Source organism: Vidua chalybeata, chromosome 3 (assembly GCF_026979565.1).
Source record: "Vidua chalybeata isolate OUT-0048 chromosome 3, bVidCha1 merged haplotype, whole genome shotgun sequence".
NCBI lineage: Eukaryota > Metazoa > Chordata > Aves > Passeriformes > Viduidae > Vidua > Vidua chalybeata.
Window position 1 is genome coordinate 90,008,174 of NC_071532.1, and position 143,305 is coordinate 90,151,478.

Genomic DNA, 143,305 nt, shown 5'->3' on the forward strand with positions numbered 1-143,305 from the left:
GATGCAGAGTTACAGCACTGAGGTTACCTTGGCATTACACAGACAGTAAGTGACAGCAGAGAGCCATCCAGCAGGAGGGTTTTGCAATTGGAATGGGTAAACAGATTACCTTTCATTTTTCTTGTCTGCTTATCCACTCACCAGTGATGTTGTATTACCTACATCTGCACTGAGGTTTTGTTTAAATGTATGAAGGCAATACCCTTAGAGTCCTTTGCAAAAACATTGAACATATTTTGGGAAAAATTTTATTTAACTTTTTTGAAAGAGGAAGACAGATCAAGAGTACAGCATGCCTGCTGTCCTGTCCTGTCCACTACAGCAGTTATTAGTAACCAATGGGTAGAGAGAGAAAGCTGTTTCTGAGGAGCATTTACCCCTTTTGAATGTTGCATTTGAATTGTGTAATTACAAGAACAAGGAAAGCAATACAAAAATCACAAAAAAGGTGAATTTGATAAAAGCTTCATCCTTTACAAAATGTAGAAGAGACAGTAGGTGACTTTGCTGCATTTAGTCCTTGTCCTTAATAGTCCGTGTTGCAGGAGGTGTAAGGAACGGCATAAAATTTCAAGTTACTGCAAGACAAGAAAGTGGTTATTGCTCTGCTGACACATGTACTTACACACATCTTTCTGGCCAGATATAACAGCCTGCAATGTATCCACATTTTAAAGCCTCTTCCCAATACCAGAGGACACAAAATTGTTGCAAAATGCTTTAAGTGGTTTCTCTTAAATAATTCTCATCTTCTGGTAGATAAGATTACCACACAATTTAACATTTTATGTGAAAACTATTATTTTGTCATGTTTTCATAGCAAAACCAAAATCTCCTCTTGCCGCAAGCTAAATTTCTTGTGGATCCTGGAAAAAAGAGTAAGAAATCAAGTACAGGATTATGCAGACATTAGAGCTCATTCTTGTGCTTTCAGTAAGGCCCTCTGTGGATGACAAAAATACATTTGTACTTATCATTATATGTTTGGCTTCTTCAGTTGCTGCCTGGAAATCAATATTGCACTAGCATATTTTTGGTAGTATTGTAAAAAAATCACAAGAGCAGCTCAGGAATATTTCACTGTTAATAATACCTTGAGCCTGTCTAACAGGCTTACTCAGTGACCTCAGAGCAAGCACTGAACTCTACAGCTGGGAGGGAAAAGGGGAAAACATGGCTTTCAGGAGGAGTTCAAGTGTGCCCCAGCCATGGCTGGCTGTTTGCCACATCTGGGGAATAGTTCACTGACAAAGATGGGAAGTGCCAATGTCATTTTCCCCAGCAAAGCATTAAAACTGTTTCCCCCTGCTGCCAATGCCACTGTTTTTGACCATGCATTGAAAACAAAGGGCATCTGTTCTTATGGATTTAAAACCATAATTTGTTTTATATATAGAAAGAATAAATCTGTTAAGTTTTTCTTCATTGTCAGGCATGACTCTGTTTGGGCTTATGGCCATTCATGTTCAAAGTCCAATTGTTTTCCCTTATGTTTCCCAAGTATTATTTTTATAAAGCGGTTGTTCCTCTCTGACTGGATAGCAGCAGAAGTAAATCAGCTTCCACGTGTTGAGAAACAAAGGAACAATGAAACATTCAGCCAAGCTTGCCTCAACAGATTACTCTATTTTTTTTATACTTTCAAGGCAATTTGAAAGGAAAACTGCCCAAGAGCTCCGAGGTTTTGGGAGGAGGTACTCTGAGCAGCAACTGTGACTCTCCTGGGAGATTAGGGGCCATATCCTCCCCTCACAAAAGCTCCTGGAAATTGTGCAATTGCTCAGAGCTGGGAGAATAATTTGATCTGTTTTCTTGCGGTGGCACACTGAGGGTAAATTACTGTGATTAAAGATTTATGTTTGTCAGTTGAAGTTCATCAATTTGGTCTATGACAGCGGCTCCAAATTTCTCAGCAGAATAAGCAAAATTCAAGCGTGAAGAGACTCTGCTTATGGTTCTGGGGAGAGGTGAAAAAGCAAAGTGGGATCAGAGCCATCAGGTGCCAGGATTTTGGGAGTAAGTGCAGCCAAGGTAGGCAGCTCACAGCTCCCCTGTCTTGCTGCCACAGGCAGCTTCCCAGCCTTGCTTGTAACATTGATGAATCCTGCTCAGCCTTTCTCAGCCTGGGGCAGTTGTTATTTCCATCCCTGCAGCCAACAGGTTTTACATGATTTTCCTGTGGGCTGACAGCAAACAGACAATGGAGGCCAGCTGTCACCTGGGAAGCTGACAAGGCACTTCTGTTCAATTGCCTGGAGTAAGTAGTAGATGGCATTTATATGCAGGGTCTCTCCTGTCTGGAAGCACATAGCTGTTAATAAGGCTAGGGCCATATTTTAGACCTTGAAAGCAACTTCCAGTTGTGTGATCTGAAACCCAGCAAAATTATTAAGCACCTTGCTCTAAGACATGAAAAAGTGGCAGAGACAGAGAGAGGAGGGCATCATCTACATGCCTTCAGTCAGGAGCTGCAGTAAGGACATGGTGCGAACACATCTCCCTAGCACTCCTAGGACATGCAGAAAGATACCAAACCTAGCTCAAGCTGTTGAAGATAATTTCAACAGGCAGTCATGTGGGCTGGAAAACAGCTGGAAAACAGCCAAGATGATGATTAGCACTGTACAAAAAAGGCACCAGGGATCAGTAATGATGAGGTCTATCTGATGAGCTGCTGCTGGGCTTGGAGCACTGGGTGCTGTGTTTCCAACATGCTGAGCAGTTCTCCTGCCATTTGCCCTTTGCACAATGACCAGCTGGAGAGCTGAGCAGAAGTGCTGACAGACCCTGGCATTTTTCCCTTCTGATTTTCTGCCTTTCTTTAGCAGGAGGAAGGTTCAGGTACTTGGCAAAGCCAGGGAGATGGTTTACCTTCAGCTGGCTGGACTGCTGGTGCTAGCAAACATTTCCAAGAAAGTGAAGCTTACAGCTTCTGTTGCCGTTTTAAAATAAGATACGGATCTGGGTTTTGCCACTGATATTTCAAAAAAGAGAATGTTACAATAGATTTTATATGAATGGATGTATTCTTTATAGTTCAACAGTTTATTTAGGCTGTTCAAAATGCCATCTATTTTCCAGGTAGCATTTCCTCATTACCATCTCTTCAGATTTCACATGATTTCTTTCTGCTCCTCAGCTCTGCCCTTAGGATAACTTCCTTTTGTTTTCCTACCAGTGTTCTACTAGCTTTCAGTTTTACTTTATGACCTCTCTTGATTCTTTCTCTCAGCTAACTAAACTGAATAACCAACACCATAAATATTTGTGATTTTGGTGATACTAGATAATATAAAAAGGAGGGAGGTACAGGAAGGAAGTACATATTTTTAGAAGAAAAAGAGGATGCTCTGAAAGTACCTGAAGACAGATGCCAGCTATGCTGGTATTGAAAAAAATACCATATGCCATGGGTGAATGCTTTTCTGATCTGAATTCATCTGAGGGATGAAACATGGTCTGATGGAGGAACTTTGGTCCTAACCACAGGATTTAAGATGACGTGACCATGCAAATATAGTGTGAAGAAAGAGACTTCTGTGTTCTCTGGTGAACAAGGCCCCAACATCCCCATGCTGGACTGTGAGGGTGCACTCAATAGTCATGGTTAGAAGAGCGCAGACTGACAGACTGGAAGAGACATCAGCCAGTGGACAGTCAGTGGAGGGAGAAAATGCCAAGCAGAGGTTCATGTTACTAACACAAAACTGATCTGCAAATGGGCAAGACCAACAGATAAAGGTACTGGATGAGGTTGGAAGCAATTTGGGTCCCTAACTTCTGTTCAGCTTAGGTCCATTCAGCCCCAGACCACTACCCTTCCTGACAGTAAGCACAAGTCTCCATAGTGGTGCAGGCTGAGATGCTGTGCCAGGCATGGCATCATGACGGCCACATGCCTCACTGTTTGCTAGAATTTAAATAATTAAATTCAAATTTTAACAAAAATCGGAATAATCTAAACATAAAAACATACTTGTAGGTGTCTCACCAAGCAAAGCTTCTGGTAATGATACCAACCGTACAAATAGCATGCCCAGGGAGAGGGCTCCGAATAATGCCAACTGCTTTTCTCTCTTAAGGTACAGAAGATCTCATAAGACACAAGACACCTCCTCTACAGTCCTTATTTTCCTTTTCACAGCCATGGTCAGGACTTCACCCCTCCTGTCAGTTCTGGGAGCCCGGTGCTGCCTTCCAGTCTCATGCAGCCCAGAGAGATGCTTGCTGCGGCCAGGGCCACTTGCCCCTGGCCAGGGCAGGGCACTTTTGCACCTCAGCTAAAGCTAAAGCAATGTGAAGAGGGCATGACATAAATAATTAGTCCCTACACATCTGCTGGGATGTTATCAGCACCTCAGTCTGCCCCTCGGGCACCTCCTCAGGCACTCCCAGAAGAGGAGTGAGCATGAATCAAGCCAAGCACAACCTGTTCATGCCTTTAGCCAAAGCTCCTTGGCCTCGCCAGCAAAAAAAAAAAAAAAAAAAAAAGCAAACCATGCCTTGAAGTACCTCAGGGCGTGGCTCGCAGCAGCACATCCTGAGGCAGGACTGACTGTGGAAAACAAAACACAAGCTTCCCGGCAAGGGCTGGGCCAAAGCGGCACCTGAGTCACCGCGGCTGCCCCGCGGACGCCGCGATGGGAGCGCTGCTCCCTGCAGCACGATCCCGGCGGCCAGCGCTGAGCACAGAGCCGGGGTGACCCTGCCCCCAGCCCTCACTCCTAGAATCTGCAAGTTCACTCCTCCGCTTACAGTTTTTACGGAATGCAGAATCTTGTCTGATAGATAAAACTGAAATGAGTACAGAATTTGGTTTCTTTCCTCTTCACAAGAGACGGGGTTTTTTTTCAGATAAAATAGCATTTAAAAGGGAATATGATAACGATGGGGATTTTTAATAGCTTTTACCCAAAGTGATAGAATTAGTCATGATCCAAGAACAATTTGCCACACAAAATCCAATTATTAGTTGTTGTCTAAAATCAATGTGAGGCTCATTCCTTCTACTGTTAAAATCAATGGCACTTTGAGTTTAAGAAGAAGCTGGATCCTGGTTCCGTAAAAATGTAAACCAGATCTTTCCCTCCTTGCCCTGCTCTTTTTTAAAAAAAGAAACCCATTACACCTTAGCTATGTTAATTTACTGCACCTACCCAGGCAGGTTGCTGACACAGTTCTACATGTAGGCAATTAGGTGTGCAATGTTGTGCTGCAAGCATCAACTGGGGATGAGTATTTTATAAAGCCAACGTTGCACATCATTCATTTGGGATGTGCAAGCTTCCCCTGCTGATTCATGTCAAATCAATTCTACATACTGTAGAGTACAATGGTGCAGTAAGAAACACTGATAAATGTATTAAACAGAGGCACTAGCTTGTGGTGCCAATACACACAGAGTGGAGTTCAAAGCCCCTCAGTGCCTGTGTGGCCCATCCTGCCACCCCTGGGGATAGTCATCCTTTAAAGCCGCAGCACTGGGAACGCTAAGCCTCCTTGTCAGAGCAATGTTCCAGAAGAAATCAGATGACTGCAGCTTTTAAGTCAGTTTGGCAGAGGCTAGGGTTGAGGAAAGGGCAGGAGAACAGCAAGCACCTTGAAATAAAACAGAGGATCCACGTATAACAAAGCTGTGTGTTGGAAGCAGGAGGGGTGGTAAGTAGTCTTGCCCACAGGTCACATCCCACAGAGCTCCTTGTGGATGGGGCAGCAGGCACAATACAAACACAGTTGAGGAAGAGATGCTCTGCCTCAACCCGCCCTGGAATCCAGGCACTCATGGGGCAAACATACATTGCTGCTTCAGTGTCAGACATCTGCCAGCTTTATGAGCTGAAACGCACTTTTCTGCCTTCCTTTAAAAAAGACAACTCTCCATTATCAAAAGGCAAATCTGGACTCAGTTATTCTCCCATTCTGATATTAATGGGCTTCACGCTGTTGGCATTATTATACAAGTCTTTACAGTGTGGGTGGAAGCAGAAAGTCTGCCAAGATCTTCAAAACTATGTGAAGAATGGGGGTTTCTGATGAGAGCCTCTGATGATGAATCTCCTGCTACTGCATTCGTGAGAACAGGGCAGAAGTCTGAGCTCTGCACTACCTTTTCTCTGCTGACAGTGCTCTCACTGCAGAGCTGGAACAAAAATGCAATGATTATAAAAGGTGACACGATCAATGATCCATACAAGGGATATAACAAGGCAACTAGCTTGTCAAAATTATATGAGGAGCAGTTATAGCAAAAAAGCAAATAGACTCAGTGATGCTTCTTTTTCCTCGTAAAAGTAGGTTGAAAAAACCAGGATACATCAAAGGTGACAGTTCATTGTACTTGGCAGCAGTTCAAAGGTAGAATGTCTTGTCCATGCTGTGCAGGGCTCACGCCCACTATCTGCAAGAGGTAAGAAACAAGGAGCATGGACACCTCATACAGAATAAAGAAGTGAACTCATTATTCTTCCAAGTTTCAGAGGATGCTCTATGCAGCCCCCTACACAGAAAATGCACATAGTTAATGAGGAACAACTGTAATAAAATAACAACTCCCTGGCTGGCAGGTGACATAAAGGAATTATGTAAAAAAGTACCCCATTGAGCCTCTAATGCTTCCACTGGTATAAATAAAAAGACAAAAAGAGCTGTTTACAAAGACTATCCATGTATGTTAAGTCCATGCAAAAACCTGCATTCAAGTGAAAGGTGAGGAGGGTGTCAGGATATCACCTATCTGGAGCTAAAGCTTCAAAGCAGTTTTCTCAGTGATAACTGCATCTGGAGTTGAGTGCATTTCAGCTCAGACAATTTTTAACTTGTCTAATTTTATCATGTTGGTAGTGATACTATAATTATGAGAAGAGAGGCACTCTCATATACATGCCTAGAAGAGTTGCTGGTGCTGAGGAGAGCGGGTAGCAGCAGTAAGTGTCCTCAGCATACACTGAACTACTTTAGCTCTTGTTAAAATGTATGTAAGGGCTCAGGCGCCTGCAGCTGACCAAGTGCCTGCGCAGAAGCAAAAACTAAAAGCTCTCAGTCCCCAGCAAAAGCATAGCATGGTACCTTTGATCTGCAAAGGTTTAGACTCATGCGCTTTATTTCTCATTTCCAACAGAGAGTAAGAGCACAAACAACTTATTGGCTTGATGTGGTAATTCATTTAAGACAAGTAACTTGGCATTTCTGAGTTCCAGGTGTTTTGTCCTGACACAGAGAAGCTATCCTGGAGATGAAAGGGTCCAGGGACATCCCACAACAGCCATTCCCATGCAGAGGCTGGGGGCAGCAGTGAACAAGCCACAGCAACTTTCAATTTTAGAATAATTCAGTGAATAAAATTACTCCAACAATAAAATAAAAGCAGCCTTTAGTCCAACTATACTAAAGCACTTCCTTTTAAATGGGAAAAAACACAATTACAAGAACACAGAATGCTTCTAAATTTGATTAGATACAAATTTGGTATTTAAAGTTATCAAATCATAACTGTACAGCAATTAGACAGTGATACAGCCAAAGCAAAAAATGAGATCAAGTTCAAAACCAAAATATTTTGCCACAGAAATCATAGAAAAGATAAACCTTAAATGCAAGAGACAAAACTGTAGCAGGACTCAAAAACTGTAGCAGGACTTTTGCCTCATTTAAAATGGAGTTATATGGGACAAATAAGGACAGACAAAAAACAAGGACTGTATATCATAATTCCGGTACTTTCATAAAGGCAGCTGCTTAGAGGTGTGTATGCATTAACCTGCTACTCAGGGAAGCAGTCAACATGACCCACATCCATCTCATCATCAGCGTCATGAAGCTAAGTAGGATGGATATGGATGTGAAAGGTCACTATGTAGATTCTGACAATACTGTAATCATGCCATCCTCCTTTTCAAACAGACCAATGAACACAAGAAACCCTAATAATTGTTTGTTAGATATTGCTGCTCAAATACTGAAATGAAAATTTGTGTCAAAGGATTGGAAACAAAAATTACAGCAGACAAATAAACAGGTTTCAGCATACTGCAGCTTGAAAATGCTAAAAATGCAATAAATTATGAAGCTAGGAAGTTGTAAAGAAGACTATAGACCAAATTATGTACCAGAGGCACAGGAGAAATGTTAGGTGTCATCAGAATAGGTGTAAGGCTTAATGAATAAAGCATAAAACTAAAAGACAGGACTGTAAGCTCAAATGTATTTATTCGTAAAAGACAAGTCTGGAGAAATGTCACCTCAGCAGCATTAAAAAAAAAAAAAAAAGTTTTGGAAGCAAACCCAAGTATTTTAAATACTATTTTCATGCTGAAGTAAGTAGACACTTTGTTTGAAAAGAGTTGTGAGGAAGGCAAGATGCAAGAAATTAATGAGACTAACCAGAGCATTGTCTTACATATAATTTATTTTCCAAAGTGTAAATCAGTCTTGCTTCTTTAAAGATCAGTCCCCAGAGACTACAGCCTCTGCTCAAAGCAAGAACTCTTCTTTCCCAGGACCCCATCACGACCTTCTGTGGACTTTAACATGGCTTTGGTTGGCAGTCACAGTCTCAACCTACACACTTGGGACATGATGATCTGTGGGGCTGGGGATGTTCTTTCTGGCTGCTGACCTTGCACAGCAGGAATAGTTCAGGATCTTTGGATATGCGAAGGAAAATCTCAGTCTGCCTAAGGGTGAGGGAATGGATTCAACCATCTCTAAGACTTTTGCTTACTTACAACTTCAGGATGAGCCCATGAGGCTCCTCTGCATAGTGAACAGGAGTGTACCCAGTCTTCCCCTAGAGCTCCTTGGGTCATTATCAAAATTGTTCCAGGGGATGTGACATTTCTATACCTTCTCCCATGTAAGTATTTGAAGTGTACTATGCATGCACATAGTGGGAGAGTCCCTGCCCTGAGTTTACAGTGTGAGTGGTCAAAACAAGAGAAGAGTGAGGGAGAAAGAGAGGAATATCCACCATTTTTTTATCTCATTATCTACCTATATCTTGTATTGTTCACAGCTGGGAAAAAACTGCATTCCTATGAGAATAAAACACAAATTACCCATCCTTCCCAGGAAAAGCCAAAATACTTTTAATCTGACAAGACGTTACGTTAAAATACCTCCTACACAAAATCTGACCTGGATTGGTTACTATATCACTCACCAAAGACTACTCCCAATAGCTGGCAGGTTGCTGCTGGTAGCTTACAGCTGAGGAGCCCACCCAAGGCCCCATCACAGTTCTCCTGAGGTCAGCAGCAGGGCTAGAAACATCAACAGCAGCCATTGCTTTGAGTGGCTCACTCTTCAGCTGCACATCTCCAGAGGGCTCTCTGAAGATGATCAGTGAGAATGGGAAAAACCTCAAAACACCAGTTATTTTGTATGTTTAATTTTTATCTTGGCATTTTTTTTTTTCCAACTGTCTGTAAAATACATTATCAGCCTTCCTTTCTCCCAGGCCTTGTGAGTGGAGGTCCCAAGAAGGCTGCAAAGACCACAGGGCAAAGGCAGGTTCTGCCTTCCGGGTGAGAGCTGGAATAATCCTTAAAAGTGGGAAAGGATATCTGAACATTTTAGCTGAGCAAGCAGCAGAGACGGCACACTGGATTTGCACGTTCTGCTGGGGAGATGGGCAGGAGAGGGCTAAGAGTTGTGTACTGAGGCTTTAGTATCCTGCAGCCAGGAAGGCAGGCTGCAGGCTGGTCTGCACAGATAGTGATACTTCAATAAAACAGACTATTGAAATAGTATACAATAGTTTTAACTCAGGACAAATGTCCAGGTATAATGGTTTTCTCAAAATGCACAATAGATTTTCTATGCACACTTAAAGCTGAAAGAGGAAAGGACTTATATCAGGATCAGAGTGCTCTGTAGGGAAACAGTCTCCTCAAAAACATGATGACAGTGATGACTGAATAACTGTCCTGACATCATGAGGTCCACCAACAAAGCAGTTTGAATAGATTTAATACTTTTAAAATTCCAACACGGAATGACAACCATTCAGATTCATTACATGTTTTCAGACAAACCAGAGCATTTACAAAAATACTTTCCCTCATCTCTTTTTTAAAAACATTATTCACTGTTTGCTCTAATCAGTAAGACAGTGTTTTTTCTCAAGAACAGGATTATCTCAAACAGTTTACACTGGCTGTGATTAAAGAGAAAGGGATAGGCAGCATGGCACACAAAGAGGGATTGCAAATGCTGCCCTTAACTGATTCTCTAAATCAGAACACCTAATACTCCATGGAAATACAGTGTTGCACTCCTACCAGCTCCCTTATACTGAGTAATATGACAGGTCCAAATCCCAGTCCCACTAGTTCTGAGATTAAGAAGAACATTGATGTCAGGCTGCAATGGACAATGATGGATTTATGATTCTTTGGAAAACCACACATTGATTTTAAGGATTAGATGTTGTAATCCATACAGCAAGTCAACAAAAACACACCATAGCAGAAACAGGCAAGGAGCAAGGCATCCAATTACTAGTCACCTAGGACTTGGCTTTCCACAGTGCTCAGATTCTGCCTCTTCTCTCTCAAAAGGCAGGAGTACAATACAATGAGATACAGTTTAAAATAATGCAGCTTATACTTTGTTCACCCTACTCTGATTAGCATTAGCTCATATAAAACCACTCTCCTCCAGCAGAAGCTGCTTGTTATATGAAGTGAAAATATATTTTCCGCTTAAAGAGCTTCTACTCTTCACTGTAGATGTGCCCAAATTTTGAGGGGAATACCCAAAAGTAGGCAGGGAAGGAGAGAGCAGAGCCAGGCTCACAGGGCTGTCTGGGGCTGGAGCAGAGCAGTGGGACAGAGGCACACCAGGGTGACTCTCCATGCTGCCCCGTCCCCAGCACACTGCAGTCAACCCAGCAACCCCTGGATGGGCTAAGGTGGGTCATGCCCTGCCACAGCCTGGGTCTGCCCCAGAGAGAGCTGTGGTCTGAGTACAGGGTTATAAACAAGCCAGTACAGATTTCCACTTCTCCTGCAGACACTGTGAAAGAGGAGGCAGACTGCAGACGGCACTAGCCACACGCGTTAGCTGAGCTAGTCACTACGTAACTCTGGGTTAAGTGACCACTTTCTTCATACCCATTTTGGAACTACTTGATCATTAGAAACACCTTGTTATTCTTTCTGTGTCTCCTATTAGCAGCCCCAACAGCGCCATAGGAGCAAACTAGGTGTTACATAGTGGCAAGATTCTTGTGACTCATTAGTCTCTGAACTCAAGGCAAATAAAGCTTTAGCAGCATTGACAAAGGTGGACTTTAATCACATTTTCTCTCTGAAATTATGAGCAGCATGGTAAGAAAGAAGAACATACTAACAACAGTGACAGAGGAAATTCTGTAATTATTTGACCTATTTGACAAGAAATAAAATATTTTGGTCTTGTGGGACACTATTTGGGGTAAATCTGGCTCTTAAAACACACTGAAAGTTTGGTGAGTTGGTGTAGGTCTTCAAGCTAATTCAATTATTTGCCTACACTACCGCACACTGCAGGGAGACGTAAGAGGAAGAGGAAATGCAGAATAGTAACTACTGTTAATGTAAAATGCATGAAAATGGATTATAAACAGAGGGCCAAGAATTTTTTTCCACTCTAGCCCGTAAGAATTTTGCAAAAAGCACCCTCAAAAGCTAAGAACAGTTGGTAACATGATCATGCCTCAGAACAGAAAGTGAGTGCATTCACACCAGTTCTGTGTTGGAATCTCAAAACAGCAGCTTCATCCAGTCACTTGCTTATGAGTCCTGAAAATACAAAATTGTGAAGAAAGACTTCCTTGGAAGTTTTTTTCTACAACAGCCAAGTACTTAAAAGTTAGACAAAGCTATACACACAGCATGAGGCATTTGTCATCTGCACAACAGAAGAAAACACCATATTCAGAAGAAATAGATGTTGCAGTTTCAAGCCTGATCCTTTAGTCCAGTGTTTGATCTAGGAACAGTAATCACATCCCATTTACTGTGCTGATAAAGAACATGGAGCTGCCACAGTCAGTTTGGATGGATGCCAAGGCAAACTCAGGGCAGAACTGAAAAATCCTGTTAAGATGACTGAGTGGGAAATGATGGCTATTTATTCTAATAAATTTGTTAATTTACTTCTGGAAAATCTTGATTAATTTGTTTCTAATCAAAACAAGGACCTATTCATTACAGTGTGGATGATGAACCACTACTACATAGGCATAGCTAGGATTTCTAACAATCTTTTTTTTCAAAAAAAGAAGACAGATTTGGTAACTCACCCCCCAAAAGATGACTATTTGGGCTTGTTTCCCTGGAAGACACACTTCTAACCCTTTATCCAGGCTAATTTCAAACACCATGCTGGTGGGCCTTCCATTCCAAGCTCATTTGTCCTCTCAGTTTCTGCAGCTCTCACTGACTTTTCCCTTTATTTCAAAATGTTCCAGCTGTTCTCTTCCTACCCATACTCTCAAACACTAGTATCTATTTAACATCTTCCCTTTGTGTACCATTGATTGAGGATAGCTCTATCTGTTGAGGCCTCTTTGTCACCTCTACTGCTGCTGCCTAGGCTGGGTCACCTAGGACTTGGCTTTCCACAGTGCTCAGATTCTGCCTCTTTTCTCTCAAAAGGCAGGAGTACAATACAATGAGATACAGTTTAAAATTATATGCAAGGTATAACTTATTTTACATAAGCCCTAGCAATTCTTCTGTCTAAATCCTGAATAGTGTTTAATTTGCCCTTCTTTAAACCCTGAAGCCCTTCCTTAGCAAACATACCAGCAGCAATTTCATCAGTGCTCGGTGGAGAGGTCAATGGTAATGTCCTCAATTCTGACAAACCTGCAGATGCTCCAAGAAGATGAGGATGATGCTGGGACTCAGTACATCTGCAGCTCAGAATGACACTGGCCAGCTCCTACCTCTATTAAATGCCAAACATTAGTGCCAAGACATTTGGCATTGTTTGCTTAGTTCTCCCAAATGGGCAATTCTGAAATGACATTTCCCATGCTGGAACATTGCTCTTGTTCTCTGACTGGTAACAGCATGAGCACTTTGGAGAGACCTGGAGAGGGATGAACCAGAAGACCAGCTGGCAGTCTGGGAGTCTCACACTAGAGCTGGGCTGGCAAAACCAAAATCTCACCCCTCAGCCTCATTGTTTCCTCCATCAGCTGTTGTGTCATCCCTCTCCAGTGCCACTTACTTGGCACCCTGGGCATACAGAGTCCCATTAAAACCCCACCACCAAACAAGAAAGGCAAGCTCCACAGTGAAGGGAGGCACAGCAGGTACGTGCCAGCCTCTGGTGGGCCTGGGGCATGCTTCCCTGCCTGTGGGATGCAGTGTGGGGACCAGGAAGCAGCACATCTCTTTCCTGCACAGGGTACTGCTCACTGGCCAGCTACACTCCCTGTGCCCTGTTGCTCGATCCCTTTCTGCATCTCAAGTTCTTAATTTTTATTTTTAAACAACCAGATTGAGTCTTAATTATTTAAGCACCTTCCAGATTTAGAAAGCTGTTTTGGCTGTGAAAGTAACACTCAGTGTAATCATCTCTCATCAATAAACCATGGAAACAAATGTGTATGCCTCTTGGGAAGGAATTTTATTTAAAGCACACTGAAAAGTGTTTTAAATAAAGCGTGAAAGATGTGAAAAGACCTAATGCTGGTCATGTTTCAGTGAGCTCAGCACATTTTGGCTCCAGTGAGAAAAAAATGGGACTTGTGCCTTATACAATTAAGACAGCTTGACTTCTCACAAATACGAAGGGATGCCTCAGAAACATCCAAAACACAAACTTGGCCCAAGGGCCTTCAGAAAGGCACACTCACCTGACAGTTGTGATGGTTTTTGTAGGGTTTGGGGATTTTTTCCAAAGTGTTAAAACACATAGGCAAGGGTTTGGTCCTTCAGGGAAATAAAGATTTGAGCTTTAAAACAAAAAAGAGGAAAAAACCCTGCAGCATCAACCAAATAGCAGTCCTAACACCCCACTCTAATAAAAGAAATAAGAGGAAGGAATCTCAAAGCACCCTCTTTGGCATAGCCTCAATGCTTACTTTAGTGAGAGATTTTGTCTTATCCCAGAAAGCTTTAAGGAACATAATTTCTGATCCCACTGGGAAAAACTCTGCATTATTGTACTCATAGAATCATAGAATCATAGTATATCCTGGGTCAGAGGGCCTCCCCAGGATCACTGTGTCCAACTCCTGACCCTGCATAGGGCACCCCAAGAGTCACACCATGTTCCCAAGAGCATTGTCCAAATGCTTCATGAACTCTGTCAGGTTTGGTGCTGTGACCACTGCCCTGGGGAGCTGTTCCAGCGCCCAACCACCCTCTGGGTGAAGAACCTTTTTTCTGATATCCAACCTAAACCTCCCCTGACTCTGCTCCATGACATCTCCTCAAGTCCTGCCTCTGGTCACAAGAGTGAAGAGATCAGTGCCTGCTCCTCCACCATCCCTCATGACGATGCTGAAAAGCACAGTGAGGTCTCCTCTCAGTCTCCTCCAGGCTGAAGAGACCAAGTGACCTCAGCCGCTCCTCCTATGGCTTCCCCTCAAGGCCCTTCACATCCTCCTTTTCATGCTCTCGAAAAGCTTAATGTCCTTTTTATATTGTGGTGACCAAAGGTTGCAATTGCTAACTGCTTCCCATAGAGTGGAGATACTTGATCTTGAATAAACCCCATGCAAATTGCTGCTTGACTCCTCTCCTTTGCAAAGCAAAGCTGCTCTTTATTTATGTAGCATTTTCATTTAATTAATGAAGAGACGGAACAAACTCTTACGGAGGGGGGAAAAATTAAAAGGTCATCTTCCATCATAAGGGAATACATGAGAGAGGGCAAGAAACAACCTGGTTTATTCCTGTTGGCCATACGAACATCAAGGCACCCTCACTGTACTGTTGCCCCGTTAGGACCTCGGGGAGGTAATGAAGTGTCTGGAGAGCATGGACAGAACTTTTCTTCCTCTGCTGAGCATCCCTGCCGTTGGAAAGGAGCCAAAGAAGGTGCTTTGAGATTCCTTCCTCAGACATCTGACACTGTGGGGACCAGCTCAGCATATGCATGTTAATTACACAACAAAACCAGAGGTTTTATTATATGACTGAGTTAAAAATACTATCTACTTAATTGCAGCCAGAGCTTACATTCAAAAATGCTGTCACGTTGCAAAGCCCGTTACTTCAAAACACAGGAAACATCAACTACATCTGCCCGCGACCTTTAATGTAGGCCCGTGGCTCACCTCATTATGAGAGTCTTTAATTACATGGCCCCATATTGTTTTTCACAGGGCCCCCCGCTGCCCCGGCCCGGCTGAGAGCCCTGAGGGCCCGAGCAGCGCTCCCCGCTGCCCTTCCCGCCCGGGACCTGTTGGGCGCGCCGGCCCCGCGCGCCGGGCGGCACGAGCCGCTCCCGAGCCGCCGCCGCCGCCCGATTGGCCCTCTGCCGCCGTGACGTCATAGCGCCCCTCCGCCGCCGCCCGTGAGCCCCCCGCACCACTCTGACGTCACCGTCAGCCCACGGCCGGCGGGAGGGCGGGGCCCGCCGCCCCGCGCCCGCCCCTCGGCCCCGCCCCCGCGGCTCGCAGCGGGACAGACCGGCCGGTGCCGCCCGCCGCCCCCAGCGCCGCCGCCGCCGCCAGGTAGGGCCGCGTCCCCGGCCGGGAGGGAGCGCAGCGCCGGGGCTCCCCGCCCGGAGACGGGATGCGGCGCGGCCGCCCGGGCCCGGAGGGGGATGCGGAGGACGAGAGGGGCGGGGGCCACGGCGGGCGGGGGTCGCCGCTCCGCGGGGCGCGCAACAAGTGAGGCGGCAGCGCTGGCCGTGCGCGGAGCGGAGGGGGGTGGCTTGGTGCCCGGCGGGGCTGTGGCCGGGGACGGGGCCGGCAGTGGCGGGCAGGCCGGCCGGGGAAGGGAGGGGACGGGGCGGCGGAAGGGACGGGGCTCTCGCCGGGAGCGTCTTTTCCCCGGTGCAGTTTAGTCAAGAGCATGATGCAATCCCGCATCGCCATGGATACTGCATCCCGGGCGGCGGCGGCAGCGTTTTCCGCCGTGCGGGGCACGGGGTGGGGTGAAATAACCGGGGTAGGAAGGGAGGAGAGCCCGCACCTCAGCCCCCGTCCTCGGCCGCAGCTGCCTTCCCGGGGAGCTCGCGGAGGGCTGAGCGCTGCCACGGCTCCAGACAGAAGCCCTGATCCGCGTTTTTCCGCCGTGGCGGGTGTGTGGGGTGTGCATCCCGCCAGCCCGGCCGCGCTGAGGCGGCTGCTGCCGGCACGGTGTCAGCGGAAGGGCTCGTCGGCCTCGGAAGGGAAGGCTGTTACCACTTCTTCCCTGAGCTCTTGCCCAGCGCCCCTGACCGCCTTACTGGCTTAGAGCTGGAGCCGCTGGTACGGTAGTTCGCGGGTCTGCGTGTGGGACAGGGCAGACGCCGCGTTAAACCAGCGCCCTGGAGATGTGCAGTGCTTCTGAAAGGGGCCCGCTCGTTTTAAAACCTAGGTGTTTAAAGAGCAAGTGCCTTAGGAAATGAGCAGAAAAGGAAGGGCAGACGACAGAAATGTGTCAGTGTGTCAGATGCCTGTGCAGGGACTGTCTTAAAAACTTTATGACTTTGCTTTTATCTCTTCATCTCCTGGAAGCCTTCGGGCACCAGCAGCATTAGAAGCCGTGCCTGGGGTTATGTGAGGTATTGTCTTGGGCAGTGTGTTTTCTCCTTCTCTGCCTGCGTTTGTTGCTTTTCTGCCCTCATTCCTTTCCCCTGATTCCCAGGGATGCAGCATCTGAGGATCCCACTCCAGAGAGCTTTCCGGTATCGATCTGTGCTGTGAGTCTGCAGACGAAAGGTCAGTTTTGCAGACCTGGGCAGGAACAGTAGCACCGTGGCTTGCTCAGCAAGGAGGGCTCCTGGCAGATGACAAGAGGCGTTTCTCCCTCCGGCAGCTGGGTGCACTGCCCTCTCCGTGCCCCAGCCGCCGCTGAACGGCAGTGCCCCGTACGGCTCATTTGTATTCTCAGTGCTTCGGGTGTTCTCTGATGCTGTGGGATTCAGTGCCATGGCCGAGTTCTTGTGGCTGCGAGAGAAAACTCCAGCAAAGAGCTCAGCCGGCTCCTAGCGATGGCGAGGGAAAACAAGGCAGGGGCATGGCTGCAGTTGGGATGCTTCCCATCAGGAAGTCTCTAAAACCGCTCTGTGCAAATGGAAACACGCCCTGCAGCTGAAACTAGAGGAGGATGAGCGTGCGGGCGTCTCCCGTGGCAGCACAGCCTTTCGCCAGAGTTTTGGGCCAGGTTGCTTCCAGGGTGAGGTTATCTCTGCCAGAGCAGCTCCCTGCCAGGACCTGGCAGCCGCGGACCTGCCGTAAACCGCCGGCTGAAATTATCGCCGGTGGCCCCGGTTGGGTGGAGAGTTTGCAGCTGTGAAGTTTTTGTAGATGCGGGCTAATGGTGCTGCTGCGTCAGTATTAAGCTGCTAGCGTGGAGGGAGGGGATTTATTTGGTTTAAATAAGAACTTGTGAATAACGCTGAGGTGTTTTGCGATGTATTTCACTCTTAAGACCTTCTCGCTCTTTTGGTGCAGTCACAGCCAGAGATTTTCCTCTGCTGTTAAAATACTCCATAGCTAGAGATAAGTCCTGGTGCCGGCTCACTGCTGCCAACAGCAGCTGAAGCTGTGTCAGGGAGAGTCAACCTGTGGCATATGTTATCATCTGATGCTGTTTAGCAAAAAAAGCTGGAGTTTTTAATATAAGTATTCGTGTATTTGTGGTGCACTAGACATAGTCTGCTTTCAGAGCAGCAAGTAGCCAACACATGTACTCTGGCTGGAGGTAGCTGTTCTTGCACACACAGAGAAGATTTTACCTGAAACTTGTGGTACCTGGAGATAGCTGGGGTCAGCTGGCTGGAGATCCCTTGCCAACTTTATGTGAACCTAGGAGCAAATGAAAAGACGACTGTGCAGAGTTTGCTGAAGTTAAGCACGGATTTGCCCTCAGGAATGCTGTTGCCAGCTGATATTGGTCAAAAGCACGAAAAGCGATGCCAGAATTTTGCTTTACTTTACTGAATTTCGTACAGAAATTCAGCTGGAAGCTCTTCGTGTTTTTAATTCATAAGTGGCTAAATGAATTTGTCATGTGTTCTGACTTAAGTCTCCTGTATTTTAGCATTCAAATGCAACCAGGGAGAGCAGCAGTGAAATGAATATGCAATGTTGCTTTGTCTTGCAAGCTGGCAAAGGTCTGCCTGATGGTCTCTGTGCCTCATGCTGCTTTTTAAAAAACAGATGCTCTTTGTGAGTTAGTGCCTTTTACCTAGCAACAGCTGATCAGATGGACTATCTTTGATTAAAACTCATGCATATTTGGTACTTAAATATAGCATCATTAATAATACTTAGTTTATGTGCTGTCTGACCAGTCTCTGGGTTTACTTATTGCAGTATTTTTAGTAAGTTGATGTTGTTCTTAAATTTCTCAGCATGAATTCTTCTTGTTGCATTCTTTGTCTTTAGTACAGCCAGAATGGAAATAACATATTTTGAATTCTCTAGTCTAATCTCTTCTTTCCCTGCTGACTTTCATTTTGTGTTGTTTATAAAAGGAATTAACTTAGAGAAGATAAGTTAACAGAACAAAAAAATTTTGAAATAGTACTGTCGGTCCATCAGGCCTCTGGACAGTTCCTTTAATTGCACTTACTTTTGCAACTTGCCAGGAGCAGATTTTTGGAAATATGTTTGAAGATTCAGATTTTTGGGAGTGATGGTAGAATTGACAATATTTTAGGATTTCAAGCTGACCTGGTGCTCAAGTCCAGCAGCCACAGACAGAGAGCCCAGAGCTAAGTGATCCACAGCTGCCCCTTTGCAAGCATGTTCCTTGTAAAGGACATTCAATTGCTAATTGGTTAAATGCTCTCAAGTACTGAGCTGACCTCATTCCTTTACCTTCCTCATTTTTGGGGCAGTAAATATTGCAACATCAGAAGCTTCTGTTTCTGCTGAGCTCGAAAAAAAGACACCCAGACAAAGCACAAGGTTAAAATACTTGTCTTCTGCCTTCTTCTGGTGGTCTCAGGAACCCTCACTCGGTGGCAGACAAAGCAAATCTCCCAGTTAATGCTGTCTGTATCCCACCTGAGAAAAAATTTTGGGAGAGAAGCAGCAGTTACCTACAGTTCCCTGTTAAAAGTGTCATGCCTCTGTGTACTGTTGTCCCCTCTGACCCTCTTGGACCTAGTGCTAAAAGTATGTCACCAGTCAGCATTCGTTCTTGCTGCTGCCTGCCCCATAGGCAGGGCAGGGGCAGTGTGGTGGTGTAGAGCAGTGGCTGGACGGGAAGGTGCCGTGTCAGGCACTGAGCCCACCTTCCCATCCAGCCTTAGCTCTCCGAGTCCGGGTTCCCACCACAACAGGGAAGCCAGAGTGCCTGTCCTGTGTGGAGTTGTCCCCTGTGACAACTCATGCCAGGAAGGTTCTTCAGGACTGAGAAAGTCCTTTGGAGTGAATGGGCTCTTGGTGGTGTGTTTTTGGTTTTTTGGGTTTGTTTTGGTTTTTCTTTGTTCAGGACATGGAGGTTTTATTCTCTGACTTTGAACTAGGAGAGGCAGGGGTGCTCTTTCATTGCTAAAGAGCCACAAATACCTCTGCCTATTCTTTCTTGGCACGTTGTTTTACTCCTGCTGTCTTAAAGTGGATCACAAGCAAAATGTTGTCTCTTCACAGCTACAAAAGCTCCACTTAGATTTGGCAGCTCTTCCTTTAGGGTGAGAAGGCATGTATAGGTAATTAGGCTGTTTACTATAACCTCCCCTATAACAACTCATTCATTTTGTCTTCTTAATGTCAATCCTCTTTTGTTACCTTCTGTCATTACCATGTCCTGAATTGGTTGTGTTGTCTTCCTTTAGGGTGAGAAGGCATGTATAGGTAATTAGGCTGTTTACTATAACCTCCCCTATAACAACTCATTCATTTTGTCTTCTTAATGTCAATCCTCTTTTGTTACCTTCTGTCATTACCATGTCCTGAATTGGTTGTGTGGGGGGTGATATCTGTAAAACTGTTTAGACATAGGAATACTATGGGGGCTGTTTGCCTCAGCTCTTGCAGTAATACTTTTGTTTTTCTGTTTTTACCATGTGCAAAATTACATTCTTCCCGGCTGCAGCATAAGCTTTTCAAAGCTGTTTTGCTATATAATAAACTGAAGAAATTGATGTTTTCTGCATGATAGTCAGAGCACACTTCTCCATGTCCATCCAGACACTTCAAAAAACTGATAATAATCTTCATAATGTAGTTGCTAATTTGTTTTGTGATTCTTAAATGTGTTGAAAAAATGCAGAGATTCCTGCAGTTTGTGCATACTGGCATTGAAAATGCTTTTTCCCTTAAATGGAGGAACACACAAGGAGAAATGAAAAGGATAATCAATGAATTACATAGTAGTTGGTCTGTCTAAAAACTTTTTTCCAGGTCAGATTGCTTTGCTATGACCTTTCCTAAGGCTGTTTAAATTTGGTTTTGCAGCAATACGGTTAAGAGGGCATTGCTTAGGCTGACATCCCTGCAGTTCCTGAGTGATGATTGGTAAAAGTGATTTATATCTGGGTTTCTGAGGGCACCAAGGCCTGTCCCCATCATCCAACAGAACAGCAGTTAGATCTTTGTTTGATGAGGGTAATGCAAACAGTGACATGAATTGATTTTTTGATTGATAAATCAAATAAATGCTGCCTTCAGTCTTATTATGGAAATAACTTGTAGAGTTGCTGTCAACTGTGTATGCATTGGATCTCCTTACATCTATTTAATGAAATTAATCTCCTGAAATTTATTGCCTTGGTTTCTCTGTTTGTGTTTTGGCATTTAGAACACATTATCTTACAGGGCAAATAAAAGCACAAGAGCAAACTTGTCTGAAGTATGTGGTTGGTAAATGCTTTCCTACTGTACTGGATGCATTGGAGAATGATTTAATTTTCTTGGTGAAACAGTCGACTTGCGTGAAACAGGAATAAACCTTACCAGGTGTAGAGATTTTACAAAAAATGCATGCTGCTAAGTGCAATTGTCATTTCTCCATGAAGAAATGAATCATCCTGCTTATGCTGAGCTCAGTGTGGTGAGTTGAGCTGGCCTTGGCATCTCGTTGCAACTGGGTATTTTTCATGCCCTTATTAAAACTTTATTAACTGTAGAGTTTGTGCTTCATTAATGATAGCTTTGTTAATGCCCAGTGGCATAATACTGAGCAGGTAGAAACATACAGACATTTCATGAATTTGTATTTAAGCTAAAGTTGTCTGTATGTAATTGACCTCTATGTCAAAACTTTGTATCGAACATATGCCTGCCAACTGATATGCTTTGGCCAGTGACTAAATATGCTGAGTTGCCCTAGAATTTATAAGAGATAAAATTTGCTTGTGCAATACAGCAAACGTGTAATAAACCTTTTTTCCTGCATTTTCAAATTGTGCCCTGTACTTTGATCCCTACATAACCCTCCTCTTTGAGACTCTGGGTCAGTGATTTGAGCAAAGTGACTGTTCTTCTGTTATCACTTGGAAGGCTCCTCTCCCTCTTGACCTTGAGAAAACTGTTTCTCTTCTTGCCAGCTGTCTTTGCGGTGATTGGAGGGTAATTGCTCTCTTCCTATGCGCATGTTCAGGCTCTCTGCTTTGAAACATGTACTTGATTTCAAAAAGGTGTAGTCTTGATTTCAGGTAACACCCCAGCTTTTCTGTATGCCAGTGGGAGTTTTTGTTGGTGTCATCTTAAGGACGTTATCAGGGTTAGACTATGTAATGAATTATGAATTTGCAGAATTATGTTGTTTAGTTTATTTAAGCAAATATACCTCTTATTTTTAGCTAGTTAATTCCTAAGCAGGCAAGTTTGCCGTTTTTCTTTTTTTTTTCTCCCTCACTTTTTGCTCTTAAAAGTTTGCTGGGAAGCATTTTGGGTTAAAGCAGTGTTTCTGCTGTGCCTGTGTTGACTAAAGAGCCCTTAGCAAGGGCTAGTTGTGGGAAAATTCCTTCTTCCCTTAGACGCCATACAGTTAAGGTTTGGAGCAGACCACAACTTTGTGGAGGAGCAGCTCCTCTGCTGAGTTAAAACCAGCTCTTAGAAATGAATAAAAGTAATTTACATTTGCCACTGCTGTATCATTGTCACCATAGTGGTCTGAAAGTAGAGGTCTAGTCCTTGAGTTGATCCTGTGTTCTCAGGTTTGGATTCACTTGAGACAATGAAGATTTGGGAAACTATAGGCCTTTATACCTTAATCTATGTAGGTTTCCCCATAGATACACTATTTCTATACACATAATTGAATCAGAAAGCTTCAGTTAACCTTTTCCTGAAGGAATATTTCCTGCTCTTGCGTTACTTTTAAAAATACTAGTCTTTCGAATCATCTCCTTGCCAAACAGTAGGGAGAACCTTTGACTTAAATAACAATAATTAAACTGGTTAGGAGGATGACATTCTTCAATGTTTAACATCGTCCTGCCCTTTAGAAAAAGAAACTTGAGAAACCTTTTTGCATGTTGAAGTTCAAATGTCACGTTACTTCGGGTGCGTGGCCTGTGTGCCTGCCACAAACCATCTGTGGGGTCAGTTCATTCACATGGCTGCTCGCATGCTTGTGAGGAAGGGCCACTGTTGGGAAAGGCACACAAATCTGGATTTGGCTTTGAAGGACACAGTGAAAGTTGTGCTTGCATTTTGTGTATGTGCTTCTGTGGATTGCAGGGCATCAGATGCTTATGCTGAATATCTGATTGTGGATTGGTGGTTCATTTCTGTTTTGCAGTACTGATGTGGAGAGTTTGCTCTTGACTGATCACAGACCCTGTGAACTGGTGCAAACTCATCTGGTTGTTCTAAATTAGGGTCATGCATTTATCCCTTGCAATTTACATTTATCCCTTGATTCACTTGGTGTACAGTGGCATTTTGGCATGTTGTTAAGGTTTGTGTTAATCTTGTGATCATGACTTTGTGCATGCATAAAGCCTCATTAATGGGGAAAATACCTGTGTTTGTACAGCATGGTGCAGAAAATTCTTTTTTTTTCCAAGATATGTGATCTAGTGACAGAAAGTAAGCTGCTAGGCCAGTAGGCCTGGTTACTTATGGATTCTTTTCTCTGAGTCTGTAACACGCCTAAGCAGAAAAGCCTCTTTCAAAATAATTGAGCAGGTTTTTTCATATTTTTTTTAATTCTGACTTGTTTGTCACCTAGAAGGTGCAGCTTAGACCATGGTTGCCTCTGCAGCCTCTTGTTTGCTCTGCCTGTAGGAGAGGTGGGTGGGTTTGCCCAGCCACTAGACTCAGCCATGGGCTGGGAAGTTTTATGTGAGTGTCTCCATCACCATCTGCAAGAGCTTAAAACACAGTGTAAGGACTAGAAGAGACCACAAGTACGAGGGAGCACCAGCAATATAGGGTGGCAGATCCTTACAGAGATTGAGACAGATGGTACTGGACAAGTCAGTAAGGAGTACTGCATTTGTTTGTTCAGTTAAAAATGAGGAGTAAAATTATAGCAATACAGGTAATCACAGAAAGCCCACTGTGTTTCAGTGTAGATCATTGCCCTGCTAATGCATGAATTGTGCTGCTGCCTCTACTTTCTTATAGGTAAAAATTGTACGTGGCTGTAAGTAATTTTTAGAATTGACAGTGTCAGACCACTTGTCATGTGAGTTTAAATAGTATGAGCTCTGTGTCCTAGTTTCATCTGGAATAATTTTCTTCTTAGTAGCTGGTACAGTGCTGTGTTTTGGGTTTAGTATGAGAATAATGCTGATAACACACTGTTTCAATTGTTGCTGAGCAGGGTGTACTCTAAATCAAGGACTTATCAGTGTTCCATGCTCTGCCAGGGAGCAGGTGTATAAGAAACTGGGAGGAAGCACAATTAGGACAGCTGACCCAAACTGGCCAAAGGCATATTCCATAGTGCAGAACATCATGGTCAGTGTGTAAACTGAGGGGAGTTGGCTGGGAAGCTCCAATTGCTGTTCAGGGAAGGGCTGGGCATCGGTCAGTGAGTAGTGAGCAGCTGTAATGTGCATCACTTGTCTTTCTTGGGTTTTATTCCTCCCTCTCTATCTCCTTTTTCATTATTATTATTATTATTGTTGTTACTGTAATTGTTAATTTTAGTACATTTATTAAACTGTTCCTAACACAGAGGCTTTACCTTTTTCTGATTCTCTCCCCTATTCCACCGGGTCTGCAGAGGGGTGAGCGAGCAGCTGTGGGGTCTTATTTACCAGGTGGGGTCAAAGCATGACACTCTGGCCCTTGTTTTGCAGCCTTCATTAGATTCCCAGGTAATTTTTTCTGGAGACCATACCCAATTCTCCACTTTTACTTGACAGGTTCCCAGAACCTCTGACTACTTTATTCTTTTTTTAGTCCTTTCAAAACCATCATCATCTCCCTTTGAAGCACACAAAAGCAGGCTGCAAGTCTGGTCATGCCTTGCAGAATAAAAATAATATCCTTTGATACTTCTTTGTATTGATTTCTTGTTCTATCACCACTGCTAAGTGGTTGCATTATGGTGCAGGAAGGGACTGCTAATGTTGTTTTCAAATGCTTATCTTTTTTTTTAAAGTCTGTCTTAATTGCTTCATACTTTCTAAATTCAGTGCTGGACTTGTTTAGATCAGAGACGCAAATCTAAACTCCAGTTGAACAATTGCAGAGCTATGATGAATTTCCAGTTGTGCAGACTGAATGCTTCTGGGTTTCACAAAACACATCAGGCTCAAACGATGCATCAGCTCAGGTATTGGTTACATATAGCACAATGCAGTTTTCTAAGCATCTGTAGGACTGACTTTGTGTCTTAAAATATACATTTAAGAAGCTGTTAAAGTACAGTTTTGCATCCTGAAGTATGAGAAACAGAGATGTTTCTCTGAGAGAGCTCAGTAATGTTGCCAGATTTTAACTACACTTTACAATGTATGAAAAACAATCCTCTTGGAGTGTTTTGTTTACATCCTTTAGTGTTGTGTTGCCTTCAAAGGAGAGGTGCATGGCCTTGGGAAGGAGATGACCATCTTTGAACCTGCAGTGACTGAGTGGCCAACTGCACGTGTGAAGAAGCCTAGCAGAGAAGTGATGTGGTTTTCCACCCCTCTCCTTACTTAATTTTTTGTTGCTGCACCTTTTCGCACTTTAGTATGTCTGTCTGTATCTATTTCTCAGTCTTTGCTTTTTAAACTCTTACTCACCCAACACCCTGAAGGGTTGTTTTGCAGAACGGAGGAGCAAGGCTGGGTTTTGCACTGAACCAATGAAGAAGCTCTAATCAGCCATTGATGGTTCTGGCACATCCTCACTTTACAGCATCATTGCTATTCTAAGATTCTTACCAAATTCCCACCTAAGCTGTCAGTCATTAGCATGAGAGTAGAATATTAACAAAGTTTTTTTGGCAGGTTTTAATTTTTTATTTTTTCCCTACTTTTATTTCTCCACCACATACCAGTTCCAGTGTGGGGATATGAACTTGAGCATTTAACTCCCTGGTCGAGAATAACAGGTCTGTTTAATTGAAGGGTCCTTTTGCTGCTGTTTGGTTTAGAGATGACACATGTGTGTGGAGGGCTTATATTACATAGAGATAAAAACATGGTGGAAAAATAATCTGCAGCTATAGGTGTTTTGATACTTGAAAAATTGCTTAATGAAAGGGGTTTTTGCACAAAAACATGTTTTGCTTTTAGCATACAGTAAAAATAGAGATGTGGTCTTGGTGAGATTCCAGAGGGGAAGACTTTGAGGGAGCTGCTGACATGAGTAAGCAATTTAATTGCCTGAAGTATTATTCTGTATTGTACACAGTCTGTACAAAACTTGTATGAAATAGGTACACTCAGAATGTACAGGGTTTACTTGCTGAGCAACTTTTTATATGTTGACATTTTTATAATTAATGTGCAGAGTCTTAATATAGAAGCTGAAGAACACCTCTTTTGCCCCCAGAGTTGAAAGAGTTGCTTTACAAGTGTTGCTGATGAAACACCACTTGATTCTGTCCTTTGACTCCTGGCAGAACATGAGCACTTATAAAATACACTGTAAGTTAGGTTTTCAGTTTGCTGCAGTCAGCATTGTTTCCTATGTGTAAATCACAAATTACGCAGCAATGTGTTTTTCTCATCTAACAAATTTAATAATAAGCTTTGGGCATCAAGTAAAAAATACTTGGTGTTACGAGAACGTCAAGCTTCCCGCTGAAATTTAGTCTTGGGCTACTGTGTTCAAGATGTGTCTCAAATCACTAGTAAGGTTGTTGTTTGTTTTTTCTTGCAGCATAGCATGTTTCTTACAGTGTAACATATAAGGCTGAGAAATAAAGGAGATTCTTCCCCTCTGTCGTCCAGTCCCTCAGGCCAGGGTGTATGAAGAGGTTTTGGTCATATTGAAATAAAAAGCTAAGCAGACAGTGAATCTTTTTCTGTGTATTTATTTTCATTAGCACCATTTCTGTGGGAATATTTTAGCTGTGTTTAGATTGAATAAAGCATTAAAGTTGCCTTTTCTTGAAAGAAACGTTTTGTTGGTTCTTCATGCCTTTGGTGCCTTCATGGTTACCTTTTTCTCCCTTTCCCTACCTAACCTGCCTTGAGACCATCCTTAGTCCTGCAGTTTTCAAGACAGAAACAGGCTAACACATCCTAAAATCTGTCTCTTTCATAGTTTGAACATATCAAGGTTGGGCTTTTTGTTGTTATTTGCTTTTTACAGTGCAATAATCTGTCAGTTCATGCTGCTTCAATTATAATTCAGAAATCTTCTAAGCTGACTCTGCCTGACGTATTCCGTGTGACCTTTTGTTACTTCGTGCTTTCTTTTTTCTGCAAATTTTGTACTTTTCACTAGAACCATTCTTATATGTAAAATTATGATTGCGCAATGCGTTTTATTTTGGCCTTCTCTTAATAGCATTTTAGAGTTCTGCATTAGACATTCTGCATTTTCCATTTTTTCTGTCTGTTTCATTTGCCTTTCTTTTTGCTGTGGTTCCTTGCTGGGTACAGTGTGATGGCTTTGCTCATCTTCAGCCACGTAAGACCTCTTCGTCACCCACATGTCCACATTGTGCTGCTGCTTATCCTGCAGTAAAGCAGCAGTGGGATGGACCTGGCTGGAAGCTGATCTTCTTGCTTGGTTGGTTTCTTTGGGTTCCTTCCACCAAGGCATGGTGGAGAGTAGGGAAGGCATGAAAGCAGCCTTGCAGCAGTGTCAGATCTGTTCTTGGCTGTTCCTTGTTACTGCATACGCCCTGAGTATGGTGGTATAGATGGTCATATGGTTATGGTTATGGAGTGGACCAGGCTGAATGGAGAGGCTAGAACAAGGATCAGGTGATATGATGACTCTGAGCCTGAGGGTTGCTGATGGGCATGAGCTGGCATCACAGGTGGATGGATGGAGATGCTTATCTTTAGGAGAGTAAGTTGCTGAAGATGTTGTTTAAGAGGCTTTGCACAGACAGTGAGGCAGAGGAGGCATGTCTGGTGCCCCCTTTTCCAGGGGACTGCTGCCCTGCAGAGAATGGGATAGCTGCAGGGTTGGGAAGGAAATCTGCTGCCTGCTGTATGGGTGGATATTGCTTTGTCCCTGTATTTAAAGCAGATATATAACATCAAGTTACAGTGCTGACTCCACTGTTGCTCCAGCGCTTGTGAAAGTAGAAAGCAAATGTAGCAAAACCTTTTGCATCTTGGTGCTGGAGCTGGGGGCTCAGTTTAGCTGTGTTCTTCCTTGGATTTTAATGGCAGCAGGGTTCTCACTGCATCAAGAATTTGATACCTCTTATTGAAAGAAAAGAGTGGCTAAACTTTGGAGGAAAGGTACTTACTTTCCTGTAATTCACTGCCTGACTTTTGCAGGTAACTGAAGCCTTTATATTATGAGCTTGCAGAAAACATCTTGGAAGTTGCCAGATATGTAGAATTTTTTTCCTCCAGTAGTTTATTTAAAGTTCATAGAAAGAGCAAGTGATAAGATCACACGCAGCTGTACCATTACAGAATTTCCTTTTAATTGCTTGAATGGTCTTTCTACCCTTAAAACAAATAATAAAATATAAGAAACCACAGTACTTGCCTCCTGGAGCAGGGTCTTTTGATGAAGTAGCATTTCAGAAAGTGCTGCCAAAATCAAACAAAGGAAATGTGCAGGTACCAATGATTTATTTTCTAACTACTTCAGGAGTCAGTCCTCTTTCACAGGCCTTTGTTACAGCAATAATTTGGTACCCCAAAAATTCTCAGCAGAAGTTGGTTTGACATAGGTCTGGTGCAGGCAAGGATGTTCATCTCTTCAGGACTCACCAGGCTTTTCAGTCCTGAACTTCTGTAACAGAAATGCCATCAGATGGCTGCATGGTTTTGGCAACATTAGCAATTTACAGATGTGCCAAGTGTTGTGCAAGAAGGGAAGGGTGTGGGGGAATGATCTGACAAATGCATCTGTAAGAAATCTCCTGTCTTTTTGTTTTCTGTCCCTATGCCAGGACACATCATCTTCACTTTCAGTACTCCTTCTGCATCCTGGGCAGGAACAAGGTCAAAAACTTGCTTTCTATAGTGTTAGCACCTTTATCCTTTAGAAAGGCAGTTGGATCTTAAAGTCTTAAAGGCAGTAGATTTTCTGAATAATGAGCCTTTTTTTTTTTTTTTTTTTTTTTTACTGTTTTGAAGGCAGAGGGTTTAACAGGGCACATCATGGTTAGGATTTTGTCCTGAGCACTACAATGCCATGGCATAACACTTGTATCTCAAGTAATTTTTTTTCTTCTTTTACTTTTCAGAATGGTGGGAAAAGGAGGATTTTTTGGTACCTTCTTCTATTTAAAGCCAGCTGTCATTCATACTTGCCTGACCTCTGTTAGTACTGTTTACTTATGTGTGATGGTACAGTCTGGCATGATGTTTAGCATGTTAAAAAGAAGGCACCAAGTATTGGTACAGCTGCAGCCACACAGGTCTCACAGCTGTACAGCCAGAATATAGGAAAGTTTTAAGATTGACTTCTCATAGCATGGCTGACTGTATAAAGAAATGGGGTGCATTTATAGTGCCAGTATGAATCCTTTCTTATTTTAGGTAAAAGTACAGAAATTTACTTGTATTGAGGAATGTAACTGCTTCAGTGTATTGCATGTAGTTTTGTGTGTTAGGGCTCACCAGAGAATTTCACTTCTCCCACAGCACTCCAGATACAGCCCCACAAGCATTGGAAATAGAGTAAACGCACAAATAAGTATTTAACATACTGTAGCTTGCCTAAGGGTGACTTGTTTGTGTGCTTTTTCAGTGTGATCTGGTTTCCAAAACACAAGTGGTCCTCCGAAAGGTGTCAAATTACCCACCTGAACACAGGGGTTGTAGTTTCACATCTTAGCAGGGCATCTTAATTCAGGTTTTATGTGCACTCTTATCCCTGTACAAGTCAGATTTGCATGGTGTAACATTACCTTTGTGACTGTCATGCTCAGCTTTCATGGTCTTCTAATTCCTCCACTTTTTATTGGATTGCTGTATCTAGTCAGCATGTGAACCTGAGATAACCTTTTTATAGCTGAGCCTTGTTTACTGGATAACTGAATACAGCCATTTTTTTGCTTTGCACAGTGTTTCACATGTGCAGGAGAATTTTAAGTACTTTTATAAATTAGATGCCAAACTTTCATGTGTCAAGCTACTAAATGCAAAGGAGGTAACAAAAAATTATATATCTCCATGCTTTGAGTTTTATTCTTGAGATGTCCCCTGGGTTTGGTGCAGGATTTTGGCAGGAGGAGTGGGCAGATGGATGACAAATATTCTTGGTGTTCAGATTTGGTGGTGCAGCTGTGGGTGTTGGAGGAAATGAGAGACATGTGGAGGGAAAGTCCCACTTGTCACTATTTTTTTTTCCTACTTCTTTTTAAATTTTATTATGCAATTATGAGGCATGGGCATTTAAAGAAAAGGTAAGTTGAAGCTTACTGTCTTGAGTACACAGTGCTCTTGAATGTAACGGTCATTCAAGGCTGGGCTTCTCCATCCTTGGTCCCAATGACTCTAGTGTCATTGGTTCTGTTGTTTGAAAATGAAACCTTTTGACCAAAAAGCTCATTAAAATAGGCTTTGGGGACTGTAACTTTTTCTCCTGTGGAAGTATAAAGTTGGTTTGAGTGAAGTGCACAGAGATTACAGGAATCCCTTTATTAAAGGAGAGAAAAAATTGTCAGACTTTCTTGCAGGTGGCTTTTGAATAAAAGATAGGAGACCAGAAATGAAAGGTAAAATCCTTATGGCCCTTTGGACTTACTTTTTTTCCCTTCATCTTCCCAACTCTCTTTAGCTTCCCAGGCCGCCTGAGGCTAATTTTCATTTGTGAGCTGCAGCCAACACTGTTATCACAGAATAAGCTGAGGTGAAATAGACCCACAAGGATCATCAGGTCCAACTCCTGGGCCCTGCACAGCACCATCCCCGAGAGTCACACCATGTGCCCGAGAGCATTGTCCAAACACTTCCTGAACGCTTGTCAGGCTTGGTGCTGTGACCACTGCCCTGGGGAGCTGTTCCAGTGCACGACCACCCTCTGGGTGAAGAACCTTTTTCTAATATCCCACCTACACCTCTCTTGGCACAACTTCAGGCCATTCCCTTGGGTCCTGTCACTGATGACCACAGAGAAGAGATCAGCTTCTGATCTGCCTGCTCCTCCTCCTCCTCCCCTTACAAGAAGCTGTAACTGCAGTGAATTCTCCCCTCAGTTTCCTCCAAGCTAAACAGACCAAGTGACCTCAGCTGCTTCTCATACAGCTTCCCCTCAAGGCCCTTCACCATCTTTGTTCCCTTCCTTTGGATGCTCTCTAATAGCTAAAATATCTTTTTGATAGAGTGGCACCCATAACTGCCCCCAGCACTCAAAGTGAGGCCACCCCAGTGCAGAGCAGAGTGGGACAATCCCCTCCCTTGCCCACTGGCCATGCTGGGCCTGATGCCCCCCAGGACAGGGTTGTCCCTCCTGGCTGCCAGGGCACTGCTGACTCAGACTCAACTTGTCATTGACCAGGATCCCCAAGTTCCCTTGTTTTCCCAATTACAATACCAGCAGAGTTTTTGTAAAAAGATGGAGCTTCAGATTCAAAAAGTAGCTGTGAATAAACACTGCCTATAGTGCTTTAGGAGGGGGGCTTTGGAGCAAAGCTGTCTAGCAAACACTGTACTTTGGCTTTCCTTACAAAAAGTCAACTTGTTGCTCTTGTGCCATGTACATAGTCCCGCTCTTTCATCTAACCTAGTTTGTTACAGATACTCCTTCTGTTTCAATTAAAAAAAAAGGAAGCAGTTCTGAAAGCCTAGGCAGAAGTTCTCTGCAGTGTCATTGCTGTATATTACAATTACAGCAGTTGAAATAAACCTGTATGGTTTACCTTTTCTTCCTCCACGTTTTATTTCTGTAAATACTCCTTCAGTCTCGACTGTATTGCTCTCGCAGCACTGGGCTGTAAGCTGGCAGCGGTGAGGAGGTTTCCAGTATCATAGTGCTGGTGTACGGGCACAGTGTTCAGGCACAGGATATACCCCCTTGAGCACTTCATTCCAGGAAAATGCATGCTCTTGTGAAAACCATAGTGCTGAGTGATGCCATATCTGCTGCTGCTCAGGGGGCTCTGCAGCATGAAATGTCCTTGTTTGTAGATGGATGCTGGATATATCCTTCTGGCATGTAGAGGCAGTCATGAACCGTTTTCCTCTGATTCTTAATTCTGTGAGTATGTTTGTGTGCTTGCTTCTAACTTGCTCTTCCTGCTTGGCCATCACCCTTGGTGTTTTCCCTCTGTCTGAAGTCATCCCTTGCCATATCAAAAGCTGTTGAGTGCAAGGGGATGAATTTCGTGTGAGTGTTCTAATCCTAGGACAGTCAAATCCTAATTTGAGCTATTTGAGATCTGCTGAAGGTGTAAATAAAATTGCAGGAACCTATCTATCATTTATCTTAACTTACCTATCTGAAGATCGTTAGATTCTGATTTCATGAGGTATTGTGTACTGAGTGCAATTAGTTATTCTGTTTTGCAGTATTCTTGTATTTATTTCTGTTCTGTAAAATACTTTCTTTCCACATCTCTGTTTATGTAATAAGCTAACCATTACTGAAGGATTTTAGAGAATGGAATTACAGGAGAAGTAATGTCATGAAATTACGTATATATATATGTAATTTCATGACATTACTTCTCCTATATATTACCCCCTATATACACCCCTGCCCAAAGTCTTTCTTTGAATCATGCATTTTCAAATGGTTTGAAATCCCTGAGGATTAAACCCACATTAACCCACTGAGGTTAAACTATTTGAAACTGACTTCTCTCCTTTGTCCCGCATTTGTTACACTTCTCTGAATTTTATACAAATTAATTATTTCTAAACTTCCTTATGTTGGTGCTGCTTGTGAGTGTGAAAGCTCAGCACTGTGGGTCCTGATGTGTCAACAGCAGGCTGGAGGGTTTGCTGCTGATACCAGAGGGCCAAAAATCTGAATCACATTGCTAAAGATAGAGATTCAAAATAAAGTTTAAAAATACCGTCTTGTATTTTAATAAAACTAAAGTGCAAAATCCGCAGCACTCATGCTTCACCTGGTTTCCCATAAAATAAATATACCTACACTTTCAGATCAATGTAGTCTATAGTTTATTCTCAAGTCCCTTTTATTGCTAGCATTAAGCATGGTTGGGCCCTACGAGGGTGTTCAGAAAGGGAAGGAAAGGGTAATCTGGAGTTGGCAGGAAGTTGAAAGGCGAAGGGAACGCATTCAAGGGGCAGTTAAGGCTTGGGGAATTGAAAGGAGAAACTGGGCAGCTTTGGCAAAGGACAGAAAACGGTTGACAGCTTTGATTATCAGTGCTGTGTTCCAATTCTCAAGCAGCTGAACGTTTTCAATTCCAGTACATCTACAAAAGCAAACAGCAGTGTGATCTTTGGGTTTTTGGAGGAGGGATAGTTTGTACTTTTGGAGGAAAAAGAGGAGTCACCTCTGCAATGGCAGGGACTGGGAAACATTACTTTAAAGAGAAAACACAAATCAAGATTCCCAAAAGCAAAAGCCTAAATTTAGGCTTTGAAGTCCTAATTTAAGAACAGAGAAAGTGGCTGTTTTCCAAAAAGGCTGAGCAGCCAGGCTTGACAGCACATTTCTCTCAAAAGCCAGAACAATTATTTAGATGCCTATTTTGGGGATTTTATTAGAACTCAAGTTCAGGCACTTAGCTGTGAAAACTGGGATCTATTTCAGGGAGTTCTTGAGCAGTCGGGTGAGAGCTGGAAGATCCTTCTGAAAGGGAGCAGGCTCACAGTGCTTTGAGCTTTCAGCTTAAAATTTTTTTTTTTTTTTGCTGCTGTTTGATTTGCTTAAAAAGGGTGCCATGAGACAGAAAGCAAACCTGTATATTTTTGTGGATCATCCTTACACCTGGAAAGTTACTTCAAGAAGAAACTCAAGAAACACCATCAAAATGTGATGAAGAATTCTTAAATTATTTCATAGCATAAACCCTCTAGAATGCATTTTTGTGGAAAGCAGAGGAGATAATTTCCTTTGAAGGGCAGAAGCTGGTTGAAATCCTCCAGTATGTAGTAGCCATTTCCTCAGAGAGTAGTTTACCTGCATTAGAAGAGCAACCTGTCAATGCTGGTAGCCTGTATGAAACACTTCCTATAAATATTTTTTTAAAACATATTCTACAAGAAAAGCATGTTTCTGTGTAGACTTTAAACTGTATTTTTGATTGTTACACCAAGAAGCACCAGGGCTATCAATGCCTGGACTGAGCAGTAGGGCAGAGCTTCACATCTTCTGCCCAAATATTTGGGTGGCTGCTGGAGCAGTGGGTGGTTGTCTCAGCTCATAGTGCCAGAAATGAACCCAGGATGCCAAAAGATAAAAAAAAAAAAAAAAACCCATCTGTCAAAATCCAGAGGATTATTGAAAATGTAGTATTATAATGATGTTTCTTAATCTTGTTGGGGCAAGGTGCAAGTTTACCCTTTGTTATGTTTGTGTTGCAGAATTAAAATCCAGTAATTTTGTTTGTTTAAAGCATCAGATAGGGTTTTTTTTTCTGGATCAGATATTTGGACTTGAAGAAGTGAAATGTCTTCCAGATTGTAAGCCTGACTGCTTCCAGACTCTGATCCAATTTGCCCTGGTCAAGTGCCTTACTGCACAGGTAAAATTTAGTGGCAGAGAGGATGATTTTTTTTTTCCATTGTAGAAAGGCAGGTTAGGAAAAAATAACTGGTGTATATAGAGGTACATGTTTTACAAAGCATTGTGTGGCCTAATAGGGTCTTTTTTCTCTGACTGTAGGTACTGAATAAAGCTATGGATGTAATCAGTCTTTTTCTACAAGGCCTTTGACACAGTGCCCCACAACGTCCTTCTCTCTAAATTGGAGACATATGGATTTGATAGGTGGATTGTTCATTGTAAAAGGAGTTGGTTGGATGACCACATCCAGAGGGTACTGGTCAGCAACTCAGAGTCCTGAGGGACAAAGTGGTGTCCCTCAGGGGTCCATAGAGGGGCCAGTACTGTTTAGTGTCTCCATCAGTGGCATGGACAGTGGGATTGAGTGCACCCTCAACAAGTTTGGCAACAGCCAAGCTGAGTGATGTGGTTGACATGCCTGGGGTGCCATCCAAAGGGACCTGGACAGGCTCCAGAAGTGAGTCTTGGGAAACACATGCGGTTCAGTAAGGCCAAGTGTGAGGTCCTATACCTGGGCTGGGGAAGTCCACAACCATCAGTATGGTTTGGGGGATGAAGGGATTGAGAGCAGCCCTGCTGAGAAGCTCTTGGGGGTACTGGTGGAGGAGAGCTGGCAACATGTGCTTGCAACCCAGAAGGCCAGTTGTGTCCTGGGCTGCATCAAAAGCAGCGTGGCCAGTAGGATGAGGGAGAGGATTCTGCCCCTCTGCTTTGGTGACACCTCACCTGGAGTGCTGCATCCAGCTCTGGGGTCCTCAGCACAGGAAAGATATGGACATATTAAAGTAGATGCAGAGGAGGTTAGAGAGCTGGAGCATCTCTCCATGTGGAGACAGACTGAGCAAGTTGAAGCTGCTCAGCCTGGTAAAGAGAAGGCTTCAGGGAGATCTTATTGTGCCCTTCCAGTACCTAAAAGGGGCCTACAAGGAAAAGGGGTACAAACTTTTTAATAGGGACTGTAGTGTAAGGACAAGGGGCAATGGTTTTGAATTAAAAGAAGGCAGATTTAGACTAGATGTAAGGAAGAAGTTTTTTCAGTGAGGGCATTGAAACTGGAACAGGTTGGTCATAGACGTGGTAGATGCCCCATGCACAAAAAACTTTAAAGACTGGATGAGGCTCTGAGCGCCTTGAGTGGAAGATGGTGGGGTAGTTGGGCCAGATAAGCTTCAAAGGTCTCTTCCAAGCCAAACCATTCCATGATTCTGTGAATAGTGTGCCTTTTTGTGGGATGACTTGTAGGTAAAGGAGCATTGCTGCTGATCTGCTCATGTATGCAATCAGCTGCAGAATTTCCTTACGTTACTTTCAGTATTAGGAAATAGGCCAATCACAGTGTTTCAAATGGCCACTGGTTTAATTTTTCTGGGAGTCGATGTTTCTCTGAATTGGGAAACTATTCTAATTTAAAAAGAACCCTTGTAGTTGCTGCTGTTGAAGCAGTGTTTAATGTTGTGTGGCTGTTGGCAGGAGACTTGATGCATTTTCACATGACCCCCTCTGGAACAAAAGCAGATTGTTTCCTTCTGTTTTTCTCTTACACAAATGGGTTCCTTTTGAAACAATTTCTTTTTCTGCAAATTCTGGAAATCGACACCAGGAGTAGTTTTTCCTTTACTGTGTCTTTTACAATCTGCTGTCGGATAATGCTGGCACAAAAAGCTGCTTTGGGGTACCAGCCCAAAAAAGCTGAGACCTCTGCAGAGAGCCTCCTCCTCTTGGGGAATGAGTTTTTCTTCCAGTTTTATGGAGGACTTCAATGTGGACTTTAATTTCTTGCTGTCTTCACTATAGCTAGGCAGAGTTTGTTTCTGGTTTCTAACTTGTTTCATTTAAATATATGCATTTTTAGTGTCCAGTAAATGCAGCAATATATGTAGCAAGTCACTTCTGGCTTGAGCTTTTTTGTATATTTTAGTATAACAAACCTTTGGATTTGTACCAGCCTCTGCCATCTGAAGCCTTTGCCTGTGAGAAGCAAGGTTGAAGTCAGATGCAGATTATTGGCTGATGCAGTGCTGCATAATTAGACCAATTAGTACTGGATCAAAAGAGAACAAATTGTTTAAGTGGGGATCTCAAACAACAAAATGAATCATCCAACAGGGAGTGGGTTTTGTGGCAATATTTAATACCTGACAAATGAAAAAAAAAAAGATGGGTGACAAAAAATGGTGCTTTCTCTAAATATCTTTTTTTCTCCTTGTAATTAGATACTTATTTCTCACAGCCTTCCTGGTGTTCCTGCTTCTGGTGATACAAGTTATATTTCCTTATTCCTAGAACACCAGTGTGCCAGTGCTGTGGCCATTCACACAAGTGCTCATAGTACCATAGCTGGTGATCCCAAAAATGCACTTTATTCTGAAGTGTTTGGTTTCTTGGGCTGGGCTTCTTAAGTCAGAAAATAAAACCAGTATGTATTAGGGCTGCAAAATACGTTTAACACTTTAGGTTATTTCAATCAAGCCCTTTTGTTTGTGCCAGGTGACCAGATTCCAGTGATGTTTCTGTGGCTTTCTGTAGTCCCAAGCACTGTGTCACGGAAGGGAAAGTCTCTTCTGTGTGTCCCTGAGAGCCCCGCAGGGAACAGTGGGTGGTGGCGCAGGCAGAAGTGCTCAGGGAACCTACTGGGCTCCTGCCTGGGGCCCTGCAGTGGAAGGGAAGACCACAGAGTGGAAATGCATGACCTCTACCCTTTATGTTTGCCGGGTCCCATAGGAAGTCTAAGCCCCTGCAGGCCTTCCAGCACTGGCTCCCAGTCCCACTTGGGACTGCGGAGAAAGCATAATTTGGATCCTGCTTGGCTTTTCTTGTGGGACCTGGATGAAGTTGAGGTTTCAGTCCCAGCTGACTAAAACCAGAGGATAGATGATTAATTTAACTTGCATAAATCACAAATCCCCTAGAGACGGGATTTTCACAGGCGGAAGGGAGATATTTCTTTAGGTAGCACTAAAAAAAAAAAAAAAAAAAAAAAAAAAAAAAAAAGATGGTAACTTTTTTTTCTTAGCAAGTACATATAAGCTTGCATAATTGTTTTGGTTAGTGCTGTGAGTATACTGACAGCTTGTTTTACGTATGTTATTTTCTCATAGCTAAAAATTGTTCTTAATATTAGTACTAGGAAAGGAGAAACACCACAAAGTGAAAACCATTCTATTACAAATTGATAAAATTTTATTAGTGAAAGTACAGTACAGTTCTGGATAGAAAAGAGGAAATTGGAAGAGTTGGGGGTTTTTGTTTTGGTTTGGTTTGTTTGGTTTGGTTTGTTTTTTCTTAATCAAGAAGCAAATTACTTCCTCTTCTCTTGAAAACAGCTTTGTGCACAGTTGTCCCTGCTTGTGGACAGTTGCTGCTTTTTTAGAACCTGCTTTAACCATAGTGAGGTAACACAATGGGAGTGCCTCTGTGTACAGACCAGGTGCTGCCAATAAATAGTGGCCATGTGAGGACCTGACAGATGACATTGAATCACTCTACTGATGTTGGATAAATTTTATCTGGTAATGTCTAACCAGTATGCAGTTTCTGGAGCTGGAGATGCTGTGTTTTCTCCCTGGACTCAGCAGCCCTCTCTGTCACTCGGTGACTGTTGATCTCTTGGTTTTATGGGCTGTTAATCAGAGCTGTAATCAGTCATCTATCTGCAGGTGATAGCAGAGCCACTGTTTATTTTTTCCTCCTTCCCTCCTCTTCCCTAGCTAGCCTTGCCAGTTATTTGAGACTCTTTGTTAAAATAGCTTTATAGTCTTTATCTGAAAATTTCAATGTTGCTGGCTTTCTCAAAGTCCAGTTCTCCTTATTGAGAGATCTTTCAAGATGCCAGCTTTTATTTATGTGTACAAAATACAGAACTAGAAGGAACTTCAGGTTAATCTGAACTCATTATTTTAAGCTTCTGTGCATCTATAACTGTGTTAAGTACTTCAGCGGGAAATGTAGCTCATCCACCAATGACTCTCTGAGACTAGAATAAGCTTTATGTACTCAATATATACTGAGAAAATCTGTTATGTTTGCTGGAATTTCTGCATGCTAATATTTTCTTTGATAACCCTAACAGAATGTGTTCAGATGCTGACCAGTAAACTATTTTCCTGAGCAGAAAAACTAACTTTCTCCTTTTCTTTCCATTACAGTAGGTTGTATAATGGAACTTATGGATAAAACAATCAATAGTTACTTTGATGTTTGGCTTGGACCCAGAGGTAAGATTCCTCAAAAGTTAATAAATAAATGCATAAATAAAAATAACATAATAAATACATAAATCAAACTGATCTTATTAGAACACAAGAAACATTTTTCCTCTAACTTGACATTGACAGGTGACTGCTTTCTTTAGGATCTGCAAAGCATCAAAATGTCTGACAGTGTAATAAATAAGAGTCTATTCAGTGCTCCTGATCTTTTGACCTGAAGAGGTCATTCTTCTTACTATCAGTTAAGCTCATGTTGTTTGTTTTAGTGGGTGACTTACCTCACTCAGATCTTTGCTGCTTTTTTTTTTTTAATTTAGTAATAGCATTTATTCTAAAAAAGCCACTTTAATTTGCATTTAATGAAATAAAAAATACTCGTGCCTTCATAACTAGATCTTCTCTGGATTTTTTCACTAAAAATATCTATAGTTTTTGGGAAACACTGCTTCTTTGAAACCATTATTTTTTGAAGAAGCAATAGTTTTGGTAAATTTTGCCCAGGGAAAAACCCTGCAGGTGGAGAACTGCAGTCCTGGTCAGTGTGAGGAAGCTAGAGATTGTGGAACCAGGACAAGTGGTGGCCTCATGCTTGGGTAGGATGGTCCAGTTCCACCTGGTTCTGACCAGAGGGATTAAATGACTGCATCCTGCACAGAGCATGCAGAGCAGTGCTGCTCAGTGGCATGGGCTTTCTTCTTCTGACTGCTGCAGTAATGCCTTTTCTCTGTCCCACTCAAGATCCAGTGATGGTGTCCCTTCTCAGGAGAAAGTCCACAGGAGATGGAACAAGCCTCTGATTCTTCTAAGTGTGTTTTCTGTTTGCTTTTATTAGTATCTCAGTGCCCTTGTTGCCTCTCTCTTCATAATAAGCCTGTTTAAATTAGCCTGGACATTCTGATATAACATATTGCTTGTGTTGGCATATGGTCTCTATTGGCTGTATGAGAAAAATCGTGAACCATAAAGGTGCCAAATCCAAACAATTCCCTGGTTTGCCTACCTACTTTCCAACCTACAATTTTAAGGCCTCTTTTCATACATTCAGGATTCATGTATGACTCCTTTAAAATTAAGTTGAGACTGTGAATGACAGCACTACTTGAATTGTTCATTTATAGTTTGGTTAACTTGATTTCAGTACTTTGGACCGACTTTAGTGAGAGGAGCGAGGTGCTGTGCTGTTGCTGGGTATGGACAACACAGTTGTGGTTCAAAAGGATCACACTAATGTTCCAAGTAGTCCCCTAAAATTCTCTGAGGATGGCTTATGTGCTTTTCCTGAGAAGCTGATGCATTGCCAACCAGACTGGTTACTCAGGCAGGACTGACTGCTCTGTGTTCCATTGCTCACACAAGGACTCCAAAATTTAATTCTTTCTAGTAGCACAAACATAATTCTAATTGTGTTAGGATTGACTGGAAAATAATTATCAGGATCATCCATCTATAACTACAGAGGTATCAGCTTCACTCCTAGGTTTGCTGACTCTGGGAAATAAGATACGTACCATCAGGAAGGGTTGGTTTGAGAAAATAAAGGAGAGAGATTTGTTGAAGCTTTTCTTTATAATTATCTGTGGTATTCAAGTGGGTGACAGTTGTGAAAAATAAAAGTGGTAATAACTTAAGAATATTTTTGCCTTAGGAAAATAATTATTTATGCTTTCTTAAATATGTAAATAAAATATTGTTGTTTGTAATTAGCAATGTGGCTGTTAGTAAAAGGGCTTGCTGCACTTCCTTTGTCTTTCTTTGGTATTCCAGTACTGGAATAATTTTGGGTACAACTATTTTTAGTTGTGTCAAATTCTCTCCTTACAAAATCTAAGTGTTTGTATGTTTCTGTTTGTTTCTTTCAGACCCCAGAGTAAAAGGATGGCTTCTTCTGGAGAACTATACACCTACCTTTATCTTCTCAGCCTTGTACTTACTAATTGTATGGCTAGGACCAAAGTACATGCGGAATAAACAGCCGTTCTCATGCAGGGGTATTCTAGTCATCTACAACCTTGGACTTACACTGCTTTCTCTGTATATGTTTTATGAGGTAAGAGAAAAAGGGTTGCTCAGGTTTATTTTGCAGTGTCTGTTTTAATTACATCGCCTCGTGTTAGAAGTAGAGCAATGCCTCTGAATTTGGGGAGCATCTGCAGAAGTGGTGCAACCATTTTCAATGTCACTTGTCTGGGAAGAAAACCCTAATTGTGATGTTACCTCTAAGGATGGTGTGAAACAAACCTTGCCTTAAACATCTTTGCTGACCTTGGTTAGCAATGTTTCAAATGCACTTTGCTCAGTTGATGCAAGTGAGGTCCTGATCTTTCAGCATGAACTTGGCTACTCCTTCAGTAACATCTCCTTGCTCAATGTGATTGCACTGGTGGACTGTACAAAATACTTTGTAGCAAAACTGTGGTTTTATCTGGAGGGCAAAATGTTTTATTTACTTGTATTTAATCATGTGCACACTCCTTGCATCTATTTCAGGAAGCTTGCAATAGGTTCTTTTGCATCCTCTTAATTTTGCTGAGAAAAAAAAAAGTTGCTGAAACAATGCCATTGTGATTCATCTGTTTCTTTAAGCTTGAAATCTAAACACACAAACAGATTTCAGACTGAATTCAACTTTCTGTGAACTTACTTCCTTTCATAAAAACCCAAAGATTTAGGCAGCGTAAAGTTTTCCACTTCCCAGAGAGCTCTTTAGCTGCTTTTACTCAGAACTGTCTGTTTTTATTCAAGTGAAAATGAAGAACTATAGTAGGGTAAATAATTATGTGGTCAGAAAATTACTCTCTTGCTTTAACGTACAGAATATTCTGGCACACTTTTAACCAAAGTATTTCTCCTTTCTGTAAGGAGATATTTCATTATATATATATATATATATATTTCATAGTCTTTCCAAATACAACCTAGGACTAAAGCTACTAATCTAATTTATTTTTTTGCATGAGCTTAGAAGTGTATATAAGCTGTGATTCTCCTTTAAGTTTGTAGTTAATTCTATAGTGTTTTACAAGGTGAGTGTTTAAAGATGAAGTGATTTAAATTCAGTGTTATTTCTCTTGTGTAGTGAATTGTCTACTGAAAAATTATTGGGTTGGTTTATTAAGAAATTTGATGCTTAATTGTTCAGTTGGGAGCAGTTTTGGATTCAGTAGGTACTTGGAACTACTGGTGTTCTTGATGTCCTTACATTTCTAAACTCCTTGTCAGGGTATTATAATCCAGAAAAAATGTGTGTTGATCAGTTTAATTTGTCTAAATGTAGTGTTGATGTTGACTTCAATGTCCATCTGCATTATTTGATGCAGGTATTATTTACAGTTATATAGTGATCTGTTGTTTTAACCTCCAGTAATGTTATTGAGAGTTTAGAAGTGCAGACTTTTCTTCAGTTGTACCAAGTGTGAATACTTGGAATAATACTCACAGTTTCTAAATTACTGTAACATTCTGCTGTGTTACAAAACCTGCTGGTAAATGTAAATAAGAGAAAATACCTGAACTGTTGATCCTGTAAATGTCTTTTTCTTGCTAACAATAAACTGGTTACCAAGGGAGGACTGTTCATTATATGCTGAAGAAGTCCTCATATTTGTAACCAGATAAATAGCTTTTATATTGTGGAGAAATGACACAACTAAAATACAGTGAATATTAAGACCCCTCCTTCCTATATAATGAAATACTTCATGTGAAAATGAGTGTTGCTCTTAATCCAGTATTATCCATATGGAACTGTTCATTAGTGTTGTAAATATACCTTCTCCTTGTAAATGGGCATACACAAAGCTACAGCATTATGAAGATTATTAAACACATTATAGTGGCAATAAAATGTGGTTGGCAGCACTTACAAGCTGGATGTGAGGGCAAGTGATGCTCTGCAACAAGGGACTGATCCCATAAAAATGCTGCAAAGCAGAGAACTATGCTGACATAATACCACACTGCTTGATGTTTGCAGGGAGAGAACCAAAGGGCACAGGGAAAAAATGGCGTTCTTGCACCTCTGGGTATGTCCTCTATCTGAAGTACCTGCACAGTTACCTCTGTTGGTGCACAGCATGTGATACCCTTGCTCATACCTCATCAGTCTTAGAAATTTTCCTTTGAAGGATTAGCCATATATCAGTACTTTATAGTACACTTACTTGCTTTTAAGACAAAATGATGAGGAACAGCATTCAGAGAACTTGAGTAACTCCCTGTTCTCCTCCTTGTTGTAAGGAGCTCTCAAAAGACCATTTTGAGTTTCACTTGGATTGAAATTTTTCAGTCCTACTGTGAGGAAAATCATAAAATGTCACCATTTATGAACCTGCTTAGTAGCATGTCTGAAAAGAAGTTGCTTTAATAGCTTGTGTACAATACACCTGAAACCCTACTTTGAAGTTTTTCCTGAGTTACAGCTATGGTGATTCAGGTCATGAGTCATAGCATCACAGCTCCGTTTGCATATTATGTGAGCAAAACAAGGCGTTAAAGTGAGGTATCCTCCCAACTGGAATGAAAAGGATGACCTACTTTGTTTTCTGACCTTTATGTCTGAATGATTGTAAGCAATAACATGGGGAAATTTGGCATCATAGGATTTGTGTAACTCTAGGTGTTGTGTACTTTGGTCTAAAATCACTAGAAATTTTAGACCTGTTATGTGGAATTCCTAATACTTTCTGTCTGTGCTTGCTATACCTTTTTTATTAGGATATTTAATGACTTGGCTGGATTCTGGTACTCACTGAGAAGTGGACTGCTCTTGTCCCAGACAATATAACAGACAAGGCAGATCATGGGGAGCTGGAGAGGTTTTTCCAGGCTAATTTGTCACGTAATTCAGGAGGACAGGATGTTCTTCAGGGACAAACAATGCTTTATTCTGTAAAAATCTACAGTGCTTGGACTTTAGGGAGAAATAACACTCTTATGTCTCAGGCAGGAGCATCAAGGAATGGCTTCCTGCGTGGTGAAGGTGTCTGGCAGAGGCTGGCAGTGGGGTTATAGGATATGGGCTGATCGCCTGCTGGCTGGCACGGCCATGTCTGGAGGAGCTGCAGGAGCAGCTGGAACAGCAGAGGCAGCACTGCTTCCCCCTGAGCTGCTGCTCTGTGCTGGGATCACAAGGCGTCTTGCAATGCTGTGACCCGTGCATGTGGCTCGTGCCTCTCTGCTTGAGTGTCAGCCAGGCAACTTAGCTAGGAGGGGAGAGAGCCAGGTACCCAGTTACACTGCACACAGACCTGTGTTATTCTGGGGGAGTTTGTTAGTAAAACTGGCCAAGTGATCTGGACCACCTGGGCTTACATTAGAGAAAACTGCTCAATGATGAAGGCTCAATTTCTTAAGTGATCTCTTTACTGTCTTTTTTCTTCATCTGAAAAATTAATTCCATACTGAATCTGCCTGAGAAAAGAGAAAAGTCTTAGATTTTCCTGATGAGTGAGGTGTTGCATATGCTGTAGGAAAAGTCTTAGGAAGCAGGCAACTGCAGAGGTGCTGTGTCACACGAGCCATGGGTGGCAGTTAGGCTGCTCTTTCCTCTCCCCTTTCTTTCTTCACCCTCCTGAAGCTCTTATCTCTGCCCTGGGGTAACTGCATTCATGTAAAGATAAAGTTCTTTATCTGTGCGGGCATTTGCTTGCTTTGATCAGACATGAACGTCTGTTTCTCTTCATTCTAATCTAGCTCTGTTCTGAGCCGTGTAAACCCATCACGCCTTGACAGTGATGCAGTGCTAGGTGCCTTATCTGCCCCTCTCCAGTGAGTCTCAGACTTCAGTTTTATCATGAGAAAAAAAACGAGTTTTATCATGAGAAAAAAAGTCCTCCACAGTAACACCTCTCCTCAACCCAGTCAGACTGGTAGTAGTGTCCTGGCCTCTTTTGGTGGCAGAGGTGATAAAAAAGCATGTGCCACAGCATTTTAAAGAATTCAGCAACAGGATTACAAAATGAAAGCAATAGGAAAAAAGAAAACTTCATTGCAGGGGAAGAAAGTGTGGGTTATTTCAGCACAAATGGAATCTTGAGCTGCAGGTTTTTCCTCTGAGCTGAAGGGTTTAATACTGAGTTTGAGTACCATTTTAACTGGCTTATGAACTGTCTTTTTGTGCTGTTTAGAAACCATGTGAAGTGGTTTGCTCAAGTGCAAGTGGTTGTAATTGGCCTTTTCTGGACATGTTAATTTCTCAAGAGAAGATTTACCTCTGGTTGTCCATCAGCAGTGCCATCAGCAGGCCTGGACTCCTGCCAGCCTGAAGATGAAGGACTTCTGGAGAGAGCGGGCAAAGAAGGAAAGGTTGTCTTAAGGCTGTGTTGACAGAGGAGCCACCACTCTGTTTCTGGGCAAGTTTCAGACCTACTGTGCAGTGGTGTAAAGAGATCTTGGAAACGCTGGCCATCCAGGGAGCAGACCACAACAAGTGTGAGCAAGGACTTAAATGCACTCCTGGAAATTTCTGACTCCTCCTTATCGCTTTTGTGGTGGCAGGGAAGCAGCTCCCTGGGACTGTACACCTGTACATAATGGAGCCATTTGTGGTCATGTTTCAGTTATCTCTTGCTTTTGTTTTCTGAAGCCTTCCAGCATGTATGTGATGAAAGCATTGTGGGTGCAAGAAATAATGGTGTCAGGCAAAGGAGCAGCTGGCTAAATGGGGAAAAAGATTATTTACATGTTGTATGTTGCACTGAGTAAGGTTTGTGGGCAGCAACAGCAGTTTGTGGGCAGCTGTAGCAGCTTTTAACCAATTAGTTCCTTCTGGAAAGTGGGGAGTGAAATTACTTTCATAACTATACTAGCTATTTATATGATAAAAGATGCTGACATTTCCTATAAATGTTGCTTTGCTTATGTCATTTGTGGCTGTGAGAATATTACAGTTCCTAGCATACAATAATACATTCTTTTGTAAACAAGGGAGTATTCAGGTTGAGGTGAAGCCACTGCTCATAGCCACACTGATGCCATTGTCCTTTAGAGAGGTGGGATCCATGGAGACACCTTTGGTTGCATTACACTCTAGGTGGTGAGCCTGTACCGCTTGTGGGAAAAGTGCTGTGGAGTCACTATGCCAGCCTTTACTGGGAAGAAGTTTATGGAGTGCAGCATTAATGATGGATGTTGTTTGGATTAATTACAATGTAAACAGTGTGATTATCCTTCTATTCCTAACACTTCCTTGAACTATGAGAACTGTATGAAAAAATCTGTAAGCTCTTAACATGATCACAGCACAATGTGGTGTTCTGTCTGAGAGACTGGTGGGTGCTTGCAAGGCATGCAAACTTTCCCTCAGTGGTCTGAAAGTGGCTTGGTGCAAAGCTTGCTCTGGGGCACAGCTGGGCCTTTAGCAAGGTACCACTTTTAAACTGGTGTCCTCTGCAGAGCCCTGCAGCCAGGAGAGCAGTCCTTCCATGGCTGCCTTCCCTTTGTTGCTTGGGTAGGGAAAGTGCCTGGGTCTGCTGTTGATGTGCACGGCTGCCTCGCCGTTGCTGCGGCAGGGTGCTATCGATTTATCTCTAATACAAGAGATACTTTCAGATCTGTATATTATGATATAATTAGATGTACATTTTTTCCCCTAAATTGCAGCAATAATACTATCTCAGAAGGTCAAAAATAATGACCTAGGCTGACTTGAGTATTTTAAAAGCTAATATATTAAGAAAATGAGGCATGAAGGAAATAACACTGGGGAAAGGTAGATTATTTAAGGGATAATCTTTATCGAACCTTTTAAAATTAGCTTCCTGTTCACAGTTCTGAACAGCATTTTGTCATACCAGTCATTGTAGTCCTTTAATCAAGTCATCTTTTAAAATTACTTTTAGTATAAGGAATTTCTACTGTGGCTTTGCAAAGCTATTTTTTATCCTGCAGATAGATAAGGCTGAAAACATACAACTTGCTTCTGCCTTTCAGATGTTTTATGACATACTTAACAAATTTTTTTTTTCACTTGGGAGTTGTCTCAAGTTGTTACTCCTCTCCTCATGCTATTCCCAAGAGGAAGAACATCTTTATAAACAATGTTCAATGATCCCTTCTGTTGAGATATTAAAGGGGATCTTGTTCATGTCTTTGCACATGCTTCCTTCTCCCATTCAACTCTCAACCTGTCCTACCATCTCCTATCATCTGTGAAAGGGTGAGAACATCCAGTGTGGATCTCATTTCTCTAGAGATTTGAACCAGCCCCTCCACAGCAGACACCCTGTCATCTATCATGACCAATAGTTGGTCTTTACTCTTTATTGTCACTCCATTATGTTTGAGGTGTTACTTGTTATGCCAGGAAGTCAGGCAGGCAGTGGCATATCCTGCAGAGGAAGTCACTTATATTGGGAAGGATGTAATGTGCTTGGGACGACTGAGTTGCTTAAAAAGATCTTGAAGAATGGCAGTGCAGTGAAGCATGTGTTGTTAACTGTTAAGGAGAGCAAAGCTGAAAATATGCCCTGTCATGTGGTTGAAAAAATTGTAGTCACATCTCTTGAGTGTAAAATTTTTTAAAGATACAGTTCTTTCCAAAAGTAATCAGAAGAAAAATGTATTTACTGAACTTTGGTTATCTACTTTCTCTGACAGTGAGACCATCAGCAAAGAAGGAGACTTCACTCTGAAAATGCTCACACTGTGGGATAAGTGGGGATAAAATGTTTTCTCCTATTTTTATTCTGGTATACCCCAATTGGGAGAATTTATTAATTCACCCTTCACTATGATTCAGTCACTGCTTGGAACTTGACTTCAAACTAATGCCACCCTCAAGTGCCCAGGCTTTTCTTGACACCAGATGTCTGGGCAGAGCCACTGTGGAGGTTTGCAGGTGCCATGGAGTTGAACCTTCTCCCCAAATAATGCTTTATTTTTTTATTTGCTCAGCTGGTGACAGGAGTGTTGGAAGGAGGATACAATTTCTTCTGTCAGGATACACACAGTGGAGGAGAGGCCGATATGAAGGTACCGTAATCGAGACTTAGAGCTGGAAATATTTCAAATTGTCCTCTTGAATGTAAGTGGAGAGCAGAACACTATTGATTTTTTCATCTTTTTGCAGTACAATAGTCAGACATAATAGTTAATCTATTATATATTCATGGTTGGTATTTTTGTGAGTAATTATGTGCAAATTTTCAAGTGTCCCCAGATCAAAAAATGAGGACCTGGTCTTCACACTGTATCCAGCCACTCTGTGTTGAGACTACCCTTCTCTTTCTGAGATTGGTGATGATTTCTTCTGGTCACACTTCTGACCTCTCCTTTACAGAGAGCACTGCAGCACCAGCTCTAGTTAAGTATTTTCTTATTTCTCCCAGGACAACCCAGGTGCACAGCAGTAGCCTCATGAAGCAGTCTTTGTCATCCTGTTTTCAGCTGTAGCTATAGATTTGTACCTCAGTCTCCTATGGAGAAACCTGAGGCAGAAGTATTACAGAAGATCCCAGCAGTGTCTTCAGTCTTAGTAGTGCAGGACAGAATATTGGATTTTAATCACTTAGATAACATAAGAGTTGAAAACCCTCACAATGTGCAATGCTTCTAAAACTTGTTTCTTCCTTTCCAGATCATACGTGTCCTCTGGTGGTACTATTTCTCCAAACTCATTGAGTTCATGGATACCTTCTTTTTCATTTTGAGGAAAAATAATCATCAGATCACTGTTCTGCATGTCTACCACCATGCAACAATGCTGAACATCTGGTGGTTTGTTATGAACTGGGTGCCTTGTGGTCACTGTAAGTACTGGGTTATGGTGGGAGAACATCTGCAACAGGGACTTTGTTTTGGTGGTCTTTAGATCAAAACAAACATCTCTGGCACCTTCAGCTGCAGGATTTGTTCTGTACCATGTTAAGCTGCTTTGCTGAATTACACCTATTGTAGATGGTTGCAGGAATGTCTATGTAGTTTGAAGAACTTGTGTGACTGTGTGACATTTATCTGGTGCATTAGCCCAGGTCAGATACCCATCAACCTTGCCATCTTTATTTTTGCTGTAGTTACAGACCCTCTGATGGAACAATACTCTTTTCCAAGTCAAGCCAGAAGCTTGTTTCAGCTGTAAAACAGCTAAAAGTGACTCTAGTCCTTGTATCTATAAAATTCACTCGAGATATGACTTTCTTCATTTAATCTCATTATACCACTGGCAATAACAAATTATTTCAATTAAAATCGTGTCCCCTGAGCACTAATGAACATGAGCAAATGAATCTTAAGTGGAAAATTTCCATGTCTCTCTTGTCTAAATCCTGCTAACCTTTGGCAATCTGACTTTAATTCTTTACTGGCATCTAGTTTCCTAACTGCATTATCATGGCTTAGCTGTGGTTAGGATGTGCAGCTTATAGATACTGGCTTTGTTGAACACTCCATTCAAGAGAAACCTTTTCAAACCCGATGGATGTGAGCTACTGGCAATGCAGACTAAGAGGCTGCGTTCCTCAGGAGTCTGGTGTCTGAGCCAAACAGCATAGAAACTTGTATTTGTTTTGTGTTGTCAGCACAACAGTGAGTAATACTGAACTTATAAAAAGTCTGCATTTGGAAACACGTTCTCCTCCAAGGAAGTCAGTCCTTGTTCATACAGCAGTCAAAACTGCATGTACATGGAATCTGTCTTGTGCTCACGTGGTCTTGAAAACACTTTTGTACTATTTCTAGTCATGTGTTTTTATTCTTCCAAGCTTTATGTTTTGTGGTGTCATCACAGCTCGATGCATTTCGGTGTTAAGCTGGAAGCTTCTTTAATGACTAAAGGTGCTGTAAACAAGGACAAATAAAATAGCTTAACTTGCAGTTTCTGAAGGTATCTGAAGCTTTTGGTTATAAATGACAAAATTGGCTCCTGCTTGGAAGGAAATGAAATAAACCTAAAAGTAGATGGGTGAAGCTATTGATTGTTTGGTATGTAAGCATTCCTCCTTTTTATCAGTTTCCTCAGTTCCCTTGAGATACCAGAATGTAGATGTGAAAAAGAGTAACTTGAGGAAACAAAACCAGAAGGCTGGTGTAAAGCACAAAGCAGCAAAGCAATTCAGCTACTCCACTGGGTAGGCAGAATAAAAAACTGGGTAAAAAAAGAGCCCTCTTGCTTTACTAAGAGAAATCATCTTTTAAATAGTAACATTTTTAACTTGTTATTTTTGTAGGTTCCATGAAACAGCATGTTCCTTCCTGGTAATGCAGTGTACTTTCTTTTTCCCTTGCCCTTTTTTTAGCTTACTTTGGTGCCACACTGAACAGCTTTATCCATGTCCTCATGTACTCCTACTACGGATTGTCTGCTGTTCCAGCAATGCGTCCTTATCTGTGGTGGAAGAAGTACATCACTCAGGGGCAGCTGGTGAGTGATTTGCTCTTCAGTGCTTCAGCAGGCTCTTGTATTCGTGATGAGGTCCTCTTGTCTTTACCAAGTCAGGAAATTTTGATAGGAGATAGAAGAATAGAGAATGAGAGCTAGTACCCTCTACATCTTGTAGTGCCTACATCACCTTAGAAATCCAGCTTCTGCACGTCTGTTTGCTGTGTTTTCAGGATGATGGGAACTGGGGTTGTACGTGAATCAGTGCTGAGGTCTCTGGGATCTTTCTCCCCTCCACCATGTTGTGTGGCTAGATGCATTTAGGAGTTGCAGGGCTGGGATTTCTGGGACTCAGTAGCCAGGGAGGAGGCTTTTCTTACAAGCCCTCTTGAGCTAGCCTGCTCTTCCCTGTGCTTGGTTGGTCAGGCTGGGACAGACCAGAAACCGAGTGCAATGCTGTCCACAGCTAAAAAGGGCCATTCTAGTCCTGTGGGACAATGCCTTTTCTGTCCTACTTTTGCATGCAGTTGCAAATGGTTTATTAAAAACTATTCAATATTTCTGCTCTCTTTCTGCACTTTAAATGGGCAGATTTTTTCTCTTGTAATTCTGTGTTGGACTCCTTGTATCCATTTGCATTATATCTAGTGTGTGTGGTGATGAAGCCTGACCACTGTGTGCTGGAGGTGATAAGAGCAGTGAAATTAAGTAATGCAGCACATGCTGTAGTAATACTGCAGGAGAACCAGGTTTCAATGTGTACAACATGTCAGAACACCACAAGGAAATGTGCATGAGTGTTCTCTCTTCCCTATTTTGTGGGGGGGAAACTGAAACCTAGAGATAAATAATTTTGTTATATTCTACCCCCCCACCCCACCCCTTCTCATAGCTGTGAATAGTTTTAATAACATTTACTGGTGATGAATAATAACATTTACTGCCAGCAATTCACAGTGTTGATTCTCAACATGGTTTTTTTTAGTACTGTTCTTCCTGAAGGATGGCTAAGTATTGTAGTTGAGGGCTCATTATTTTCATGGGAAGCATTAGGGGGGTTGCTTTGGTTTGAGGTTTGTTTCTGGTTTTCTTTCCAGATTTAGGCTCTATTCTTCATCCTGGTTGTTCAAGTGCTACAGAGGGCAGTGTCTTGGTGCTTTGGTTGCTCCCCTGGCTATTGTCATAGCTGCTTTCACTTCCTTGCCTGCTCTGCATGCATAGCTGCTAGGGCAGCAAAATAGCAGAGCAGAACAAACAGTCTTTCCCTTTTTAAATAAACATTCCCTAATCTGGTAGCCTTTATGTGAGGATGAATTTTGCCTAAGCCCTCTGCATCACATAAGCCCAAACTCTGTTTTTCCAAAAGAGATAATTGGACCCTTATCCTCCTGCCTGGCTCCCCAGCTTCCCTGCAGCCTTTACCCCAAACATTCTTCCACTGGAGCTGTATGTCAGACAGTTCCTGTCTGTGGGAAGGGATTGCAGGGGTTTATGCATAGACCAAGTCACCCCAGGTCTTCTGCAGCTGAAGCAGTGAGATGCAGATCTACTCCATTAGGATGGTAAAGTCAAATCCCACTGAACTCTCACTAGGAAGAAGGTGGTCTTTCTTCCTTGGGACATTTATATAGCAGTTCTACATAAGTTACTCTAATGTTCTAAAATGGAGAAATACAAATAAACACATTTAAGAGGATACCACAATCTGAATGTCTGCTAACTCAGGTTTACAGAGAAAACACTTGCCAAACACACAATATTACATATTCTTTACTTGTTTTGGAAATAACTGTTGAGGTTTTGGTCACTCATGTTTTTTTCCCTCCTTCCATTAATGTGCTCTATTTCTCTTATTTTTGTTTTTCTCTCCACAGATTCAGTTTGTCTTGACAATCTTCCAGACCAGCTGTGGTGTTGTTTGGCCATGTGCATTTCCTCAGGGGTGGCTGTATTTTCAGATTTCTTACATGATTTCTTTGATTATCCTCTTCACAAATTTCTATATTCAGGTAAAAGTAACATTCATCAACTCTTTCTAGCATTCTGCTGGTTGTATCTCACTGGAAAGCTGTGACAGAAAGATATGCTTAAAATGTCCTTTTGCTATCCTTCACTAATATGTTCTTGAAGTACTAAGTTTGTTGATCCACCCTCTACTTTAAAATCTTCTGATGCTTTGTACCCATAAATCAGAATGCTTAGAAATTTCAATAAGCCACTTATACAAAAAAATGGCTTACTGAAATTTTAACTGCAGGTAAGGGAGAGGAGGAGCTTTATGTAAGACAAAGCTTTCCAGTCTGAAATAAACCAGCAGCATGTGAACCTGTGAAGCATCCGAAGGAATTGTTCATTTCTGCTTTTACAAGGGAAAATGCTTGGTTTTTATCCAGGGAATCTTCCTAAACTCACAACATGCAGAAATCTGGATTTTGTTCACTTCTACAGGCACTTTTTTGTATTTTCATATGGAAAATTAGTGGGTTTAGTTGTGTTTCTACAAATCTGATTTCATGTTTGCACAGATCCAGACTTGGTATATGTTATTCTGAGCAGTTCATAACTGGGCTCTGTACAAAGATGCACAACTACTGTCTACAGAAAATCATGTACTACTGTCTGCAGAAAATCAAACCAACAGCCTGCTGCCCCCAAACAAGCAAACTCTGTTATATGTTTCAAATGGCATTTGAGAGATTTGGGCATTTTGGTTCTGGTGAGAATGATTCATGGGGGGAAATACAGCAGGCTTCCCTGTCTGTTCTTCTGGTACTTCTTAGAATCAGTCCCATGATTTCTATCACTTGCTGCATATGAATATGCTAATTAAACATTCCCGATATTACTGGAATTTTTGGTCAATTTTGCTCACATTTTAACTTCTAATTGTTTAAATTCTTTTCACACAGAAATTTGGGGAAATGTGCTTTTTTCAGGCAGCTGAGCCCCTTTGAAAAAAATTTATGTGTATTTTACTGTCTGTAATTTTTTAGACAGTCTTCCCAATCCTGTTAGTTTTTTATTCTTGTGTTAGCGAATGGAAATTCCCATCACATTGCTATCTCTGAACTTCCCTTGCTTTTATTGTTTACCTACCTCTTGTTCTGGCTTTGTTCAAGGTACTGTCACCTGCAGTGCCTCAAACCTCCTTCCTCACATGTCATTTTGAGTATATTCTTATCCCATAGTCTGCTCATAAAATTGCTTCCCTTGTTTCTAATTTACTATTAGTATGACACTGCCATCATACTGCCAAGCCTTTTTCTTTTCAAGTGAACTACTCCTCTCACTGTGATGAATGAAAGGCATAGTGTAGTCTCATACACAAAAAGTGGTTGAGCTTGTTAGACTCTTACCACCGGCACAAGGTCTTTAAAAATGATGAATGCAAGTTTACTTTTGTGTTTCTAGAATTACTATGAAGAAGTGGTTATTTATATCTAATTAAGCAAAACCATGTGTCTTTCCATGTATTTTAGACTTACAACAAGAAGGCATCCTCGAGGAGGAAAGAGTATCAGAACGGCTCCACAGCCATTGCAAACGGGTACACAAACAGCTTTTCTTCCCTTGAGAACAATGTGAAACAAAGGAAACAAAGGAAGGATTGAAGACCAAACTGAAAAACCATTTTGATAACCCCAACAACAAAATCATCTGATTGTAAGCACAATGAGAGTTGTGCACTAATACTCTAATGGCTACTGTAACTATTCCTGCCTAGAATAGTGTGATTTATGTAGGACTTAACCAGTGCAAACACCCTAGAAACCGTATACAGAACATAAAAGTAGGTTAAAGTTTAAAAATAATTCTGGGCTGTCACTGACCCTGCTATAGACTATGGAAGGGAGTATTATCATATTATCCGACACTGCTGTTGCCTTACTAGTCAATATGATAGGTGCTGAATTATGATTCACAATTTGAAAACACTGTAATCTAAACCTCCATTTTTTTAACTATAGATCATGCATGTGATTGTAGAGGTAATTTGTATAAGCTGGTTTCAGTAGATAAACACACATGCCTTAAATTAAAAAGCAGGGCCCAAAGCTTATTACTGGTTTAAAAATTAGGGTATGTTTCAACTTTTCCGTTGATTGACTTTTTATCAAAAAGTCACTTAGAAGAATCCATTGATCATTTTACTGTTCTGTATGTGATACATGATTCTACGTATCTCTTACTCGATACAGTGAAATTGGAAATGGCACATTTAGTTTTGTATATTTGGCTTTAATTGATTCAACAGTCACAAAACAGATGGAAAAGTTATTTTACCTTTTTAATAGATCTTATTTTTTTATTTGAAGTACATCACTAACATAAAAGTAATTGGCGCTTACACAGTCGAGTAAGATTTAAATATTGTCTCTAAAGTTTAGAGCATATACAGGGTGGACCCATCTATTCTTTTTGCTTTTTTTTTTCTTTCTTATTCCTTATAATTCTTAAATGCTAAATTAAGAGTGTTTTTTAATATGAAACTGGCAGTTTCAAGTGTTATTACCATAGCCATATCCATATTTTAGGAGCTACTGTTTAAGTCTGTGACATATCCAAAAGTATATTTAAAAGTGGAGCCAGAAAGATGCTTTTCTGATGGAATTGTCTATATTTAAGTTGGTATCTGAACTGTTCTTCATGTAGCATACATTCACTTTCAAAATGTGCCTAACACAAAGATGTTTTCTTTTTCCCAAAAAAGCAAGTTTAAACAGTTTAAGTCATAGCTAATGTTTTTTAAATGTTACTGAAATGTGCTGGAAATGTCTGTTTCTGTAATGTGAGTTGTGTATATCACTGGTAATATTTTGGCTTGTTATCTAAGGATTTGGTCTGAGTGCTGGTTAAAGTTACTCCTTCTTGTAAAATGCTGTCTTGCACAGATGAGGAGTCAATTGCAAAGCCAGTATCTGTTGCTAGTATTCTGGTCTCTTCCATGGTGGAGTCCATTAAGTTCTGAAAAATTGAATTGTGCAAGACATTCTGCTGGTCATTGCTCAAGTTTAAGTATTTGGTTTTTTGATATTTATATAAATGCCAGTTTTAACACGTTTAATTGTTTTTAAATATTTTTTAAAATTTTTGCACATCTCTTAAGGAATTAATAAGTTCTCTTACTAGCCTTGTGGGTTTTCATTCCTCATTTTGAAGGAGACAGTGTCTGTTATGTTTACATTATCAAAGCTTGTGCGTGTGTCTTCATTTCTAGGTACTGGTTTGCAGAGTCTTTACATAGCTCAGTACAGCAGCTATAATGTTCAAAATAGGCTGTCTAAATGTGCTAGAAATAAACTCTTGACTCATCTGAATATACTTCATTGTTAATGTTTGACATGGTTTAATCATTAAAACACTTTTGATGATCTTTGCCTGAATTCTGTGGGTCTGTACAGATTTAATGCATTGCCTCATCCTGTGTCAGGCCAAGGAGGAGCCACCACGATGGAAGAACAGCTGCAGATATTTAGGGACATTTAATGTACCAGAGATTTGGCAACACATTCTTTACAGAAACCTTTGGCAGTTACTAAACACTGTTCCCTTGCCTGGCTGTGGAAATACTGGTCCGTGTGGTGGATTTAAGCCCCGCTGGGATTACTGACTCACTGAATGCAGAGCAGCCCCAATAGCTCGAGATGAAGAGTGCCAGGAGCAAAGCTTAATGTGACTGAGAGGGACTTCCTGCCTCAGCTGTCCTGTCTATAAAATGGGGATAATACCCCTCTCCAGAATGGGAGCATTTTTGCAATTTCCTTTTAGCTCCCCTTGACCCTAGGTGATCGTTTTGAAACCCTCTCTGATTTGAATGTTTGATCAGTACATTGCAACAGCCCCAGATAGGCTGTGGACTATCACCAAGGTAATCACTTCAGGTGATGGACTTGGTAAAAGAGAGCTACTTTCATAGCTGTCTGTCTTTTCCCTTGCAGGCTCTTTAAACAAAAAACATAGATCAGGGAAATGGGCTTACACTTTGTGTGAAAGGCTCAGAGGTTTCATGCTGTGTTGGTCTCCTCTGGGAGAGTGCTCTGAATGCCTGAGGTAGTTGCTAAGACAGTTTCCTCTCCTTCACATGCCAATTCAGCTATGAAATTGTGTGTGTTTCTATGCAAGGCTCAGTAAGATGCAGTTCTTTGGCTGTTAGGCCATATCTCCAGGAAGTACCTGGAAGGCAGAAGCCACAGCACCAACCTGGCCTCTCTGTGTGAGGCAGCAGAGATGGGGCTGCTGCACTGCAAACCTCACCTTCAAGGTTAATGGCACGTGGCAACAAAACCCATGGTGAATTTGTCCAGAACTGGCAAGGACCCAGTTGGGAACATCAGCAGTGTCTACGCCTGTGTGGCAAAAACTGTGGCTCCTGGATACTCTTCTACAGTCTCAGCAGCAACTGAAAAGTGTCTGAGAGCTGGATGGGTTAGATCAGACATCTGCTTGCCATAATTGATGGACCCAAGCATAAGCCTTGGGTTTACCCTCCTGGCTCAGCTTCCAGTGCATCATCTGTCCTGAGGCAAGTAACAACCTTTGGGTTGCCTCAATTCCCTGATCACATGTAGTTTTCCTAATAGCTGGGATTGGTGCCTGGGACTATGAGAGAGTCTTCAGAAAGGACTTCCTGTGTTGTGAGGGCAGGAGAGTTGAGAAAAGATGAAATGCTGCCAACATGATGGAGAGGTTTCATGTAAAGGTGGCTGAGGAGAATGAGAAAGAGTTGAGTTATTTACAGAGAAAATGACCACGCTATGAATCATTAGGTTAAGGTCTTGTGCAGTTCATGAGCTGACTAAATCCCTCCCTGCACTCAGGCTCTACAGCCTCAGTGATGAAAAGAAATGTTAAGCTTTTGTTCAGCTGTGAATGGGATAGGTAAGCTCAAAAGCCAGAAAGCAGATTTTTTTAGCGTGATCCTGCTGTTGACATTGAGTGCTGCATCATGGATGTGCAAGCCACCCGCGGGATTGGGATCACTCAGGAACTGGGATTCTTAAGTTGGCAGGAAGAGGAAAAGCAGAGAACAATTGTGGAAATCTTTGTGATTGACTGTGTATTTTACTTGATGCAAGAACTAAGTGTTGGAGTTTATGATAGGACTTATATCCCCAAAACTAGGGTAACAAAACCCCAAACCTCATAGAGAGCTGTTCTGGGGGTTGCCTCTGCCTTTAATATTTGGTAGCTGTCTTGAGTAAGTTGATAAAGTGTGTTCCTTGTATGAGACAGGAATGTGTGCTAAAACGTATACATTTATTCAGAAAAAAAAGATGTAAAAGTAAGATGGATGCCAAAGAGAAGTATAAATAAAATCAGAGGCCAAATTACTTGAACTGTGTGGGTTCTGCAGGGAATCCCTTTGAGGCAATGCAGGGAATGATGAAATACAGGTAGATACAGAAAAATGCTGTTCCAAGTTGTATTGGTACAGAGGATTAACTTATATTTTCACTGTCATCCTCTTGGCAAGAATTCCTGCACCAGCAAAAGTGATTAGTTGTGATCATCGGGATGTTTCATAAACTGATTTATAAAGCAAACTTTGATTCCATTTTCGATTTTTAATTCATTTACTTTAAATAGGTGGATATACAAAAAAAGGTCCATATGTTTCTCAATTTCAGCAGAACGCATTTGTATGAGCAGGGGAACCTGGAGTCCCCAGGGCCTCCCATGACATGACAGTGGCAGAGGATTTCGTTTTTAAGTCAAAGGTATTAAAATAATCCCCAACAGAAAGGAGGGAAAAGAGCAACAAAGGTCCAGTAAAAAGAAAAAAAGTGTATTATGTTTAAATCAGTCACAGTGGAATGTGGAGAAGGAGGAAAGAGACTTACGTGTCTTGTATTTCAAAGATATATAACACAGATACTATATTTTCTATAGGAGGAATGTAAAAAGTCTCTGGTAGATGGTAGTCTTGATAGTCTGATTTCAGTATGATGACAGGTTTCAGAATAAATGTGAAGAATGAGTAAAAGGAAGTAAAAAGAAAATGGGAGAAAACGTAACAGTGCTTTTCTGGAAATAATCACATCTGATTGACCCATATTGGTTTTTAATTAAAAAAATACTGTGTAGACAAAGGAAATAGATCTTCCATCCCTCTGGAATACATAGTATTTTTAATCTTGGAAATTATTATGTAAACTAGAGGCTGTGGTGACCAGCAACAGGATCCATGGATAAGCAAGGTCAAACTTATGAGCAGATGCTTTGTCTCAATGCTTTCAGCCAGAACAGAGCCCATTAATAATGTTTTAGGAGAAACCCTGGTATAAAAATCAGGACTATTTGCAACAATGTTTGGAGATGATAACATCAGAAAGTACTGTCAGTGCCAGGAAAGATTACATCTCCTACAGCAACTACCTTGATGGCTGGAGTAAGAAATGAAATTACTGTAATCCCCCTCATGCAACACTAACAGAATTTCAGCTGTTTCCATGGGAGTTCCAGTTGGACATGACTGAAGAGAAGGAAGATATATTTCAAATCATCTCTTCAACAACTTAAAACTGCAACTGTGAAAAAAAAAAAAAAAACAGGGGGAAAAATCCCTTATTTGCTAATTGGTCCATTTTTAGTAGGAGGAATATGCTAGTGTGGGAGGATGAGGCTCTAGCAGGACTTCCTTTTCATGAATACATCAGCTCTCAACTGATTTTAAAAGATCTGCTGTACAGAGGAGTTCCTGGGAAGTTCTGCAAAACAGATGTCTAAGAAGAACAGTGTTGAGAAGGCATGTAACCTCAGCCAACACAGGCATCACATCAGTAGATTCAAATTTTCATGGAGGAAAAGGAGCTATTTTAAGTGTATGACACAAATCAAATGGGTATAAGCTACCCAAGAGTCTTCCTAGGCCAGAAATAGGGAGAGTGCTTTTTTTAGTGGAATATGGCTCTGGAGCATTTTTCCCATAAGAGTAGTGTGGAGGTCTGGGGGATTGCTTGAAGATGGGCCACTGACCACTTCTAAAGCTGGAAAGACTAGGGGTGGGACCTCCTGGTGTGCTGCTCTGCATTCTGGCAAAAAGCAGCTGTTGGTGCCTCTGTGGAAGTGTATCTAAGAAAGGGCAAAACAGGAGTGATGACAAAAGTGTGAGAAACAGCCCTGCAGACACCAAGGTGGGAGAGGAAGGAGGAGGAGGAGGTGTTGCTGAAGCAGATTCCCCTGCAGCCTGTGGAGAAGCCTATGGCAAAGCAGACACCCACATTGCAGCCCATGGGGGACCATGTGGTCATGCCCTGAAGGAACTGCAGCCTGGGAAGAGCCCATACTGCAAGTTTTTCCTCAGGGACTTCAGCACATGGGAAAGGCCCACACTGGAACATGAGTAGGAAGTAGGAGAGAGGAGGTGCCATGGACTGATCAGAACCACCCCGATACCACTTGAAGCATGGAGGAGGTAGAGGGGATGGGAATGAAGGAGTGAAACAGCCTTGGAAGAAGGGGGTAAGGAGCAGGTGTTTTAGTTTTTGTCTTTGTGTCTCACATTCAGCTCTATTTTAATTGGAAATAAATTAAATTATTTTTCCCAGAATCCATTTGGGCCATGACAATTATTGCTGAGTAACCTTCCTTTCTTCATCTCAAACCTCAATCTTTTCATCTTATTTCCACTCCCAATCCTGTTGAGGAGGGGGAGAGAGCAGCTGGGGGGGTGTTTGGCAGCTGGCCAAGGTCACCCAATGCCTCACGGGACTGTGTTCTCTTACAAATCAGCAGGTCAGGAAGGAGGCAGCTTCCTTGATCAGAAGGAAGATCTGCTAAAGCCCATGAGGTATCAGGCACCAGAAAACCTGAAGGCCATCGAGGTACAGCTGGCAGTCTTGTACTCTGGGAAAATATGCTCCCTGGAGTGAACCAACTGCTTTGGTTTTGGGTTTTTTGGTTGGGTGGTTGTTTTTTTTTGGGTTTTTTTTTGGTTTTGTTTTTTTGTTTTGTTTTTTTTTGTTGTTTGTTTGTTTTGTTTTGGTTTTTTTTTGTGGGGTTTTTTTGTTTCTTTTGGTTTTTTAAAAAAATTTTCTTGTTTTTTCCACAGATAACACATGTTAAAGCAACACGTTTTCCAGGAATCCGTCCCATAATTCTTGGAAAGTTTTTAAAGGCAGTGTAGGAACTTCCTGTTTGCTGATGGAAGGTACTGCAGTGGCACAATGTGTGAAGGAAGCCTGCGTTCAGAAGAAAGGTCCTGAATTCCCTCATGAGAGGAGTTGCCTCACACCCTTCAGAGGCAGCTGGAGCTCCAGCTCAAACAGGGATGGTCCAGCCATGTGACAAAAAGAAATGCAAAACCATACTCACTGTCACATTTCATCTGGGAGCAGATGAGACTTCAGGTGAACTGAATCTGTTGACATAAAAATGCAGTCCCATGGAGTTGTTTACACCTGTACAGTTGCTGCTCCTGTGCTGGTGTAATGGGGAATGCAAAACCCCTGTGGCACAATTGCACTTCTGCTGCCTGAGATTTGCCTAAGTGGATATTCACAGCATTTCTACCAGGATTAGCCAGCACCAGAGGTAATTTTATGTGGTGATAAACTACTTGGTAAAGATACTTACAGTGAAATAAAGTGCATTTTTTTTCCACACATACTGAAGCAAGATATTGTGGTATTTGTGTAATTGATTAGACATACGGTGTCTCATCCCATTTAGCAAGCAGGAAGCATGTCTTTATCAGCTGTTCTGTCTGCTGCTGGAGGCCAAATGTTTAGTAAATGCTACTAATTCAATTTTACCAGCTGTTGTAGGAAATCAGAATCTCAGCTCACCTACCAGAAGAAAATAATTTAAAAAAAATAAAAATCTGTAGCCTCGTAGTTATCTAAGTGCCTTTCTTCCTTTAAAACCAAAGGCATCTCAATGCTTCAGTGCCTTTCGAAATCTAACACCTTTCTGTATATTTAGTCAGGATCGCCTCTCTGAAAGATCTTCTGTTCATTTATCAGGTTGCTTTGTTTCCCACCACACTTGGGGTTGGAAGGGAGTGTGAGACCAGCTCTTGATGTGCTGGGCTATTAGGGACTTGAGACATCTTTGATGCAAATGCATTTTGCTCAGTAGAATAGTGATGAGTTTGTGAGAAAGACCAGGAAATACATCCCATGCATATAGATGGCATAACTATTATAATCTAACTATTATCAGCTGTGCTTCCTTTTAAAATTGTTTGTACAGATTTTTTCAAATCATCATGAAAAAGACTCTTCTGTTCTCAGAAGTTTTAATAATAAGGTAAGAAAAAATCTTTACATCTGACTGTGGTTTCCATGCTAAGTAGATGTGAAGAATTGCTGCCCAGTTCTACTGTTATAAGGCTGTACAAGCAGATTTTTAAATGAGTGGGAACTTCCGAAACCAGACCAGGCAATTTGGTGGTGGATGCTCTGCTTGGTTTCCTGGTATTTTTGCAATATGCAGTATTTGCCAAAAGCCTCCTTGCAACATAGGAAAATAGGAATAATTAACAACTAACTCAGAAAGGAGCAACATACAAGGTTACAGAAACCTCCAAAACCATGGGTCCAACTACCTGGCTCTATCCATCCAGAGCACTTAGAAAAAATTATAGCCAATGTGAGATTTTACTTCTTGAAGTAAGAGAGTCACAAAAACAACTAGACAAATACCCACCCCCAGCTGCTCACAACCAAACCCCATTCATCTCATCCTGCCAGAATAATACTAAAACTAAACAAACAAACAAAAAACCCAAACACAGCTATGTTCAGTTTTGCCTTCTGGCCTCAAAATTGGAAAGAGTAGATCTAAACAGCATCTGCAGAGGTATTTTGTCTCTTAGGCAGATGATTTTAAGGAGGTTCAAGAATGGTGTGAGCAAGCACTGGAGTTTTAAACCTATTCCTCCAATAGTCAGGTCTGGTTAAACCCAGGGCTGATGTCAGCCTGGCTGGCTGAGAGGGGGAAGTGGAGGAGGTGGCAGCGGGACCCGGTAAGTACGGGAGCATCCGGGGCCAGAAGGGGGTGTGGGGGATGCCCGGGGGCTGCGCACCCGGGGGATGCGCTGTGAGCCGATGCCCTCTCCTGGCGGCACCTGTGAGGGGACAGCTGGGGACACGCTGCTGCTCCTGCACCCGGAACCAGGAGAATTTCATAGCAAGATGTAGCTGACACCAGTGACAAATATGCCAGCATTTAGTACGGGCAAGGATGGCATATCAATATTTATACAGACATAGAGATTTCACAGCCAGAGACTTTTTCCTTGCAATTGCACTGTAGTGTATTCTTCAAAGACCATGTTTAGCCCATTCTTAAAAGAGGAGGACCGGGTGGAGAGGTAAGTGTTAGATAAACAGAGCTCCTGACCTGTATTGGAAACAGCTGCACAGTAGTTCTGGTAGTAGTACAGATGATCAGAATATAATTGCTTTTGAATACCACATACAAGAATAAACCACTGTGTTGTCTTTTATTTCACTGTTGCAAAGACTTGAGCATCAAGAGCATTTCCTAGTGTGGAAATAGGGGCCATAAAGGGAGAGGAGATTAAAAGCAAGCATATCCTATCCATAATGGCTTTTATAATGCACCTGACCTTGATTGCACAAATAACCTTGGGAACTTCAGCTTTCATGGAAAAGCAGGAACTGTTTTGTTTTGAATTATCAGAATACTGATCTGTGCATCCTGATACCCAGGAATATTTCAGAGCATTTTATAGGTAGAGGCAAATTTATCCATTTAAGCAGGGAAGAAAAAAAGAACAAATTCATTAAACTCAGGCCAAATTTCAAATCAAATGTATTTTCTCATTAAATCTTACCATGTAATGGTAATTAACATAATACATCACCAGCTGTCCTGCACATACAAGTGACTGGTAATTATTTAATAGCACTCAATAGATCATGCTTTATAGCAGATAAATTTAGGTGAGCAAACCCCAAAATGTCTGGCCTTGTAAGAAGACCATGAAGGGTGGTGCTAGGACAGCAGCTCCTCTGCATTACAAAAGACAGCATCCTCCCTGCTCTGACACCTCAGTAACAGAAGGCTAGTCTGGAAAAAATGAGGAAACAGTTCAAAGGAAAACATATACAGGAAGCAGAAAATACACAAAATGCCAGGAAAAAAAGCTAATGAGGAGAGAGGCTCTAGCAGGCAAGAAAGAAGAATGCCCTCATGGCAGTTTTGAGAAGAGGGACAGGAAGAGAAAGTGGAGAATACGAGCTGAATTGCTCTCATTTTCAGTAAGGCAAGGGAGATTGTGCAGAGATGAGAATGAGACCCCAGATCAGTTTTCTGACTGGCCACAGTTACTGTCTCTCTCAGCAGTAATGTTTGAAGAACACCCAAACCCATCCCTGCTCTCTGCAGAGCAGCCACAGCTCAGCTTGATACAGGGGTAGGTTTCCCTCAAGCAGCATCAAGAAATGTGTTCCCTGTCTTTACTCCTTTCCTCCTTTGGCTTTATGTTGGAAGACCAGGTCCCCATCTAGGCATGATTTGCTTCCCATGACGTCAGTCTGGGTCTAACGATTGCCAGGTCTGCTGCCACCACGCTGAGCCTCCTCCTCTCCTCTGCACAGAAACCTGGGGCTGCACTTCCACCACACATGGGGATGTTGCTGTTTGCTGCAAGCATCTTCTGGACTAGGCTACCTGGTCACGTTTTGTTGAGTGGGAGCTCCTCTGCATTTCATAACCCTTGTCTCCAGGCTTGATGGCTCTTGCTGAGCAGAATCATTTAAAGTATCTGTAGAGGGAGAAACAGGTTGTCATCAGAGAGGCATGAATAGCATCCCAATACTGGGTGTATTGGTGTACTGAGTGTATGGCACTTGTAAAAAAAGTGCCATAGATCTTTGTGACCATGTGAACCCTCGAAGCCTTTAAAGTGCAGCTTAGTGGGTCATGTGGGAACACCTCTCTCCTGGCACCTGGCCTTTGTCCTGGGCAATGGGAGCTCAGCAGAAGCTGAGACCAACCCTGCAGGAAAATCAAAATACAGTTCAGTATGGGAGCAGTGGAAGAGGTAGGAAAATGGTTACTGGGCTTCCTCCTCCTCTCATTCCCTCTGATCTTCTGGGCCCATCCTCAGCACTATGCTGTGCTGGATTATCCCCTGAGGAAGTGAAGATGGCCAACATCTAGGAGTGAGTTTTCAGTCTGTGTCTCCTCACTGATGCTCCTGCAGTAACATACTGTCCCTTCAGATGCTCCTCGTGCATTGGTCTGACAACTTCCCTGGGAACCCTCCCCCAGGGAGTATCACATCCATTGCCTGAACACCAGGTGTCACTGAGGCCCTAAGGTAACATTTCCTTGCTTTTTATTCCAGATGGTATTTTTCAGTTATTTTGTTGAAAATATAATGGGTTTTTTCCCTATGGAAAAAATACATGTCTCCATTTCTGTCAAAGTGATTTATATAAAAACACAACACAAAAATACTCTCCCACAAGCAGTACTGAAACGTAACTTGAAAGAAAACATACAGCCTTCAGTGTGCAGAAGTCTGCTTGATGTTTGTCATACTAAAGCAGCCATCTATAAAAACAAGCCTTGTCCCAGCTGCTGAAAGAGCAATTCACTTCCGTGGAGCAACTTTTTTCTCAGAATAATGATCAGAAACATATTTATGATGGGACCAGAAGTGCACTTTTGTTGCAGAATTTTAATAACTTTTCTGACTATTGAGATGCAGGATCCTCTCAAGGGAAAGGTTATACATGAATCATTTAAGGTATAACATGAAGAAACGAGGTCATAAGGAGACCGAACAAGTTCTAAAAATAATCTGGTAGAGAAATGAAGAAGTCTGCAAGATGCAAAATCAGAGGACACTCTGACTTGACTCTTTTGTCCTTTGAAACTTGAAGATCCCAGATCAAATCCTGGCAGGGTCTTTAGGAGTGTAAGAACTGAATATGTAAAGGTAGCATCCCAGGTTTAACTTTTAATTGAGTGAGGCTGTGTACCCTGCCCACCAATGTTCAGTAAGGATGACCTTTTTTACTAACTCCGCTGGGCTTTTAGGCAAAATGAGATATTTGGAAGTGGCTTGTCTATACCTAAGATGTCTGAAGTCTTTCAATTGTCCTCACTTTTTGAGGCTGCCTATTGGCAAAGCACCTGTGTTTCTGGGTCCTCTCTCTGCCAGAGAGCATTGAGATTCAGGGAGCTGCAGAGTAAAGAGGGGGACGCCTCACTGCTGTTCTCAGCTGCCTGAGGGTGATAAGGAGGATGGGCAGTATTCTTGGCAGGGCACAGAAGAAGACCAAGAGGTCCAATGGAAGGACAAATGCATAAGTTGTAGCAAAGGAAATTATTATTAAATGTATGGGAGAAAAATCCTTCATGATGAGAGCAGTCAAAGACTGGCACAGGCTTTCCAGGGAGGCTGATCTCCATCCCTGGAGATGTTCAATGGGTCAGGCCCTGAGCATCCTACTGTAACTTTGAAATTAGCTTTGCTGTGAGGTGGGTGCTCTCCAGAGGGACCCTTTACCTGAAATTATTCTGTGATTGTGTCAGTGCAGAGAGACAGAGACAGATTTGAGATTTAGTTTACAGGGGGGAAGCAACTGTGATAAAATCACTACTCTGAAAAAGTGTAAACGCAGTGCCTTGGACTCAGCCCAAGCCAAGCTTGCCTGAACAGGAGTGGGAGGCTGGTGACAGCTTTGTAGCATATGAACTTTGCATAGGTGAACTCTGAGAATGACTGAGAGAGAGCCTGGTTTGTAACCAGCACTACTGAACTACCCATTAGTAATCCTTTTTAGTAATTAGTAATTACTACTAATTAGTAATTAGTGGTGCTTATTTGTTCCTCTCTCCTACAAGGATTCAGTCAAATAGAACAAGCAAGTTATAAAAGAGACAGCAAAGCTATAAGAGAAATGTGTTGCATACTTTGGGATAAGGAGAGAAAATATTGCCAAGGGCTTGCAGGTGATGTTTTTTGGAATTTGTTTCACCAAGGGAACAGCCTGCTATCTCCTACTGAGGGAAATAAAGACATTTATCAAAGATATGTTGGACTTCTTAATCAGTGTTCTCTTGGATTGCCTCTGGGAGACGGTGCTGCTCTCTGTGACAGAATCGCGGCTGATGGCACCTACAATTCCCTCTGTTACTGATTACACGGTGTGCTAAAGCATGCATGTCAACTACCCTTACCCTGGCATGCCTCTCAACGTCCTGACTGTCAACACTCGCTGTCTCCAGGCTTTCAGAGGTGCGGAAGACAGCTTTGTTCCTGCCCTGGGACACTTTGTTCTGCTCTGCCAGAGCCCCACAGTACATTGCTGACTCCTTCCCGTAATTGCCGACACGTGGCAAAGTCAAAGACTCCCACGATTAGGGAGCCCAAATCGTGTTTGGTGGGGTTTTGCCTTTTTTTTTTTTTTTCCCCTCTTTCTTTTTTGGTCTGTGTTCTCATTCCGTCCACAGACAGTAAAAGACACAGACCTCTATCAGTTCGATACTGTCCGGAAAGTAAAAGCGCACGAAGGAGGAGAAAGAGAAGAGAAAGGCCGGGGAGGGGCAGGCTGGGCGCGGTGCGTGCTCACCCGCGAGCGCTGGGCGCGCACTGACTCACTGATACGGCAGCGCCGGGGCGCGGGGAGCCTCGCCAACATTTCCAGCTAGCGAGATCATTTATTGTAGTGAAATGATTCAGTGACCTTAAGAAGCAGCCAGAGGCTTTCTCTGGAGACTGCTGGGGAGGCCAAGTAATCTAATAGATGGGAAACTGCACTGAATACATTTTTTCTTGGTCTTGTTAATGATCTCAGCATGCACAGCTCATTTCAGCACTCTGAAAATAGTTGGCAAGTTGTTCCTGAGATTTTTCCAATCATTTTAAGGCTAGTATTTAGTTACCACTGAAGATTATAAGAGATATTTTGGCTGAGTGATTTTTGAGACCTTTTGTTACATAGATGTTCATCTCTTACTTATTAAGGTCACTACAGAGCACTTTTCTCTAACAAAATAAAAATAAAAATCCACCCTAAGGCAAAACTAGGCACAATTTGGGTGCAAACTGCACACAGCTTAGAGCAGAAAGAAGCAATTCAGAGACGCAGTGGGTTTAGGTGACTTTTGAAGTTTGTTACTCCCAATTTTACAATTCTGGAACGTTTTTAAAATTTCATGCAACTGTGCTAAATATGAAGGCACAGCACATGGAACAGGAGCTAGTAACATCCAGGACAAGCAGACAGTGTCTGTCCAGAGAACAATTTCAGCACCTTATACATGTCCCTTTCAAACCTGTGCTTAGGAATGGTTGCCTCAAGTTCCCACATGATTCAAATGGGAACTTGCCCTTTGAGCAGCTCAGGCGACATAATGATTCCTGGAGTTATGCTGGAGCACCCACAGCATAGTGGTGATGGTTCTCTGTTCCATCTCTGTAGAAACTGCTAATTTCTCAATATCCTGGAAGTCAGGCCAAATCTTCTGCTGTCTGTAGACTAGAGCAAAGCTCTGGTTTCATACCAATGAAGAGCCAGTGCCAGGAAACAAATGCAGGAAAACCGACATGGGCAGCTGACTGTCCCACAGCATTTCACCTGGGGATACTTTGGAGCTGTTCAGCCAAGGAAGGGTTTGAAGGTGGCTGGAAGTCTCTTCACCTTGTGAATTATTTCCATAGTTTGTCAAAGACAGAGACAGAAAATGGATGAGAGCAATGTGTAAGGGCATTGTGCATCCTGCACCTGCACAAAGCCCTTTCCCATCTTGTCCTCTGTTTTCCCTCTGTGTATCATTATATGGTGGGTATTATACTAACAATAGATGTTTATCCCAAATCCAGCCATTTTTTTCTTATTTTCTCTAAGAAGTTGTTTGTTCCGAATAAGATGACTGATTCAACTTCTGTTTTTCTTTTGAAGAGTTTGTTGAATAGGAGTGAAAAAGGCAGCTTAAACTTTGCATTCCAAGTAGTTTCATGTTTCTACTTTTTTTCTGCTGTTATGTGACTAATAGATGTTGTAATGGTTGCTATCGTCATGTCTGAAAAGTCCCTTTACACAAATTCTTTGTATATAGATAAGTGAATTTTATGGCTTAAAAGAAAAAAAAAACGCCTTGGTGAGTTCAGCTGTTGCTGTCAGCAGCAGTCTCCACCTCTGGGATGGTCACTCATTAAAGTGATACTCAATCCTCACTTTTCCACATGTGCCTCAGAGAAGCTGCATGAACAAGCCTCAATGCCAGTAGCCGGTACTGCCCCTTTTGTTGATACTGCTTTTGTCCATTTTCCTGTACAAAATCTTCTAGGGATTCATTTCTGTGATTTGACTGCCTTAAGGGATCAATACATACTAGTAATTTTGTGCACCCAAATATGCACAATAGCAGCAAAGGTAGAAGATACCATTTTTATGTCCAAGGTAATTTATAAGAGCATCTCTTGCTTGAAATTACTCAAAACTTACATAGTTCAATTTTTTTTTTTCAAATAAGGAACAGCAAAATTAAACAGCAGCTAAGAATGGAAATCACCATTTGCAAAGCCAGAGGACTAAACCATAGTCAACAGATGTGGAAAGGAGAGAAGGCTCACTAAGTGAAGAGGGGATAGTGAGAATTTGTTTCTAAGAAGGGTGTAGGCAGTGAGCTTTTGAAGAAGGTATGAAAACTGCTGCCAATTAGAGCACTAGGACGCTATTTTAGCAGCCCTCTTCAAATTGTAGTTCTTCATATGGACCTTTCCAGATCAATTTGCTGCCTTTGTCAAGGTGGAGTCATGCACATACTGTGGAAGGAACGAACAAGAACATTCCAACTTTCTTTGTCTTTCTCACTTTGCAAGAACTTCTTGCTTAGCAGCTTTGAAGGTGATTGGAAAGGGTGTAAAAAGCAATTTTCACTTGTTTATCAACAACAGTTAAAACCAGGCATTTTTACCACAAAATTAGATGATCCCCAGAGAAGCAAGGAGTTAAAAGGCAGCTAGAAAAAAGGTAATTCAGAAAACAGCAGTAAAATTATTCTGGTCTCAGTGCTTTGAAGTGAGTTGTACAGTACCACAGGTCCATTATTTCCATAAGGTTAAGATGTATAAATAACACCATAAAAAAAGTACGAGTTCCTGCCATAGGTTGTGGGTGTCCCTGCAGGATTCTGCCCAAACACACAGGTTCCCTGTCTGCTGCTGCCTCTCATTTGTTGCATGCCTGTTTCTGAGGCCCCACAAAAACAAGGTCTGGGTTTTCAGGACAGTCAATGACAGCTTGCTTCTGGTTAATAGACACTGTGCTGTAACTTCTGTCCTTGATCTCTGCTTTTCCATGTTGATGCCAGTAGCAAGGTCCCTGGTCTGTGGCACCAGCACATTGCACAGTGCCCTCCCTTGCTGCTGTGACAGATCCAAGTCCAGAGAGTTCAGTTCAGTGCAGTGCAGAAAAAGCTGCTGGGCTTCTTCTTCATGAAGGACAAATGGACAGCTAAATGAAGAGAAAATGAAAGAGAGGCTTGTCCTTCTGTGCTGAGAGGAGCACGAGGTGTAAGGAAACCCAGTGGTGCTTACCAGACTCGGCTGCAGTTTGTGCCACAGCACCAGAGGAGATACGTAGGCAATCACTGGAGTGTGTCATCAGATTACCTGAACATTGCTGCACTGTGTTATTAGAGATGCTGAACACTGTACTGTATCTAGTTTCAAATGCACAGTTCATCTCCTGAGAGGGCAGTGGTTTGTTTGGAGCAGTCTCAGAACAACCTGCAATACCATGCCACTCATGAGGTTGGGCTTTTGCAGCTAGGCTGGTCTGACATTTGTCCAACTGAGCAGAGACAGAAAGACATTCTCCTGTCATGCTGTAGTGCCAGACATAAAAAACAGAGCCAGCAGAGCTAAGTAACCTTGGCAGAGCAGCCTGGTAATGCAGCTGCACAGCTTCCAGTACCTGACCAGCTCACCTTGCTTTATGGAAGCATACACACTTTTGGTGGAGTGGGGGATCAGGTTGCAGGAGTACCTGACGAGTCAGTCAGTCATTCTGCAAACATGATTCAATCAAGGCAAGAGCGGAGGTCAGCCTCAGAGCTAAAGAACAAACCAGGCATCCTGGGCTACTAGTTTTGCTGCCTATTATTATATACTAAAAAAACTGCTTGGAAAATTTGTAGGTATTGTATTTTGTAGATCATTGTAGTGCACTGTACTGTGCACTCTCCAGATAGTGGGGCAATAGGTGAGTGTGAATGGAGAAAGAAAGTGAGGCAAGGAACGTGACATGGAGAACAATGCTGCTGTCATCACTTCTAGGAAATTAATCTGTTAGCATGTGAGGACCGTAGCTGCAGTAGAGTCTATTGTGTTTTCAGAGAACAAGGTGTTGTTTTGTGCCATTGGATTGCATTACTGGAGTTACAGGTGTCCTAATATGAATCCATGCTGCCGGTGAAACAAGGTCTACAATGTGGCTACCACAGATAGAACCAGGAGAAAATACAGGGAGGGTGCACAGGCAAAGGTGGGGGTGAAGTCCCACCCACAGGGGTATTGTTGGTGTCAGAGCAGTTCACAAGCCTGAGAAACTCAGTTGTATTCCTTCTCCTGGAGGAGATACAATAGCAGAGACAGGCCAAACTTATAAGAAGATAGATTTTTCTCAAGCCAATCTTGAGAAAAGAAATAGCCTAGATGTGCACTAGTGTGATAGATAAGTACCAAATGACAAAAAGGTCATGCTGGCCATAATATTGACAAAGAAAGATGCAATAATTATCACCTGATCAGTACAAGCAGGGACTGCCCATGTGAGTGGACATATCTGTCTGGATTTGGCTTGTTACCAGTTTCCATAAGGCAGAAATGCAGCTGCCCTTTACAAGGATCTTTGTGAAGGATCTACAGAAATAGTTGCTGGGGACTGCTATGAAGGCCAAGGAGAAAATTTTTGAATAGAGGGTATTGGAGCAGCTTTTGTTGTTTTGCAGCAGATGAGACCAATAGCATTGAGGGAGCTGAGAAATTCCAGGGTGTGACAATGTCAGGAAGCTACACCAGACTGGCAAACCTAGGCTTATAGCTGGGATTCTTCTCTCCTAAAACCAACAGAGATAGGACCTGGAATCAAATAGATAATCAAGTGTAATCTGGCACTCCTCAAATTGTAAAAGATCTGATCTTGTGTCTCTGTTAACATTTCCACCAGCCTGCTGCATACTGAGCCCAGTCAGATAGGAAGAGTAGCAATGATTTCTCAGGAGTAAAGAAAGCTGTGCTCTGTTGCAAAGCAAGTGACCAGAACAAAGCTCAGTTTCCCCACACAATGCTCCTTCCAGTGCTCAGTCTGTGGAAAAGTTCCTCTCATTCTTGAAAGTATGTCAGACCAAATCAGTTAAACTGTTACAGTTCTGCCTGAACACTTGAATCTGTGAGATAACATAGTCAGTAGAAAGAGGAACACATACAGGATCTCCACAGCAGCTGATTATACCAGAATCCGGCTGTTTGAAGCTAGGACATGGTTAACTGATAGGAATTTATTTTGGAATTACCTGCAGCTGAGAATGGATTTGGTAGATATGATACTTCACCTGACCATGAAGAAAAGCCGAGCATGCTGTCAGAGATAACAGAAATTAGTCAGCTCCAACAGCTCAAAAATTAGAATGCATATTGCAGCAACAGAGTGGGAACAAGGAAAACAGCAATCATAGTGACATACCAAATTCCTGTTCTGAAGCAGAGGGACATGAAAGACAACTCATTTAGCAATTACACATTCTTTAAATCACAAAAGGGAAAATCACAGAATTATAAGGAAAAGAAAAGCACTGCATTCAATAAGTGAGTGTCAATCCATGAAATGACATTTTGTATGCACGTGACGTTCATGCCAGGCAGAACTGCAAAATTAAGTGTATTTATACCAGATGCAAAGGCAAGATGAGAAATGGAATATCAGATCAAGAGACAAAAGGACTGAATGCCTTAGGCTTTGAAACTAGCAAAATAAAAAAGTAGAATGTCCATAAACTAAGGTAATTTTTAAATTGTATCATAATACTGTCACTAAGAGATTGTAATTTTTAAACATGACTTGCAAAAAGCATTCCAACTAAAATTTTAGATAAACCATAGAAACCAGCTATTCCAGCTAAAGCATGTGAATTTATGATCTTAGTGAAAAAAAACCCACAAAAACAAACAAACAAACAAACCAACAAACCCCATAAAAGAAGACAGATAGTTTATACGGTCAGAAAGATGAACAAATTAAGCCAAAATTTTACCCAGACCTACATTTTTTATAGCATCAAAACACTAATGCTAATATATTGCCCTGGTGTTTTTGCATCTGTGGAATAGCTATCATCAATTTTACCCCAGTAAGTTAATATGATGTCTAGAGCATTGCATGTTTTGCAGTGTCTGATATGTTAGGACAGAAAAATAAAGAGGTCAATAAAATAAATAAAAACCTAGACTCCACTGCCAAATAATCATATCTCACAGTTTTAGTAAAGAGATACCAAGAAATAAAATGAAATATGTATTTGTATATACTCAAGCATTCCAAACAATGATTAAAATGACCTCAGGCCTCAAACCTTTCACTTGGAGCTATGCTCTTCACATGGCAGCAAAAGACAACACTCCCAGAATTTGATACTAAAACCCTGTCCTGGAGAAAAAGAAAACAAACAAACAAACAAACAAACAAAACCCAGATTATTGATACTATTCTGTTCAATAGTAAGTCATTCAACTACCAGGCTCTCAGCTGAAAGAACACAGCTTGGAACCTAATTCAGATGTGGATGAATATCAGGTTCCTCGAGCAGAGGGACTGAGAGGCCTGGCAAAAATATTTACTCTATGCAATACAAGTGTGCAGACATGAACCTCATGTGGTAGAGCCTCTGAAAAATCATGCCCCCAGCTGCATCTCTCTGCTGGAAATAGCCAGAAACGTAAAATAGAAAATGAAAAATGAGAATATTGAAGCCAAATGACTGTTCAACTGACAGAGGAAAAACTAAGATGGTTGCAGGCAATTGAGTAAGAGCTGTTCAAGAAATTACCATCCCAAGAGCAGGATTTGAATATCCCCTTAGTAGATGGTCCGTGTGTCCATCCTTGGTCTGTGCAGTACAGGCAGGAGTACACAGCACCTCCCAGGCACTCTGGCAGACACCCTGAGTGTCTGTACTGAGCAGTGGCCTGAGCCCATGAGGGCAGGAGTGATGTAAGAAAAAAGAGGCCAAGACATTAATCAGTGTTTGAGCTTTGAGATGATCTCTGTGCTAATCTGTCTGGTTTTCAATCTGTGGTGTAGATATGTCTGTGTTACGTGATGTGACAACCTCAGAGAAGCCTGCAGACTGTCACCTGAGACAGTGCTCTAGAAAGAGGATGCTTGGAAAAGGTAGGAAACCAAAACTTCTTTTAAAAAGCATTTTTTAAAATTGTTCAGTGAATGTGACTGAAGCAGCAAAGCCAGGATAACTACACCACCTACAATTGACTTCTTATCCAGAGCAGTCCAGAATTCAGAAGTATGGTAACTGAACAAAAAGATGAGCTCATTAGCTGTTATAGATCTCAAGGGCCATTAAAATAACAATTTTGAGAAAAGAATTAAAGAGAAACAAAGTATAAACAAAACCAACCAAGGATTTAAAAGTACTTCCATCTCAAAATATGTCCATCTTCCTTCTGAAACCCAGATCACAGGGGAGGAGCTTCCACTTTTGGATACTGAATGGTGAAGATAGCATAAGCATTTCAAATGATGTTGAATATAGAGGCAGCCAAGTTGAGGATATGTCAGGACAATCTGAAAAAAAAAAAGTTTGTCTCGTTGCTTATTGAAAATACACAGCATCCCTAGTGCATTTTTCCACAGACAGAAACTGTCTTCTCATTATAAATGACATGTTTGTTTGCAGTGAGTTTATGCTCTGCATCTGGGAGATAGTCATATTGCTTCATCCTGCTGCCACAGTTATCAAATAGAAAGGCTGAACTGGAAGATAAACTTGTTGTTATTTTTAAGTTTACAGAATGTATTTGAAAAAGAGTAAAAACGTCAGGCCAGTCTGGAGCAATATTTCTCAAGGAATATCAGTAGTATTGGTATAAACATGCACATTCCTTGGTTCCTGTGGAGCAGCACCACAGGAACTCTGCAGTAATAAAAGTGGGACGAGAGGCATGCAAAGGCAAACAGCATCAGTGAAGCAGAGGCAGGAGAGCTCCCACAGCAGGGTGAAACTTTCAGTGTCAGAGAAAATCATGAACTTGAGGCAAGGCACAAAGGCAGCCATGGAAGACAGTGCAACATAGGCTGCTGGTGGGACAGGTAACTCAGCCCAGGTAAAGCTCCACTGACTGCACCTGACGTCACTGAAAGGTTGTCATCACTGAAAGATGACACCAAAGAGCAAAAGGAAGACTGATGGAAGCACTGACTAAAGAACCTTCTTTGTGTGCTGGTAAAATGATGCAAGAAAGGAGCCTGACCTGGAGACTGCCCTGTGACAGGTGACATCCACGTGTTCCTGCTGCCAGGCACCGCCCTGCGGCAGAGCCTGTCAGCTGGACACCGGAGGGCAGGGACATCTGCTTTCCTCGGGTGCTGCTCTGCGGGGTTGCACAGCCCCCTCCAGCGCAGGAGCCTGAGTGCAAGAAGCCTTTTACAGCTCCAGGCCTTTTTCAGTCCTCAAATCTCTTGTTGTAGATGGTTGCTGAAGAACTACTGAAATCTATCTGTGCTTATGGTCTCCCAGACTGTCCTTCCAAATAAGATTTCGCAGATGATATTGAATTAATTTAACCAATAGGCTCATGTAAATTAGTAATATACATTATTTATTTTAAAAATTCAAAATCCTTTTCCTAAATGGTCAACACCAAGTACTTGCAAGGAAAATAGAGGAAATTTTCCAAATCCTTGCTAGTTAAGTCATAAAATATATGGCTTAATTCTCTTTCTAAATTTATTGTAACCTATCCAGATGTTATATAGAAATAAGAATTAAATAGCAGATCTTCAAATTTTATTTCTTTCCTATGTTTTTGACTTTGTCTTGCCTAGTGTTCAACTTCCTTGACATATCACAGCAACATTAGTAGTAATGCTGTAGCACAAGAGTCTAGAGAAATAAGTAGTGGAAGGCTTTACCTGCAAGTAGTTAAATATGTATCATTCTCTTGAACTTCATTTTTTGTGTGCATTATTATGAAATTATCTGTGCCTTTTGTTAATATTTAAGGTAATATTTAATTATTGTTTTAGCCCTATTAATATAGTATAAAGAAGAAATATTCCATTATCTCTAATGAAGAAAATTAAAAATCAATTTCCAAGCCATCTCATTCAGAAAAGTAATTTTAAAAGCAATGAGACTATAATTTTGAATTGTGTAACAAATCAATTCATGTTGTAGAGCACACAGTAGTCAAGGGTGATTAGTTTAGCAAATTAAACTCAGTTTTCTAATGCAGCTCGTATTTCATTTGTCCTGACCTTACTATCTCCATTTTCATTGTAGCACAGTAGGAAAATACATGGAGACCTACTGTTTCTTACAGAGGTTTTTATTCCTGATATACTGTGCTCCCTTCTCCTCTGTACTAACATCCTATTTGAACCTGTTGGTTGCCCTCCCAGTACAGTGCCCTCAGTTCAGATTCCTGATTCTGGTGCTGACTACCAGGCCCCCTCTGTAGGAATCTGTTTCTGTGCAGGATGTTTTGCTTCTTTCTTCCCCATAATCTGAGTCACAACATGGGGCAATGGTGCTCTGACTATGCTGCCACAGAAGCACACAGCCAAATGTCTCAAGTGCTCTGCAAAAATCCACAAAGTCTTCCTTTAGAGGTGATAATATAACATGAGAAAGTAAGATCAAAGGTGTTCTATAAATAAGTAAACTAAGGACATGGAGGCTAAATCACATTCCAAAGGCCATACATATATGCAGAGCCAGAAACAACAATAAAATATATTATGCTTTTGAAAGTCTATGAATTGGATGATCAGGTAGATTTTACTTCTCTCACTACTCAGTAGTCTTTAATAAATCTTTAACTGGCATAACTATAGTGACCTTCCTGAAAACACTGAAACTTTCCCAGTTTCCAGACATAGAAAAATGATTCAACTTTTCTCTCCTTAGCAAAGGAAACAAAGTTTTTCATGCATGGGATCCCTGAGGATCAAACTTAAAAACATCTCTATATTATCAATCCTGTGTTCAGAACAAATCCAAAACTGCCCTGTATCAGCCACTGTGAAGAAAGTGAACTCTACCCCAGATAAAACCAACACAGTATTTTATTAAGCTTGGCTTGTACTGAAATTCAGAGTAGGGCAGCCACATACTTTAAAAAAATTCAGGGAAAACCTTTTGGTTTTAAAAAACATACCTTGGTGGGGTTCTTTTTCAGTCTGCCATTGAAATAGGAAAATGCAGATAGCCCAACCTCCTTTTCTATACTTCCCTGGTGCAACTGGTAAGCTCTCAGAGATACCAGCAATATTTGAAATGGTTGAGCACCGTTTCTCCTGAAGTGATGGAGCAGACCCCTCTTTTGCCACCTTTGTCAGATGCGGAGCACGAAATAGGTAAGGAGCGATTCAAAGACCCGTCAACAGCTGCTGAGCTGTTCAGTGAGTTTGGCTCTGGGAATGCAGAGACAGAGTTGGATCAGATGTAGAAAGAGCCTGTGAGCAGAATTACATGGTTATAAACTTGGTATGAGAGGAGGTTGAGCAAAGCAAATCAGGTGCCACAAGCACGATTTGCTTGCTGCTAATGATGTCTCTGTAACATCACAAGCTATCTCTCAGCTATATTTTCCACTGCCCTGCTGGCTTGCAAAACTTTTAATGGAACAAGTTTTTCTGGCAGAAGAACACTGATTTTTATCTTTAATGAGCAGCCTCTCTATCATTTAGCTTCAGGAAACAGCTTCCTGGTTGTAAACTGCTTGAGACTGCTGACAGCCAGGCAACTTCAAAAGCAGCCAGGAGCAACTTTCTTGCTAACTTTGGGAAAGAATTCAAAAAAGCTGAAAGGTGCAGATGATTCTGTTATGGAGCAGGAGGGCTCTGCTTCCCAACATGGAGAAATGACAAGTTGGGATATCAATGACATCAAACTTCCCCAGGTACGTGTCTGTGTCTTAGAAATTTATTTTGTTCTGATGAGTCACCTCCACCACTGATCTTAAAAGCTTTCTCAGTCATCTATGACTCGTTGCCTTTATACTCTTTGTCACTTCGAGGTATGGGGGAGTGTTTTGCTAGAAAATATTGGGAAAACATTGACATTTCCATGCATTTCTCCTTAAATGTTTTATTGAAAGAGCTGTTGATGCATGAAATATAGCAATGCTGCAAAGGCGTTCTTTTCACTGGTGGATTAGGTGCAGAGAAAGCAGAGGAAAGAAAGATGCTTCCTGCTGTGAGCACTTAATTAGAGCTGTCCAGGACTTGCTTTTTGCCCTGGGTAGTGTTTTTTTGAGAAGGGAGCACAGCACCCACCACTGCCTTGCAGCTGTGGGTGTTCAGTCTCATTGCAGATTGGGCTCCAGCTCCAGAGCTGTCTTCCCACATGGAGGTAAGTCTTTTCATGAGCACCTAGGGAACCCTTGCTTCATGTTTGCAGAGGTTTGCTGAGAGGCACAGTAGTGATCTTCCCCTCCCTCTGTCCTTTTCTAGTTCTCTTAGCTTAAAGTTTCAACCACGCTTTCCACTGAAAGCCCACACACCCTGTGCACCAATGTCACTTCCCTGTCCCTCAGCTCTGCATATTTCTGCCAGATTCCTCCTGCTGCAGTCCTTCAGCATCCAGCTCTGCCTTTCAACTCCCAGCCCTGCCTTCTTATTGGATCCCAGCCTCCTCCCTACTATAAGAGTGCTGTTTGCCCAAAGCCTCATGTTTCAGGATGTCCCCTTCCCTGCTCTTCAGCCCAAGGTCACCTTCACCTGCATTTCAGTCTGGAAGCCTCATGGACACACTTCCCTACACTATCCAGTGGCTAGCAGGGGAGCATGGGAATTTTTCTCTTCTTGGTTGGTGTTCTTACTGCTGTCATGGCTCTCAGTCCTGGGATTAGCAATTTAAAGGAAATTTCTACTAAGCTTTTGTATCCTTTACAAGAACTTTTCCCTCAAAATCATAATCAGGTATGGTAGATGCTTTACAGCTTACTGCATTTTACTGTATTGACTATACCCCCTGATGCACACTGATGTGATGTGTATTTGGGTCTTTGGGGTTTTTTTTCCCAGTTTTATTTTTATTGCTTCTTACTCTGTTGTCCTTGAGGCTTGATATTTGTTCATGGTGGGGTTTTTTTTTGGTTTTTTGGGGTTTGTTTGTTTGTTTGTTTGTGGTGTTTTTGTTTGTTTGTTTGTTTCTTTGTTTGGTTTGGTTTTTTTTTGTGTTTTTTATTATTTTTGGTTGGTTGGTTGGGTGAATGAGAACAAGCTCCTGGCCAGGCCTTCCTGATGCTCTGGGGCCTGCGGGGAGCCACAGAGATCTGCATTTTTCCTGCCTTATCTCCACTGCTCCCTCCTGACAACCAGCATCACCTGCCAGGGTCCTAAAGTCACCTAGGCTAGAGGAAACCCAGCAGAGGTCCAACTCTGCTCAGCTCCTGGACAAGCTTTTCTCTTCCCCAGCCTAAGGCTTGCTTTGCTTTTTCCACAGCATGTGAGCCAGACAGACTGGTTTCAAGAATGGCCAGATTCCTATGTAAAACATATCTATAGCTCAGAGGATAAAAATGCTCAGAGGCACCACAGCAGTTGGGCAATGAGAAACACCAACAACCACAACCCTCGCATCTTAAAGAAGTCCTGCCTTGGGGTGGTGGTTTGTGGTAACAACTGCTCTACCTTGGATGGGAAGAAAATCTACCTAAGACCAGCCATATGTGATAAAGCCAGGCAGAAACAACAGCGTGAGTACAAACATGGCAGTTCACTGTATGGCAGTTCATAAGTGAACACAACATAGCAGAAATCAAAGTATAGGATACCTTCTGGATTACCCAGCCTTCCTTCTGCCATTCCTTATATTCCAATGCAACTCTTGATTGGAACACCGCATTTCACACTTCTTATGGTTGGGGCACAGTCATCTGCTTGTTTGCTTTCCCTTTTTTTCTAATCATTTTTTAATCTCTGTTTCTGCTGGTTAGGGATTGGTTCCCAGCCTTCTCAGGCCCATGAGTGAGGGTACTGAGAAAGCTGTGCAGCGCAGGCAGTTCCTGCACTACCCGGATGTTCCTGCCCACCTGAGTGTTGGCTTCATTATTGCACTGGCCCAAGAGTAACTCAGGAGGCAACTCTTGCAGGAAAGAGGTTACTCATAAACTGTGATGACTGGAAAATAGGCCACACAGTCACGTCACTGGAGCAAGACAATGCAAACAGAGAACATGAGCTGCACACACATTTTTAACAAGAAGACCATTCCAAACAATTGTGATTGCTCAGTAGAGCTAGCACATACTGATTTCTGGATTTGATGTACATTTAGCTAAAGAAAGGTATTACTCAGGTGCTCACTGAGACCAGAAAAACTGACAAGAGAAAAACTAAAACTGGCCATGATAATAAATGATAAAATTGTAATTACATTTTAATAGAAATAATTTTGGAAGTTTGTACTTAATAACAGACAGAAGAAAAAGGCAATGATTAGTTTGTTTATATTGATTTTTGCTTATGTTTGGAAGTTTTTAGTATAGTTTCTCTCTATAATTTTTGAGGACCAAACCAGAAGTGGCAATCTGCCAGCAATGAACCATTCTATCACATGGGATTCATCTAACTGGTGTTGTCTAGAAAATGTTTTCCTCTATCCTTGCTCCAGGGAAATGCTGTCCAAACTGCAATGGACCACTGCAGCTCCTTTCCTGCAGAGGCCATGGTGGTTACCCAGTTACCAACTTCTGGAGGCATGAAGGCCAATTCATATTTTTCCAGGTTGGTATAAAATTACCTAACATTATGCAAGTTAATTTTAAAGACTGGTATTTTAAGTTTTATTTAGCAAATTTTTTTGCTCCAACAAATAGGGGTTATTGAATATGACAAGGTCAAATGACTGTAAGGAGAAAAAATTTTCACAAGGTCCAAAGTAACCTGATCTAACTCTGAAGTTAGTCCTGCCTGAGCAGGAGGTTGAGCTAGAGGGCCCTTCCAGCCTAAATTAGCCTATGCTACTGTAATTTTACAGCACAGCGTGTTTTTTATTTAGGCTTCTGTGAAAACTTGAAGTGTTTTGCCTCAGGTACATAGGAACAAACAAATCCTCAAAAGTCAGAAATACTGTATCCTTCTCTTCTCCTTCTCCAAGGCACTGTACATAATCATGAGGGAATCTTGGAACAGGAAATGGTTATACCCAAGGGACTGTCTATGGAAGCTGCCATCTCGGTATTATATGTAACTTATATCTGGAACACAGTGTATGCAAGTGTTTAAATAATGGGCATTATTTCTGGAAGCCGTAGTCCTGGTTTAGTAACATAACCACTTTCCTGTTTTCCACTCTTTTACTTACGTGCAGGCTAAATAAAATTAATTCTCTGTGGAAGCTAATGGAAATTAATGTTCAGATAAATACGGCTAAATTCTAAGAAGAATTAAAGTGAGTGCAGAGACACTGTAGACAAGCTGCAGAAGACCTCTGGCTTCAGCTGGGGCTCTGATGGGGGGACTGTATTCTACAAATAAATGTGGTGCACTGATTTTATTATTTCAAAGGGTTTCTACCCCATCCCACTTCATCTGGGATATTTTTATTATTTGAGCTCACAGTAACTAAATCCTATTAAATACAAAGCATTAAATTAGGCCATAATATGTGATTTTGGCCTGTGGTATAAATTCTGTTCCCTTAAGATTAACAAGGTTGCTTCTACCTTTAATATACTATAATTACTTTCTAAAGTCCAAAGGAGCTCACGACCATCCACGTCCAGAAACAAAACTAGAAGCAGAAGCAAGAAGATCAATCCAAAAAGCAAAGACAGCTTTTTCTCCATCTTCTCTAAGACTAAAAAGAATCCAGGAGATTGAGGTAACTCTTGCTATTGGTCAACAAAATTTTGGTCAAGCGATCTGTGGTTCAAGGCATGGTGGAGACTATCCGGGCTTTGGGTTTGGGTGGGAACAGGCTTTACATCTCCACATTCTGCATGCCCATGATCAGGCCAAGAAGGACCAGGGCTGTCCTGAGCATCCTGCTCTCCTTAGCACTGTCATCCACTGCCAGCACCTCCTCTCCAGAGCAAATTTGCACCTGCTGGCAGCAGGAGATTGCATCTACACTGGTAAACAAAGCAGGGCTGCAGGACAGGCTAAGCTTCATCACCATTCATGTGGAACTTCCTGTGCATTAGTTTCTGCCCATTGCCTCTTTTCCCATTTCTTGGCACTACTTAGAAAGGCGAAGGCATCCTCCACCTCTGCCTGTTCCCCTTGAGTTTTGGCAAGGTTAAGAAGTGGAAGATGCATAACCTGTATGTGGTTTGCCTGGTTTGAAGGCAAAAGAGTGCTTTGAAGGACTTTCTGAAGCATTGATGTTAAAACATTAGCTCTGATGGGTGTGGAAACACTTGTGAAAGCATCTCCAGAGATCCTTGGGACTGCTGCATGACTGATGGAGGGAATCCCAGTGACCTTCATTGCAAAGGCTGTGTTAAGCTCAATTGTCATCACCAGTATTCACATGCAGTTTGTCTTTTGATATGTTAGGGGTGGTGCATTCCCCCAACCTGGTGTTAGGGATAGTAATCCATGGCCTTTGAGCCACACACAGAAGGGATAATTGCTCTGGGTGGGGACAGATTTCTTAAGTGGACAACATGGAGAAGCAAGGGGATCTGGGAACCCAAGAAGCAGATAAAATTTGCACACAGGAAGTTAAACGCATTTGAATAGAATGTGAATTTAGAAGCTGCAGCTATTTCTACTGGAAATACTCAGGAGAACACTAAAAACCAGAACCTCTTGACACAAGTGCCTGGGAACAAAAGCATAAGAAAAACCAACTGATCTGTCCAATTGTCTAACAAATACAGCAGCAATGCTTTTCCTATTACTGGTTTAGTTCTGTCTCCATGAACACTGGAACAGTTTCCACCTAGGAAATATGCCTGGGCCACGTGGCTTTCTCTCTATTACAACTGAGCCTGTTGGTTAGCCTACTTGCTTAGGTCCAGTTTCCTGTAGACACGCCTTCACCTTTCCCTTCCTAAAACGTCTTCCTGAGGCCTTCACTTTCAATTGTGTGGGATTAGACTAAAGATGTCACAAATGTCTAATAGTAGAGCCTGCTCTTCAGCTGTTCTGACTCTGTACAGTCAGACTTAGACCATTTATTCTCATTGGCTTTCCAGTTCATGGCAGGTTTTCCTTGGGAATAACCCATCATATTTGTGTTTTGCCAAACTAGCTGTGATACAACTAACTCAGGAGTCGGATTTGTCACACAGAACCTGTGTCGCTCAATCTGCAAAAACATATTCCGAAAAGATTCAGTTTTAATGTGTTCAGTCTGGAAAATGTATTCTGGAAAGATTCAGTTTTAATGTGCTCAAAAGAAATCAGGGAGGAGAACTTCACAAAAAGGTATGAGCCCAAAATAAAGCAAGTGATTTATAGGATGGTCTCTCTATGGCACCTATGGTGGGTCTGTAGCTGAAGGTGGGCTGGGTCCTACACCAGATTGTTGGAATTTTTTCTCATGGTGAGTGGAGAACAACTGAAAGGAGCTTTGCTGCTCCAGCAGACTGCAAAACCACTATAATTAAATGGATGAAAAAGCAGAATTATAAAGAAGAAAGACTTGCAAGCACTCATTAGAAATGACTGTTCTGAAAGGAATTAAAGTTTGCATAATTATAATACAATAATTGGAGCAATTAAAGAAGTTATGAAATATCCAGAACATAAGACCCAGAAGAATAATTCTTGTGTGCTGATCCCTACCTGAATGAAATTTCTGTTTGTGGGGTAAAAAAAAATCTAAAGATAGGAAAATTTATTAGTTAGAAATAGACTCTAGAAAAGCTGAAGAAGAATATTTTTTTAGAGAAAAGTTGACTTCAAAACAATCAGTATAAAAATCATACTTAGCTTTTCCAATCTCCATAGAAAAAAAAAATCTGTGGTATCAAATGTATTAGCATAATTTCATTTTTAGGTGCTTCTTCAGTATATGCTGGCAGTGGACCTGAAGGGCTGTGAGTGCAAGGTCTAAACAACTGTTTCAATGTTTCAGGGCAAAAACTGGTCAAACAAACCCAGAGCCAAGAGCTGGGAGCCTTGTTCAGTTTGCCCCTACAGCCCATGGGCACCCCCACTATGGTGGGGGAGGCTCTGCTATGCCCTCTGCTTTGTTACCTGTGTTCACAGAACCACAGTCTGGTCAAGGTTGGAAGAGACATCTAAGATCATCAAATCCAACCATCATGTTAGCTGAGTGCCTTTGCAAGCAGCTCACAGGAGAGGTGCTACGCCACACCTTGTTTTACTAACCCATGCCTCGCTTTCCCAAGTCTCTGACAGGTGCAATGCCGACACAGGAGCCTTTGCCTTTGCTTCTTTCCAACCCGGATGCTCACATGCCACCTGCTAATTTCAGGGGACATTTAAGCAAAAGCTCCCAGGAGCCAACGCTGAGCAGCTGCTCTGGGCAGTTTCCATTCCCAGGGACAGCGGGGGAGGATGGGGCCTCCAGAGAGGCACCGACCTGGAGCCGAAGCCCATCCCTCAGGAGGAGCCCCAGAGCCGAGAGGCTGTGCAGTGTCGCGGCTGTGCCCAGCACAGCCCCTTCTCCCCAGCAGTGCACCCACCTCAGCACCCAGCACGTCCTGCCCATGGCGAAGGGTGGCCGTGACCCCTTCAGGTCTGACGCGGGCCCTTTGGGAGATGCATCCTGTGGGGCGAAATCCCCGCTGGCCTGCAATGGCGGCTGCCTCTCTCTGCCGCCCTACCCCGCGCCTCAGGGAGGGCAGGGGAGAGCACAGGGGTGGGGGAGAGCACCAAGTCTGTCCCAACTACTGCAACAGCGACATGTTTTTTAACCTGTGCCCATTACGGTGACTGGGTTCAAATCCCCTCCTCTGGCAATGGGTCCAATTCTGCACCCTGTAGCAACACAGACGTGAAAGTGCTTCACAACAGGTCTCACTTTAGCTCCTCATGCAGGCCCCAGAAGGGGCTTTCATACCTGAAGGCTTGTCTTTGTTCCTTTTTATTTAACAGTCCTATTTCCCCCCACTGTTTCATGGATCAAATAAAAGCTATCAGCTTCTCTTACAGACTGCCTCGCTGCCATTCTGGTTTGGTAGCATTTCAACCCTCCTCAATACACAGCTTGTTCAAGCCTGTGGGACTGTGGAAGGTGTAGATGGATGATCTCAAGGACCACAACTGTCACGTGCAACCTTCTGCACTCTTCCAGCTTCTTCAGGCAGCCTCTCTTCCGACCTAAGTCCCTGCACTGCACCAGCCTTGTACTCGCGTTGTATAGAGCTGGATGCAGGACTTCACATGGGATCTCATGAGAATGGAGTAGATGAAGAGAATCCTCCTCCTCCACCTGTGGTCACATTTCTTTTGATGCAGCCCAGGATACATTTGGGCTTCTGAGCTGCATATGCACACTGCCAGATCATGTCCAATACACCAGTTGCCCTAAGTCCTTGTCTGCAGGGCTGGACCCAGTTTCATACATGTATCTATTCAAGGTGCCTTGCTGCTTTTTTCAGGCACTTTTCATTTCTTTCATTGCAGACTGTAAAGAACCCTTCAGCATCCATTCCATACATCATTCCCTTTGCTGACCACTCCCATAAGCTGTGTTTCAGCAGGATCCATCAGTTCTCTACATTTGTTTAAAAACTAGGGTGCCAAATAGGAATTTTCTTGCCTAAATCTAGTGGCTCAGACACCTTTGGCAAAGATTCCTTTATGTTTTCCCATAACTGACATCTGCATGGCTTTGCTGCATGCCTCTGCTGCTCTCTGGACTGGGTTTCAGGGGCCACCAACCTCCCCTGCAGAGGCAGTCACTAACACACCCCTGCTGCCACCTCTGCAAGGAGGAGCTGGGGGATGTCTGTACAACATATGGAGCCACATTGTCTGGGAGGACAGTATTACAAAACAAGTGGCAATAAAAACTTCGTAGTACCTCAGAATGGGACGTATCACGTGTTCATTAAAGAGGTTCAGTCTTAGCTTCCCCCCCCCCCCCCCTCCCCCTAGTTTTTATATTAGTTGCTAGGGAAGTCACTCTTCTGGTGACTGGTATAGTTCAGAGACATTTACAAGACAAGAATGAATTGTATTTATAGAGTGTTTAAAAATGTTTATTGGAATTTGTGAAACGGGATGCACAGTGATTTAAGTGGAAAAAATCTAAATGTAGATCACACAATAACAGTGTACTATTGTACATGAAGATCAACTCACCAAACTTTTTTTTAGTCAGTGAATTACTCCCACACTAATTCCAAATTCGGCATGTTTTATGATTTTTAACTCAAAGGAGAAAACTTGGATCAACATTTATAACAACCTCTAAGATACAAAAAGAGAAATTAATAGGAGCCATGAAGCCCTTGTGCTTCAGGAGGTGAGCTGCAGGATTAGGGAGAGGCAAGGCTGCTGGGGCCGGTGTCCCATAGCTGGGATTCCTCAAACCGGCCACACAGGTGAGGGACCACACAGGGCATGGCCCCTGCCATGGCCATCTGGCTCTGACTTATCTTGTCTCTCCTCTGAATTCTTTGTCTCTCCACTGCAATGCTGCCAGCATCACCTCTCAGCAGTAGTGCCATTCAGATGTGTGGCTGAGAGGCTCCTTGGTAATTGTTTCCACTCCAAAGTTCTATCAGTTCCCCTTACACTCACCAACACTTCCTCTATTTTTAGAAACTTCCAGCAAAGAGGATTTGATAACCAATCCTGTTCCATGGCTTCTCTGTTCCAATCCCAGCTGTTAGCATTTTTGCACTCATCTGATTTTCTTTCCTGCACACCAACCATTTCTTCAAGTCTTTTAAGATGGGTAGAATCCAGTCACTATGTTTCACAGGCTTCCTAAAGGTCTATTACAACCAAACTTCCCTAAAAGTTAATACTACCAATCTTTCTCCCTGCCTGAGAAGGAAGAGCCTTTTTGTTGGTTTGCCTTTGAGTCTGAATCAAAAGGTTTCCAAAATGAAACCTATTCCAGTGATCTCAGCTCCCCTCAGTAGCTCCCTGCCATGAAAGAGCCATGCCTTCTTGCAGCTTCCATGCTTGTAATCCTGCACAAGCAGGACTGTCCTGCAGTTTGGAGGGACCCAAAATTCATGCAGCGTTCATCACACCCAGCCTCTTTCCATCAGAAATACATTTCAGGCTCAAGGAGGACAGGGTATTAATTTTTAAAAAGGAGAAAATTAAATCTTTATGATTTTTCTAAGGTTAGACACAGAAAGTCTTTCTAGATTTATAGCCTGCCAGGGTAATTTCCAAGCTCTTGAAGCAACTTCTGTGCTGGCAGCAACTCCCTCCACTTCAGGTACATTCAGCACAGTGGGTCAACATAGCACCAAATTTGTTCCTGTTTGCCTTGAAATACAAATATACCAATCTCATCTCTGACCTTCACAAAAATTAATTTTCCAATGTGTTTGGGATATGTGAAAAGAAACATATATGTGTCATTGCTTTAAGCTTCTTTTACCAGTTCTAAGGTACTGTGCCCAGCTGGGCAGTGATAAGAATAGTAGAATCATAGAATGGTTTGTGTTGGAAGGGACCTTAAAGATCATTTAGCTCCAAACCCCACTGCTGTGTGTGAGGACACCTTCCACTAGAGCAGATTACTTAGAGCTGCATCCAGGCCCCCTCTAGGTACTGGAAGTGCTATAATGTCATCCCAGAGCTTCCTCTCCTCCAGGCTGAACAGCCCCAACTCTCTGAGCCTGTCTTCATAGAAAAGGGGTTTGAGCCCTGTGATCAACTTAGTGGCCTCCTATGGACTCATTCCAGGATGGACAGGTCCATCTTTCTTGTGTTGGGAGCCCTAGACCTGGATGCAGCAGCCCACTCTAGGTGGAGTCTCACGAGAGCATAGTAGAGAGGGAGAATCAGAGGTGAAAGAGCACTGGATAGATGAACCTCTGATCCTATATTTGAGAAAATGTAATGAACGCTCAGGTTGTTCAGATTAACTTCATGAAGGAACACCAATTGATCTGTGGGGATCCACCCATAGGTAACCCTGTGACCTTGTTTTCTCCTGCAGAAAATGGTTTTCTTCAAGGCCCAGGTGCAGCAAAGCATTAGGAAGCCAGCAGAGATGCAAGGAGGTCAGGATGTAGATGATTACACAGGCAAAATGGTTTGTTCTGGCTTATTGCTGTTTCTGATGGGTGCTGTTTCTGATGGGTACTGCCAAACACAAATCCCCTACATGGCACGGATGATGATACTACATTCCTGAGGTCTTAGCTCTGAAAGCACTGGCTCAAGTATCTAAGGGCTAATTCTTTGGAAGCAATCTTGTGCTTGCTCTGAACCAAGTATTTTATATATAAGGGCTCTTTTGAGGCCCTCAGAGCACTACAATGTTCCTCAGAATCCTACATTAGCCAGACTGTATCTTACAGAAACCTGACTTTGATGTTTGGAGGATTTTGACTCATGCAGCATTTAAACGTGAAATAGACATATAATGATAAGGAACTACCTAAATAGTACAAGGCAGCAACTGCACACCTGAATTTATTAGTGTATTTATCCTGAGAACATCAAATTGAGAAAGGGTAATGGTTTTGTATCAGTCACAGCAAAGGGGAAATGAGAAAGCAGAACAGGGATTTGGCCCACATCTCTCCAGCCCTGGGAACATACACTGTGTTTCTTCTGGCCTTCTTCTCCCCAGGATCTCTACTTTGCATGTGAAAAAATTGCAGGTCAGACTGAGCAGAGACATATTTTCCTTTTCAACCCCTTGTACAAAGCTCCTGCCCCTGGGAGGATTGGCAAGGCTATGGACTATTTTCTACAATAGTCTAAATGCATTCTCTCTATTTTTAAATGAAACAAGGTTGCCAAACTTCTGGTGGTAGAAAATATTCCAGCTGAGGAAGCTTTAGAGGATACATCTCCATTCATTGTAGAGAGCTTTTCATTCCTTGTGGTCTTTGGGATATTTAATAATCTGTGTGTCTGGTATTCCTGGCAGTTTTGCTCTGCTTTCCCTCCGGGTAGTAATTTGGGGCTTTTTAATAACTATGGCCAAGGAGTCAGTATTTTACTTCATTGGAAGCAATATGTAGAAGTGACCCCTGTGGTGGGTCTCAGCAGGGATGTGGCCAGGAAAAGGCACTGTACTGAATCAGGATCAGTCAGCATAAGATTGCACGAGTCAGGTTCAACTGCTTCAGGAGTTAAGATGTGCAATTCCAATTGCTATTCATGCTCTGCTTTGATTACTGATTGCATCTATTTTACTCTGACCAGCTGACTTCCTTAATTTTTCTCTTTAAACGAACTGCATCATTTTCCCATCCTCCTCTGACTCTCCTGGGTCCCCATGCCATGTGAATCCTCTTCCTCCCTGAGCTGCTGCAGTCCCCAGGCACTAAGGGGTTTTGGTCTTTCACAAGGTGAACTTCCCCAACATTGTTCATCTCCTGAAGCAAGGAGGAGTCACCATCAATGCAGGGAAAACAGGTTAGGTAACACTTAAACAAACCCAATACATGTAAGTCCATGGGCCCTGATGGAATGCACCCATGAGCACAGAAGAAGCTGGCAGGTGTTATTGTGAGGTCACAATAACATTGTGATAGTCATTGAAAAGTCATGGTGACTGGGAGAGTCTGAAGACTGGAAGAAAGCAATGTAACTTTTGTCTTCAAGGAGAACAAGAAGAAGGATCTGGGAAACTACACACTGCTCATCTACACCTTGAAATGTGCAAAGGTAATGAAAAAAAAATCCTCTTTGTAACTTTGCAAACACATGGAAGACTAAAAAGTGATTAAGGCCAGTCAGCATGGATTTATGAAAAGGAAATTGTGCTTAACCAACCTCAGAACAGTCTACAGTGAGAGGACTGGCTTGGTGGATGAGGAGAAAGCAGTGGATAATTTTTATCTTGTTGGTAGCCTGCCTTTCAGCACAGTCTTCCAAAACATCCTCAGAGACAAGCCAAAGAAGTATGGGACTGTTAAGTGGACAGTGAGGTGGACAGAAACCTCTGCTATTTTGTGATTCTGGTAACACTTAGGATCAACCATAGCTCTTCTCATACCAAAGAGCTGCAGTCTCCAGATGTTTCTGTTTGAATTGACCATGTGCAGTGTGGCATATCCAGAAAGTTATCTGAAATGTGGCATATGAAAGACAACCTGGGGCAGCAGGACACAAACGTGGCGTATGAAAGACACCCTGGGGCAGCCTTTGTGGCCCTGAAGATGGCAGCATCAACAATGTGATTGCCACAATCATGCTTTCTCTCCTTGTTGGATCATTTGATTTCTGTGAGCAATGTGAGATGATCTTTTGTATAGCACAGATAATCTCTTAGGGGCCAGGACAAGTGAGGAAGGTCTTTGGCCACCTTTTCACTCTGAGCTCATTTCTGCTGTGTCCAGTTAGTAAGTGAGGAAGCAGAACTGTCTCTGTCTTGGGGGGCGTGTCTCAGATGAATGTTTTTTCATTTCTCCAAATCAGTTGTGTCAAGATTTAAACTACACATCTTTTGGCAATTGTGACATCAGTGATGTGGCTTAAGTATTCTGTTTCCAAGGGTTGCCCAATCTATTTGTTCTTCTGAAGAAAGACAGTCATAAAGAATACCCACCACAGCACAAGGGTGTCCTCTTTGCTCAGTGCTTTCTGTGCCTGGTGGAAACTGTTAAGCAAAGGTCAATGCCAAATGGCATATGGACATTCAGCTCCTTTTTGCTTCTAGAGGAGATAGCAATTTCCTGTGGCAGGATCAGGTCCCTCATTCCTTCATCCCCAGCAGAATGTCCCTGCCAGGACATGGCATGGACCAGTTGGTGGGGCCTTCTGCCCCAAACACCAGGTGAGGAGGGGAGGCACAAGGACATGCTGCTGACCTCGTGTCTACAGCCTCTCCCCTGTCACCTGCAGGTGGTGACAGCCTGACACTGGGCTCTGGCACCTACAGCAATGAGTCATGACTGCCACAAGAACAGCTGTGACCAACCTAATGTCTCCTAATGTCTGTGGATGCTATAAACATTGGGTGTCATGAAAAGCTGTTTGCCAAACATCCAGATTTTCTCTGCTCAAGTCACAGCAAGAACAGGAGGTAACAACCGTGATCTTCAGTGCAGACCAGCAGTGGCTGTGGGCAGAGCAGGATCCCCGGAGGCAGAGCCTTCCAAGCTGACAGCAAAAGCAGCAGTACGTTTCAGGGTGGAGAAGGGCTGGTTCATGTTCACTGCCTATAGACCTCCCTGATTCCCCACAGAGAGGAGTGGGATTCCCTGCCTGAGAGGCTGGAGATGGTAGGACAAGGGGGTACACATAGCATGACTAGAGACTCACTGACTCCTGCACTCAGAGGAAAATCTAGGGGCAGGAGGAGAGCAGGAGAAAAAATAATGAATGTCCAGTCTTAGGATGGGTGAATACTGGATGAACAAACAGACCTTGGCCAAAGTGAGTTAAGATAAAAAGTAAATGGATGATGTCTTGCCAGTTTACTCCCCTGGAGTCAATTATACTGGTCTCTGTATGGTATTGGTCTCTGTATGCACAGGAGAAAACTTTAGGTCAGACTGTAATCCTGCTCTGACCCTCCTGCACTTTAACGCATTTAATCACCCCACCAAGGACAGAATTTTCCAAAAGCCCCAAAAACCTGCCAAGAGCCACCCCTGGAGAAGTGAAAACCAAAACCTGTTCCTCTTTACACAGATGGGTTAATGCTTGGGGCTCCAAGGCAGGGAGCCAGTGGAAAGCCTCAGCCAGCAGAGCAGGTATGGCAGCTCCCTGCCGATGGGGGATTCGTGCAGAGTGCAGGATTACCAGCACAGACCACTGTCACACCACCAGCATTATGGAGAGTGACAGATCAAAGCAGTGAAACACACAAAGCTCACCTGAGGAGCATCACCCAGCAGGTTACTCTGCTCTCTCTTCCTCTTGCACAACACACAATGCCCCACTGGGAATGGGCAGAGGGAATTTTTTTCTCCAGTTCAAGCAAGGTATGTTCTGGGGTCTTATTGTTTTATAGCTCAATAGTTAATAATAGTTGTGTGGCTAATTTAACAGGGGTTCTGGTGTTACTTGACTTGCTCTAACTTAACAGAAGCACTTAGACTGAGTACTTCATTGCAATAATACTAAAACTCTTGTCATGCACCAGCCTCCTCTTGTGAACTTCCAGAAAATCCTCCTTCAAATATAGTGAATTATTTACAGCTTAGCCCTGCTCCCTCCCAGTGCCTTGTGAAGCCCTTCCTTTGGGACCAGAGGAGTTTGCCTCACTTGTTGAGTTTGCTGTTAACACTGACCATTAACACCTTTACGCACAGCAGTACCGACAAAGGTAAGAAAGAAAGGTTCGTGTTCAGCCAGATGAAACTAATCTCCATTACCATGATTTGCATGAGGAGACCACTCACAAGCTGTCTGTGTCCTTCTTGCAGCATGGCAGTGAGTCCCAGAGCCACAGAACCAGCTCCTAGCCCTGGCAGCAGGAGGAGAGTGCTGCTACACAGCAACCAGCAGCTGGGCTGGGGTGTCCTTGGCAGCTTGGTGAGGCTGCAGACTCTCCACACAGCAGATCTTGCCTGACCTCATGAAAAAGGTCTGGTTTGCTCTTTCCTGTAAAACTAATGCTTTCTCAGAAGGTCCTTTCTAGATGCCGACCAAGGGAGTCCTTCAGTGTTTTAAACAAGCTGGTCTCTTGAAAGCCCTATTCTTGTAAGAGAAAAAAAATCTCGTTATTCAGAAAGAAGTTTAAAGTTTTTCTAAGCAGATCTTTTTATCTTGTCAGTGGTTTTTCTTGGCCACCCACACCCCCTTTTCTCCAAGCTGGATCACTCCTTCATACTGGAAACCTGGTGTCCTGAACTCCAGACAGCCTTCTCCCTCTCTACTGTCATTGCACAGAGTGGACTTACAGTTTTCCATACTTATTCTTGAGGTTTAATTTCACTTGTAGAAGCTCATGTAAAATTTTACCTACTTGATTAAAATCTTGGTCTTACATGGCAGAAATTGTGAAGCTGGGCTTGGCTTCCTCTGCCAAACTCTCCCTTGCGAATTCTTTGGGTTCTAGTAATGGAACTGTATTAAAATATTTTAAAGATTGTTTGTCATGATATAAATAAAACCTGAAAATAGATGTTGTACAACAGGCTTTCTTTCCATGCAGATACCAGAAATGTGTCTCTTTCCCCCATTGCCTACTTTCATCATTGGAACTTGGTGAACTGAATCTTTGGTCCATCTGTCAAATTTATTTCAAAATTGGTCAGCAAGTTCAAAAGCTTTTGGTGGAATCTGTCAGGCATGACAAGATGACTGCTTAACATTAATTTTGTTAGAGAAACTGTATAATAGGCTCTATGGAGGCATCTGGATAGGCTGAATTGATGGCCCATGGCCAGTTGTCTGAGGCTCAACAAGGCCAAGTGCTGGATCCTGCACTGGGGTCACAACCACCCCATGCAGAGCTACAAGCTGGGGGCAGAATGGCTTGTTCTGTTGTGTCTTTTGGAAAACTTTAACTTAGGCTTACTGTAAACCTGGGGTAACCTTTTCTATGTTCAGGTGCCATAAGTTTAAACTTGGTTTAGGTTACAATTTTTCTATAGCAAACCATCTTCAAGCTTGATGAGAAGGTGAACTGCAATTTTAGGATGAGATGATCAGGAATGCTGCTGTGCTGAAGCCCCGTGATCACCACTTGATAACAGTGCGCCTCATTGTTATTTTTTAAAATTCCTGTGGACATTAGTAATGACATGCTGACAACACACTATATGATTATGGTTTCATAAAAGACTCTGAGTCCTTCAAGAAGAAAGAAGAAAAACTTGATTCACTGTGTTGCACACACCCAGACAAATTTTCATCTTATCATCAGACTACTTTTCGTGGTAGTTTTTCAAGTCCTACAGACTTTGATGGGTTTTTACGTGAAGTGTTTAAAAAGGCACACTTTTTAAAGAGGGAGTAGGTTTTAAACAAAATTGCTGGCAACTGTGTTAGCCCTCCACAATCTTCCCCCTCTATTACCACTGGGAAATGTGGCTGACTTTAATATCTGTAAGTTTATTTTTCTCAGACTTTACTTGCCAGATCACCATCTGTCTAGACACTATCAATTACTAATATGTGTACTCAAGGCAAGTGTAAGGGTACTCAGTATTTTCTTTCTCAATATTTTTATGATTAAATTTACAGGGAGAACAGATCTAACCCACGCAATTCATGTTTGTCATTTAAGGCAGATCCCAAATCGTCCAAAAGAAATTGAAGACCTTTGCATTGATTCAGAGTACAGAAGTTGTGGTAAGTACTCTGAACCTCAAAGGTCTTCTTGGAGTTTGTATAATAGGAGCAGTATTTTCCTTGGGTATCCCCTCCACCCCCCCAAAAAAATGAGTGAGGTGTGGGAAGGCCATACCCATTTGGATAAATCAGCTAGTAAAAAAACCCTAAAGCCCCTGATATATATACTCTTAATGAAAACTGGTTGTAACTGATTATTACTTTCATACACATTTGTCAATTTTCCTTTATATGAAGACATTTGTGTATTTTACTCTACACTAAGCCACTGAATCCTATTCCCCAACCCTGAGATGCCTGCTCCTCAAGTTGTCTTGCAAGCAAAAGTCAGCTCTTTGTGTGAACACTGAGCTCACAGGAGGCAACAGGAAATGGGTTCTAGAGAAAAAGGAGGAAAAAAAAAATTGTACCTTTTTTTCCTTGAAATATGCAACTGAGAACTAATAAAACTTAATGCCTCTATAAAATATCTTAACTGGCCATCCCCAGTTAATAAACTTTGACGTGTGAAGTATTAGACCTAAACCAAATTTCTTATCAGCATAGATAGAAAGGAGCTGCCTGAATGCTTCTTGCAGTAAGAAACCCCTACAGTATCCTCTTAAAAATAAGAGAACGGATTGCTCCTTTTTGCTCCCCAAAGACAGCAGGTGATGCAACATCAAACTTTGGTGGAGATACCCATCTTCAGCTCATAGGTTCACCTCTCTGCTCTCACTGAGGCACCCACTCATATCCGTGTTTACTAGTTTTACAGGGGTTCTGGGGAGATACTTGTTATTTCTTATTAAAGCTGTTCTATAACAAATAGATTACTTGCACATACTGCAAGGCAGGATGTCCAACACCCCCAAAAGCATGTCTGGTTGGCCTTGGCTGGGGCCACCAATCTTGCCCCAGCAAACTTAGACTGAACAGAAGTATTCAGAGCAGGGCAGGGAATGAAATGATGACCCCTGCTTTGGGAATGTACACTCTCCAAGTGGCACTTCTTTTCAGTGCATCATCCTTCATCATATAACTTTTCTATTGGGTGTCTCAGATCCCATTTGGAAGCCATGATTCTGTGATTCAGATAATTAAAATCCCTTCTAAGAACTGCCCTTTCTGTTTATTCCCATTCGGTTGTTACTGTGAATGTCTTCCTAGTGCAAACATCAGGAGATGAAAGCTTGCCAGGCTAAATGCAATGTGTACCGATTGCTCGGTCCATTTCCTCTATTTTTCCTGAAATGTTCTCAAACTTTTAAGTTGCAGAGGAAAATAAATATACTCAGTTTATGAAGAACAAAGGAAAGTTTCACACTGTGGTAAGCCACCTCACAGCACAACAGTGTGCACCGCCCCGGGAAACACATGAAGCTGCATCCCAAAGCTCTTGTTTACTACTAAGCTGCAAAAACCTGCAGAGGCAGAACTACCTCAGGAATAAAATAAAATTTGAAAAGAGGAAAAATATCAAGCTGGCAAATTCCTTTGCCAAAAAGAAAAAAAAAAAAACAAAAAACCAAAGAGTTTGCAAACTAGATCTGGCAGATTTGTTTTAGCAACTTCAGCAATCTCTTACCCTCATGGAAGTAGAATTAATTAAAACAAGTTTACTTAGTGTGTAAATTTAGTATGGAAACGTAGGGGTCACGGTGCTTGTAAGTAAGGGGATATTAATTCCTTCAGAAATAAAATGTGTGGAAAAAATGTCTACTCATCTTGGCCTTTGACACTAAAGAAGTATTTAATTTGGCAGGATTTAATAGTCTTAGTTTCCTTACCTCTGCATCATAGAGGTAAGATCATACATCTGTTCCTCATAGAGCATTTTGAGGCTAAATTAATAAACATCCTACAAGTATCTTCAAAAGGTGTCTAAAAACTTGCAGTTGCCAAGGAAGGATGCCAATCCCCAAAGGCGCAGGAATGTTGTCTTCAGAAGCAGTCATGCCCCATGATTTTTTTCTATTCATACTGTGAACATGAACATAGAGTATCTCTATGCTGTAAAGTTAACATGTGTCTTTTACTGCCTTGAATGATAGGTACACACCAGCACGGTGCACCTTTCAAATGGGCTACACTACCAGAGCTGAAAGCAGTTCTAGCTAAAAGAGAGTGCCACTTTTATATACCCTCAGAAGGTACATTTGATAACAGTCTTCTCTTCCCAATCCTTTGTTTCAGTCAGCTTTAGATAGGACTTCTGGCTCTAACAGTTATTTTAAGGACTCAGGAACTAGACTCTGAACAGGCCAGAGGCAAGGCAAAGTTGTTAACTGTTCCTTTCAAGCAAACAATTATGAAAATCATTTTAAGAAGCAAGCTGTTAGTCTTAGCATAAAGGACAAAGCTTGAATCCAGACTGAGCAACAATCAAATGGAAACCTTTGATTTCTCTAGAGGTGTTAGTAATACTAAGTAGCAGTAATTTCTGAAATCCACATTTCACAAATGTATAGCAACTTTTATGTTTTTCTCACATTGGACTGCAGGAAAAATGGTGACCTCAGTAACCTCAGTACTTCAGCCATTTTAAAGCCAGCAGAAGTTTCCAAATGCCCTGGCACACATTCCAAGGGAATTCTTTTAAATTAAAACAAACAAACAAACAAAACAGACGCTATTGTTCTCTTCCATTAAAGAACCTCATGTAAACACCACATGTTTTTTATATCCTGACCAGCTTGGCTCAGGGATATCAAGTGACTCGGGAGCTGAACTAGCAGCTGGACAATGTCTGCTTGCTGGTCTCCTGCTCAGGGCACTGAATTACAGTCTCTTTACACAGAAGGTTTAACTGATGCTAATCTCCAATCAGACTGAGACAAATCAGTTTAACATTTGATCACCTGAGCATCTTCTCTACACAAAACTGTGCACCCTGCTGTCATGCATACAAGAGATCTACAGCTCCAAGAATTATGTTTCTGTCACCTTTTGTAGTACCCCTTCAATTTTTATAAGTTAGCTTGTCTCAACTCCTTCAGTGAACTTTTGGGGAAAAGGACTGTATAGGTGCACATCTTATTCTTTTAGTCAAGTTACTAATACAATTAGTAAAGGACAATTTTACAGCAGTAAACTAGTTATACCAACTAATGTAATTATATGATAATTATAAGGACAATAAAACTAAATTATAAAAACATAGAGCAACTAGCAATTAGATCCCTAGACTACTGAAAAACACTATATAGAATGAAGGAAAAGCATCTAGTCATCAATTCTTTGCTGAAACAGGTGCTATTATAATAGCTGCACATGAACAAACAGTAATAGTATCTGCTCATTAACCATTTCAAAACACAAAACTAGCTTGACTCTTAGATCGCTTCATGCAAGCATATTCATCACATCTCAGGCTCATAGATAGAAGGCTCACATAATTTTCTTGATGAAGGAATATTTTATATAATCTCTAAATAATCATTACTTGAGACTTCTGTTTAATCAACATCTCTATTTGTAACTAGCTATCTTTTCCTTACACCCAGACTAATACATGGCCAAAGCAAGGAAAAACAAAAGGTCAGAAGAAGCAACTAAACCTTGGTATGAAAAGAGCACTGAGTTAAAAGGCTCCTCTATTACATCCAACTTGCTTACTCAACAAGACTGTACCTAAACTAATAATCACTATCACCATCTGACTCTTTGTGGCAAAACTTTGACACTTCTCAGGAGGCAGAATCAGACCTTTATCTTTCACCCTCAACAAAAAGTGTAGGAAATTAACAGATTTTCCTGTTTACAAACTTTGCAATATTTCAAAACATGAAGCTGATATTCTAAGCAGTAGCTTTTCCTTTGAGCAACGAGAACACAACAGACTCCTTATGAAACATTCTGTTTATGAAGTGGTAAGTGAAACAGCAGTCTAAGGACGCAGACCAAAGTCTTGTAGGCAGAGCGTTATTACAGTAGCTAGAAATATCATCAACTTTCAGATATACATATACTTACTGAGAACTCATGTACCTGAAAACTTCTCTACTTTTCTCAGATAATCTGTAAGTAGTGTAATAAATAGTCATTAAGAGGTTAATTCCACCTGTCAATCTTGCCTGGCATGTAGTTTATGCATGGTAGCTCATAACTAATCACCATTAACTGTATGAAAATAAGAATTTCTTGGGAAAATAAGAAATTGCAAGGGATTGCATGTTCAAAATCATAATTTATTGATGTATTTTTAACCATGTAGCTCTTTGCAAAGATACAGTTTATAAATTATAGAACAAGTATAGTTCTTTCCACAGCTTTCACATTTTAGTCCTCAAGTCCAGGTCAGTATTTTGAAACAAGATGGTCAAAGGTAAATTATGCAAAATGACTTAAAAAAAACTACACAAAAAAGCTTCAGTTCTTCCAGGATCCAAGATACACACACAACAAGCAGCATTACAATGTCTGCACTACACCCCCAAGCGATATATGCAGGAGAAGCAGCGTACAGTACCTGTACCAGACCTCAAGGAACACTTCATGATTAGCAGTATACAGCACCTGAACATCTACAGCAGCTTCAAAATTTATTTAGTAAAACAAATGCTCAGAGGGTTTACAGCATGTGTGGCAAGGTTAGATGATGGGTTGTAGCACGTTACTACCGTGTCCAAGTGAGCCCTGCTTACCTGTGTATTCACACCAGGCCAGTGCACAAGCAGTACATATCACCATTTCAGCCCTGCACTGTGACACTCCCCAAAGCAGGGCCAAGTACCTGCAATCTCACCCCACAGTACAAGGGAACAACTCACTGCCTGTATCCCTCTCCCCTACATGCACATCCTATGGAGAAGGCAGGCTCCACTGAAATTCTACCAAGATCAAATTACACTGATGATCAACTGACACCATTGCATTGGTGGGGATGTACCTCTGCAGTTAAATTTTATATTTCGTGCTCGCTCGCCATTGACAGTTTTTCCTTAAGGTTGATGTCAACAAAATGCCAGATCTTAAAGGCAAACAAGTTTAATTTAAAGAAAACATTTATTTGAAGTTCTTTTAAGTCACAGACTTTAACAGATGACAACTTTCTCCCTTTTCACATTTCAAGTCTTCAGCAGAGACCATACACACTGTCCCATGGACAGTGAGATTTTCCTATTGATTCCTTTTGAACGAATCGGTGTCTAGGCAGATGAAGATTCACATTTTAAGCAAACTGATTTAAAAATATTTTTAAAAAAAACCCCACACAACGAAACAAAACTTTGTTATCAAATTCTTATCACAGATAAAAGGTGTTTAACACTCATAAGCTTCTCAAAACAAAAATCAAAATAAAATCTCAAAACAAAATCCCAGCCATTCACAATCAAATAGAACATACTGCCTTCAAGAAATTTCCCAGAATTTTAAAATGCTCCAAATATATACACATTTATAACTTAAGTGCTTATTAGCTACAACCTTTTACTCATGCAAAAGTTGTGAGAGGAGAAGGTGTTTCTTAGAGCGGCTTTTCTGAATATGCAGTAAAACTCTTCACTCGTGCAAAGAACAAAGGGGTGTACATTTTGTCAATGTCGAAAGTAGTAACAGCTGTCTCACCAGTCGATCTGTGAAGAGCATTGTAAAAGTTAAATTAGACACAAGTTGCTGTTTGAGTCCCTCATGCAGTCATGTTCCATAGTACAGTGTGTGCATCAAACTACAGTTGGAATAAAGTGTCTTTTGTAATGCCTTGTTCTGAAAGCATTTGACTTTTAGCTGAATCACACTATACAGAATCCACTTCTACATTCATACCTAAGAAACCACTTTCCACTCTTATTATGAGCTCCAAGACCTGAGCAGTACAGAAACTTCACGCTGAAAAGCATATCTGCAATATAAATTAGGTATGACAACATTAGCTATTAGCTTTTACAAAAGCAATTTTTCTGTTAATGGAAGTTACCTATACTCCCAACCCACAAACAGTTTATTTCCTGCATTTTATATTCTCACAGCTCAATAGCTGAGCTTTGTTCCTATAAAAATACTGAATATTAAGAACACTGGAAGACAAGGACTAAATCTACCCTAACTGCCAACATTAAATCTGGAAAGCCAACTTGCCAGTAATTTGAAGTGTCAGGTGCAAAAACAATGGTCATGGCTTCTGCCTAGTAAGTGATCAGAATAGCTGGTCACATGCCCATATACTGCAGTGCTGAATTATATAGTTAGTAACATTAGAGTTCTCACATGAAAGTACAAACATCTTTAGTCTGCACATCCACAGTGGAAAACATATATATCTTAATGAATACACACTTTCCACACCCCTTCACTAACACAACATTAAGTCATTCAACCCTGATTCAGTTCTGAAATCAAACACTCTGCATAAATCCTTTAAAAAGCTAAAAAACTATGGTTATACTACTTAGGAAACTTCCTATTATCATTAAAACAGGTTACTAAAATATTGGGATTTCTTTACATAAAAGTTCATTATGTATTTCAAATCAGGACCAGTTACTGTTTTCATTACATTTTGTTAAAGCCAAATAAGTTTCAGACTCTTCGCATTTTCTGTACTTAGTACTTGACAAATGAACGTCACCTTTAATTCTACAGTTTAGTATCTTTACTCTTGTTCTCCATTTACTCACCTGCAAGTGATGTGACAAGAATGATGTATCCACACAAGTTTGTTGAACCTCTGGCGCCCACTGGAGCACAACTGTAGTCCTACATGGAAACTGTGATCTGTTTCTTGAGCAGGAACTCGGCGGAAATACCTGTATTTGTGGTAATCAACTGGTTTCTGTAGAGAGAAATAAGAAGTTTCATGACCTACAAAGAACACATTATGCAACTATTTATCCTAAGTAACTGTGAGACCAGATTGGTAAAACTCTCAATACTTAAAAACAAGTACAACTGTTCCTTCAAAATACATAACTGTATATGTTAATGATGAAAGAAGTTTTCACAGAAAGCGAAAGAAGCATGCAGGACACCACGCAACTGTGCATAGTCACTGTAACACTTCTTACTCTTCACAAGTTTCTCTTGACTAGCACTTTGGTAATCAGAAGAATTTGTAAGTAAGCTGATCGAATCACTCAGAGTTCATTTAACAAATACTGCTTATCTAGTTTTACTAAATGTTGTGGAACATAACTGCACACAGTCAAATCTGTTCTCAGAAAATGAGACTCATCCTTCTTTCCCATTAACAATGTTGACACCTAATAGTACCATAAATGGAAGTTAAGCCTAAGGGGGAGAACAATTGTTTAAATTTGAACCAGGTATTTATTTGCCTTAATAAATTATTACAGATGTGGGGACAAATGTAAGTGGCATCACCATGCTTATTTATTTATATTTTATTTTTAAACCATTTAAAAATTAAATTAATTTTTTAATCTTTTGATGTAAGGCAAATCTTTGGGTCCCTTAAAACACTCAGTCTGAGTAAAATCTTATTAATCTATTTCTCCTCTATTCTATTTTTCTACCTACCTCTTCCTTTTTCTTCATTATTACAGCAAATACTTTGGTTTGATTGTCTGTTTCCTGGGAAAGGCGATAATGGCCAAGCAAGATTGCATCCGTTCTGGGAAGTTAAAAAGGAGGATATTGTCAAGGACATAAAAATATTCTGTGTCTCAAAAGTGTGATGTTCTTTTAATACAAGCATCAGCAATGAAACAAAGACTAACTACATAGCATAATGATACAAACTATTTCTTATTTCCATTCAGTAAAGCCTAATCAATGATATTAAATGGTGAAAACATTTTGGAAACTTGCTTCTAATTTTCCCAAACAGGACAGTAAACATAAGTAGCTGGTTCTACCTAGCCTACTGCTAAATATTTACAGATTTCTTGTGAACAGCTCAAACCTGTTTTGAAGTTGCAAACGATTTTCTATGTTTTTACGTCTAAACATCAAGTTTTAATTGCAACATATCCCACTGAAATCTTCACTTTCCTTCAGTTGAGGAAGTGTGAGAAGGCAGGCAGTAACAAAATAGTATCTTTAAAAGGATTGTTCCATCTACTTGCCTTAAAAATTTCCAATCACATAACCCACAAAGGAAATCTAATTATAATATCAGGACCCTAAAATGAAAGGTATCTTTGCATACAGATCAAATTTTTTTGTAGTTCTTATGAAAGAATTATAAACATCTATAACACAATATAAATAACATTGTTTTGCTAAGAGAGGATATAGATCTGAGACAAAAGTAAATAGAAATTGCTAGGTAAAAGCAAAATGAAAACTGCAGAGCCAAATACTTTATTTCAATAACCTTGTGTTTTTAGTCCGTAAGCGAGGAACTATAGATTGAGGATCTTCAGGAGTTGTTAGCATCATAACTTGACCATCTGGAAAGAATCTCAAATACCTGCAAAAACATAATTACACAATGCAAACCTAGAAAATATATCCTTTTCCTGTTTGCTTTTAAAATCACAGGATGTTACCTAGAAGGATTTAGAACTTAATTCGTAATAGCATTTGAAAAAAGACATTTCTTCACACATAACAGAGAAAAAAGAGATCAGAAATTAAAAAAGAGTTATGAATAGTGAAAGAGGGAGTTATGAAGAGTTATGAAGTTTTGTCACCTCTACCAAAGCAAGGTAGCTACTCTGGGATCAAAACTGACCTCAAGTTTCTCCATTTCTATCCATTGAGACCAGTGCAACAAAATCTCAATTACAGTATCAGTACAGAATTATTAATGTCATGACTTTTTCAGGTTCTGGAACCTGATTGATTTTTACAGTACTCAAGTACTGTGCTAATGTTTGAGACTACAGCAATAGCCATCAGGTTCAATGGTTTCTATGCCTCAGAAGAGACAGCAGAATAAAACAATAAATGCTGGGAGCAGCAAGATGAACAACAGCAAAAAATCAGGTTGAGGAAACAAATGGCAAGGCATTTACAGCAAGATAAGAAAGCCCAGCCTCTTGATTTTTACAACTGATTACACATACGCTCAATGACTGATCTTGTATAATCACAGTATTCTCTTTGCTGAATTGTGTCATGTGTTGTATCGGACATGTAAAGCAAAAGTTGTTTAGGGAAAGAAATCTGTAGGTAAGTATTAATTGTTATAAGCCTTCAAGCTTTTGCCACGTGACATGGTTTAAGTGAGGATGAAACATGTTTCTAAGCTCATTTCTCATTATCATAGAATTCTATTACTAGATCTATTATTGGATTCTATTTCTAAAACCTACTCTCAAAAAATACACATTGCTTTACACACTGTAGCAGTCCCATTCAGTTTTACAGAATGATTATTGTCTGCAATAGCCAGGGGTGGATTTAAAGAACTTAAGAGAGAGAAACATTTCACTCACTCATTGTACTACAGCTCTACCTGTAATATTCCACTTGGTGCCATGCTCTATAGAAACCATCAAGAGACTGTTCTCCTTGACGTATGTATTTTGTCTTGCTGACATATACACCTACAGAAAAGGAAGATACATGAACAAAAACTAAGAACATAAAATATTTATGATTAAAAAGCCAATAATCTAAAACTTTTGAGCATAGTTTTGTTACTTAAATACATGGAAGTTTTTATTTTCATCCCTTGCACCTTTCCCTTCCTTTGCAGATATTCTACAAACTGAAATGCACAAACAAATTCAAATTAGGTCTAACAACATCACAAACATCAAACCCACCTGACTGTTTCTGTTGTCACAGTTACAACTATTTCCAAAAGTACAGCTTACCATCAAATCGAACGCGAGGCCTTTCCAAAAACATGTCCCTCCAAGACGCATATGGAACAAGTTTATTGCAGCTCCTGCCCCATATTTTCAAACAGACTTGATGCCAGATTTCAGGATCTCTAGTGAAAACAAGAAAAAAGCAAACCCCATAACTTCCCTACAAACCCTGTTTAGCTTTTATATATCAGAGTAACACTCTCTTACCTAGTTTGGTTGCGACTAAAAGAAATGTTCTTTAACAAAAATAGCTCATAATTTAAAACCCTTGACTAATTTACTTAATCCTGGAGTGTTTGAAAGCCTTTTCCTCTTCCCAGTGAAACTGAAGAACAGAGTGTCATTTTCATCCAAGTACAGAACCACAACACTGCAGCACCCTGGGACTTCTTTGTGTGGCTATATGAGCATGTCAACAGACCATATTTTGGAGACCTGAAACACTAATTTGCAAACAAGGTAGAGCAAGTAATACTTTCTGCTGGATTTTTATTACAGTAAAGTCATCTATCTCACATACCATTTAGTAGTGTATTCAGAAACTGATCAGCACTGTGAGAAGCCTAACATGAAAATGTACATGGGAAGGAAAAGCAGGACATACTAGTGCAAGTTTCACTCTAGATAAATTATCTACAATACCTGGCACAAATGTAAAATCCTCGACAAACAAGAGACAATTGCTCCAATGATCTTAGATCCAAGTCACTTGAAACCACCCATCGGAAAATGTACATTAGTACTTCCATAGGCAATGCTAAAAAGAGAAAAGAAATCCTTGTTAGATGCAACCTGTAAATCAACAGCTTATTTATAATTTTGGGTTTGGCTTTTGACTTTCAATTAAAAAATCCTACTTCTTACATTGTAGAGAGAGAACAAAAAAAATTAACTTAAAAGGTCACTATAGATTAGATGTAATGTCCATAAAGGATCTTTTTGAACCTTTTTAGCTTACCAACTTCTGAAGCCAATGTTATTTTTTAGAAGTTTTCTTTATACTATAAAAAAGTCAGTAAAAAAGACCAACACTGCTGCTCAAAGGACACATCTCCTGAGATCATTTTAGAGTAATGTCTGCAACATCTTGTCTTTATTGGTAAAAAAAGAAAATACATTTTCTCAAGCCTACAATACACCAATTATTTAAAAAAATGTTTAAAACATTGTTTTCTTTATGTTTTGATTTGCTTCACTTGCTTTATTTTCTTTCCTTGACCAGAACAAAGGAGATCAGGCCAAGATTTCAAAGTGCAATGGATAATTTAGGATGCAAAACAAAGGCATCTGTTCTTAAGAGAGATCATAGCTCATATACACATTCTACAATTTAAATCTCATACGGAAGTCTCAGGATAACTGTCCTAGAACCTAAGCACTGAAAGTCATTAACCTTCAAAAGACTTTCTAGCTTTGTTATATAGTTTGTCTGACTCTGAAAACACACTTGTTGCAAAAATCTCATACAGAATCAGATAAAATCAAGAAATATAAAGATGCATTGTCTACAAAGCAATTGTCTGTTACTCACCGTTAAGTATTGTAGTAATAATTGTATTTGCAAACCAAACCAAAAGAACTGGAAGGAAAACTGGAATACACTTATTTCAGCAAGTCCATTCCTATAAGCTGCTGCTTTTAAGTATGCCTCTGATCCTGAAAATTCTACTCAGAAATACTACATGGAAAAATCTTGTGTGATAAAGACAAGATCTTGTATGAGAACAAGATTTGTTTACCTAGTTGATAATTTTTTTCTCCTTTGTATCTAACTACATAAATAAGTAAAGAGAGAATGTATGCATTTCTCCAAAGGTGGCTTTTGAATGAAGGAGACAAATGTTTTGTTTGAATGAAGTGAAACATCTATATTCTAAATTCTGCCTCTCAACTCTTACAGCTTATCTTAACTCTTACCTGAGATGTGCGTCTGGCTGACATAAACTTCAGGCTGACAAAGTTTGACTGAAGACTCCTGAAGAGTTAACTGCTGCTGGAAATCTGTCAGGAGATCTGCCATTTTGTCATCCTCTTTGCTATCCTCAACACTAGAAAAGGGGCAATGCCAACACTGTAATATTGGACAAAACCAACAGATGTCCTCATCTTGGCATCATCCACTGGCATACTCCCATTCAACAGAGTTGTTTCCTGTACATTTTTAAAGCAATCGCATTTCATCATACAATAAAACAACTACTGAAATATGATCAAGGTCATTAAGACATTGCTGAAGTAACAACTGGGGCTTTTTCATTAAACTCCCATCCCAGTTTTTTATTTTGTATTAGAGTTTTTTATTTAAGTTACTGACAAATTTCTTGACCTCATGAAAAGAAAAATCTCGTCTTTTACTTTGTCTAAGATATGGCATATGCAGGAAATAAAGTTGTTAATGAAAGTTGTATTTTGTAATCCTTCTCATTATGTAAGATATTGGAAACAGTTAAGGATTATTTTTCATGCTTGTGTTATTCACTAAAGAGTGATCCTTGGTGGGTCTATTCAACAGTAATGAAGGAAATCTATTTTTGTACCTATTTTGTAAATAGGCAGAAATAATAAATTTCAGGAGCCAGAACAAGAAGCAACAAGCTTGCTATTCATCAGTAAATTTGAAGGATTACTAAGTGATAAAAGAACATTACCACATTAATAAAAGAAATCTAAGGTTATATACCATAATATGTTATTTTAATAGCTGCCTGCTTGCTTGCCCCAAATAACCAGAAAGGACACAAAACTCACCGAGCACATCACAAACCACTTTTTCTTCCATGACTTGGTATACAGGCTAATTGAGAAATCTTACAGTCACTTTTTAATACTGTTCAATTCTACTCTAAACAAGTTAATAGAATGAGCTGAGAATGTAAGCAAGCAACTAGTAGACCAACCAATGAGTTTTGAAGTATCACAGAGAAGACAATTATCTTTGGGCCTGTCCTAACTAAGACTACAGTAAGACGTTGCACTGAACATACCTTCCTTTATTTTGATGAGTATGATGGTCAGTCCCAGTACCTACAGGCCACACTAAATTGTTTTTTCAAATCTAATTGTGTAATTTGTTTTTTCTCATCAAGACTGTATGAAACACCTACAACAGTAATTCAGAAAGCACAAACTAGTAACTTTTCCCAATCTGGGAACATGTCTACAAATACTGCTTTTAAACAGTAGAGTAACAATTGAGACTACTGGTTATTTTCCCCCTCACTGCCATGAAGTGCTGGGAACAATACTGCAACATTAAAAAAACCAAATAAATATCCACAGAATTGCAGAATCATTTAGGTTGGAAAAGACCTTTAAGATCACCAAGCCCAACTATTCACCTGGCATTAAACCATGTATGTCTCTAACTGACACATACACATCTTTTAAATACCTCCAGGCATGGTGACTCAACCCCTTCCCTGGGCACCCTGTTCAAGTGCTTGACAACCCTTTCTGTGAAGACTTTTTCCTAATATTCACTCCAAAGCACACCCTGAGGCCATTTCTTCTTGTCCTGTTGCTTGTTATTTGGGAGGAGAGACCAACACCTCCCTCAATACAAACTCCTTTCAGGTGGTTGTAGTGAACAGTAAGATCTCCCCTGAGCCTCCTTTTCTCCAGGCTAAACACCCCCAAGCTCCCTCAGCTGCTCCTCACAGGACTTGTGCTCCAGACCTTCCCCAGCTCCACTGCCCTTCCCTGGACTCACTCCAGCCTCTCAACTTCTTTCTCATAGTGAGGGGCCCAGAACTGGACCCAGCACTGGAGGTGTGGCCTCAGCAGTGCAGAGTACAGGGGTCAATCACTGTCCTGGTCCTGCTGGTCACACTATTGCTGATACAGGCCAGGATGCCACTGGCCTTCCCGGCCACCTAGGCACACACTGGCTCATGTTCAGCCAACTATCAACCAGGACCCCACGGTCCTTTTCCAACAGGCAGCTTTCCAGCCACTCTGCTCCCAGCTTGTAGCTCGCATGGGGTTGTTGTGACCCAAGCACAGGACCCAGTACTTGGCCTTGTTGAAATTCACACAATTGGCTTTGGCTCATTGATCCAGCATGTCCAGATCTCTCTGCAGAGCCTTCCCACCCTCCAGAAGGACCACTCCTGCTTCAGGTCAGAGAGTCTTAATGGAGTAGAGAAAATGATGCTAAAGAAAAGAATCCTATAAAAAACAAGGTTTTTACATTAATTACTATAGTGCATGATCCAGTAGTTTTCCTAGTGCACAAATGCACCGCAAAGAATTCATGCCAGCAACACATTCAGATATGACACCAATGGATGGAAATAAAGCACTCAGCTCATCTTGCACTCTTTTATATTAAGTCAACAGCTGCATTGGAGCTGTACTGTCCTGGGGCAACAAGACTGAGCTAATACTACCACAGGGACACAGTTGCGTTTTCCTATTTCATTCTCCATGTTAAAACTCTTGATTTTTTGATGCAGTTATCAGGAGCACCAACACTACTATGAGTTAGCAAGAATTTGGGAAGCTGTTCCATAAGCTTGTCCACGTTAAGCTGCAGGGACTGGAACAGAAGTTTTGGCCCTCCTTAAACTCAAGTCTTGGGCTCAGTGACTGACGGCAGCCCTAAGCCACTGCACACCCCTTGTCCTGAGGTTAGGGGTACTCTGATGTGTGTAATGATGAAAGACTAGACCACTCAGAATGCAGTCTCTGAGCTTCTGAATGTATTGCTCTACTGAAAATGCTCTCATTTGGCTGTGTTAGCACAAGAACAGATTATTCCTTTGCTTAATTAAGATGCTTATTTTATTAGTATGAAGCTTTAACTAATTAATCATTTTGCCATCTACAACTTTGTATATGATCCTAAATTGGAAAATCAAAAACCAAAATAGTAACTGATGCTTTTTTTTATTAAGCAACAGCGTAGCTATTTGTAATCCTTCCCCTGAAATTAGCCAGCTCCAAACAAGCCTGTTACTGTCTTCAAAAACAGAGTCTACTCAAGTGAGAATAGGTAAGTTTTCCAGATACTAGGAGACTTACAAGTGCATATTACAGCAGAATGTTGATATCCTTCAGAAACAAAATGTCATGTTTCAGTATTCCTATGCACTTAATTAGTAAAATTTAATACTTACCACCTCTTTCCAACTGCATCACCATCTGGGGACCGTGTATAGGTGATCTTAAACTCTATATCAGGTACAAGCTGCATGGCTAGACGATAAAACTTGATGGCTGAAAATAAAGGTTTGATGTTCAAACATATCTGATGTCCATACTAGCTTATCAAAGCAAAGACTGTTTTCAGAGAGATGGGTTCTGCTAAAAGCACTAAAAAGGTGGAAAATGCCTTTGCCTAGGAAAGCTTGTTTAGTCTAAACTGTTAGGTTTAAATTCAATACAGAAGAGAGGAACATTAAGTACCTGTTTTCAAAACTAAAAACCTCATGTACCTTTTTCAGAATAAAGAGTTATCTCAGATGTGTTTCAGCCTTTACAGATTTACCTTAATTACCACAAATTCAACTACAGTGTAGAAAATTTTACATTAAAACATTATGAACTCCTGATGTTGTTTAGTGCCTGGCACTTACAAAGATTTTCCAACAAGCTGTAAAGATTTTAGACAGTATATCCATAACTAGCCATAAGTTAAATGAAAGAGAAAAATTATGCAGGTACCTTAAGTCCCTGGTATAGCACAGAGAGGCTTTCAGACATATACAACACTATAAAGGTGAGAATGATGAATAAAATATAGTTGCAATTTTAAAATTAAATAGATGCGAAATGTATCAATTTCCCTATGGAAACCCCTGGGAACTAAAGAAGGCACAGATGCAAGCCACTCAACACACCAAGAGTAAGGAAAGCAGCCTTGTCACAAAACTATGGGACATGAAGAAACATCTGACAGCTTGGGTTTTGCAGTTTTCTCACACACAGAGAAAATACTCTGCCTTTAGCACTACAAAGATCCTACAAACACTGAGTAGAGAAAGAGGTTCAGGAAGATCACTGTGGCAACAAACAGTTATTAAGCTGAAGAATGTCCTTCTTCTGAGTCAGCTCTGTGAATCCTTCTTAATTTAATTAATTCAATGTATGCACATTCAATCTATTTTAATAACAGTAGTAAAATCAAGTGTGCATGTATATGTTTCTTCGTATTCCTACATTGTGATACCAAGATCCAAGGGCAATTCTTCTTCAGTTTGGACTCTTAAAACAAAAACTCAAATAAAACATCAGTGAGTGCGGAGCTCAGAATTTGTCTGATGAGTCTGAGAAACTCGAGTTTGGAGCTAGTATATGTTCCTGTTTCCTTGAGTTCATGTCAGGGGCAGTGACTGACAAATAGTATCCTTTGCCTGTTGAGGACTGGAAATACCAGCAGCCAGCTAAATAGAGATCAGTCTCAACTTTAGCATTTAATTTTGCAGACAAGGCCTCTACTGTACTTAAGCAAGAACAAGCTGCAGCACATAACTGTCTCACAAACATCAAGTATCAGCAGATTTCAGAAGCAGGCTTGGATTCTGGTGACCTGGGCCAGGTCAGCAAATAAAAGTGTGGTCTGAAAACAGATGTCCCAACATGTGCTCAGTAATATATCTGTGTCTGGCATAGGACCGTGCCTCTAAGGTATCATATAGATCTATGTGTAGAAATAGTTCAGTTTAGTTTCTCTAAGTCTCAAATCAAATTCAATTGAGAAAGATCAATTCACATTCATGCAATCCAGATGTCTGAAACACTTTTGTGAATGGAACTGTTAAGATACCAGCATTTCTTTCCTGCTATGTTTGACATACAAGGAGTGCACTGAAGCAGATGAAGCCACAGCTTTCATTTCATATACACAATGTTTAAATAGACTGCTTTCCTCACCTTTTTTTCCTAGTTTATTCAGAAAGAACCTTCACAATTGACTACATGATTTCCTAAATATGTACCAGATTTTCAGTGCTGACATATTTTTTTACTGTGCATTTAATCCTTTACCAAACACCCACCATATCTTAGCCTAAAGTAATTTTGCCCTGTAGAAACGCATAACAAATTAGAAACTGAGACAACTGATTTTATTAACTACAGGGGACTCATATTTCTCTCAGTGAATATGAGATATGAAACAACAACCAGAAATCCCTTGAAAATGAAGGAAAATTCCTGTGGTGAAGTGGAAATTTTGTATTCAGCAGGTGGCTGAGCTCAGGAGCTTCCAGAGTTCTCTCAGATTTCTGTATCTTAACTTATTTTGCACCTGCACTTTGAAGACGGTGGCCAAACCTCTGGTGGATGAGCAGAATGGCACATACATTCTGCTTCATTTTCTTTCTCACATGAAAGAAACAGAAAATTGGTATCTCTACTACTGACCTACAGGACTTGGAAGTTAGGATAGACTTCTTACTCTCTAGACTCTGAAAACTAAATATATGAAAAAAACCTTTGAACTTCCATTGTTACTAGTGCTGATAGCAAGAGTGCTGGTAAGCAAGCTAAGTGTCTTAAATATTTTATGACAAACCTCAAAAACTACCAGATCTGAATGTTTACTGCAGGAATTCTTGAAAAAGCTATTTTAGCATGCTGTGTTAATCAAAAAAAAAAAAAAAACACCCAAAGAGCCCTCTCCAAAAAAAAAAAAAAAAACCAAAAAAAGCACAAAAAAAAAACCCCACAACCAAACAACTAAGCATTAAAGCAGTACTTTAGTTCATAGTAGTTTTGTTCATAGCGGAATTATGAGAACTGTGAGCACAGGAAACAGTTTATTGCATGGATTAATTATTATGCTAATTTCAACTTGCAGAAGTCACATAAAGAGGCATTCTAAGATACTGTTATTTTGCCTGAAAGCTAGAAATTCCTTCCTTGATGTCATTTTTGCTTTACCTCAACCTTATAACTGTGATATGATGGTTCCTTCTATAGCGTGTTTGTTTGCTTATCTGAATGATAGAGCTCTCAAACCACTGTTAGCCTGTAGTTTACGTTCACTGGCACCATGCAGATTTGCCCATAAATCACAGGTGTTACATTTCTCTACAATAAGGGTGTTCATTGTAGACTTCCATATTACCTTCATAAAGGGCCCCATTTCGTTCTTCTTCCACTGCCTTCAGGAAAAGTTCTTTTGCCTGAACAATAAATTATACAGAGCATTTCTTTAATTCCTTATAAATACAAGTGCAACGTCACTTGACTTAGAATTATTTTTCATCTTATCTATTGAGCCTAGGACAGAGATAACAAAATAAGTCCCTAAATGGAGAAGATATATCCATGTGCTACAAGACATAACTGAAATTCCTAGTCAAGAAACTAGCTGTACTCCTGCTGCTTGCACCTTACATAGTCTTTCAGAAAGCAGATTGTGAAGATGACACCAAGGCAAACATAAAGACTAGAAAAATCAGTTTAGGATTATGTAGACATTAGTATGGAGATAACAAGATAATAACCTCTGCTGTTTCTCCAGATTTAATTCAGCATTAGCTTTCAGAAAAGTTACAGTGGAACAGTAATACAGATAAATAAAACCTCAAAATTATGCATCGTTTTCCATACCTTTTCCTCTTTTGCTATCTCCTGTTTTCCCCTGGCATCAACAGACTTTAGTCCAGGCTCTCTTGATGATGCTCTGCATGGCAGAGGTTCCAACCCACTAGAACTCACACCTGGGGCAAGCTCAAACATCCACTGAGCTCTGAACATCTGAAGCTCTGCCTAAAAAACATGATTAATTCTACTTAGTAAGAGATATTCAGACAGTGTATCTTCTGAGGAGAAATTATAAAGTACAAACACAAAAAAGAATTTCAAAACTATGCTTTACATTTCCAAGTCTTAGAGGCCTTCAGTGAATTTCAGCACAGAGAGTTAGCAATTGTTTTATAGTAAATTAAAACAAAAAAGTGCACAAGTACTTGTTCAGTCTCATTCAATAACAAAAGTGCTTTTTTTTCTGGACTGTTCACCTCAGAAGAAAAACTGATGTTTCAAGAAGTGGTTGTTAGTACTATGATTACGACCTAAGATTCCATAGAAAAGTGCATGACATGATTGTGTTTGTTCTTGTTTATGTAGACTTATCATAAGCAGTAAGTCAATTAGCTCTTAAAACTAAAATTTAGAAAATCTAGGTTTTTGTACACAAGCATTCTAAGTTAACTAACATTCAAGATGGTCATTTATGTAATACACAAATAAGACCTTACTCCTTTCTCTGTTAAAAAGTATGGACTATGTTCTGTGAAATAATACAAGTTACAATTCCTGCCATGCCTTTTTTTTCAGCATCTTTGAAGTTACACTTAACACATCTCTTGCAATCATCGCAACTTCTGGGGAGCAACTACACAGAAATCCAGTCTTGTAGGAGAATACACTTTTCTATTACACTCCTTTTATCAGCTTTCTGGTCCAGTAGAAAGTGACAACTTAAACTGGAATTTGATCACAGAAACTGCTGTCCAAGTTCTACAGTTCTTCAAAGAAATTCCAGATCTGTCACAAGCTTTCTTTTCATCTACACAGATAGCTGAAGACTGAATTTGACACTTGGAACACAATGCAAAATCTCATTTTTGGAGGGGCAGGCAGATTAAGCATTTGTCAGATCAACAAATACGTGGTAAATAAATGAGAATAAGCGATGCAGTTTAAATCACAGCAGTACTATGTTTGTAAAAACTCACTAGCATGAGAGACATACCTGAAGATTTGCTTCGCTAGATCTTTCACTGTCATCAGTTCTTCCCAAATCAGCGTGACAATCTTCTTCAGCTTCTGCCTAGTAGAGAGCAGTCAAACGTGATTATAGGGTCTACATAAGTCCCTACAGCCCATTCACAAAGAACAATTGTCATGGACACAAATTCAAAAAAAATTAAGCATACTTCCCTTTTGATGATAAAAATTAATTTTAAAACTAATGAGATCAGTTGTACTTCCGTATTAACTCAATGAAGATTTGCATTTTAGACACATTACTGCAACAGATTAGTTGTATATCACTTGAAGGCTTCCATGCTGCAGTACACTAGCATAGCTGACTAAGTATACTGTGTCTATGTCAAAGCACAGAGCAAAAGTTTCAGTATTAAACAAAAATACGCTTTGTCCAACAAATTAAAATTTAATCACCATCTTCTCATTGTAAAGATAACCAGTAGTTTTGATTTGTTCAATATTTGCAAGAGCACAAAAGTGCTTTGAATAACAAGAGATACTTTACATATACATGTGAAACTAAACAAGAAATAGTACTGGAAAATAAAATGCTAGCATGAGAGCTTGACAGTTGATTTTATTTACAATACAGCTGTGAGACAGGTTAAACAAAACCTGAAATAAGACCTTTGACTAAACCTAACATGGCTCTACATAGGAAGTTAAGCTGGCTAGTTTAAGAGGAAAACTTAAAAATACGTAAATTAATTATCATAGTGAAATATACTGAGATTTATGGAGTCTACACTAAAACAAAGGAAAACTAATTCTGAGTATTAGTGACAAGCCACTACAATGACAACAGCAAGATGCCGGTAAGGGGGAAAAAACACCCCAAAATAAAAACACCTCAAAATCTTAACTAAGACATTTGTTTAAGGTTTTTCCTGCAGCTGAAGCAAACCAGTTTTTCTACCGTTCTGCACTGAAATTCACATCTGTAGTTCTGCAAGTAGATAATGCAAAGTGAGATTACAAGCAGGCAAACCTGACATTAAGATTATCACGACTACTAAAAAAGTTTTATTTTCCACTCCTTCCTATTGTACTCAGTACTCAGAGACTTGAAGTGACATTCTGTCAGAGAGATTCTACCAAGCTCTCAAAAAGAAATCCCTACCTGCTGCACAGTCAAAGTGCAGAAATCAAAGCATTCTTGTACTCAGAAAATTTATACCATTTTTAGAGCACCTGGAAGTTCTGATCAAACCACAGAATACTAGCAAACGTGATGGGAAGGCAACCTTTAATCCCTCTGTCTTGGTGACAAGCACCTCCCTGGAGTTAGCACGTCTTTAGACTTCCCAACGACCATAAACATACTGGTTTGTAATCTGTCAAAGTGTTTTCCCTGATGTTTCAGATAATTTATCATTTACAATTGATAGACATGGTTGGTTGGCTGAAGATAAACAGATATTGCATCTACTTCTACATTCTCATTTTTAATTTTTGTACATTTTTAATTTCCCATTAGAGGAAACAGGTGAGCCAGAACACTATAAAACACTAGTGGCATTAAATCTCAGCAAGGAGTAAATAACTTGGAAATTGCATGGGCTTTGATTCCAGAATTTAATTGCAGGCAGTTAATACCCTATGAGTTGTGACAGTCCTACCACATTACTAGCATCCAGGAATATTTTGTTGGCCAAGCAGAGCCAGCCTAGAAATGAGCTAGCCCTGAAATGGGTGTCTGTAAGTGCATTATTATGGCTCTGGGCTGACAGAAATAAGGCCTAATTTCGTCTGTGCAGAGCACAAGTCTTCTGGTTTGCAGCTGAATTATGTCCAGGCAGCTCTCCAGTCTGGGCAGAATAAGCCTGGTTTTATCTGCAAAATGCAGAAATTAGCAATTTCTGAACTAAATCAACACACTATCTTCTTGTGCATAAAGCCACACCCATTAAAACCTTTAACTCCTGAAGTCTGTAAACAAACTGATTTAAGCACTGAAACTACTCAGAAGGGTAGGAAGCTGTATGAAGTTTACCTCATTCAAAAACTTTATATTTCATATTTAATTACGTGAGTAAACACAGGCACTGTGAAGCAAGGACCTTCACCAGCAGACAGCTCATGAGATCACACCTAAAGCACTTCACAACGTGTAAAAACTGGCTCCTTGCCCCCACTCTGAGAATACTTGTGTTGTACTTATAGTTTCTAAAATTCACAGAACACTGTGCTCTAACTACTACTTAGGGGATAAATCTAGATTGTTCATCGTTGTGCTTGCTGCTGGCCTTTCCCGATACAAGTCAGCTGTCACATGGAACGGTGACTTCATCCTGACTGAAAGAAAGACATCCTACTGTGTACTGCCTGATTGGCTTGATTAATTTTCCATGAGGAAAGTAGTAGTCTGTCAAGCCACCAAAAGGTAACATGTCAAAAGTAAATATCTGATTTAGGTGGCAACTCATTAAAAATGAAGTCAGCTGAGTAGATTCAATTCTGATTTGCTTGCAAAGCTTTAGAAACCATTTGCGAAATGCAGAACTAGTTTATTTGCACAGTTCAGTTTTGTTTTGCAATCAAGAACTGCATGCTGATTTCCTCAGAGTACATTAACCACTCACTAAACTGTCTGTAACATCAGGTCCTCTAATAGTTCTGATCCCTGTTTCAGCAAAATAAAGCCAAGATCAGAAACAGTTTGAAGCTGAGTGTCACCAGTTGAACAGGGCTGTGTTATGTGTGAACCGTACAGAACTCAGGGAGGAGCAAGCAAGGCAAAGCGAAACAGTGACTGCCAGCTAACATTCCTCTTGGTTTTATAAAAAAATGAGAAAGCCACCCTATTTTTCTGTAAATGTGGTAGAAACAACACTGTGTTCAAAAATAAGAGTTTTTATAGCCGTGATGAGACATTTTAACAGCTCCTGTGTGATATAAATGATCCAGTTTGAATGATCCAGTTTTCATCATGGATACTTGAATCCATATTGAGGCGCAGTCAATAAAGCAATGCCGAACCAAGGAGTATTTCTGATATGTTAAATGACAAATTCAACTCGAGTCCCTGGCCCACGGAGTCCTTTGAATTACTGAGTGACTTTATGCCACCACATTTTTGAGGGAAGAAAAGGAAAGGAAGGGCACGCTCCCCTGTAATGACACAGGGATTTTGTTCACGCGTTCCTACAGAGGGCTAGATCGCTCCAGAACCAGGCAGCCCCACTCATCTAAATCCTCTGCGGGAGGCGGCCGTGTCAAGCCGCGGTGGGGCGGGATCACCGCGCGTTTCCCACAAGCATCGCCCGGTGTCCGGGGGCGGGCAGGGCTGCGTGCCAGCAGTTCGGCCAGGGGGCCGCTCCCACGCACACTCCCCCTTGTCCCGGTCCCGCCCGGCCGTCCCTGCACGGCAGCCGAGCCCCCGCCGCCCGGGCCCGCTCACCATGCTGCCGACGCTCGGGCGGCGCTGTCCCGTCCCGGGGGCTCTGCTCCCCCGCTTGGTCCGTGTGTCTTCCCTGCCCGCGAGGGGCACTTAGCAGAGTTCTCGGTCGGAGAAGCGCACCACGCAGCGGGAGTCCCTGCGGGCCCTGCGGACGGCAGCCATCTTCCCGGCGAGCAGGGCCGGCGGCGGGAGCGGCGGGACACGGCCCGGGCGAACCCGCCAGGTCAGAGCGCCGCCTCCCGCGCGGGCCGCTACGACACGCGACCGCACAGACTCCCCGTCCCAGAGCGCACCGCGGCCCTTGCCGCCTGTTCCGCCCGCGGCGGCGCGGTGCAAGGCCTGCTGGGGAGCGTAGTCCGCGGCGGCACACCAGGGAAAGGGCGGCAGAGCAAAGGCTGCCGGGAACAGTAGTCTCCGTGAATGGGAATCCCGGCAGGCGCGATCCCAGGAGCGGGAGCCGAGGTAAACTGGCGATGTCGAGGAGCCGCGATTTCCGCTGTGACTGCGGTCAGGCCGGGACCTTGGCACAGGCAAATTGCCGACGAGATAACGGGAGAACCCTCAGTGCCACGGCTGTGGAGATAACAGCGGTGCCGAGGCCATTGAATCTCGTAGCCCTGGTCATTTGCCCGTCCAGTTCAGTGAGCACAGTTATCACCTGCTGTCAGCACACGCCTTATCAGGTTTTCTAAAATTGGACGAAACCTATTTTTTTAAAGCGTATCACAGTCATTTTGTTCCAGAAGAAAACCACGTGTATGGATCTCTGAACTTTGTATAAGTCTACTGCCCTGAGCGTTTTCAGGAGGAGGGTGAGGAGGTGTGTGTCTTCTCTCGAGGGGTAGGTGAGCGCTCAGGCTTGGGCAGCGGGGGCGGGAAATGGGGGTGTAAGGGCTGTGGGAGCCGGCATCGGCAGTGGCCTTCAGATCCAGGTGACTGTAGAGCTGCTCTGTGGAGAGGAGAGAGTGAGAGGCAAGGGGGCTGCCCGACGAGGCCGGGTGCTGATTCCTGGCCGGACAGACGGAGGTGGTGAGGAGCAGGGAGAACTGGGTGCTGCTGGCGTGCTGGTGGGCTGTGTGAGCAGCTGAGATGACACAGCATGGCCACCTGAGGCTTTGAGATGGGGTGCTCATGGCTACAAGTGGTTATCATTAGTGCTGCTTCTCGTTTGGAGTTGGAGTCAAAGCTGATTTTCTCCTACCTGCGTGTGCCTCTTCTTAGATATTAAACGTTACATATTAGTAAAAAAATCCTTTACTGTGAGGACACTGAGGCACTGGCACAGGTTGCCCTGAGAAGCTGTGGATCCCCCATCCCCGGCAGTGTTCAAGGCCAGTTTGGGTGGGGGTCTGAGCAACCTGGTGTAGCGAAAGGTGTCCCTGCCCGTGGGAGGGGGTTTGAAATTAGATTATGTTGAAGGTCACTTCAAATCCAAATAATTCAATGATTCTATGGGGAATGAAAAAGCCTTGTCTGTAACAACAGAAAGACGGTGTTCTGTGGCTGTCGCGGGGCTGAGTGCCAATATGTGATTGTGCACGTGGGATGTAATATGGGTGGCTTACCGCAGAAATCTCATGTAAGTATACAGTGCTCCTCTTGGCTTCACTGAGAATCATGCCTGTCTGTTGGAGGGAATTTGAGTCTTTACGATATATTTGTGTAAATACAAAGATTAGCCTCTGACTAGATAAGGTGGGGGAGGCACCCAGAGTTTTGTTTTTCCCCACATCTGTTGTAGCAAATTAACGTCTTGTCCTACACTGTACTCCTGAATTACAGCACTAGTTCTTCCTGTCTTTCCAAACCCTGGGAATTAACTTGATGCTTTACTTTTAAAATCTAAGGGATGAAGTGTAAAAAGAAGGTGACACTTCTTGAATCACTATTACAGTCCCGATAATCAATTGTTTTAGAACAATTTTTTGTTCCTTGTTTTCCTTTTACTGCCCTTCCCATTATGTCTTAGGCTGACCCTGTCAGAGCCAGGGTGAACTACTGGTGCTTGGGTGAGGAAGGCACAGGTCCCCACTTAAAATGTCGATATTCTTCCCATTTGTTCACAGTTTGATACTTCTGCGTTCTAGTTTTGTTGTTTAAACTGCTCTGTGAGATGTGAGAGAGGCCCATCAGTGTGGGGTTCGTGTTTGTTCGGCTGGGTTTTGTTTTCACAGAATCACAGAACTGTTAGGGTCGGTAAGGTCCTCTGGAAGTCATCTAGACCTCCCCCCAGCCCCACCAAGGCAGGGTCACCTAGAGCTGGTTACACGGGAACACAGCCAAGGTGGTTTGGGCAGCCTGTCCCAGTGTTCTGCCACCCTCAATGTAAAGTTGTTCTTCCTCACAGTTAATGGAACCTCATGTGTTTCAGTTTATGGCTACTGCTCTTCGTCTTGTTACTGGGCACCACTGAAAAGAGTCTGGCACCATCTTCTTGGCACCCACCTTTGAGATATTTCTACACATTAACGAAATCCCTTCCCAGCCTTCTCCAGACTGAACAGGGTCAGCTCCCGCAGTCTCTCATAAGAGAGATGCTCCAGAGATGGTTTGGTTTGTTTTTTTCTCGTTAACACCCAGCTCAGCGCCCCCTCTGCGAGGGGCCCGGCCCAGCTCCCCCGGCCGCAGTCGTGGGGCGCTGTCCCCCCGCGGGGAGCCCCGGCGGGCCGGGCCGGGCCTGGGGGGCCGGGGCGGGGCGGGGGCCGGGGCCGCGCCATGGGCCGAGCGAGGCCGGCGCGGAGCCGCTCTGGGCCGCAGCTGCTCCGCGGCGCCGCCATTCCGGGCCTGCCCGCAGGCCGGGCCCGAGCGGGGAGACGCGTCCGCGGTGAGTCTTGCCGGGCACGGTGAGCCGGGAGAACCGCGGTCCCGTACAGCAAGGAGCGGAGCCACTGGAGTGTACCGGGGCCGAGGCTGGGGGTCGGACGCCGCCGCAGCACGGAGGCCGGGCAGGAGCCGGGACCTGGCCTGAGCGGCGGACCCGCCGTCGCCTCTCTGTCCCAGCCTGGGTGTGCAGCTCTTGGGGCATCCCCAGAGGCCTCTGTGACAAACGCGGCAGCCGCTGGGACCGCACCCATGGACACCCAGGCTTTGAACCGCGCCTTTCTCACTGCTTCCTGCTTGTAATACCTTCGAGTAATTGCCACAGCGCAGGACAAGTTTAAAAAGGCACATGCTGTTTGTTTACTGTGTGCGTTTCGCAGCTGTGGCAGAGTGAGCTAGTTTCGCTTTCAGTTCTCGGTGCTTCAGCACTTCAAACACGAGTGGATATGTATTTAAAGGGTTCGTAAGCGAAATAGTAGGTTTGAGTTGTACTTACTTAGAAAGCACTCTCGATATATTGAATTAGGCTTGCTGTTAAAGATGTTTTGCTGTTCGATTTCTGCGGGGAGAGAAAGTGTATAGGTGAGGTAGAATCTGAACACAGTGTTACAACAGGGTGGAAATAAGGGGCTTATATTTTACTCTTTAGTATCAACACACTTTTTACTTTAAGGTATTTTTGCAGTTTATTTTTACGTTTTCTGGCGATGTGAATTTGTGTAGATTGTACTTCCAGATTAGATGTGTGGTAGCTCTGTGGACTGCAGAGACTCATGCTCTTTTCAGTAATTTCAGTGTGACTCAGGCGAAACAGTCTGAAGGCTGAGTAAAGTAGATTTTTAAAACAACCTCACTATTAACAACAAGAAATAACAAGAAATGGTGCTGGTTGAGTTAACCAGAGAAGACTTCGTTCATATTTGTTTGTTTTGGGGGGTTTTTGGTTGGTTGGGGGTTTGGGGGTTTTTTGGGGGCTTTGTTTCATTTGGGTGGGGGTTCGTTTTTTGTGTTTTGGTTTTTTGCTTGGTTTTGATTTGGGGGGTTTTGTTGTTTTTTGTTTTTGTATGTTTAGGCTTTTTTTTTTGTTTTTGGTTTTTGTTTGTTTGTTTTTTTTAGTTTTTGTTTCCTCTACTCACTTCTATTCCTCAAAAATACTTCATTTAGTCTGTTTTGGTCACATTTGATAATTGCAAAGATAATTTCATACAAGTTTTTTGAAACTTGGTGGCTGTGGGAAGGAGAGGCACTTCATTTAGTATCTTCAGTAAAGGAATAAATAGTTAGGTTCACCACTTGCATCTGTTCAAGAGACATGAAACAAACAATCTATCCAGCCATTGGTGATTATTGCCAGTAGTGTTAAACATCTTTAGTTTTGCTGTGGTTATCAAATATGAGGCAAGGGTGCTCCTCCACTCTTCAGTCACTGTTCTCTGAAAGGGATATGCGAATGGTGAATCAGGGACAGCATAGGAGTTTGTGAGTTTTAACACATCACAGCTGTTAGGATCATGGTTTCAAAACTCTTATCATCAGGGCAGTATGTGCAGAGCAGTCCACAAGTCCCAACTGTGTTGATTTGAAATTCCTGTATAAAATTGTTTGGATGTTAATAAATTTTAGGTTTTCAGACTAGGAGAAGTGCAAGACGATGTCATTGTTTGAAATCTTGTTGCCAAGGAGCTGAATAAAGGCTTCTGAGTTGCCATCCAGTCACTGACCAGTTGGAGTAAGCAGGTTAAAGCTTTTTAACCTGGATGCAGACCACTGAACATAGCTTTATGCTATTCAGGTGCACAATCTGAACACCAGCCAAAAAGGAGCTGGTACTCCAAACTGCTTTTGTTACAGACAGGCTCTGTGTTCCTTGGCAAGTATTACAAAATGTGGGATTAGGTCTCTAATGTAAAGTGCTCAGTCCTGGTTCTCTGTAGTAGTGAGTGTGTGGAAAGGAACAGGTACTGCTAGAGGGCAGTTCCTCTTGCCTGTCTGAGACACTACCCAGTGTCTGAGATAGATTTAGAGGCATGCTGCACAATGGGTAAATTGTCAAAAGGTCTTCTAACTTCAAATTTCCTGGTCTTTATTCCTGTATCAGTATTAGTAGGGCTAGTAGGCTTAGAAGATGGAAAATAAAGGATGTTCACAACATCCTGCAGCTACAGGATTGTGGCTCTGCATTGATGTCAGTTCAGAGTTCCCAGTATCATAATCCCATTACTTCTAAAATCATAATACAGCTTTGTGAAATAAGGGAGATACAAGGATACTACCAAAAAATTGTGAAAATGTAGTTAAAATACACATTACAGAAGGCAAAAGTCACAAGCCATGAATATTGTTGTCTTTTTAAGAGGTGAAGAATAAGAGAATGCAGTGACCAAACCTTCATTGTGGGAGAATTTTGTTTTATTTCAAATGTATGGTTAGTTTACGTAGATTAGATTACATTTTTTCTAAACTATAGGAGAGGAAATACCAGCAACAATTACATTAAACTAGAAACAAGAAGTTTTTTTCTTTATTATCCAGCAGAGATTCCGTGGATGCCCCATCGCTGGAAGGATTAAAGGCCAGACTGGGTCACGCTTTGCGCAACCTGGGTACTGGAAGGTGTCTCAGCCCACAGCACAGGGGTTGGAACTAGATGATTTTTAAGGTGCCTTCCAACCCAAACTATTCTATGGTTTTTTGTTTTTTTTTTTTTTTGAGAGACTGATTCATGCTTGGAGTTACTGTAGTAAAATACATTTAGTCTTACCTGACATGAATGTAATATTCTTCTTCTGCACACTGTGTTTAAAGGCTGTGCTCTCTCACATAGGACCATATGGAAATTTAGGATATTGGTTTAACTGATGGCAATGTGACTTATAAGGTGGTGACTTACATGCCTAAAAATCTGGCTAGGACAGATCCCCTCCTATTGTATTGTAAAGCTTCATTTTTTTTGCTAGCAGATGATTTTGTCCAGGCCTTGAGACTTTATCCTGTGACTTCAGTAATAGTGTCTCCCACCAGGGCTGCCTGCAAGCTTTCTGTAAGGTACCTTTAGCTTTAGCATGGGACTGGCTTTGGGGATTATACCCAGTTACATGCAGATACAGGCTGGCCCTTTCTGGTGAGACACCAGGATGTGTGTTTGTTTATGGCTGATGGGGACTGTTCTCTTGGAGGAGAGAGGAGTCTGCAAACAAGCAATCTCAGAAGGGTACAGAAATCAAATGGATTATGTTCTGTGCTTTCAGACCAAAGGCTAAGTCTTGAAAACATGATTCCTGCAACTGTTCACACTGTCCTGAGTGCTCTATATTTATGCTGCCACAGAAAGAACTGGTTACACTCGGAGGAGAAAAAACACAGGAAACGCCAAGGACTGAAATGCGCTTGCAGCTAAAGTATCCTCATCATGAATAGGTACAAAACTATCAGACAGCTTGGTGATGGGACCTACGGCTCTGTTCTCCTAGGGAGAAGCATTGAATCTGGAGAGCTAATAGCCATTAAAAAGTAAGTGTTCTCATATATTACTTAATAATGCATAGTCCAGGTTTTTCCTTTCTAGGTCCACATCAACTTGGTCATGCTGGTTTGGGTACTTCACATTCCACGCAGCTTTTTAATGTGGAGTTGTATTTGGGCAGCATGAAAAATTCCTTGTTTCCTCCAAAACCTCAGCAGGAGATAGAGAGGGTGAGATATATAGGCTTATTGTGTAACAGCACTCTGCTGGTATGTGCAGTCAAATGTGTTCTATGTATTACCTAGAGTAATACCTAGAGTATTCTGCAGTGCTGCTTTGGAATCTACAGCCCTTTTGCTGCTGCTTACATGGAACATGTATTTTGTAGTCTAATTTTCAATGGAATATTAATACTGCAGTGATAATTAACACAACTGATCTCATTGTCCGTTATCTGTATCTTTTATGCTATGACATATTGGTCTTTTCAACTTAAGATTTTCTTGAAGTCCCTTGAGAAATTCACTTGATTTTCTCTTCTGCTTCTACAGTGACTTTTAATTTGTAAATGGCTTATTTGTCCTAGCTATGGTAAGAGACAGCTGTAAAGCATTGCAGGCACCTTCCTGAAATACCGACCATGACCATGACAAGGGACAGACTTGTCAAAAGAGCTTTTAGTACAATGCTGTTTTGTATGAGCAGTCAATAGCTGGCTTTATCAACTTTCTAAATCCCCTCTGCTGAGGGTATTTTGCCTGTATCAGACCTTGCTTAGAAGGTCTTGCTTTAATTTTCAGTTTGCAACATGGGAAAAACTCAGAAAAATCAGAACAAGCCAGAACTATTCTTTTAGCTTAGGTGTTAATGCTGGTCCTCTGCTAAAACCAGAAGTGGCCTGGTAACTGAGTGCACAAGACAGTAACTGCAAAAACACTCCTAAAAAAAAAATTCAGACCCCTTCATGGTATGAAGGGCTTGTAGTTCTTAAACTACTCCAGTTGTGAGAGCCAATTTCAAACTGGAAACTTGCTACAATAATAAGTAATACTGAATTGTCATTAAAGGCAAAGGCTCAGATCTTCAGAGAGTGCCTAATTCCCTCTGAAATCCAGACTCTACACAGTTGAGTATTTTTGTAAGTTTTAATGTGTGATCTTCTGTTTGCATGTATGTGTGAGTCTTCATCCTTTCAGTCCTAAAGCATAGAGTTACATCTCAAAGAACTGAGTGGTAATCAGAATGTGTAGGAACACACAGGACCATATGTTACACACAAATATTGTGTTCAGTTACAATCTGGCTTAGAAGAAAACTGCCACACAGTTTGTTTCTGTTAGAACAGAGTTGCTTATAAGCTTGAAGGGGAAAGCAGAATTTGAAAAGCAATTGGCATGATAGATGCACCTTGCAAGGGAAGGAGAAACATGTGGAGTAGTGGACAAAGGAAAATGTGGAAATGCAGGAAAATACTAAAGTCACAGAGAAATCAAAAATAGAGAAGAGGGGCAAGGATAAAATTGGAGACTCAGTGAAGTGATTGGATCTTCATTTGATTTGTTTCAAAACTACTCTTGTTCTTTTTTATAGTTAGACTCTATTCTACCACATTGTTATCTCAGAAGGAAAAATAGCATGCCTGAGATTGTTGAAGGCTCTGAATTATTTTCAGCAAGATATATATACAGAAAAATGCAATCCTGTGTAATAGTAACTGTGATTTGACTGTAATTCTATTTGAGTGTGTATTCTAGTAAATCAACTTGACTATACCTTGTCTAGAGATGTAAAGTTTTTTGACAGAGGAGCTAGCATGTTACATTGTGATGGAAGAAGTGAATTGTTCAGACGCAGTGAGGCTTTTGGTTCTAACACCTAATGTTTTCAACGCATTAGTCATTCTTTTCCCCTCTACTTTTGTAGAATGAAGAGAAAATTTTATTCCTGGGAGGAGTGCATGAACCTTCGAGAGGTTAAGGTATTTGTTTTGTTCAATGGTTGACTTCAAATTAGATGATCACTGTCACATTTGGGGATAACATCAAATTCTTCACAACTCATGTCAAAACACCACTCCCAAAGTGAGCTGTAGCATATGACATTACAGTTCTGCTTCCTGACTCTGCATTGTCGATAGTCTTACAAAAATGCTTATTGAAATTATGTAGTCTTACAGAAATTATTGGGTTGTAGAGAGCTGCTTCCTCCCTGCAGTGAGGAGTGTGTGAATGAGAGCTTTCCTGTCACAACACCTGGAGTTGAGTGGTGTTTGTTTTTCAAAGCTTTAGAACACATGCCCTTTGTGCAGCATTAACTTTTGTACATTTGGTTGTTTCTCTACAGTTGGCCTGGGGACAGACATACAGCATGAAATTCTGATGCCAATGAACCATTGGGGGTAGGCTCTAGGGGCCTCCTTAATTTATAGTCAGCACTGAAAACATGCAGAAAACCTAGGTCATTTTTCTTATGGTACCATGTAAAAATGGACATCAAATACACTGAAAATCTAAAAAAAGAAGGAAGACCCAAGTTTGCTAGTTTTAGGTAGGGTAGAGTTAGTTTTCTTCGTAGCAGCTTCTATGAGTCTGTGTTTTGGATTTCTGACCAAAACAGTCTTGACAACACAGGCATGTTTCAGCTATTATGAAATGCGGATGAAAAATTAAAATTCTACAATTCTTTATAAAGATTTGTAGGGACAGTATGTTTATTACAGTGCTGGATGCATGTGGGGATCGTTCCCCTTCAAAGGACATGCGTGCCCCTGAGAACTCCCGATCCTTTTTTATTCTTCACTAGTTTATGTATGGATAGAATTTCACAATAGATTCATATCATATATATGTATATTCATTATGCTGATTTTGAGTTACACTTACAGCTAGTTACACTTGTAGCTAGTTTTTTATCAGAAAGTACAGAAAGAACTCCTGGGTCACTCTGCCTTGTCTGTTTCAAGGTTTGAGAAGTTTCTCTTGTCTCTTTGGCTTGGAAATCCACATTTTTTCTCCTCAGCTGGGGCAGTTTTACTAGTGCTGCAAAGTTACCAGACTAAACAGCATATTTTACTTATGCTAGCAAGCTCAAAGCGACACATTTCACCTAATAATAGAATTCCAAATGGATTTCTACCCTGTTAAATTTTCACTCTGTTTGAATTGTTGAGCAGTGCTTTCACAACCTCAGATTCTCTCTGTTTTTCATGCTTCCTTGTCAGTGAGTAGGCGGAAGGTGGGCAAAAGTCTGGGAGGGGACACAGCCAAAGGGACAGCTGACTAAAGGGACATGCCATGTGACATTGTGCTGAGCAACAAAAGCTGGGGAAAGGAGGAGGAAGCAGGAGACCTTCAGAGTGATGGCACTTGATTCCCATGAAACCATTATATGTGATAGAGCCCTGCTGTACTGGAGGTGGCTGAGCACCTGCTTGCCCATGGGAAGCAGTGAATGAATTCCTTAGTTTGCTTTGCTTGCATGCAAACTCCATTAAACTCTGTATCTCAGCCTATGAGTTGTCTCACTTTCTGCCCTTCTGATTATTTTCCCTATCCCACTTGGAGGGCTGAACAAGCTCAGCTGCCTGCAAAAGTTAATCCACAATACCAACGAAGACTTTCCAGGGTTGTTCTTAGTCTTGACTCTAACCTGACTGTTGGCAGTGCAGGTGCAAGAAGAGTGTGAATTCTGCCATTAGGAAGTTTCTTACAGAGAAAATGCAATTGTTTTGGTGCTTATGCTGATAGCAGATAGCTGGCTTTTGAATGACCAGCACATTAAATTGCTGCATAGACTGTATATGTATGTGGTAATACTTGGAGATCTGGTCTTTGTTCTCACAGCTGTCTGATTATTTAAGACACCAGAGAGTTTTTGAAGTTAATCCTTCTGCAACAGTGAATTAAGTTCTTTTTCTCCTTCACTATATTAAAGCACTTATAATTTTCTGTTTCTAGTCTTTGAAGAAATTAAACCATGCTAATGTGGTAAAGCTGAAAGAAGTTATCAGGGAAAATGATCATCTGTATTTTGTGTTTGAATACATGAAGGAAAATCTTTATCAGTTAATGAAAGAGAGGTATGTAACAGCATCACCCATTCCTGATATAAATTAATTACTTGTGTAACGTGCTTTTAACACCCCTGATACTGTTCAAAGGACTTTGGATTATTTGTTTAGGCTTGGATCGCTATAGCTTAAAGCTGCAGGCTGCAGTAGGAGCTGTGACTGTCACCTTTACCTTTGAGCATATCCCAGCCAGTCTAGTGAGAGTTTCCAGTGTCTTGTCCCAGATTAGGGTGTGAGAGGGGTGTAGGGTGTTATTTGAGAGGTAGGAACTGTGGGCTTTTAACAGTCCTCACACTGAGGAGACCTTGGACCTAGAACTTCTGATTTCTGTGTAAGTACTTCAGAGGTGCTTTTTTATAAGAGAGTAGTATCACCACCTCTTCTTTTATGGATTCCTCAAATAACTGAATAAATAAAAAGTAGTTGGAACAATAATCAAGAGGTGTTAAATTTTGGATTGCTTTCAGGAATTATTTTTCCTTGCAATTTGAACTGATATGACCAAAGACTGCTTGTTTCATTTGTCAGTATTCTGAATAAAATCTAGATTTTTGATATTTGCTGAAGCATTAAGAAAGTCTTAATTTTAGCCTTTGGGCCATGATAACATCCACCAGAGGATAACTGAGGGCAAAATTTCCTGCTTTGAATTGTTTCTGTCTGTGGACCATAGTATCAGCCTGACAGATGACAAGGATCTTCCTTGATTTAACAAAGTAAGGTTATTATTATAATATATCCATGTGAATGCCGCATGAAATACCTTTATAAGCATAAAAACACCATGCATGCAGAGGTATAGAAAACTGTAATTTAATTGGGCACATATATGGATATATGTTATATGAAATAATGAACTTTGAAGAAAAGGTTCAAGTCTATAAAAGAAACCAATTATATTTGGGGATTTCACAAAAATGCTTGATATCCTACCTTCTTATAAAACAAAAAGCCCAGATGTCCCTAAAAGCATGCTTTGCATCATACTGTCTACAGTTTAGCTAGGCCATGGACTTGTTAAACATTGTGTAAGTCAGACCTTTAAGAATGTGATTTATTTCTTTAATTTGTAGTTAAATTGCCAGTTTTGTGCCAAGGGACTGTAGAGGAAATAAGAATTTCTTCTGCAACAAGAAAAGAAAGTAGGCAAATATGAAAAGCTGACTAGCAGTTTTGTCATTGCTACCTTTTATCTTTGATTCATTGGGTAGCATAAGCTAATGTATGAATTTAGTCATTAATATTTATTTCTTCCCTTTTATTCCACAGAAACAAACTGTTCCCTGAGTCTACAGTTAGGAATATTATGTATCAGATCCTGCAAGGGCTTGCATTTATTCATAAGCATGGTAGGTTACGTTTTAGCTATACAACTTCTGAATTAGAGACAGATAGTGTTTGTGTAAGTTTTTTGATTAATACACAAGCAATTACATTACTAACTTTAGTAGAAGTAATGATCAAAAGAATGGCTCTGTATGAGAGACTCAGATGACTGCAAACACCTGAGTTTTATAGTTGCCTAATACTTCATTCTGGAGGTCTTCTCAGTTCCTTTTCTGTAGGTTTCCACTTTTTCAGTCTGGCAGCTGGCCACTCTCAAACTCATTGGATGTTAATGAACACATTCCTTGATAGATTTAAAGATTCCCTGAGACTGAGAATAAAGAAGAAATTACTCTTTTCTCAAGGTACACGCAGATACCTGAATACAACACACATTTTCTGTAAGATACATTTAAAGCAATAAAGTCCGAGTGACAAGCAGCTTTTGTTGCATGGGCTTCCAACTAATATATATAACAATGGTAAAAGCTAAAGCTGATGTACCAGCCAGTAGTAACAAGACCCACTTAAATAATAAAAAAATCTCAAAACAAACACCTTATTTTAATAGAAGCTTCCTCACCATTTTTTGCTGACGTCGGTTCTGTCTGCTAGATACACTGAAGGGTCTGTTGCTTGGCAGCTCTCTGGGTTATCAGAAGAGAACTGACATTGGTGGCCAGAGTCCTGGAAGCAAAGTGCTTATAAGGACCAGCATTACAGTTCACTTGAAGAACACATTTAACTGTGTTTTACAAAATGCTTTCCAGCTAATGACTTTATTCACTCTTCAGATGGATACTCATCTGAAACCTAGCTATAAATTCTAGTCTGCTTCAGTGACATGCATAATATGTAAACACAGAAAAATATTATGATTGATTTGCAAAAATTTAAGCCAGCTTTTTTCAATGAATTGTCAAATGGATCACAGCCTTCCAGAACAGTTTTTATTGCTATTTAACTTAGTATAGCTGTTAAGACTGAACAGTTCTATGTTGAAATTGTATTTTTCGCTGACTTGCTGCCACACTGGACTTGTATTTCTACCAAGATGTTGCAAATCTGTATTTAAGAACGCCTAGAAATGTTTGGCAAGCCCAACAGAATGGTTGTGATGATATTGTGGCTCACAGTGTAAGAATGAGTGTCCTAAGATTCTGTCCACAACAGTTTTGGAAAAAATCACATGAACACTTTTTTCCCCTCTCTCTGTTTCTCTGTTCTGCTCCTGTGTGGCATAGAAATGCTTGTCAAGTAAACTTCTTACATTATTTGTCCATCCAAATTCTTAAGCATCTTTTGATATTTGAGTACACAACAAATTGCTCTTTCTACAAGTTTGTCACGAAATAAATTGCCTCACAAGCATTCTGCTGGTGCATGTCTGTGCAGCAAAATACAGAAGTGATTATACTAAATGCTAAGAACAGCCTTGATTGATTTGCCTGGTACCTTTCACAAAGAAGCAGTAATTCAGGCTGGCACCAGAATATCAACTCAACATCCCTAGGAAGGATGCAGTCTCCTAGTTAGTATATATCTACAGCACTATGTGTTCAGTGCTGTTATGCATTCATCTAATGAACAAAAGCTAATCTAGTTATACTGGACAATGTAGACATATCCTATGTCAATGTTTAGTCCAGTCTCTGTGGGAATATATTCAAAGCCATAGAAAAAGTAAGCATATTAGAGTCTCTGAAAAGGAGCCCAGAGAGCTTTATCTGGGGGAGAGGGAGCTGTATCTCAGAATGGTGGTTCAGACACTTGCAAGAAAGAAGCATAAGAACAAGATTTCTGGGCTAATGGTGGAAGCAAATTTCAGAGACAGTAGTCAGTGATATGCCAGTCCTCTTCTCTTATTTGTATTAAAAGAGCTCTTTCCAAACATTCATTCATGATCAGTTTTTGCTGAATGCAGGGAGCGCTAAAAAATACACTAAGATCTTCTTATGTGGTGTTGAGTAGCTCAGTGCTTGCAGATTATGTTCTCAGATTTAAAAAGAAGTTTGAAGTGCATAAAAAACCCCTTGTTTAAATCTTTATTCTGTTTAAAATGATATTTTATGTAATTGATTGATAACTTCATTGGACAGTTTCCAGTTAGAATGAAACTAGCATTAAAATGGTGGAAATCTTTTAACGTTAGAGAAGTGTCACTTGAAAGAGAGCTGTCTGAATAAATGCTCTGAATTGTTACAAGATAGCCAACTTGTGTATACTGTTCTTCATAACCTAACTGAACAACACTGTACTGATCAGCTCTGCTGATCGCATAGGACTTTGATATCTCTGTGGAGCTATTTCAGCTTCAATGCTAAGAACTAAAGCAAAACAATCCAGTTGGAAAGTAAAGGATACAGCTGTGAGTGACATTGCAATCCACATCAATATTTCATTTGAATTTCAGGGTTCTTTCACAGGGACTTGAAACCTGAAAACCTGCTTTGCATGGGACCAGAACTTGTGAAAATTGCAGATTTTGGCTTAGCCCGAGAAATCCGATCTCGACCTCCTTACACAGATTATGTATCCACAAGATGGTAAGTGCTAGTATTCAGTTACATTGTAGGATCTTGGAATCAAAAGAACTTGAAAGCAGTACACTTGAAAGTAGCACAGTACTGAATTGGTGCTGATTGTTATACTACTTTTGATGCCTCCTCATTATGAAATTTCTATTTAAGTTTGGTGTAATTTGAAAAGCTTCAGTTAGTGCAAGATAGTTTACAGATAGCAACAGCAAAGGAGCAAAGTGGGAGTGTAGTAAGGCAGGTGGGAAGTAGGAGTATAGTAAGGCAGGTGGTAACATGCTAGGATTGCTGTGTGTCAGGAAGGCGTGAGAGAGTTTACAGAAGATTATGTAGTTTTAATAAAAAAAAATTGATTACAATCAATTCCTTTCCTGTGTACAGGAGAGGAGAGGAGGTTTTAAAAGAATGCTCTTACTAGCAAGAATGAAGAGGTGAGCAATTTCATGTATGTTTGAATTGTGGTGATTGTTGGTATTTCCTTTTCTTTCTTTCCTCTACAGGTACAGGGCTCCTGAAGTACTTCTGAGATCCACCAGCTATAGCTCTCCAATAGATATTTGGGCTGTTGGTTGCATAATGGCAGAAGTTTACACGCTGAGGCCTCTCTTCCCCGGCGCCAGTGAAATTGATACTATATTCAAAATTTGCCAAGTCTTAGGGACGCCAAAAAAGGTAACTGAAGTGATATTCCAGACTGCAGTAATCCTGGAACTGTTCTGCAATGCACAATGGCATGGTAGCAGTAAGCATAAAAATAATAAATTTTCCTCCTTACTGTTAATTTATGGTATTGTTCTCAAATGTAATAAACTAAATTAAAACTTATTTTCTGTGTAGTAAGCATTTCTGTGCAGTAATTATGCTATACCTGACACATAGAGGAGGAGAAATAGACCCCTGCACAGCAAAAAAGTCCTTAGACTGTGATTTCATTAGGTGGGAATTTAATTTTCTCTGGCATACTTGCATAAAACACCTTTAGTTTAAGAGGCTAAAAATTGGGATAATGGCAAGATTCCTATTCCTGATTCCATTTGTGCTCTTGACTTTGTCAGATGTACAGCAGGATTCACCTCTCACCAGAGGTTTGGGGTGAAGTTTTGTAGTGAAATTTTCAATATGAGACCAGAGTAAAAGCTGGACACAGTCCGTTATAGGTAGAATATGTGCTAGTGTGCTTAGGCACTGATACTTTACAGCTGAACTTTTTTTGTGTTTGAAAATCTCATTCTTCCAGAACGACTGGCCTGAAGGCTACCAACTTTCAGCTTCCATGAATTTTCGCTGGCCTCAGTGTGTACCTAACAACTTAAAAACTCTCATACCTAATGCTAGCAGTGAAGCAGTGCAGCTCATGAGAGACATGCTGCAGTGGGATCCCAAAAAGCGGCCAACAGCTAGTCAGGTTTGATTTGATTTTATTTTTGTCTGCTTGTGTTTTTTTTTCCTTTACTGCAAGGAACAGTCATTTAGCAGTTGCTTAGGGATGCAATTCTTAGAAGGGAGGAAAATCCAATAACAATTTGAAAGACAAAGGAGGCTAATTAAGAGAGGGTAATTAATCTTTTGCATGAAACATAACTGCTTGGGATATGTGCTCAATAATCAAAGGTGCGACTGCAGTATGTAAATACACTTGAATTAAGTGTAATCCAGTCACTGTGAATAGCAGCAGAGATAAGGTAGGATGTATGGCTGAAGGCTGTGATGCTGTTCTTTCATTGTGGTATGCTACAGAATGGCTGGGATCTTGTTCAATCACCTTGCCCTAGGCAGCCTGTGCTAGTGCTCAGTTACTCGATGTTCAGGAGATTCCTGTGGTTCAGTTTGTGCCCATTGTCACTGGGCGCACCTGAAAAGAGACTCACTCAATCTCCTTTGCACTTTCCCTTCTGTTTTTTTGCATACTTTGATAAGAACCTTCTCTTCTCTAGGCTGAACAGTCCCAGTTCTCTGTCTTTTCTCATATGTGAGATGCTCCAGTCCCTTAATCACCTTTGTGGCCCTTTGCTGGACTCTCTCTACTATGTCCATGTCTCTCCTTCTGGGGAGGCCAAAACTGGACACAGCAGTCCAGGCATGGCCTCACCTGTGCTGAACAGAGGGGAAGGATCACTGCTCTTGAGCTGCTGGCAGCACTCCTGCTCAGGCAGCCCAGGACTTAGTCTTACTTGAAGCAGCAAGGGTGCATTTGGTAGCCATTTCATGTTCAATGTGGTGTCTACCAGGTCCTTCCCTGCAAAGCTGCTTTCCAGGTGGTTGACCCCAGCGTGGACTGGTGCATGTAGTTATTCCTTCTCAGGACTTGGTATTTATCCTTGTTAAATTGGAGAGGTTCCTGTCAGCCCGTTTCAGCAGCCTGCTGAAGTCCTGCAGGGTGGCAGCACAACCGACCAGTGTGTCAGCCCCTTTTACTTGACTTGCTGAGGGTGCGCTCTTCGCCACCAGCAGCATCATTATTGGAGGTGTTGCAACAGTATTTGCCCAGTAATGCCCTCTGGGGACACAGATACTTCCTGGCCTCCAACCAAGACTTTGTTGTACTTACTGCCACCCTTTGGGCCTGACCTTTCAGCTAGCTGTTAGTCCACCTTGCTCTCTGTTCCTCCAGCCCAGTGTTGCTTGGATAAGGCTTGCTTTTGCTGGGCAGCCTCAGCTCAAGTGCATTGCAGATAATGTTCCAACATCCTGTACATAAGCATTGCCCAAGTCATCAGTATTTTACATACAGGTGGTGGTAGCTGCTGGTTTTGGGTAGTACTCAACTAATACAATGAGCAGGGCACCTTTTGGAAAACAAATGGGATTCTTGACACTGAACTTCAAGGGCCATAGCTGAACCTTTGTGATTTAATTGGACCTTGAGTACAAATTGCAAGTAAAAGCTTGTATTAATGGAAACAGTTAAAAAGTCAAATAGATTAAGAACTCTCAAAGGTAATGAAAAAAAAAAAAACACTAACTGTAACAGTATTAAGAGCATTAACAAATGTTTTACATTTGTTAAGTACAAATAGAATGAAGAATATGAGGTTTTAGAAGCTTTTTGCAGTAAGAAGTCTTTGGGAAGGGAAGATGAGTCTGCTTGAAACAGCAAGATAGATTAATTGCCTCTACTGACAACTTCCTAATTACTTGTAAGCAGATAAAACTACTTTTACTAACTAACTTTACTAACTTGTCAGAAAAGGTAGAGGCTAATTTCCATAAGGGTTGTATTTCTTTCACTTAATTAATTCTCAGAAATGGAAAATGGAGGAGATGTCTCTGGGGTCATTGAGTTTTGCTGGCCGAATCTGTAATGATGAGGGGTAGTGTTTCACACACAGACATGAAGAGACAGCATGTAATGAAACATGCCTTTAGATGCTATATACCTGGTTAACTATCTTAATTCTGCAGAACCTTTCCTTCTGTAGTAGTCCACAGAGGATTTGATAACTCAGTACCTCTTGAAACTTCTCTACTATTGCAACATTTTTTGAAGTGGATTGTGTTCACTAGAATCTAGTGTTGAGAGATGGGTCTTCTGCTGTTTCCTACCCCACAAAAAAGGGAAATTAAATTTGTACTGATATATAGGACTGGGGTAAATGAAAAACTTTGGTTTTCTAAGCCTAACATCTTTATTTCTTTTTAGGCACTTCGATACTCGTACTTCCAGGTTGGGCATGCCCTGGGCATTCAGGAACTGGGAAAACAAAAGGAACTGCATAATAAATTGTCTCTGCATATTAAACCTGTCCCTCCAGCACAGCCCCCTCTGAAACCTCATGCCCGAATTTCATCAAGGCCTTTTCAACAAAGCCAGTCTTCTCAGCACATGGTGTACAGTTGTAAGACAGACAGCTCTGGGGCTGAACACAGTAACTACTTACAGGAGGACAAGTCTAACCAGGTTCTTCTGCCTGCAATACACAATAAGGTTCCTCAGCAGGTAAAGGTCCATCTAACATAAGATAAGCTTTCTGATATGCTGCCTGACCTTTTTCCTTGTGTTTCTTTTTCTTGTTCTCTTTCAAGGTTCTTGTACTTCACTTGTACAGTGAGTGGAACTAAAAAATGGTTTCAATGTTCCAACTTTCTGCTAGAAATTGGAAGTTCTTCTATTGAAATCTAAATCCAGTTGCTGTAAAACAAGGAAGTCAATTTCTTGTTTTAGAGCCATTTTGTGGTACCCTTTACACCTGCACCATTTACAGGATGACACTGATTTCATATGAATAAAACAGATGTACAGTGTTCAAAATATTAATGGGATTGATGCCAGAGAGAAAAGTATGAAGCTAAATGATATTGAAATGAGGGAGACTATTGCCTTCATCCATTTAAGGCATCCAGTTTATTGACTGGGAATAATAGTCCCTTTGGTCTTCCAAACTGGACTTGGAAACCAACAGATTTTTTTTTGCAGCATGAGAATGTACCCTTCCTGTCTACTAATGAGGAGACTGGATTCATAAAATAAGTGATGAGAGCAGACAGTGTGAATGCTGCTGCGACAGGGTCAGTCATAAGTGGGGTCTGTAATGATTAGTGTCACACAAAGTCGAAATGTACTGCTCAGTCTGAGTGACTGAAGAGACAGAAATTTGTGCCTGTGCTGTCCTGTAAGAGAAAAAAAACTAAATGTGTAGACACAAGCTCGTGGAAACATAAGTGTTCATGCAGTTTTATATTCCCAGCATGAGTCTAGAAGTAAAAATTGAGCATAAGGTAATGGTTTAGGAGGTGCATACTGGAACATAAACAGAATTGGAACTGAGACCCAAGAAATTTCTTCTGTCAGTTCAAGACACTTTATTACAAGACAAAATGCAGAAGATATATAATAGTGTCAGCGGGCTACAGATTGTGTTCTTAGCGTGTTTAGTGGAAGTTGAAGATTGTATTGTTACAGCTCTACTACCACTATTTCTCTTTGAGATAGAGGGGAAAAGAAGTCCTATTTGTTCCCGTCACCTAGATTGTGGTCTAAGCATGTGGGTTGGTTTCTTTTTAATCATAACAGAAACCATCTGCTGGGTCTGAGAATACAAATGGTGAACTTAAACCAAAACCTAGGCGAAGATGGGGACATCTTCCCAGGACAGTTAAGAATTCCGAAGACTGGGATGATTTGGAAGACCTTGATTTCAGCTCTTCCATCATGAGAACAGACTTGAAAAACAAGAAGAGGCAGAATGATGAAACCCTTTGTAGGTAGGGGTTTTTTTATGTTTTATTTGGTCTATTTCTTTGCCCTTTTCCTCTTTCTTAGTAATGTTGCTCTTCATGCTTTCTTTGTATCTAGAAATGTATATCTGTACAATTTTGTATTCTTTTTTTTCCCACTGAAAATTATAACTGGCCTAAGTCTCCCAAAGTTAATTTTTGAATATATACTTTGGATTTTACTTGTGGACCATTTTGACATACTCCACGCATATAAACTGTTTTGGATAAGTCTAAGCTGCAGTTTCCATGGATGGTATACAGAAGAGAGAAACATACTGAGTGATTTATAAAAACTTTAAAAGCAGTATATAAGGGAACTAGAAGCACAAATCTGATTTTCAGGGGCACTTGCATGACTTTGGGTTGATAATATTCCCTGTTGCCTGTGTGTTTATGGTGTAGCAAACACATTACAAGGAAATGATTACTGGAGATGGAGTGTAGTTGAAAAAGTCAGCTGTGAATAAACATGTGCTATAAGAATTGGACTATACATACCAATTTTTGAATTACAGATTTGAAAGTATTTTGGACCTGAAGCCTTTGGATGCCGTAGGCTCTGGCAGCAATGCACGAACTTCCCATGCGACCTTTTTGCGGCAGGACACTCCCACATTGCGAGTTTCTGCAGCAAAGCAGCACTACTTAAGCCATTCTAGGTATCGACCTGGTTAGTAAAATACTTTCTTTTTCTTCCTGCAATTCCAACAGGAGTGTGAAATAGTCCTTGTTACATTAGTTCTTATCCTTTGAACTTGTGGAGAGGGGCTGCTGCTCAGAGAACATGAGGACAGAAATAGCTTGTAGTGTAGATGGCCACGACACAAACTAAATTCTAGTAGTCTAGCAGTACAAACAAAGGGACAGGATTATTTGTACTTCTTCTGCCTGATGGATACTTTTATACTTGGAAGTGCATTAGAAAATGTCTATATATGTGCCAAACTATTCCTGTCTCCCTAAAAAGTATAAGATTGGTCTTCTAGGTGGAAAATAAAGTGCCATGTGTTTACCTCATGAGTGTATAGTACCATGAACAACAGGCAAACTAGTAGTGGGAATATGCTTTGCTGTAGTTAGGAGTTAAGTAAAACACAGATCTGTGTCTCTACAGAGAATTACATGTCTGTCTTCATGATAACCTCTGCTATACTGACACCAGTGCTGAGGCAGGACGAAATACAGGAGGCAGACAGCATGTCTGCCAGTATTTAAAATTAGATGAATATAAGTGTATTCTTTCTCATAATTTCTATTCATAAAGGTAGTGTTAGCTATTTATTCACTTGTAGTACTACTTCTTCAAAATTAATTAAGTAAAGTAGAAGGTATTGTGACAGCAAACTCAGTCTTTTTTCCTGAAACAATAATTGACTTTCAAATTGTCTCACTTAGATAGAGTTTTAGTAGCTAAAACTTGTTTTACTAGAGGAGATTGTAAAACATATTGATCCCAAGACTGCTTTAGCCATATCATAAATTGTGAGTGCATCCTTGAATGTTAGGTACCCTGCTTAAATATGAGAGATATATTAAATACAAATGATAGGTACATCTGAACTGTAGTGCAAACTGTTTGCACAATCTGAAGTTTCAGTAGAGACACCAAAGAGGAGTACAGTACTATGAGAAATGGATAACTCTCAGGTTATCTTGTTGCTGTTAGGGTTTTATTGGAAGCACAGATTTCATGTACATAGCAAAGTTCATTTTCTGTGACATGAGAATATTTGTGGCCTTGATGTAAGGACCCTGTCCTGTGAAATAAGCAGCCATTGATGCTAGTGGAACTACTTACATTGTGATGTTTGCAGGATTAGGGCCTGTGGCTAGTTCCAGCATTCCTGTATTATGAGAGCATGGAGAGTGACTCAGAGAGTTACTGAGAGGGGAGAGGTTTTGGCTATGTCGAACCAGACATCTGCTCTAAGATTGTGCATCAGGTGGAATGAATGCAGGCCTGTGGGGGGGATTTTAGTGAAGTAATCTTTGCATTTTTACAATATAGGAATAAGCACCAGGAATAGCATAGTCTCCACTTCAAACAAAGAGTCTCTTCCATCTAATCACTGGCCCAGTTCTGGTTTGTCTGGGAAAACCTCTGGTTTGGGAGGAAGTACTAACAACAGGAAGAATTCAGGTAAGAAGGTGTGCTTAGGACTCTGAGAAATAATAAGTGATGTCTGTGCAATTCCCCACCAGTGTATTTTGGAGTTATCCATTTCCAAAATGGTTGTCAGCTCTGAAGATGCCTGCTTATCCTGTCTGTTCTTTGTGTTAAAATCGATTGTGAGGCTCTTCTTTGGGAGATTGCATTAAACTGAAACATAGTAATTTCTTCTAATGAATCCTCACGAGTCTGAAGTACTCCATGCATAGAAAGCTGGACAGCTTAGGTCTGTTCAGCCTGGAATACTTCATCTTGTTTTCAATTTTCCTCTTCAGTTTCTTGAAGTCATATTTTCTAGTTTCCAAACTATTTTAGTCCACTTGGTACATAAATGGCTGTCATTACAGAAGGAAGCTGGTGTAAATTAAACTAGCTATACACACCACTCTTGTTACATGAATTAAGCAAAGTTCTATCATTATGTCTTTCAGTCACTGTTGTTTAAAATAATGTAGAAATTATAGTTTAAAAAATTCAGGCAAAAAGCAAAACTCTTCTATCTTTCTTCTTCAGGTTTTTTTTTGGCATTTGGTATTTCAGGTATTTAATCGTTGTTTGAGTTGAACTAATTAATTTGTAGATTTTTACATTAGTTTTTATCAGATGTAACATGTTGATAACACAGTGATGTTTTTAGGTTGTATCAATGTATTTCCTCTCTAAACCATGGCTTCAGGTTTTCATGTGATACAGTTCTGCAGTGTCATACTTCTTTTGCATATGTTGTTTTGAAAGTGTTTTATTGCCAAAGTTTGTGTTGAATCTTGGCCCAAAGAAACATTTTGGGCCTCTAGAAATTCAAGTTAAAAAAAAAAAAAACAAAAACAACAACTTAAAGTTTTGGATGTAATTTAATCAGAAAATCACTCTTTAAAGATACAAGATGGGAGGACACTGTAAATAGCTAAACTACATGAGAACCTTTATATATGTAGCACATCTCCTTCCTGGCTCTTTTACAAGTTCCTGGCTTCTTTTGCAGCAGCATAGGATGTCAGATGTTAGATTTTTCTCTTTTTTATTTATTACCATTTCCCACAATAGGCTTTGCCACTGCTCTAGTACAGTGTAGGTACATGTGTGATGGCCCTGCTCTGTGCATGATATCTTGTTTTGTGCCTCTCTCTGTGCTGTAACTCTTGACTGTTTTGTTCCATTTCTATGGCCTGTCCTACAGATCAGTCAAATTTGTTCTTGCTCATCTTAGGGACAAGTTTGGTAGCTGGTTTTCAAACTTTGAAATGTGAATCTGTACCACATTTTTAAGTTTTGCTCTCACAGGCTTCACTAAGTGCTTTGTGTGGCACCAAAGCCCCAGACTCAGTACATAGAAACCAAGAGTCCAAATATTCTTAGCACATAGTTGCTGAAAGTCAAGCAAGATAATTCCAACTAAATGCTAAGTTTTGAAAGCTTTGAGAAACCTTGAAAAATCCGAGATGTCAGAGAGAACTTTGTCCAATTTGTACATGTTATCCATTCATCAGGACGTTGAGATGCTTGAACGCATCCAGAGGAGGGCAACAAGGCTGGTGGGGGGCTTGGAATACAAGCCCTATGAGCAACGTTTGAAGGAACTGGGGTTGTTTAGCCTGGTGAAGAGGAGGCTTAGAGGTGACCTTATTGCTCTTATTGCTCTGAAGAGAGGTTGTAGACAAGCGGGGGTTGATCTCTTTCACTGGGCAGTAACTGACAGAACAAGAGGACACAGTCTCAAGCTAAGGTCTAGGTTGGCTATTAGGAAAAAAAATTTCACCAAAAGAATAATAAAGTACTGGAATTGTCTTCCCAGAGAGGTGGTAGAATCACCATCTCTGGATGTGTTTAAAAAAAGACTGGACATGGCACTTGGTGCTATAGTCTAGTTGAGGTGTTAGGGCATAGGTTGGACTTGATGATCTTAGAGGTCTCTTCCAACCTCATTATTCTGTGATTCTGTGATCTCTAATGCAGTCTGATGCTGACAGTCTCCTGAATGCAGGTGTATGTATAGGAACTGTGGATTTCAAGTATCTTCAATTAAGTTCTTGTTTTGATTGGGCTCCATCTTGAAAATGATCCCTCAGGGCATTTGTCTCCTGTTGACAGTATGGGAAATCCATTGTGTTCAGGTGTTCCTTGCCATTTCTTTCAGGGCCTATAGGATCAAGTGGTTTAACGAGTGCTTATGTCCCTTCATTTCTGAAGAAGGAAGTAGGTTCTGCTGGGCAGAGGGTGCAGTTAACACCAGTTGTGGACCCATCTTCTGGTAAGTCCAGTACTAAAGTTCTCTTGGTCCCTTGGTCAGTACTCCAGTAATGCTGTATGTATGCAGCACTGAACTACTTATCTTTGCTTTATTTTACTTGTCAGTATATGACTGACTGGAAGTATTGTTTGTGACCTTGCAGAACTTCATATGGAGAAGGATTTGGTTTGTGTTTACTTTTGTTTATTAAATATGTAGGTTTACCTACAACTTATTTCAATGGGACCTAGAGGTTGGTGTGAGAGCTGGCACAGAATTCACATTTGCCAAATCAGTGATGCAGATATTCTTAGTCTGCTAAGGTTTATGGGATTGGATCCACTATTGTTTCATGTCAGCAAACTTTGTTAAAAAAGGAGGCTTATTTCCTGAAGAAGTAAGGATCTGGACCTGCACCTAGCTGTTGTTCAGTATGGACAGCTCTCACTGAACCTTTATATCACAGAATTTTTTGTCCTTTAGATTTTGCATCTCTGACATCAGTCAGACCCCTTCTTGGATGGCCATCACTCAGTTCACCTACGAAAAGCTCACCACGGTTAATGCCTCTCCCGCCGGCAGCGGAGCCGATCCACGGGCGCGTTGACTGGTCTGCGAAGTACGGCACTCACCGGTGACCTGGGAATACCTCTGAGCAGTGCGTGCATCCCTGGAAATGGTGTCCAATGTGAGACCATTTCATACTGCTTTATATACAATTAAAAGGAGCAGATCTCCCATGAATGAGACATTTTGAAGGGTTTTTTTACTTACTTGCATTAATCTGAATGCAATCTTGTACCATTTTGTATAAAACTGTTTTGTTATATACTTGGGTCCATTTATTTTCATAAAAGTGAAACATTTTGTATATAAGGCTTAGGGTATTTGGCATTTTTATACAATAAATTTTTATAATGAACTTTAAAAAATTTAACTTTTTTATTAGACTCAACTTTTTTATAGAAGTGGATAAAAAAAAACGTGGTGCAATATTGCAGTGAAGGAGAAGTGTTGAGGAAGGGGCATTCATTAGACATTTTCTGAAGTTGATGTGCTGTATAATTTCAAGTGATGCCATGTCTCAGTGCCACACTTCTGTTGTCCTATACTCATTGCTTCATACTGACATCAGAGGAGTGAGTGACTTAACAGTCTAAACTCTCCTTCACAGTCACTCAGAGACTGCTAAAAGATAGTGGGAGGCACCTTTTTTTAAATTTATTTTTGCCTTTGAACGGTTTTTTGTTGGACTGCTATTCAAATTTACCAGATCTGAGGACTCTTGTTTGGTGAAGGGTAAATACTCTTCTGTAGATCCGTTTTCTGACACAGTGTTCCTTTTTCCTGCTTAAAAGTTGTTCTTTGGCATTGTTCACTATGAAATAGAATGTCAACCTACCTCTGTTAAATTCATGTAAATGGTCTAATGATTTCTAAGGAGAAAAAAGATATTCTATTTCTTCTTTTTATTTTGTTGCAAATGTAAGATCTGAAGCTATATTAAGACTGTATTAACAATAAATCAATAAAACTAATAAAACTGGTTTGAGAGTAACAAAATATTAATGATATGCCAGCAATATAGTTTAAGAAAACAAGATCTATGCAGCTGACTTACTTTTCACAACTGTTTTAAATTGCTGCTGTTCTAAATCACTTAAGGGAAAAAAAAACTAAACAACCCAGAGGAAATGAGTCAGTCTAACCTTACTTATGCTTATACTCAGTTCTTCTTCACTCAATACATCTTCTTTTACAATATGAAGAATATGTCAGCTTCCATAAATTAGGCCCAGAGGCTCTACAGGAAAAAATGGGATCTTATGTGGTCCTGTTAAGAAAATGTTGTAAAACTGTGGTTGATTTCACTGAAATTGATACAGTTCTTTGAAGAGCAGTTTAACTCAGTTTTTGAGAGTATTTATATCAAGGTACAGAGGAAAGAAAGAGTAGCCCCATAATCTGGTTTAGTTCTACTCTGGAAAGGAGTACCAGAGTCCAGCCATCAGCAGAAGATTCTTTTAGAGCACAGTCAGCATTTGTCTGTTCTGCACCTCCTTCTACAGGAAAAAGATAAAATCATTCAGTGCTGTGGGAGAACACTTTCTATAGCTGTGTTCTGGAGCAGTGCTGCCAAAGCTGAAATGTGCTGACAAAATGCATCTCCCTGCCGAGGTGTGCAGAAATGCTTGTCTTTCTGAGCTCATTGTGTGATCAGCTCAGGAAAATAGTTTATTTATGAGACTTAAATCCAGCCTAAAGGCATCAGAGCAGGTGCAGTTCTTAGCTTCCAACCATTTCACATGAACTGAATAGCTTGTGTGTCAATGAGATCCTCTCCGTGGGGTATGCTGGCACACACAAGGGGTAGCTGCTGTGGTCTTGAGACTGAGAACAGATTCTGGCCTTTTCAGTGCTTCCCATGGTAAACGTGGGATTTTGAGGAAACTGTACCCTAGGATACGCTGCTGGCTCAGTGCTACAGAGGAACCCACAGGGAGCACTGGTCACTTTGCTTTCATAAGCTCAGCCCACAGTGACACAGTACAAGACAGAGAGCAAAAGTGTGCATGAAAAACTTACACATGCCAAAGACATCTTCTGTGTCCTGCTGCCCTGTTATCTGGGCATAGCAAGTACTAACTCCAAACCATACCTAACTGCTTCCACAGCAGTGATGCTAATGCTTAGCAGTAAAGTAAAGCAGCCACTTGATTTCTAAAGTGCACACTGACAGGTGTCAGTGCGTAGGTAGAAAGCAAAATATGTATATTTGTGATAGAACTGGAAAGATAGTTCTTTCTCTTGGAAATAAATACCTGTATTTATGTCTACGTATAATTTATTTTATTACCAGGTGATTTGTCTCAAGAATGAACACCCTGAACCTATCCCAGTATCCCTAGTTCTAAGTAGGCTATTTAAGTAGTCTGGTCTGTACACTTAGTTCCTACAAGTAGAAGGACACAAGTTATGAGAACAGGCAGCTGAGGCTTGGATTCATCATACCTAAGTGTGAGCTCCTTTGTTGTGAGGTGACTCACCTCTGGTGAGTGAGAATCGTGTCAAAAGAAATCTGTCTCATTTGAGAGCATACTAACATTATAGAGATGAGTCTCTCCACTAAGGAGGGGGACAACTCTGTGAGATTCAAGTAACACAGGATGAATCTGAACCTGGCCTGTAATCTCTGAACCTTTATCAGACTGCCAGTGATTCTTTTTGACT

The 143,305-nt window shown here is 41.3% G+C and overlaps 4 protein-coding genes and 1 long non-coding RNA gene across 12 annotated transcripts in view; 3 read left to right on the forward strand and 2 right to left on the reverse strand.

The window, feature by feature from the left end:
* Positions 1-330: 330 nt before the first annotated feature.
* Positions 331-15,434, reverse strand: LOC128785669 (uncharacterized). Its single transcript, XR_008429973.1, has 3 exons — positions 15,279-15,434; positions 13,851-13,949; positions 331-578 (listed from the first exon to the last, which is right to left on the reverse strand). It is a non-coding gene; the product is annotated as an uncharacterized LOC128785669 (long non-coding RNA).
* A 172-nt stretch (positions 15,435-15,606) lies between these two features.
* Positions 15,607-55,249, forward strand: ELOVL5 (ELOVL fatty acid elongase 5). Of its 3 annotated transcripts, none has more exons than XM_053938428.1 (9): positions 15,636-15,677; positions 16,798-16,871; positions 38,489-38,557; positions 40,411-40,598; positions 47,444-47,521; positions 48,126-48,297; positions 49,783-49,907; positions 51,740-51,874; positions 53,345-55,249. In XM_053938428.1, the coding sequence occupies exons 3-9, from the start codon at positions 38,500-38,502 to the stop codon at positions 53,474-53,476; spliced, it is 888 nt and encodes a 295-aa protein (XP_053794403.1). In that variant the 5' UTR covers positions 15,636-15,677; positions 16,798-16,871; positions 38,489-38,499; the 3' UTR covers positions 53,477-55,249. The 3 variants fall into 3 exon arrangements, with proteins under 3 accessions (XP_053794405.1, XP_053794403.1, XP_053794404.1); XM_053938429.1 differs by lacking the exon at positions 15,636-15,677 and adding an exon at positions 16,697-16,714; XM_053938430.1 differs by lacking the exon at positions 16,798-16,871 and having other exon boundaries at positions 15,607-15,677.
* Positions 55,250-76,920: 21,671 nt separating this feature from the next.
* GCM1 (glial cells missing transcription factor 1) lies at positions 76,921-83,934 on the forward strand. The gene is made up of 5 exons (XM_053937528.1): positions 76,921-76,995; positions 78,543-78,795; positions 79,713-79,825; positions 80,796-80,924; positions 83,407-83,934. Exons 1-5 carry the CDS (start codon positions 76,921-76,923, stop codon positions 83,932-83,934), a joined length of 1,098 nt encoding a protein of 365 aa, XP_053793503.1.
* A 13,632-nt stretch (positions 83,935-97,566) lies between these two features.
* FBXO9 (F-box protein 9) lies at positions 97,567-116,426 on the reverse strand. Of its 2 annotated transcripts, XM_053939698.1 has the most exons (14): positions 116,246-116,426; positions 112,829-112,906; positions 111,682-111,840; positions 111,194-111,251; positions 108,240-108,339; positions 105,040-105,170; positions 103,765-103,879; positions 103,126-103,244; positions 102,762-102,852; positions 101,676-101,771; positions 100,877-100,970; positions 100,018-100,172; positions 99,167-99,242; positions 98,891-98,976 (listed from the first exon to the last, which is right to left on the reverse strand). In XM_053939698.1, exons 1-13 carry the CDS (start codon positions 116,246-116,248, stop codon positions 99,191-99,193), a joined length of 1,251 nt encoding a protein of 416 aa, XP_053795673.1. In that variant the 5' UTR covers positions 116,249-116,426; the 3' UTR covers positions 98,891-98,976; positions 99,167-99,190. The 2 variants fall into 2 exon arrangements, with proteins under 2 accessions (XP_053795672.1, XP_053795673.1); XM_053939697.1 differs by lacking the exon at positions 99,167-99,242 and having other exon boundaries at positions 97,567-98,976; positions 116,246-116,419.
* A 156-nt stretch (positions 116,427-116,582) lies between these two features.
* CILK1 (ciliogenesis associated kinase 1) overlaps positions 116,583-143,305 on the forward strand; it is a 27,559-nt gene continuing 836 nt past the window's right edge. Inside the window, exons 1-14 of one of the 5 annotated variants that reach the window (XM_053939694.1) lie at positions 116,583-117,065; positions 122,314-122,575; positions 124,452-124,506; positions 126,485-126,606; positions 127,867-127,946; positions 130,337-130,469; positions 130,961-131,132; positions 131,698-131,865; positions 134,101-134,403; positions 135,472-135,662; positions 136,193-136,347; positions 137,686-137,817; positions 139,982-140,095; positions 140,558-143,305. The exon at positions 140,558-143,305 is cut by the window's right edge and continues 836 nt beyond it. In XM_053939694.1, coding sequence (XP_053795669.1) covers positions 122,475-122,575; positions 124,452-124,506; positions 126,485-126,606; positions 127,867-127,946; positions 130,337-130,469; positions 130,961-131,132; positions 131,698-131,865; positions 134,101-134,403; positions 135,472-135,662; positions 136,193-136,347; positions 137,686-137,817; positions 139,982-140,095; positions 140,558-140,712 — 1,881 coding nt within the window. In that variant the 5' untranslated portion in view covers positions 116,583-117,065; positions 122,314-122,474 and the 3' untranslated portion in view covers positions 140,713-143,305. Of the gene's footprint in view, positions 117,087-118,998; positions 119,070-121,816; positions 122,576-124,451; positions 124,507-126,484; positions 126,607-127,866; positions 127,947-130,336; positions 130,470-130,960; positions 131,133-131,697; positions 131,866-134,100; positions 134,404-135,471; positions 135,663-136,192; positions 136,348-137,685; positions 137,818-139,981; positions 140,096-140,557 lie in introns of those variants that run through there. The other 4 variants (XM_053939695.1, XM_053939693.1, XM_053939692.1 and 1 more) reach the window with 4 other exon arrangements.

Bases quoted from the DNA above. Each gene is read 5' to 3' on its own strand.
- ELOVL5 (XM_053938430.1), top strand. From the start codon at position 38,500: ATGGAACTTATGGATAAAACAATCAATAGTTACTTTGATGTTTGGCTT. The intron at 38,558-40,410 runs GTAAGATTCCTC...TGTTTCTTTCAG, and splicing joins TGTTTGGCTTGGACCCAGAG to ACCCCAGAGTAAAAGGATGG. The intron at 51,875-53,344 runs GTAAAAGTAACA...CATGTATTTTAG, and splicing joins TCACAAATTTCTATATTCAG to ACTTACAACAAGAAGGCATC.
- GCM1 (XM_053937528.1), top strand. From the start codon at position 76,921: ATGGAGCAGGAGGGCTCTGCTTCCCAACATGGAGAAATGACAAGTTGG. The intron at 76,996-78,542 runs GTACGTGTCTGT...CTTTTTCCACAG, and splicing joins ATGACATCAAACTTCCCCAG to CATGTGAGCCAGACAGACTG. The intron at 79,826-80,795 runs GTTGGTATAAAA...TACTTTCTAAAG, and splicing joins GCCAATTCATATTTTTCCAG to TCCAAAGGAGCTCACGACCA.
- FBXO9 (XM_053939697.1), bottom strand. The intron at 102,853-103,125 runs GTAAGCTGTACT...CCTTTTCTGTAG, and splicing joins GCCTCGCGTTCGATTTGATG to GTGTATATGTCAGCAAGACA. The intron at 100,173-100,876 runs GTAGGTAGAAAA...TTCTCTCTACAG, and splicing joins TAATGAAGAAAAAGGAAGAG to AAACCAGTTGATTACCACAA.